At 36.9% G+C, this 144179-nt stretch overlaps 3 protein-coding genes and 6 non-coding genes across 10 annotated transcripts; 2 read left to right on the plus strand and 7 right to left on the minus strand.

Annotated features, from left to right (window-relative positions):
- Positions 1-4455: 4455 nt before the first annotated feature.
- On the plus strand, positions 4456-5689 carry LOC149847209 (putative F-box protein At2g36090). The gene has a single exon (XM_089998340.1). The coding sequence runs from the start codon at positions 4504-4506 to the stop codon at positions 5530-5532; it is 1029 nt and encodes a 342-aa protein (XP_089854466.1). The 5' UTR covers positions 4456-4503; the 3' UTR covers positions 5533-5689.
- A 6162-nt stretch (positions 5690-11851) lies between these two features.
- LOC149847210 (protein ORANGE, chloroplastic-like) lies at positions 11852-67402 on the minus strand. 2 transcript variants are annotated; one of them, XM_089996871.1, is made up of 9 exons: positions 67179-67398; positions 66959-67073; positions 54367-54483; positions 54155-54241; positions 17100-17176; positions 15980-16107; positions 15465-15601; positions 13391-13475; positions 11852-12109 (listed from the first exon to the last, which is right to left on the minus strand). In XM_089996871.1, the coding sequence occupies exons 1-9, from the start codon at positions 67391-67393 to the stop codon at positions 12063-12065; spliced, it is 1008 nt and encodes a 335-aa protein (XP_089852997.1). In that variant the 5' UTR covers positions 67394-67398; the 3' UTR covers positions 11852-12062. The 2 variants fall into 2 exon arrangements, with proteins under 2 accessions (XP_089852997.1, XP_089852998.1); XM_089996872.1 differs by lacking the exon at positions 13391-13475 and having other exon boundaries at positions 67179-67402.
- A 40513-nt stretch (positions 67403-107915) lies between these two features.
- LOC149847211 (protein S40-7-like) lies at positions 107916-109442 on the plus strand. The gene is made up of 2 exons (XM_089998341.1): positions 107916-108666; positions 109316-109442. Exon 1 carries the CDS (start codon positions 108013-108015, stop codon positions 108583-108585), a length of 573 nt encoding a protein of 190 aa, XP_089854467.1. The 5' UTR covers positions 107916-108012; the 3' UTR covers positions 108586-108666; positions 109316-109442.
- Positions 109443-132250: 22808 nt separating this feature from the next.
- On the minus strand, positions 132251-132339 carry LOC149847212 (small nucleolar RNA Z266). Its single transcript, XR_016430646.1, has one exon. It is a non-coding gene; the product is annotated as a small nucleolar RNA Z266 (small nucleolar RNA).
- A 3752-nt stretch (positions 132340-136091) lies between these two features.
- On the minus strand, positions 136092-136187 carry LOC149847213 (small nucleolar RNA Z266). The gene has a single exon (XR_016430651.1). It is a non-coding gene; the product is annotated as a small nucleolar RNA Z266 (small nucleolar RNA).
- Positions 136188-136441: 254 nt separating this feature from the next.
- On the minus strand, positions 136442-136535 carry LOC149847214 (small nucleolar RNA Z266). Its single transcript, XR_016430648.1, has one exon. It is a non-coding gene; the product is annotated as a small nucleolar RNA Z266 (small nucleolar RNA).
- Positions 136536-136823: 288 nt separating this feature from the next.
- LOC149847215 (small nucleolar RNA Z266) lies at positions 136824-136919 on the minus strand. Its single transcript, XR_016430649.1, has one exon. It is a non-coding gene; the product is annotated as a small nucleolar RNA Z266 (small nucleolar RNA).
- Positions 136920-137210: 291 nt separating this feature from the next.
- LOC149847216 (small nucleolar RNA Z266) lies at positions 137211-137306 on the minus strand. The gene has a single exon (XR_016430647.1). It is a non-coding gene; the product is annotated as a small nucleolar RNA Z266 (small nucleolar RNA).
- A 190-nt stretch (positions 137307-137496) lies between these two features.
- On the minus strand, positions 137497-137591 carry LOC149847217 (small nucleolar RNA Z266). The gene has a single exon (XR_016430650.1). It is a non-coding gene; the product is annotated as a small nucleolar RNA Z266 (small nucleolar RNA).
- Between the last annotated feature and the right edge of the window lie 6588 nt (positions 137592-144179).

Below are 144179 nucleotides of genomic sequence, written 5' to 3' on the forward strand. Positions count from 1 at the left end.
GATAAAATTTTTCTGTTGCTAATCCGTCGCTAATTAGAGACGGATTAGTGACAAAAACATTCACTCGCTAATTTTCGATTTAAACCGTCCCACCTGAGGTGCGAAGTTTTCTCTCCCCCCATTCAAAATTTTCCCTCCCTCCGTTTTTCCCTCTCTCCGTTTGATTTAAACCGTCCCCACCTGAGGCGCTTCGCAGGATGCCAGAAGCCCCGCCCTTCCTCTGACGACGCGCAAGGGGCTCTTGCACCCTCCGTGCGTGACAATGGCATTGGCCTCCGGAGGCCAAAGGCTCGCAAGATCAACTCCCGCTACCTCTCCCTTGCATCCTCCTCCTCCTACCGACGGTGCCCCTCGCCAGTCTCCACCGCCCATCCCGCCTCTCCCTCGCCAGATCCCGTCTCCACTACGACCCCAAAAAGGTCACTGTCGGCCGATCGATGCCACTCCTCTACCCCCTTCCGCACATCCACTCCTTCGCCGACAATTTATTCCGTGAAGTGGGCATCGGAGGTCCTCTGGCCATCGACATGGAGCTTGTCGGTCTCTTTCCAGGGGGAGTCGTTCTCCCTCCCGATCAGCCACCGTGAGAGGCCGCCTGCGGCTGCCCGCGTCCCTTCTCTCGCCGTGACTGGCTCACTGTGGAAGAGCGTCCCGACGCCAGTTCTGTGTAAAAAAAATTGCTCCTTGTCGGAGAATGCGCTGACAGAGAGCATTTTTTTTTTTTAAATTTAACGACGGATTAGCGATGGATATTATCCATCGCTAATTTAAAATAGCGAAGGACTCACGATGGATCATGTCCATCGCTAATCTGTTGCAAATTAGCGACGAAAGTAGCGGTGGATAAGTTCTGTCACTACTTAGCGTCAAAAAATTCGCGATGAAAGTTATCCATCTCTAATCCGAAGCTAATCCGTCGCTAAACTGTTTAGCGATGGATTAGTGACGGATTTAGGTCATCACTAATCCATAGGTTTTTTGTAGTGTCCTTTTACTAAAATTACATAAGCGACACATGCAGGAGAATGTTTGCAAATATGTAAGGACATTCACATGCGAAGGTCAGGACATTCACAAATATAATAATATTTAGTTAAAAAGGTGTGCACATTTTGGGAACCTTCCCAACCCATGATTGCGAATGTCCTCAAAATGCGTAATCCTTCTTTTAATAAAATTGTATAAGGGGCATAGATAGGAGGACATTTGAAAATGTGTAGGAGAAAATTCACATAATTAGGAGAAAAATCATACATTGTGGATATTTAAGTTAAGGTTCATATATCTGAAGAAAATTTGTTTGTGTGAGGCGTAAAAAGGTCCTTTTATAGTAAAAAATTTGTGGATTTGAAAATTGGGTAGATTTTGAAAATTGTAGGGCATTTTGGAAAATACATCAATTTTGGCATATATTACAATCATATTTTAGGAACATTCACAACCATGAGTTGCGAAAGTCCTCTAGACTGTGCCCCTTATGCGATTTTTGTAAAAGGAGTTCACACATTTTGGGGACCTTTGCAAGTCATGGTTTGCGATGTTAGGACATGGCAGGCAAAGGACCTCCTGCTTGGTATTTGCAAAAGTGTCGCTAAAGGTAAAAAAATCTTTAACGGCATTTCAAAAGACCCGCTAAATCCTTTAAAGATGTTTCAAAAGCATCATTAAAGCTTTTAGCAGTACTTCAAAAGTGCAAAGGGACTTTGCAAAAGTACCGCTAAAAGCCTTTAGCTATGTTTCAAAAGCGCCGCTAAAGGCCCTTTGCGTTTTAGCATGTGCGAGTCCATTGACATCTTGCCATGTGAGTGGTAGGCAGCTACCACTCACTCTATATAGATAGGAAAAATTAATGCACCTTTTTTGTTGCGAATGTTCCCAAAATGTATGAACCTCTTTTTACTAAATATTCTCATATTTGCAAATGACCTCACACATGTGTGAACCTCCATAAAAAAACTTCAAAGGCATGAGCACATTCACAAATATAGTATGACATGCACATATTTAAAAGAAAAACTACATATTTATAAAAAAATCATATATTTAAGAGAAAATTTATATATTATCATATTTGTGAGAAAATTTGTATATTTGAGAGGAAATTAACATATTTAGAAGAAAATTTGCATATGTGGGAGAAAATTCACATATTTGGACATTTAAAAGAAAGTTCACATATTTAGAGGAAATTCAGTTGTGTGAAGGGTAACAAGGTTTTTTTACAATCGAAAATTTGCAAATTTGGACATTGGGTAGATTTTGAAAATTATAGAGCATTTTGAGAAATGCATCATTTTTCCATATAGTACAGTCATTTTCTGTTTTAAGTAGCAGCTCATCTTGGTTTATTTAATTTTGAAGTTTTTTCTCTCTTATTCTAAACGTAACTATCAATCATTTTCATCTTTGGTTAGAGACAATTTTTTTTTACAGAGAAAGCTGGGGTTAGGTAACCCCTACCAGTTATACACATTTTTTTTACAGAGAAAGCTGGGGTTAGGTAATCCATAACATTTGGGGTTCGAACTTGCATCGTCCCAGCACACCCGTTGGTTTGGTTAGACACATTTATGCACGAGTTCTAGTAGTATTTATTTACATATTTTCATTTTAAACGGATCAGGCATGTGTCCTATATATTGAATCAAAATCTATAATATAGATCTGAATCCAAATCCAGATATGATATGGTAGGGTTGAATTCAATTCAAAACATCTGAAAATACTGGCTCCAGTAAACAAAAAATAATAATAAATACTAATCTCTTTACATATGAAAAAAAAACAAATAATGGATAAGATTTTGATCCAGATCCAAATTAGATCCGAACAAAATACTAATCCAGATCTGATCCGAATTTGAAAAACCAATATAGCAAATTAGAATATGTATTGGATCTTACTATAAGGATCCAAATCCAAAAATAATGTGTCGGATTAAGATTGGATGCTATTTTCTAATTCTTAGCCAATCTCGACATTATGCTCAAAAGCTAATGTCGTCTATTGGTAGATTATATACTTAGAGATGGGACAGGGATTAGCGTTATTATATTGGGTCACTTTTTTATGGGTTTTGGTTCCTAATTTGAGGGGTCGGGTTTTATAACCTTTTTATTTCTTAGGGCCCGTTTGCATGTGACGGAAAAGTGGGTGGGGTTTTGCGGAATGGCGCGAAACCCCACACCTTTTTCATGAGGCCCACGTGCGCATGCAAACAATTTTTGCCGGTAAAGCCCCCCCCCCCCCCCCCCCCCCTATGAAGGTTTTCTCGATGAGGAAAAATCTCAGAATAATTTAGTTCTTTTGTGTTTTAAAAAATTGAGAAAATATTGGTATGTATAAGAGTTCAAAAATTAGGAAATTATATAAAAAATGTAAAGAAGAACTAAAATATAATTAGTCTGAAAGCTTGTTCATACCATTACAAATATCATGATTTTAATGATTTCTGGTATATCAAACTAAAATTAAGATATTTTGGGAAAACGTGGATGCTAATTTGGACCCTACCTTAATTGGTCCAAAAGTCGGGTCCAATTAGCCTATCCATGTCTGCATAAACTGGAGGACTGATGGGACGGGCTAGTCTGACACATCGGATCTGTGGTCAAATCCATGCATCTTCTTGGAAAAGGCATTCCGAGCCGCCAAGAAAACTTCTTATCGATACGTGGGAGTATGTGATAATACCATGTGGCTTCTCTCTCGTTGCTTTCCAAACCTTTTATCTTCAACGTGAAAAGTAAAAAACCATTCAGTTTGAAGTTTGAACATTATCATCCTTTTTCGACTTGATAAAACCAATCAGTTTGATGTCAAATAATCCCAACCAAGTTGTTGAATCCAAATTTCAAATACTTTCATTTAAGCAAATCAATGATCTACATTGAATCACAATTAAGATGCAAGTATCATCTCTTTCAAATTATTGCTTTCAAATTCAACTCTTTGCCAACCAATTTGAGAAAAAGAGACTGATCTACATTGTGATTTAATTTGGGGGCCATATGATCAGGACGAATTTAATGTAGCAAATTAACCTTACAAAGTACGTCATGGTTTGAAAGCACCAAGGCTCATTGTATTTTGGTTATCATAAAAAAATGAAGAAACAAATAGTGAATCTAGACCACTCTCTATGTTTTTCATTTAAGTTGGTGTAATTGATCTTCTGTACCATTTGAAACTGATCTATACCAATTGAAGTAGTTAAATCAATAGATTAATGTAGGAGAATCTTTTTTTCTTTTTGACAACCATCCATTCTAAAACCCACCCATTTGACCCACACTTTTTTGTTTTATCCACCCAACCTGCCCGCGTAGGGAGAGGCGGCCAACTAAGGTGGCCGAAGTTATAATTCCCAAACATTTTTAAGAGTATTTTTGTAATTTAGTATAAGGGCAGGGAATCTCCTATTTATAAACTCGTTTCCGACTTTTCGCTCGAACACAAACTCCACAACAGAGAGAGAGAGAGAGAGAGAGAGAGAGAGAGAGAATGGTGATGTCGTCGCCGTCCGATTGGGAGGAAGGGACAATATCCACCCTCCATCCTGATCTCCTCAAGCACATCCTCCACCGCCTTGACGGCACCACCCTAGCCACCGTCAGTTGCGCGGCCGCCGAGTTCCGCGCCATTTCCGGCGACCAAACGCTGTGGCGACGCCTCGCGAACGCCGCGTGGCCGGCGACGTCGTCCAATCCCGACCTCCAGCGCCTCATCGCATCCTTTCCCGGCGGTTTCCGCACCTTCTACGCCGATTCTTATCCCCTCGTCTCGGCCGCTGCCTCGCTCCCGCCGTTGGCCTGTCACCGGACGTCCCCGGCCAACCTGGTCTCGATCATCGACGTTCGCTACCGCGGACGGATGATCTTCTCCAAGGTCATTTACGGCATCCCGATGCTGGAATCCTGCGACGATCGGCAACACGTCGACGCCTGGTTCGACGACTCGCCTTTCCGGCTCGATGCATTGGAACCGAAAGACGATCCTCCGGTGATCGGCATCGCCGTCGGGGACCACACCGGCGAGGAGATCCGTCGCCTGCTCCAGGACGGCGTTCATCTGAGCTGGATCGTTCTGGACGTGACACGTGGCAGGGCGGTGAATTTGACGAGCTGGACGCCCCTGGAGGTGGAGCGCCACTGGTACTCGGAGATGGAATACCTGATAAAGTTCGGGGCGGTTTTGCACCGGGACGGGGAATCTATTTACTGCGGCGTGTTCGTCAAGTGCGGAGGGTGCGAGGACGGTGAGCTGAAGGTGAGGGAGGTAGGGATGACGATGGAGGACACAGAGGGAAAGAATTTGCTAGGAAGGGAGAGCCTGGACATTTTGCAGAGAGCGGTTGGATGCCAAAGGGGGAAGGGAGGGGATGGGCCCATACGAAAATACGAAGAGTTCTTAAAGGTAAAATTGGAAAAGAATGAAAGGAGGGCGAGGAGGGAAAAGAAGGTCGATATGATCTGCGTGCTCTCGGGCATTTCCCTTTTAGTCGCCTTCTGTGCCTTTGTGATGACGCGCTGATAAGTTTTTGATAAAATTTTTAAGTTTATATTCTTTTTTAACTACAAAATATTTGGGACGATTGTATTATTTGGGACGATTGTTCTACAAGGAGGAAAATAATATGCAGAAATTGTATTATTTTGATATATACGGAATATGAAACTAGAATTTTTTATGCTGGCAGGTGTTTTTTTTTTTGTTTTTTTTTGTTGGGTAAAAAAAAAGACCCCGTCACGGACAGCGCATTGGCAGGCTTTTGGTTGGTAAAACACGTTATTTATTTTCTTTGACTAAGAAAGCTGGGGTTAGGCCGACCCTTCCAGTTATACAACTCATACCATTGTGTTTTGAACTTGCAACGTCCAAACACAAGGTGACGTGCACTAACTGCTCCTACCAAACAAGCGGAGACTCCCTTGAGGTCATCTTGCCTAACAGGAGGTGATATCCTCTCAACTTGCTAATGTTCACAAGATGCTTTTACTTGATGAGTAGGGTCCTTGTAGGTTTGGGGTGTCAACGGGTCGGGTTTACCCAGATCTGGCCCATACCAAACTCTATACGGTCAGGGTATGGTGATAAATATGAAGACCCAATTAAGACCTAGGTCTGGATCCAAAGGGTCAGATTAGTACATGGAGCCGGGTATAGTTTGTAAAAAAAATTATCAGACCCGGGCCGACCCAAGTTTCAATTAAGACCCACAAATTTTCAATGTAAAAATGATAAAAAATAACAATTTACTGGGTATAGTCCGGGTTTGGCTCATGTAGTTCTTTTCAGGTCCAGATATGGTTTCTCTTATGGTGGATCCGATTAAACCCCTGTCCGGACCCGATACCATGCTGCTGTGTTCACAACATATATAGTGACCAAGATCACGTTCAAAAAAATATCGCGCGCGATATGTTGCAATTATTATCGTAATATGTTGGGAATATCATGATATTATAACAACGAGTGAACATACGCGGAAGTGTCCTTTTTATGTAAGTTTTTTTTTTGGCAAAATTTTCTCAATTTGAACTTCGAGAATAGTAAAAGTCTACAAATATCTCTCAAGAAAATTTTCTCAATTTTTATGTCGTTTTGTAAATTTATGGTTGAATAAGATGGCTGAACCGATACTTATGCTTATAAACAGGTCAAAAGCCTAGTTGGTGGATCATCACGGTAGGCTTAGGATGGCCAGTATGCTTTTGGATTATATTAGAAGGTTCTCGAATATATATATATATATATATATATATATATATATATATATATATATATGTTTTTTTTATATATTTACATGGAGAAACCGCCTCAACATCAGAGACCTGGCAGCGTAAAATTCTGCATGCATACCCTTTGCCCCTACGGAGTCGCCCTAAAAAAAATATTATGTTAGGAGGTCGTTTTCAATATTTTGTAGGTATATAAAAAATGATAACAAGGGGGTCAATATCCATTGCCACCACGTATGCTCCTTATGACCAATCCTTAAGCATCATTCACATCCTGAATTAAATATATAGGTATATAGGTTTAATATCTCCTATCACGGTGAGGAAACCTTATTAAAAAATTGGGATATATTTTAATTCTATAATATATTTTTTTCACATCTGACCCTCCAGTTGTGATCTACACATTTGGGTTAGTAGAAATCACTACTTAGGATCATGCTATTCCGATGTGTAAGATTTTGCAGGGGATTGAAAAATGTGATCTCTGTAGATTTATTTTAACGAAAAAAATATTAAATCAAGTATTTTAATGTTTAAAAATGTTTTTAAAGAAAATATAACGGTCCAAGGCCCACATTGCACCAAAACTTTACAATAAAAAAATTATTTTTTGAAATAATTAATTAAATTTAAAAGTATGTTTTCAGAAAATAATCTATGGTAAACAAGTACTGGCCTATCATTCTTGTGGTACATTTGAGAATGTTGGCTGCCTTCTTCAGCCATCCATCTAAGATGGTCAAAGGCTTTGCACTGCTATGGAAGCAACTTAATTAACAAGTATTGAGCATTCTTCACGGAAGAAAAGAAGGAAGTTGACACTTGGTAAAATTATTGGTCTGCCATGCTGCATTGATTTGACAAGCTTTTAATGTATTAGTCCATTCTACTTTAGCATGTCAAAATCATGCAACGTTATGGTTAACATAACGATTGGGATTCTTATCATCTATAATTCCTTTCATGTCGGTGAGACTCCTCAAAATCAATTTAATAAGTCTGCAATTAGGTAGGAAATGGTCCACAAATTTTGCACCCTAATATTTCAATGTGGAGTTAGGGATGTAAATGGGTCGGACTCAGGCCGGATCTAAGCAATATTGAGTCTCACCCAGTAGGATTTAGACTCGGATTTAGAATTGGAGGGGATCAGCTGAAACTGAATCTGGATTCGACTAGCTTAAAATCTGACATTTACATGCTTTCAGATTCAGATCTTAGTCGTATTCAAAATCGGATTAGGTTGCAAAACTCAATGTTGAATCTGGATCTGACTATTAATTGCATCTAACTTTGGTTACCCAATCAGACAAATCAGATTGGGATTTGGGTGGGATGTTAGATAATATCCAACCGTTTGACATCTCTCTCACTCTCTCTCTCTCTCTCTCTCTCTCTCTCTCTCTCTCTCTCTCTCTCTCTCTCTCATAGCACATGCACAAACAGATGCGCAGAGGTTTAATATTTTGTTAGGTTGTTAGACTGGGGTATCTATCATATTTAATGTTTTATTAGGTTGTAAGATTGGAGCATCTATCATACCACTAATTTTTTTTTAGCTTTTTTTACACGCTTTGTGGATCAAGATTCAAAGCCCTATTGATATATGACAAAAAAATCTTTTTGAATTATTTTTCTAAAATATATATAATTATTCTGATAACAATGCTCATGTGTATAATAGTTGGTGAGTGTTGAAATTGGCTTGCACTATGAATTGCACGGGGCAATATCTGGTCTGATGATGGATAAGTATATGAGAGTTCCAATTATTTGACAATACAGTATAGGATTCTCTAAATGCATTCTATTGGTTAATAAATACCCACGAGGTGAGTATGCTACCTCAATACCAAAAAATATGTAAAAAATCCATGATCAGTCATTTAAAAATTAGTTTGAAGAACTTTTTTAATATGACTAACTCTCTATTTATCTCCACTGGCGATGATCATGACATCTATATACAACATTAGGATAATTATACCTATATTAGATGTCTTAACAAATAAAGCAGTATCAGTATAACATTATCTATATCCAAAATTTAACATGACAGCACCAAATCTATCATACCAAGTTTTGGGAGCCTGTTTTAAAATATACATTTTTTTTTAATACAGAATGTATTCAGGTGAAACCTCAAGACCTGAAGGGTGAATTCATATATGCTTCTTCCTTTAACTCTCTATTCAAAAAGACATTTTTACATCCATTTAATATATAGGTCAACTTCTAACGAAAACTAGGGCTATGAAGGTCCTAATAGTCACCATTCTTTTTACAAGGACAAAAGTTTATTCATAGTCTATCATATATTATTGATCATATCCTTTAGCAACCAATCAAAATTTTATAATATTCTCACGGATTGGTCACTTTGCTTGCACGAATGAATCTTATATCTTAGTTTGCACAAGTAGGCGACATCCTTTTGAGTATACATTTCTTTTAGAAATATCTATTTTTCATTGACTATTTCAATGCTCAAGATGTTGTCGCATGGATCTTGGTCGATATTATTCATGAATCATGAAAGGACCATAGCATGATCCACTTTTTAATCTCTTAAGGTTTTTCGACATAGTTTTCTCTCTCTCACTATCTTTTAAAGCTTCTTCCACTCTATTTACATTTGTTGTGAGCACAAGTTGGATTTCTGGAGTACAACCATTCAGTAAGTTCCATGGTTCATTTCTAACAAGGAACCTCTTTATCGTTGTAGCCTATCTATTGTAGTTGTTTTCATCAAACTTGAAGGTGACAATGGTAACAACCTCATTGTTGGTCATAGAGATGAGAAATAAAGAAAGAAAGGAGGGAAAAATGAAGGGTAAAGAATGCATGAGTAAGGATGGCACTTGAGCATAAATACTACGTTCACTTTGGAAGAGTAAACACCACTGATTCTTCGGTCATGATCCCAAAAGAAAAGTCCCAAAAGCCAATGGCTCTGATACCATGTAATGAATCCTCAAGGATTCAATAATATGATGCCTACTAAGGGCAAGAGCACAAATACAACCCATGAAGGAGCACTAAGAGCACATATATTATTTATCAAATATGCATAACCAAATGCATAGAAAATGAGGGCCGCAAGATCCCATATATATACATTGTAAAGGGGGCAAAAAGGAGACCAATTAACCATTGGGCGCTCCCAAGAGCTAGTTTGGTCAAAAGACCAAAAGAACCTATAAGAAAAAAAATGAAAAAAGTGACAAAAAAGCCCTAAATGCATTATAATATATATATATATATATATATATATATATATATATATATATATATATATATATATATATTTCAAAAAATGGATATGTGCTAAACCAATTTGGTGCTAAACCACATGCTAAATGGGTTTTTTGGGCCTTTTTAGTGCTTTTTATGTGATTCCAGCCCCATAAATGTGTTGGGCATGGTCAATTTACTAATAATCCACACCTGGATCATGTATTTACGATGAAAAAAATGATGTTTGGAGTATCAAAAATTTACAAAGACTTTGGACCGTTGATTTTTTGAACTTTATAAAAACCCACCAATCTGTTGGAATTAAACACTTCAAGAGTTGTTCCCTTTAGAATCAAGTACATAAATCACATATGTACGGTCAGAATTTAAAAGTAAAATGAAAGAAGCCCAAAAAACCCAATTAGCATGTGGTTTATCACCAAATGGGTTTAGCATGGACCCATTACTCTCTCTCTCTCTCTCTCTCTCTCTCTCTCTATATATATATATATATATATATATATATATATATATGACTTAACAACACCATTAGCAAATTTGAACATAATAACCATGTGAAAAATATCGGCCAAGATTGTAAGGTTGTGTGGCTATAAGGTGACTGTTAGTGGCTTTCCAACAGTCACAATATTGAAATTTAAGAGACATGTCTCTTGAGAGATAAAGGGATTTCTCTCAGAAGTTATGTCCCAAAACTTGAATTCTTCATAGTCTATAAAATGCAATGAAAAGGATATGATTAACAGTGTATGGGAATATAGGAAGTCATACAAGCATTCACGATTACAATGACAAAGCATTTTGGTTTGTGAATGAGTTGAGAGTTTGGACTCCCTGGCGATTTTGAGCGTAACTATGAAGCCTTCATCTTGCTGCAAAATCGGTCTTGTGTAGATCAAACCCTTACAGTGGTATCAGAGTGATATATCTATAACGCAAAAATTGAACACTGGTAAACGATAGTGTCTCATCTCCAGAAAAGTGCTTAAATAAAGAAAAATCAAAAACAAAACAAGAGGTCAATTTTATTTTTCTGATTTAGACAAATCGGTGAACCAAGCGAGTTCCTAATTTGCGTAAAGAAAAAAAAAATAAGAAGAGGGTTCAGCCCTCTTCGAGTTTTGTTTTTCGTAAAGAAAGAGGGAAACCACCACTGGTGGTGATCGGACATCGGTGTTGGCTTGGTCTTTTCTAAACCGCTCTCTATGCGCTGGACCACCCAAGTTGTCGGTGGTCGCAGTGCCAAAAAAAAAAGAAGAAGAGGGTTTGGTTCCCTCTTTCCCCTCTTTTTCTCTCTTTTGATGGGATCGAACCAAACGAGGGTTCGTTTCCCTCATTTTTTGAGAAGGGATAGAACCAAACGAGGGTTCAGTTCCCTCAATTTCTGAGAAAGGATCGAACCAAACGAGGGGTTGGTTCCCTCTTTTTTTGAGAAGGGTTGTCAGTTGAATCCATTAAAAAAAATGTTCACCCTTTCGATCGAAGGCCAGATTACCAGCCGTCAAACCCCCACCGACAGAGGTCTTCAAACGTTGTGTGGCGACTTACTAGAGAAAAAAAAACAGAGGCAAACTCATTTGACTTTAACGGTAAGAATTTAACAATACGACCAACCAACTTTATACATAAACAATACCATGTTTTAGAAAGGAAAAGATGTGAATCTACACAGGTGTTACAACAAATTTTATTATCACATCCATTTGAAGTGTTGGCCTCGCTAGAGAAAAATAAAATCAGAGGCAAACTCATTCGACCTTAACGGTAAGGATTCAGCAATAAGACCAACCAACTTTATACATAAACAATGCCATGTTTTAGAAAGAAAAAGATGTGAATTTACACAGGTGTTGCAACGAATTTTATTATCACATATATTTGAAGAGAATTTCGTATTGTCAAGTACAACAGTTAATGAGCATGCTGATAACTTTGAATATTTATCTCAATGACCCATCTGAACATCTGTGCACTAAAAGGATTTGCCATCAGGTGAAGAAAACAGCTTCTTACCAAAGAATCAACAGCCATCAGTCAAACGGGTCTATTCGTGGATCATGCTCACTTGCCATAGCCATCCCAGTGCATAGGCATGTGGTGCACATAACCTGAGAAAAGAGATGGAAATGATGAAAAATCCAGAGGTTGAGAACTATCTAAAGAGGCTCACCATGTGCTGTGAACTAAACAATATTAGCTTTATAACTAGTAGTTCAAAAAATTTCTAGTATTTCCAGAAGACAGAATAAAACCTAATACAAATTACGAGGCTTAGCCTAGTATGTCGTATTCTGAACTTATTTGAAAGCGGATAGAGATTTCAACACGAGCAAGTGTACATGAACAGTCTGGAAGCCTACCACAGGGGTTATGCACAGACAACTTGATGGTAATGATAAATTCGAAGAATTAGAGTACCATTTTGTTAAATGTGCACGTGGGATTGTGATTGTCTCGTGTCTCCCTTTTAAATGAAAGGCTTAGGAGTTTAGTATGTAGGTTGGCCTAAATTTTCTAACATGCTAATGAATTGATAGGTGCAGAAAGCAAGGAATATGCACTGGCAAAATATGAACCTCCAATTCGGCTTATCACTATTTGCTTGAGATCCAGTGAAAATAATGCACAGATTCCTGCTAATGATCATCCATCAGCAGCTTGAACAAGAGTATACACTTTAATATCTCAAAAGATGTTACACCATGTGATTAACCAAACATAAACAGGTAGAACCTTAATTTGCATATTAACTTTTGCTAAAGATCACTTTAATGTGTTAACATGCATGAAAGACCCTTGATATCATCAAATGATGTGAATATCACTTTTGAACTATAAAGAAACAGCACAAAGATTATTAACACACACATCTTATGCATATTCATTTCCAACATAGATAGGAGTCATATCTAGATTATACAATATTCAAAGTTTGCCTCAATTTGGTACTGCTCTTATAACACACTTGACCCCAAGATGTCCAGTCAACTGCTGTGCCTCAATGCATTTTAGGCTCTGTTTGGGAGCCCGAGTTGGAAGCAGCGATGGGGACATGACTCATCCACTAATTCTTCATCCACAAATTCTTCAACATCAGTTGATTCAGACATCCTTTATTTTTTAAGCTTTTTATCAAGGGGAACCCCGGTCCAGGTGTTGTGGCCTGGGAGAGATTGATGCCCTGCCATATGACCCACCCTCAAACGGTTAAAACCACTTGGCTGCCTCTCTTGCCCAAAAAAAATTCCATGCAAGTCTATGAAAAAGCTGTGGTGTCAAAGAAGTAAAATATTGTACCACATGTACGTAAATTCACTGGACACAAATTATATATAGGTCATAGCAATTATTATGATATTATTTACTTATGAATTTAAAACAATATTTACCTAAAAGAATGTCCGATCGTAAATTACAGGTATGGTGTCCTAGCTGGACCACGTGAATAAAGTAATAAGTCAACATCTTGATATTCTACAATGAATAACAGAAAAAATAAGAGTCAAGATTCTGAAACTCATTACTGCCCTATGTATCTTGTCTATTAATGCATGTTCAATGCAAAGGTTAGATTAATAAAAAACAACAAAAAGGAAAAGGATAAAACTCATCCAGATCAATGTTGTAAGAATCGTCTAGAACCCAAAATCGGCCAATTCCAATTCGGAGCTGAATCGAACTGAATCAGCAAACTTTTAACCATAAAATGACACATGTCACAAAATATTAAAATAATATTAAAATTTAAAAATATTTAACATTTAATTTAAACCATTTTTACAAAATATTAAAAATAATCCGAATCATGTTGGTTTCATATCGATTTTTGGCCGATTCGCAACAATACTGACAATGTTGATCCGGATGTCATGGCGACCTGTCAAGTGCACACGCGCGCACACACACACATACATATATACATATACAAACCCAAGTATTGCCATCATAGTTTGTACAATTATAAGACAGATAGTCAACACCACCATTATAAGTGAACACGTGTATGTTAACACCAATTGCTTTCATTTACAAACATGTCATCTTACAGTTTTTCTCCATTACCTCTCATCATTCTGACAGACTGCTGACTTCTTTTAGGTATATAGTTGGCAGTTTTTGTTATCAAGTTCTTGAAACTACCTATTGATGTATGCAATTTGGTAAAATCATAATAGTAGTTATTGTTTGTCCATTGTCATCAAAATTCTATTATAGAGGCATTATACAACTCCTTATCACTAAAACATTTTGCACATTAAAAGTATTCCCACCCTATCCTTCAGCGTAAAAGCATCTTACTAATACATGGCAGTACAACCTCAAAGTAATGGACTGAAACATGACAAAGTCAGACTCCTAATCAATGACCTTAACAAATAGATGCAAAATGTCTCTACCAAGGTTGCCAAATTAGGAAGCGGAAACGGGAAACGATACGGGAAGCGGAAGCGAGGCATTTTAAAATTTATACGAAGCGGGAAGCGAAGTTTTAATTTAAAAGCAAAATATGAATAAAAAATGAAGCAATATGGAATCAAACAAGAAACAAATAAAAACTAAAATAAAATTGATCATTCTTATATTTCATGATTTTTCTGTAAAAGAGTTAAATTTTTTTGTTAAAATCTAACAATGATAGTTACCAATTTAAAGAAAGTACATGGAAAGTGAGTGAAAGCGTGAGAGAAAATACATGAAAAAGATGAAAAGAACATAGACCATGTGTATGAGAAGCATAGAAGAAGCGTGGGGGAATCGAGCTTCCCATGAAGTTTCGGAAGCGAGGAGTATCGTGTTTCTGAAGCGAGCTTCCCACCTACCTAAGAAGCTTCTGGTAACTCTGGTCTCTACACCACACTAAGGACAGAGGTCAGAAACAACAAGAACTATGTCCTGCGGCACCGTTGCTATTTCCTATGTCACATGGATACAGATGCCGAAATAGAACATGGTGCAGATACGCTTGGTATGATATAATAACTTTAAAAAATTAAGAGTTTAAGACATGGGAATACGGTCGTACACACATAGGGTATGTATGTGCCCGAGTGTGTGTATAAAACAACACTTTGAAATCACTATAATTGGGGACATCACATAATTAAACTAAGTTGAAAATGATATGTAATATAATTGATGACAAATTTTAAAATAAAAAGAACTCAAGTGAATACAAATAAGTAAATAAGATCATAAAGCTGATTGTGTGTGTCCCATCCGCGAAGTGTCTAAGTGTCGTGTTGTGTTGGCATGGGATACACAGGATAAGTGTCCATGTGACAGGCTATTTCGTTCCACTCTATTGAATAATTGACCAAAATTTGAATTAATTGTAGGTAAAGTAAGATACATGAAAGATGAAAAATCCAGGAACAGAATAAATATAGAAAATCTTCTTTGCTTACCATGAATAAACAAAGAGAATATCAGATAACCAAATTGTTAAAGACTAAAATCATGTACCTTTCCAGCGCCAGAGCAATTTATACACCTTTGAGTTTTTTGGGCTGTTCGAGGGTAACTAGAACTGCTTGAAATAGAGATTGGTTCAATCATCAAAGGCACACCACTTCCAGAGCACCTTGCACATGCTAAGTATCCTGAAATTTGAAAACATATGAACTGATGATGACAAATCGAGCTACTCATATTATACATGAAGACATTAAAAAGGACATGAAAAGTTGCACGAGCCATATATTTGTCCAAAAAGTCATAGAAGTCTATATAAGTGAAAAGTTTTCAAAGCAATTATTTCCTTGAAGGTAACAAAGTCTTCACTAGCCTAAGATGCACAATGTTCTAAGAAGGGATCAGAGAGAAGAACATGGAACGGATTTAGAGAGCAACATAAAAGACCCAAAAAGCTGCATAACTTCAAACTGTCCCATACATATGAAAAATATAGGACAATACATAACAAATAGCATCAAGGATGACTAGATATCTTCTTTTGAGAACATAGCTCTTATACTAACCAGTTCCACGACAATATTTGCATTTTTTTTTCTCCTGTTGCTCAACATTGTTGATTTCAATCACCATAAGAGCAGAAATAACACCAACTGCCCCTCCTGAGAATGATGCTACAATAGGATCCACTTGACTGAACAACAATTGAAAGGCTTCAAGATTAGAAAATTGACTGTAAAACAATCATGCAGCACCATGAAACAGTGATGTGCCCTTGACTAGAGATGGGTTGCGCACCAATTAACACGGCTCACAAGGTCCGTACAAGCAAGGCCTTGGTAGGACCCGGTTTGAGAATTCTGTTGTTGCGCACAACAGGGAGGGTTTCTCTTAGCAAAAAGCTTTCACAGAGGTGCTCAGGATTCTTGGGAACCCCAAGTTGGCCGGTGCTTGGCTGGGAACTCGCCGGAATGGCCGGCTGAGTCTCTTCAAGACAGGTGGGTATGACTGGCTGAATAGTGCAACCAATAGCACCACACGATAGTGAGGAGGCTCTCGCGCACCAATGGCGAAGCTGCTGGGCTGGGCCTGCTACTCATGTCTTCCAGGGATCCTCACACACCCATTATGACGTGCACAGGGTCTGGTGTTGCCAGAGATGGCCGGAGAAGAAATCTGGGTCTGCTGGGTCCAGTGTGCTCAACAGACTTGGCAATTAGGCTCGACTGGGCAAGAACCTTATCACCACCATGATTGTGATGCTCTGTAACTCAGAGTTGCAGAGAGGTTGAAGAGAGAGAGAGAGAGAGAGAGAGAGAGAGAGAGAGAGAGACTCAAGTCGTTAATTCCAAAACAACCTCACATTGACTCTTTATACCCCCTAACTACCCATTTTCCATTACACCCTTATGAATGTAAAAAATTACAAATATACTAAACCAGCCTAACAACCCAAAACTACTTTGATGTGACACCTTGCCACCTCAGCCAACCAACTTGTCCAAGTTGGCTTCTCCCAACCGTTTAGCCCCTTGAGCTTAGCCAAGCTTCACATGGGCGAGCTCTAGGCATGTGTGCATCAACAGTGGCCGACTTTCACAAGGAACAGAGGGTACATGAATATGTGATATTTTTTATTCAACCACAGTATATAAATGAAATTCAAAGGTTTTCCTAGTCACAAACCTTAGTTGTAGAGGTAAATGCATGCTGCGTATGAAATCTTCATAGGATGTGCCACCCAATCCTAGTTTTAGCTCGAGCTGGACATTACCAAGTTTCATCAGGTATTAGTGATAAAGAAAATGATGAGTAGAGAAAGAGTATGACAGTCTTTCTTAATTCAGTGAGCTGTCTATAAAAACTACAAGCAGATAAAGTAAAACCTTCATCTTATATCATATGTCCAACTATTGGCACAAATTCGCATCACAAAATTTAGCTCGGTAGCAAGTACTATTGCCTTCTTGAGTATAAAAGTGCATGAATCATGTATGCATGTTCTGCTAATCACTATATAAAACCTAACAGATTATCTTATTATTCTATCCAAGATTGATAGTTCTACATGGCGTACAAGGATGTAATTCGAAAAAGAAAAACATTGGTTAATGGCATTTGCTTTATAGTCCTATTTTGTGCTGCATGAAAACACCAATAACTACTCAATTTTGCGTACTTTTTTGTTATGAGTGCTTTGTGTGTATGTAGATGATTTCCTTTGACACAATTTTTTCCCTAGAGCAAGAATTTGCCAATTGGTTGGATATAAGGATGAATATAAAGTAATATACTTTATATGATTTGGAAGTAAAATGAGTTTTTATATCTACAGACAGTTCATAGCAAGATGACAAGGGTGAAAAAGGTGTTACTACTACTAATACTCACCATAAGATGCAGCCAAGCAACTGTGATAGTGCTGGTCAGAAGCAGAATAAAGATAGATGCATTGACAAATTGAGGCAAGACCACTGAATTCGGCCTTCCAGAGTAATACAAAACATATTGATGCAACCATAAGGTTTACCAAGGCAGTAGATCAGTCATTTGATGGTACTGAACAACAACAGACAGAGCCATCTATGCAGGAAGATGGTACTTATGTTGCTTCCATACCCATGGAAACAACACATGCAGTTGCTGAAGTCTAATAGAATCAGACATCTACCGGAAAAACAAAAAAAGCTAGGATGCATTCCCACTAAATTTTATTGTTTTTGCTAAAGTTTTAGCTGAAGAAAAGGAGCTCAACCACTTTGGTGAAGACTGAAGAGTGTAAGCACTCGAGATGGTTTGATGGTATGAATGAAGAAATCGATGCACTTCATGAATGTGACACATGGAAAGTTGTTAATAGGCCATTGGATATGAATTTTGTCAGCTAAAGATGGGGTCTATAAAATCAAATATAGTATGACTGACAGAATGAAATGCTTTAAGGTAAGACAGGTATCAAAAAAGATCGAGTATAACCTAGACTTTGAGGAAACATACAATCTTGTAGGACACATGTGTACTATTTGGGTAGCGTTATCATTGTCAGCAAGCTTTGAGTGGGAGTTGCATCAATTAGATGTCAAAAATGCATTTTTTTCATAGTCAGCAAACTTTAACTGTAAAGGGGACATTTACAATTTAGTTTCAAGCTAAAGAAGATCATTTATGGGCTTAAGCAGGCCATCCAAGCATGGTTTGATAAATCTTAGTTATTCATTTTTTTTATGACAAAGAACCCACCAGGATCGAACCCTAATTGGGCCCGTCCATAGTGGTAAACCTCCGGTGAGTGGTGCCGATCAATGCTTGTGGTGGGTTTGATCCCAGCGGGAATCAAAGAGTTCTGCATGTTAAAATGTAAAACTGTACATATATGTATATATAATAATATTCTATTATTATATATATATATAAATACATTTTTAATTTCTTTCTTTTCTGTATTTTTTTTCCTTTATTTTTATTTTTTGTCTTTATGTCATCTAGTTCAGTTTGAACTAGAATGACTGTTGCTAGTCAAGTCCTGTCCAGACTTGACTAGCAATAGAGCTGTTGGACTGACACAGTCCAACAGCTCTTAATAGAGCTGTTGGACTGACACATTCCAACAGCTCTAAATAGAGATGTTGGACTGTGCCCAACAGCTCTATTGAGTCCTCTTTCAGCTGTGTATATAAAGGGGTGCAGCCCCTCTTGTATTTCACTCCAATGCTTCTTAAGCAATTGGTTTTTCATATCAATAAAGAATACATTTTTATTTTTATTTTGTTTCCAGTTATACCCTTTTTAAGGGTTATGCTTTAGTGTCATTCTTGACACTTGCTCTTGTTAATCAAAGCTCGTGTTTCGAAGATCCCCATTTCATTTCATGGTATCAGAGCCGCGGAAGTACTAAATCTTGAGGAAAAGCTGCCTCGGTTTCCGTGTCCGTTTGCAAAAGTGTTCGCCACTTGAAGAGAAGTGTTTTATCACTTCATTGGAGAAGATTTCACATCTTGTTGTATTGTTTTTTTTTTCTTTCTTTCTCATTTTCCTTCTTGTTTCTCTTCTATCCCTATTCTTTCTTTCCTTGTAATCGATGGATGACAATGATAAAGTCACCATCATGCCTATGAAACTAAGCGATACGAACTATGTAACATGGGCTTCAATCATGAAGCACCATATATGGGGAAAAGGCTTATGGGGGATTGTGGATGGTTCCGATTCGGAACCTAAGCTATCTCTTACTAAAAAGGAGGGAGATAAAGACGTCCTTCTATCGGAAGAAGAGAAAATCAAGGCTATTGCCTCATACGAGAAGAAATGGAAAGAATGGAGAATATCTCATGCGAAGATAATGTCATGGCTTATCAATAGCGTTGACATTAAAAAATGCTCAAGTCTTGCCAAATTTGATCATGCCGATAAGGCATGGGAATACCTTAAGAATATGTATTCCCTTAAAGATATTGCACACGTGTGCAACCTCCAAGAAAAAGTTCGAATGATGACACAAGGAGACAAAACTATTCGTGAATATTACAATGGGTTGTCCGAACTTTGGGAAGAACTTTCTCTTTTAGAACCAAAGTGGCATTGTGCCGAAGACATCGAGCTTCGTCAGAAACAACTCGATGTTGAACATTTTTACCAGTTTATCACTGGATTAAGGCCGGAATTTGAAACCACTAAATCGGCCCTACTTCACCGGGGAAAAATTCCTTCTATTGTTGAAACTATTGAAGAGTTAACAATGGAAGAAAATCGTCTCCGGAAAGGTTCTTTAAAAATTGAAGATGATTCCGTTTTAGCCGTGTCTAGACCAGGGAATCATGTTCGATCATATAGGTCTCCTCACTTTAACCGACAAAATGGTGACTATGATAAGAAGAAAGTTATTTGTCATCACTGTCATGAACCGGGACACTACAGGCCACAATGTCCCAAACTTAAGGAGCTGAGAGAAAAAAGAGCTGCAATTGCTGGATCGGAGCCTAAAGATCAGGATGCACCAGTTTCCCTGGCCCAACTAATGGAGATCCTTTAGCCTCTCATCAAAGGTGTCTCTTCCTCATCTGAAGCTTCAACCGGCGCAGCAGCCTCATCTTTTTCTGATTTAGGTAAAATTTCTTGGCTTCTTGACTCTGGTGCATCTTTTCATATGACCCCAAATAATCAAAGTCTATCCAAATGTGTTAAAAATAAAACAAGTGTGTCAAAGGTCTTTACTGCTGATGGGACTTCTCTTGAAATAGAAGGAATAGGAGATTTTGAAAAAATTTATAAAACAAAAAATTTTTTTATTCCAGAAATTAGACATGTTCCCAAATTAAATTTAAATCTTTTATCTGTATCTCAAATTTCTGATTATGGGTGTAATATTTCTTTTTCTTCTCATGGTTGTTGGGTACAGGATCGCCAGTCAGGCAAGCTGATTGGGGAAGGCCATAGAGAAGGAGGACTCTATTACATGGATTTTTTGGAAATACCGAAGAAAGCTTTTTGTTATAATATTCAAAAAATAGAGTTGGAACTGTGGCATAAGAGACTTGGTGACCCACATATAGCCAAAATCCAACATTTTCCAAATCTAGGAAAATTTTGTAACTCTGAATCATTTGATTGTAAAGATTGTATTCTCGGCAAAATGAAAAGATTACCATTTCAGAACAGAACCTTTTTCTCTTCAAGACCACTTGAATTAATACACTCGGATGTTTGGGGTCCTGCACCAGTAATTTCTAAAGAAGGATTTGTTTACTATGTTATTTTTGTCGATGATTTCTCCCGACATACGTGGATGTACTTTCTCAAACATAAGTCTGAAGTATTTTCATACTTTCAAACTTTTCATAATATGGTTAAAAACAAATTTCAAAATGATATTACTATTTTTCGCACAGATTCAGGGGGAGAGTTTTTATCCACAGATTTTCAAAATTATCTTAAATTGCATGGCATCACACATCAAAGATCTTGTCCTTATACACCTCAACAAAATGGACTGGCAGAACGAAAACATCGCCATATTATAGAAACCACTAGAACTTTATTAATAGCAAATCAAGTCCCTAAAGACTTTTGGGCAGAAGCTGCCTTAACTGCCACCTATCTCATTAATAGGATGCCATCTTCTTCGTTACAAAATATCACTCCCATTGAAAAACTTATGAACATTTCTCCAGACTACTCTAGATTAAGAATATTTGGGTGCAAATGTTTCATATTTACTGACAAAAATGATAAACTTTCCCCTCGTGCGATTCCCTGTGCCTTTTTAGGATATGCTGAAAACCAGAAAGGTTATAGATGTTTTGACTTCAAAAATAATAAACTATATGTGTCTAGAAATGTTTCCTTTCTTGAAAAGGAGAGCTTCTTTGATTTTAGAAAATTAAAAGACGTCACTGAGTACTCCTTTTTGCTAGATCTAACATCAACATCTGATGAATATGACCTTGATTGTAACTTTGATGATGATCCAAGAATTATTGATCTTAATGTTGAAAATGAAGAAGTTCATAGAGATACTAGTATTCAATATTCCAGGCGACAAGAGTCTAATACTCCATGTGCACTTGAGAAATATTCTAACATTCCAACCAGACAATCATCCCGGATCTCGAGGCCTCCAGAAAAGTTTGTATCATACGAGTCTTTCTCACCCACATATAGGGCAGTTATTGCATTAATTCACTCATATGAAGAACCATCCACATATTTTCAAGCAAAAAATGATATCAAATGGATAGAAGCCATGAAAGTTGAATTAGATGCACTTGAAAAGGCTTCTACATGGAATATTCAAGATCTTCCTCCAGGGAAGAAAACTATAGGATGTCGATGGGTTTATAAAATTAAAACCAAGAGTGATGGTACTCTTGAAAGATATAAAGCCCGTTTAGTAGCCAAAGGTTATGCCCAAGAATATGGGATTGATTATGAAGAAACCTTTGCTCCGGTGGCTCGTATGACTACTGTCCGAACCTTAATTGCCTTAGCTTCTATCAAAAAATGGTCTATTTTTCAAATGGATGTCAAAAATGCTTTTTTAAATGGAAAGCTAGTTGAAGAAGTATATATGGAACCCCCTCCTGGTCTAAGTATTCCTAAGGGTAAAGTCCTTCGCTTAGAAAAAGCTCTTTATGGACTTAAACAAGCACCAAAAGCTTGGTATGATAGGTTTAGTCGTGTTATGATTGATATTAGTTTTCAATTCTGTTTAACTGACACTGCTTTGTTTATTAAGAATTCTGATGCAGGGATCATTGTGCTTCTTCTCTATGTGGATGATATGATCATCACCGGAAGCGATAAACAGGGAGTTAAAACAATCAAAACACTTCTTAAATCTCATTTTGAAATGACTGATTTGGGCTTGTTGAGATATTTTTTAGGCATTGAAGTTGCTTATTCTCCTAGAGGATATTTATTATCTCAGACTAAATTTGTTTTTGATATTGTTTTCAGGTCTGGTATTACTGATGATAAGAAAGTTGACACTCCAGAAGTTGTTAATGTTAAAATGAAGATTGATGATGGAGAACTTCTTGCAGACCCTACTCCTTACAGACAGCTTGTCGGGGCACTTTCCTATCTATCCATTACCAGACCAGATATAGCACATGCTGTTCATACAGCAAGTCAATTTCAACATGCTCCTACTTCTGTTCATATGGGAGCAGTCATGCGTATTATCAGATACATCAAGTCCTCTCTTTCACGAGGACTTTTCTTATCTTCCTCCTCTTCTCTTGATTTAATTGCATATACTGATGCTGATTGGGGAGGTGATCCCAATAACAGACACTCAACCACTGGCTTTTGTGTCTTTTTAGGGGAATCATTAATCTCGTGGAGGTGTAAAAAGCAGCAGAAGGTATCTCTCTCATCCACCGAAGCTGAATACAGAGCCATGGCAACCACGACCATGGAAGTAGTTTGGCTCCGACGACTGCTTGCTGACATGGGAGTTGAAGCAACAAAGGCTTCACAAATGTGTTGTGACAACAAAAGTGCGATCTACATTGCCAGTAACAGAACATTCCACGAACGCACCAAACACATCGAAATGGATTGTCACTACGTCAGAGAGGAATATCTACACGGGATAATTGATATGCCATATGTCACTTCAGAATATCAGTTAGCAGACCTCTTTACAAAGCCTCTCGCTGCTCCCCGATTTCACTTTCTCTTAGATAAACTTTCGCTCATTGTACCGTAAGTTTGAGGGGGAGTGTTAAAATGTAAAACTGTACATATATGTATATATAATAATATTATATTATTATATATATATATAAATACATTTTTAATTTCTTTCTTTTCTGTATTTTTTTCCTTTATTTTTATTTTTTGTCTTTGTCATCTAGTTCAGTTTGAACTAGAATGACTGTTGCTAGTCAAGTCCTGTCCAGACTTGACTAGCAATAGAGTTGTTGGACTGACACAGTCCAACAGCTCTATTAAGAGCTGTTGGACTGACACATTCCAACAGCTCTAAATAGAGATGTTGGACTGTGCCCAACAGCTCTATTGAGTCCTCTTTCAGCTGTGTATATAAAGGGGTGCAGCCCCTCTTGTATTTCACTCCAATGCTTCTTAAGCAATTGGTTTTTCATATCAATAAAGAATACATTTTTATTTTTATTTTGTTTCCAGTTATACCCTTTTTAAGGGTTATGCTTTAGTGTCATTCTTGACACTTGCTCTTGTTAATCAAAGCTCGTGTTTCGAAGATCCCCATTTCATTTCACTGCATTCACTTGATGCCCATGTTAGAAAATATGTAATTTTCCTAAGTATACTCTTGTATAGTTATGGGTATCATGTATTATATTTATTGTTTTCTCTTTGTTTTGTATTCTAAGTATACTAAATGTATACCTATTGCTTGCATTTTGCTCTTAGTCAAGGACTCAAAGGTATACATTAAGTATACCTATTTAGTTAGGATAAGTATATTTATTGTGTACTTGTAGGAAAGGTTAGGGTTATTTTCTACCTTTTTATTTTCTGTATTTTTTATTTTATTTGTAATATGGACCAACTAGCTGTTGGGTCAAACCGTCAAACTAGTCATTAGGCTAGTCTAACGGCTACTCAAACTAGTCATTAGACTATCCTAATGGCTAATATGTAGCTGTTTGTGTATACATACGAGGCTTATGCCTCATTGTGCTGCTTGAGAGAGGATGAGCGTACACAGGATGTGTGCTCGAGTGTTGTAGTGAGGTTACTTCGTAATTTTTATAATCTTTTATCATTAATAAAATTATTATTTATTTTATGTATTGGTGTTCTTGTGCATGTATGAATGTCACCATTTACTCTTGGCCAAATGTATTATGTTTATGCTTTAGTCCCTTTTTATTTTTCATTTGGTCGTGTTCTGTGTCGTTTCATGACATGGTATCAGAGCGAGGAAAGATCACCTTCGTGTTTGTGGCAATGAACCCAGAGACCTCTTGGATGAGTATGTGCTTCTTAAAGCGTCTTTGATCGAGGTATGTATCTCATAGCTATTTGAAGATATTTTTCCATTTTTTTTAATTGTGCTTTACGCATTATGTGTAAGAGAGAGTTTAGAATTTTTTTTTTATAAAAATCCTGTCTTTTTGCCCTTGGTTTGATCAGCTCAAGTGTATAAGCTTGATGTCATTTGTATCCTTTTATAAATGTCCACTTGTTGCTTACTTTGATTTCATAATTTTGAATCATTCTTTTTTTGTGGATTTTTGTAATGAAATATGCAGAAAAACAAAACAAGAGCCTGAAAAGGCTTAAACTAACATAAACACAAAGTACACATGCACAAATCCACCAAGGGACAATACAAGGTACCAACATAGGCAATAAAAACAGCCACTAAGGGCAATAACAAGCATTAAGGCACAAAAGCAAGATTAAAATTAAATAATATTTTATTCATAATATACCCATAAAATGAATTAGAATGCTTTAGAAGAGCATTAGAGAACAAGAGGGGATTCACCCCTATTTATACACAAGAGGTAGTCTCAAATAGGGATGCACAACAAGTCGAGCTAGCTTGGGCGTGGCTCGATAAAACTCGACTCGAGCACTTTATATAATATAAAATATATAATATATAATAATTATATAAAATTACAAATATTTCCCACCGCCCCGCCAGCTTCGGGCACGCCTCCTTGCCTTCAGCCCCCCATCCCACCTCGATCGGCTGTCTTCTTTACAAGGGCCTCTCTCTCCTATCTCCAGCCTTTCCCTCTCTCTCTCTCCCAAAGAGGAACATGGCCGCTTCTCCACCACCAACTGCCCATTCCTCCACTTCAAAATCATAAAACCCACCTTGGTTCCCCACCATTGAGTTCCTCTCCAAGTACCCAACTCTCCATGTCCTCACCTCATGCACCACCATGAAACACCTCAACGAAATTCACTCTCACACCATCACCACGGGCCTCATCCATGACAATTTTGCCGCTTCTCGCCTCCTTTCCTTCTACGCCTTTTCGTCGTCAAAGGACCTCTCCTACGCTCATCGCCTCTTCTGTCAAATTCGCAGGCCCGACATCTTGATCTGAAACATGCTCATCCACTTTGAAACCCCCGAAGAAGCCCTCATCTTCTTCATCCGGATGCTCGAAGAATTCATTCTTCTGGATGTCCACACCATTCCTTTGGTTCTCAAGGCTTGCGCTGAAATCGGTGCACTATTTGAAGGTCAGTTGGTTTATGCTATGGTTGTCAAGAACCAAATGTTTTCTCGAGCTCCTTCGGTTTTGAATTTTTTGGTCCATATGTATGCAGAATGCGGGCACTACGCAGCCGAGAAACTCATCGAGGCTCAGTGCCTTGCCGGATTCCTCTCTCTCTCTCTCTCTCTCTCTCTCTCTCTCTCTCTCTCTCTCTCTCTCTCTCTCTCTCTGTTGATCCCGAACCGAGCTTGGGCCTAACCCGGCTCAACACGAGCCGAGCCTGAACACCAGTTTACCTGGGCGAGCCGAGCTTAAACATGCCAAGCTCGGCTCATGTACATCTCTAGTCTCAAATAAAGTTGTAGGACTATTCCAACAACTCTATTGACTAATCAACTCTATGTTAACTAGTAAAAAAAGAACCCAATAACTCTACTTGGTCTTTGACCAAATAGTCCCTATAAAAATAGAAAAAGACAAAAAGAACAAAATAAAGTAAAAGTACTAATGTGCCCCTAATGGACATAGCCTATTACAAGGATTGAAATGACCAAAATACCCCGAATGGTATTTACCTATTACATCATTATACATATATATATATACAAGGTACAATCATGGTTGTTACCAAGCGGCCTTCGTACTTTTTTACTGTTGTGCTACACATTCTTTTATTTCTGTAAAATTTGTTGAGCAATTGAATATACCTATAAAATAATTGAATAATGCCCTAGACGTGTACAACCCGATTGAGAAAAACACGGTTTGTGCTACCTACGTACCGGATTTGGACGTAGTTGTGGTGGACCAACACTTGTCAGCATGCGCCATCCTGCTGGACATGACGGAATTTGACGTCATCCTAGGCATGGATTGGCTGCACAAATATCACGCCAAGGTCCTTGGCCGAGATGGCAAAATTGTTTTCTCTCCATCAAGTCTTCCAAAGGTGGAGTTCAGGGTTCCCAAAACTATATGTGCGAGTCAAATGATTTCATCGCTGAAGGCGCAGAACTACTTGCGCAAAGGATGCACCGCCTTCATGGTCAGTGTCATCCAATCTAATCCGTCACCTACTCCCATCAGCGAGAGTTGGACATGGTCCGCGATTTTCCAGGTGTGTTTACACAGGAGCTGTTAGGACTTCCCCACCTCGCGAGGTAGAATTCAACATCGAATTGCTACCGGGCACTACGCCAATTTCCAAAGCATCGTACTGGATGGTGCATGCCGAGCTCGAGAAGCTCAAAAAGCAATTACATGAGTTGTTGGATCAAGGATTCATTCGCCCTAGTGTTTCACCTTGGGGAGCTCCTGTATTGTTTGTGAAGAAGAAAGACGGATCCTTTGAGGTTGTACATCGACTATCGAATGCTCAACCAGACTACAATAAAGAACAAGTACTCGTTGTCGCGCATCGAGGATCTATTCAACCCATTGCAGAAGACCAAAATTTTCTCGAAGATCGACCTGAGATCTAGGTAACATCAACTCAGAATTAAAGGAGGTGATATCTCCAAGACAACCTTTCGGACCAGATATGGACATTACGAGTTTATCGTCATGTCCTTCGGACTTACCAACGCCTCGCAACTTTCATGGACCGGATGAATAGGGTGTTCAAGCCCTTTTTGGATTCCTTCATGATCGTGTTCATCGATGACATCCTGGTATATTCAGAAAGTCAGGAGTAGCATTATGAGCACTTGAGCATTATTTTGGAGACATTACGAAATGAATGCTTGTTCGCCAAGTTTTCCAAGTGCAAGTTTTGGCTCGAGAAAATCATGTTTCTGGGACACATTATTTCCATGGATAGAGTGTTTGTGGACTCTACGAAGATCAAGGTCGTGCTGAATTGACAGTAACCAAGGAATGTGCGTGACATCAGGAGTTTCCTAGAATTAGTTGAATATTACCGAATGTTTATCTAAGACTTTTCTAAGATCGCTCTACCTATGATAAAGTTGTGAAGAAAGAGGCCAAATTTGCGTGGGATGATAAATGTGAAGCCAGCTTCCAGAGGAAGAATGAATGACTTACCACTGCTTCTATTTTGGCCTTGCCTTCGGGCCAAGGCGGGTTTGTGATCTACACTGATGCCTCTGGGTCAAGCTTAGGTGGTGTGTTGATGCAAAACGAAAATGTGATCGCTTACGCCTTGCGCCAACTCAAGATTCATGAGAAGAACTATCTGACTCATGACTTGGAATTGGTTGCAGTGGTCTTCGTCTTGAAAATCTGGTGACTCTACTTGTATGGAGAGCGGTTTGAGGCCTTCACAAACCATAAGAGCCTCAACTACCTATTCTCTCAGAAGAAACTGAACATGCGACAACGGCATTGGCGAGAATACCTTAAGGATTATGACTTCACCCTCTCCTACCACCCAGAGAAGGCAAACGTAGTGGTTGACGCCCTCAGCCGCAAGACGTCTGGAGTTTTGGTTAGCTTATTATCCGCGGGATGGAAGTTGATTGAAGATCTGGTTTCCTGAAAATCGTTTGCCTCTTTGTCAGGTTCGATCAGTTTGTCGAACCTAGCAGTTCGACCAGAGCTGCTCGCTCGGATTGTTGTCAGGCAAATGGTGGATTCGCGCTACGAAAAGCTAAAGGCTCAAGCGCAGCAGGTCGGTACTCCCTTCCGTCTTAAGGAGGACAAAAGCATATGGTTGAAAGAGCATCTCTGGGTCCCTAATGAGCCTATTTTGAGAGATGAGATTTTGACAGAAGCTCATAAGTCTAGATACACCATCCATCCGGGTGGCACGAAGATGTTCAAAGACCTACAACACAGATATTGGTAGAACAGAATAAAGCGAGACGTGTCTGAATACGTCTCGAAGTGCTTGACCAGTCAATAGATGAACATCGAGGATCAGAGGCCCGGCGGAGTGATGCAGCAGATGGAAATCCCATAATGGAAGTATGAGGACATCACTATAGACTTCATTGTTGGTTTGTCGAGGACATGAAGAAAGCACGATACGATTTGGGTGATCGTAGATAGACTCACCAAATCAACTCATTTCCTGCATATTCGTCTCAGTCACTGGACAGATTGGCAGGCCTTTATGTCCGAGAGATCGTGAGACTGCACGATGTTCCAATCTCTATCATTTTCGATCACGATCTGCGGTTCACTTCGAGGTTTTGGGGGCAGCTTCAGCTAGCCATGGGCAAAAAGTTGAAATTCAGCATTGCATTTCAACTTCAAACTGACGGGCAGTCTGAACATACGATCCAGACTTTAGAAGACAAGCTTCGAGCTTGCATGATGGACTGGAAGGGAGAATGGGATTCTCATCTGAGTCTGGCAGAATTCGCATATAACAACAGTTATCACGCTAGCATCGAGATGGCCCCTTATGAGGCATTATACGGGAAGCCTTGCCGATCACCTGTCTACTGAGATGAGATCGGCAAACGAAAGCTAGATTCACTGATAGTGCTTCAGCACTACACTCAGCAAGTACAAATGATTCAAGAGTGACTCTGTACTGCTCAAAGTCGGCAAAAGAGTTACGCGGATCACCGTCGTCGAGAACTCACATTCTCGACAAGAGATATGGTTTTTGTCAAGGTATCTTCGATGAAGAGCGTATTTCGATTCGAGAAAAAGGGAAAGTTGAGTCTCAGATTTGTTATATTATTCAAGATCTTAGACCGAATCGGTGAGGCAGCTTACCATGTGGCACTGCCTCCTCAGTACACTCAGATCCACAACGTTTTCCACGTGTCCATGCTGAGGAAGTGTAAGTTTTTCCTGTTGAACCTGTTTTGTGAGAAGAGAAAGAAAGAGAAGACCAGAGGCTACGGCTGTCACGATTTCAATGATCTGAAATAGTGACCTAAAGGTTGTATTAATATGTTGAGGCTACAGTATGGGTTCGGGTCTGGTACAATATCCAGATCCGGAATGAAATAAAATCATACAAGGTTGTACATAAAGGCTATACATAAAAGAATCCGGGTCTGGTATAATATCCAAACCCTAAACACACTTTTTCACCCCCCCTCAAGTTGATCATGGTTCTGAACCATGAACAACTTGCCTTTAAGAATCCAAAAGTGATCTTTAGTCAAGCCCTTGGTAAAAATGTCTGAATTTAGGCTCGATTTCTTTTTCTTCAACCTTTTGTCTCACAAAATGTTGATCGATCTCAATATGCTTAGCGCGACTGTGATGTACAGGATTGAATGACATATTGAGGGCACTTTGATTGTCACACAACAAGGTAGACGAAGAGATCGTTTCTCCCAATTCTGTTAGTAAATGCCTGACCCATGTGACTTCGGCAGTAGCGGCAGCCATGTATCTATACTCAGCTTCAATGTTTGATCTAGCAACAACCTTTTGTTTCCAACTACTCCAAGAAACTAGGTTTCTCCCAATAAAAACACAATATCCTGACGTAGACCTTCGCTCATCAAGATCTCCTGCCCAGTCTGCATCACAATCTACAGTAAGTTCACGCACATTTTTGTCAGACGACTGTGGAGAATATATCAACCCATCTCCAATGGTCCCTTTCAGATATCTAAGTATCCTCTTAACCGCCTCCATATGTCCAGTACATGGTACATGCATAAACTGAGACACTTGATTGACGGAATAAACAATATCAAGTCGAGTAAATGTGAGATTCTGCAACATTCCTATTAGACTGCGGTACCTGGTGGGGTCCTCATATAGATCTCCATCATAAGTACTTAATTTTTGGTGGAGTACACTTGGAGTTGCTAAAGGTTTGCAGTCTTTCATACCTACCTTGCAAGCCATGAGCCTAGCTATCGACTTCTACGCCAAGAAAATAGCGCAAGGCTCCAAGATCTTTCATTTTGAACCTCTGACCTAATAAGTTTTTCACTTCTTTGATGTGATCTTCAGAGTTTCCTGTGATAACTATATCATCAACATAAATTAACAATAGAGTGATCACATTCTGACTTCTAAAAATGAATAATGAGTGATCCAGTAGAGAGCGTGAGAATCTATGCTTCTGAATCTCCAGGGAGAAGCTGTCAAACCAAGAGCGAGAGGCTTGTTTTAGGCCATAGATAGCTCTTTTTAGCCTGCACACATGCGTTTTACAGTTTTGCTCTTGATATCCAGGGGGTTGTTCCATGTAGACTTCCTCCTTCAAATCCCCATGCAAAAATGCATTCTTTGCATCAAGTTGACTCAGCTTCTATCCATGCTCAACAGTCAAGGAAAGAATAATATGAATCGTTCTCATTCTCACCACTGGACTGAATGTCTCATCATAGTCTTGCCCCGCTTCTTGAGTGAATCCTTTTGCAACCAGTCTTGCCTTATATCGTTCAACGGTTCCATCTGGTTTATACTTTATTTTGTAGACCCATTTACATCCAACAACATTTTTGTCAAGTGGTCTGAAAACGATTTCCCAGGTTCCACATTCATGTAAGGCTTGCATTTCCTCGTTCATGGCTTCTATCCATTTAGTAGAAGTGACTGCCTGATAGTACATGATAGGTTCATCTTCCTTATTCAGAGTAGTTAAGAAGAGCTGAAAGTCCAAGGAGAAATTGTTATAGCTGACCCACCTATCAATAGGATGTCGTATGCGATTGGATCTTCTGACCTCAAGAGTATGAGAGGAAGTAAGTGTAGTTGTTGAGGTGTGACTTGAAAGATCTGGCGTTGGCATTCTCTGTCTAGTATAGCAAATGCCCTTGTATCTGCCTGGTACAGATGGTACTTCTTCCCCATTCTGTGATCCCGATGTGCCATTAGTCTCAGACATTTCTTTTTCTTCCTGTTGTTCACAATCTGGAGAGCAGGCTGCATTAGAACTAGCAAAAAGTTTTGAATTCAGCCAAGGATAATAAACTTCGGTGATGGTAGAGGACATATCCGTTGTGCCAGCTTTGTGATCAAAATTGTGTTCATCAAAGATGATATTTCTTGATATTTTGATATGTTTGTTGACGGGATCGTAACACCTATATCCTTTGTAGTCGTCGGCATATCCCACAAATCTACACTTCTGAGCCTTGTCCTGAAACATGTTTCTTAGGGACCGATCAATATGCATGTAACAAACACATCCGAAGGCACGCAAATCACGATAACTAGGATGAGCTCCAAAAAGACAATAATAAGGAGACTTATTTTCCAGAACAACCATAGTCAGTCTATTTATCACATGTACGGCATAATGAAAAGCTTTTGTCCACAGATTGATGGAGAGGTTACTGCCATGGAGCATGCTCATGGCACTTTCAACGATGTGCCTATGTTAATGTGCCTATGTTTTCGCTCAGCAATCCCATTCTGTTAAGGGGTGTGTGGACAGGACAACCTTCTTCCTATCTCATTATTTTGAAGAAGAGAAATAAAGTCACTAGATGAGAACTCCCCACCTCCATCACATTGGAAAAATTGGATGGACTTAGAGAATTGATTTTTTACTAAGGAAAGAAAATTTTGAAACAAAAATAAAACTTCCGACTTATTTTTCATGAAATAAATCCAGGTGTATCGGGAATAACTATCAACAAAGATTAGGTAGTATCTGCTTTCAAATCCAGAGGCAGCTGAGGCGGGTCCCCATACATCAGAACATAATATCTCAAAAGGTTTTGAAGCTCTCTTATTAATGGAATGGAAAGGCAATACATGGTTTTTGCATAAAAGACAACTGGAACACTTCTGACTTTTCTCATCCCCATTGAGACTTTTTTTTGGAATGAGATTATTAGAAACAAGTTTCTCAATAAAATGACTCCCACAATGTCCTAATCGACTATACCATAAGAAAGGCTTATTACATTCAGAAATACTAAAAACATTTGCAGAAGAAGAGGAGGACTCTAATGAAGATTTTGAATCCAGGTGAGCAGGGCGGACGAAATGACATGAAGCTTCTTCAAAGACATACATATTGTCTCATCTCTTTCCTTCAGCGAATGTTTCCCTCGTGCGAAGGTCCTTGACCTGCACAGAGGAGGGAGTGAATTCGACTGGAGCATGATTATCAACAACAAGCTTAGAAACAGAGACAATATTTTTCTTGATGTTGGGAGCATGAAGGACATCAAAAAGCTCAAGAGTGGAATATGACATGGGAATGACAGTTTTTCCAACATGAGAAACAGGATGGTGGGATCCATCACCAGTGACAATTTTACTTTTGCCAAAATAAGGAATAGGGTTAGACAATTTACCTGCATCACCAGTCACATGAGTTGCTGCCCCTAAATCAACAAACCAAGTGCCTTGATCATTCTGCTTTAATTTCAATTCTGACAAGGCGGATATCAACAAATCTTTAATCTCTCCATTGTCTCTGATATTAGTGAACTTTCTTTTGGGTTCTATCTGTATGGTCTTTCCTTTATTCTCTGCATTGTGCCAACAATTCGCCTTGATATGCCCCCTTTTGTTACAAAGGAAGCAAGTGGGGATGGATTTTTGTCCCTGAGCATGAGTCAACATATTTGGAGTGGGAAGCAATCCACGTCCTCTGTGTCTAGTTCGACCTTGTCCCCCTCGTCCTTGTCCTCGACCGTAGGTCACCCCTGTGGCAAAAACTTGGGAATTTGTATGAACATAAGTTTCTTCAGAAAAACTCTTCAGAGTCATTTCGTACTGAATTAATTTAGCTCGTAGCTCATCAAAGGTAGGAAGGGCAGGCAGACACAATAGTGAAGTGACGATCATATTGTAGTCGGATCCCAATCCATTCAGAGTTTGTTGCACCATATCACTGTCACTCACCGCACATCCTATAACTGCAAGTTGGTCTGTGATAGTCTTCATCTTGTTTAGATATTTCATGATGGTCATGGAATCTTTTCTCAGCAGCTGAAATTCCCTTTTGAGAAAAACCATCCTCGCCTGTGAAACTTAAGAATACGTCTAAACCAATCTCTCCCAAAGTTGCAGGGTTGTACAATTGTCAGGAATTGCAACAAGAACCTCTTGGGACAAGGTAGATGTAATGTATGCAACTACTGATTGGTGTTTCCTTTCCCAATTGAGATATTCCGCATTTTTGACATACACAATTGAACTTGCTCCTTTATCATCTTTCTCTTCTCTCGCAACAAATTCTAGTGGGACTGAGGTGGTTCCATCCAGGTGACCTAAGAGACCTTGGCTCCTTATAAAGGGAATGATTTGTCTCTTCCAAATCAAGAAGTTTGAGGTGGTTAACTTTTCGGAAACAAGTTGATTGAGAAAACTTGAAGAAAAACTCGATTGAGAAGAATGAGGATCCATGGAAAGAAAAATAATTGAGCAAGGATATTCGAGTGTTCACGAAGTGCCCAGTCTACTGCCAAAGAAGTTTGTTGGTCGCCTCTTTTTTTTTTTTAGCTGAGCAACCTTCGAGAAACTGGCGAATGGAGACTATCAGATTTAAAGGGAGATCAGATCTGAATTTTCACTTCCCCTCTTTTTAAAAAAAAAAATGGTGATTGACGCAGTGGGAATTTCTCGCACGTTAAACAGAAGTTGAATTAAATGAGTTTTCAAGTCTGGACAAAAGCAGATAAGGATGGCATTGACAGACAACTATTACGTGAGTTCCAGTTGTGACATTGAGAAGGAAATAGGCTAAGAGGTGAAGGCACTTGGTAGAAATGAAAGCAAATTGAAATAAGATCTGGTGCAAAAAGGCACGATCAGATCTGAATATGCTAGACGAATAAAAATGGGTTGAGTTTAGGGTTTCACGTGAAACAATGGATTCACGTGAAACATGATTTTTTTTTTTGAACACAAGGGTAAGAGGCAGAATATCTTAAGGGATTCACGATTCACGTGATGACTTAGGGATTCCGATTCACTTGATGATTTAGGGATGCAAGTCAGTTGTGAATCCTCCAGGGAAGGGAAGAAGAAGAAATGAAGAGAGATAGAGAAAATCAAAAGGGAAGAAACAGAAAATCGAAAGAGAGGAAAACGAGGGAGATGAAGAGATCTCTAACCTTTGGAAGCCTCCTTCACACCCTAAGTGGATCACTGCTCTGATACCATGTAAGTTTTTCCTGCTAAACCGGTTTTGTGAGAAGAGAAAGAGAGAGAAGACCAGAGGTTGCGGCTGTCACGATTTCAATGATCGGAAATCGTGACCTAAAGGTTGTATTAATATGTTGAGGCTACAGTATGGGTCCGGGTTTGGTACAATATCCAGATCCGGAATGAAATAAAATCATACAAGACTGTACATAAAGGCTATACATAAAAGAACTTGGGTCTGGTATAATATCCCGACACTAAACACACTTTTTCAGGAAGTACGTTCACGACCCATTGCACATCATTCACTACGAGGATGTGGACATTCGAGGGGATTTGACGTTCGAAGAAAGACTAGTGGCAATCGTTGATCGACGAGATCAAGTGCTTAAGTCAAAGACGATATCTCTTGTCAAGGTGCGCTGGCAGCACCATGGGTTTGAGAAATATACTTGAGAGCCTGAGACTGATATTAGGGAGAAATATCCTGACTTGTACTTTGAACAATGATTGCAATAAAATTTTGCGAACGAAATTATTTTAAGGAGAGTAGGATGTAAGACCTGAGATTTTTTTTTTTAAATCAAACTCCGGTCGAATCCGGACCCGAACCTGGGTACCCTAACACCTCCCGTGCTTATTTAAAGCACACGATGGGTAGGGTTTCTCATTTGAAAAACTCTCCCCCTCTCTCTGTAACGCCCCAAAATCGTGGACTTGAAACCTTTTATGAAAAAGGTTGAAAGCTTTGAAATCAATCATTTATCAGAGTTTAAAACAGAAGTTCAGCGGAAAATCAGGTTCAAAACAACAAGTCCCTAGACCTTGGGCACATTACAACCAAAAAGCAGTTTCCCCCTTACAAACCGATTTGCAGATCAAATAGATATTTTATTGAAATTAAAGAAGAACCACATTTTTTGTAATACAGTTTTAGAAATGCAGAGTTATAATCGAAAGAGATACTTTCAAAGAAACCTTGTACCATCTATCAAAAGAGTCCCCAAGAACGCAACGTCAGGAAAGGGCATTCTCTTGAATGTATCGCGTCATCATGCCATCGCAAACTGTCTCAACCTGTTCACCACCTGCCCATAAAAATGGGTCAGTCACACAACAGACTAGTAAGGGTGCAAAGGACAAGAAAGAGCAGAAGCTGCAATAAGTAAGATAAATGCTAGCTCAAGCAGAAACAAGCAAGACTAGCAGATCTAACCAAAAGTGCTGTGGAGTAAGCAAAGCTCTAGTAAAGCAAACAGCTACGTAAAAGAGCAGGAAGGATCAGAGTGCTGAACAGACAACTATAGCAATCTCACAAATATAATGGGTGAAGAGTAACTAACTCTATCCATCAGCCAAGCAAAGCAATTTTATAAGACAGGTATTCATAACACCCGTAATACATATACAAGTACCATTATATGGTTCAGCCTATCGGCCAGCAGCTACATTAATCGTGAGGCACAAGCTATTGCATCACAAACAATTTGTAAGCTACACAGGATAAGCAATCAACTAGTATGAGAAGCTAGTTATCACCAAGCACAGAACTGCGTAAGCAGTTTAACCAACAAGGGTAACGCCTCGACAGGCGTACCTAGCTCAACGAGTAGCATACCAAACTACCGAGCTAACAAGCAAGCAAGCAATGCACGTCACAATATGCATATCTCAAGATCATGTGCATAAGTTATATCTTGTCTCATTACTGAGCAGGCCGTTGTGGGTACGCACAAGGCAAAACGTAGAAACAGCCGAGATCGATTCGGGGGTCCATTATGCTATGTATTTTATTATACCCCGAATGACTGACTGAGTCCGCTTCCTAAGGGGACGGTCTGTGACCAAGAGAGTAAATCCCCAAAGGCAAACAAAAGGCCCAATGGATGCGCATCCGTACTTCTGCAGAAGTGGCCCGAAGGATTTCCCCTAACCTCCGATGACTGGGGAAGGTCGGATCTTTGCCCGAGATTGCCATATATGACTGTCCATCGGAGTTTTGTACCATCCATCCTCTCTCTTGATGAACCGTCCCGAATGAGCACGATGGAGGGTTTCTTAACCGCCGTTCCATTCTCATGCTCTGGTCTTTCAACCCAATCGAGCATCTTGCCTGTGAAGGCGCATGATTATTATTTAGGTGTGTTATACGCGCCATTGCGCGTTCAAGGCAACCAAACAATTCACATCCAACTCACCGCAGTACGCATCGTAACTATTCACTTATACAATCACGATGAAAGGGGGCAATCCCCACTGAGGGTAGAAACATTACTCTTGTGATCTTAAACACATGCCAATGCATGTTCGAGGCAGACATAGACCTCTCATCCTACTCATCGTAGTACGCAACGTACCTGTTCAAAAGTACAACCACGATGAGAGGGGTATGGATCTCTCGCAGGAAATCCCAATGCTTCTACTTTATAGAAGCCAACAGTGAACTCATTCCAGTTCCAGCTGATCGTGCTCGGGTCCTTTAGACAATTGCGAGCAACCCGCCTATTAGGCGAAAGCAACATAACAGGATTAGCTTAATGTGTCAATACACGCTAAGAGGTTACTGTAGACCTCTCGTTCTGCTCTCGTAGTCCAAACTCATCGTATGCGACTAAGGGTACAACTACAAGAGGAGGAACATGGATCCTTCGTAAGAGATCCAACAATACCTTCACAAAGGAAGGCACTACAATCTTGGTTGAACCAGAAAGCCTAGAAACTATGTCTCGTATCAGAGATGAGGTAACGTCGATCTAGTGATGGCGCAAGTACCTCGCTAGGATCCCCGCCCCTATTCGTGCACGGGATCCTAAACAAGGTTATCTAAGTCGCATCGAATGGGCAAACTAAGGTTGTAACACATCTATCCTAAATACATCAATTTGGGAGGTCTGACCGCTACCTCTGTTTCACAAGCTATACATCTTGAAAATAGGTTTGTACCTAAGACGATGTCTTTTGAGAACTGAAGTGCATAAGGGTGTGTCGTGGCTTGTAAGCCAAGTGAGACGATATACACTATGCACTCGAAGTTGCACTCCGAGAGTGCAAGCTGACAAGAGGCAAACTCATGCACATACTAATACAAAGGCAAAACGAGGGACAAGACTCGGTGGGCGAAGCCGCACCGCGAGGGTAGAACGCCAAAGCTCCACACGAGGTATGAGATCATACCTCGATCATCGTAACGCACAAGCAGGCAAACACGTAAGCAACTCGTGAGGTAAGAGATCCTATACTGACCACGCGAGTGTAAAGGACGACTCGCGAGGCATGGGGTTGCACCTCGATAGATCAATAAGCGCAAGTAGGAAAAGGAGCATGCGACAAAGATAGGATACATGCACGAACAAGGCATATGCACGAAGCGCAGTAACAAGGTAAAGACGAATACATACAAAAGGTAAGTGCAAGAGCAAGCACGACAGCACAAAAAAGTAAAATACGAAGAGTAAAGCAGAAGCAAAGCCATGGCGCATAAAGCGCGGAGCAACAAGTAAATACAAGAAGTAAAGTGCAAGAACGTAAAGAAGGACCAGGCATCCTGGAAAAAAGGCAAACATAAACAAGTAAATGCCAAGGCGCAAAGCGCGGGGCAACAGGAAAGTAAAGTGCGAGAAAGTAGGGAGGACAAGGATCGCGAAACCGCGTCCTTGAGTTAAAAGACATGGAATGTAAAGGCAGAAATAGAAAGCCTAGGCACATATAGCGCGGCGGCGACAGATGGAAAGTGCAGGAAAGTAAAGAGGACAAGGATCGCGAAACCGCGTCCTTGAAAGTAAAGACATACGTATGTATATATATATATATATATATATATATATATATATAATACGTATACATATATCGTCCTCTTTTAGTTATCTTTCTTATTTTAGCATTTATCAGTTCATTGTCCTTTCACGCAAGAATCCCCTACCTTAAGGGGTTGCGGGTCCTAGTACGCATGCAGCGCAGGCAAACAAGAGCTCGAGCCACAGAGGGCGAGCTGGATCCACCGTTCAACCTGGAGATCTCAAAACATTAGCATATGCCGAAGGTAAACAAGAAGCAACAAGACAACCAGGCCTCTTGCCTGCAGGAGGCAGAGGCAGGAGCTCTGCATCCTGCAGACAAGGGTGCCAGAGGCAGGGGCCTCAGCCCTGCTTGGCAACAACAGCAGAGGCAGGGAGCAGGAGCTCCCTGTCTACTAGCACAAGGAAAAGCAGGGGAGGGAGCAGAAGCTCCCTGCCACACCTGCCACAACAAGGCAGGGGGAAGCACCCCCTGTCAGAACACGACAGGGGCGCAGCCCCCTGCCGGCAGCAACAACAAGGCAAGGGGGCAGAGCCCCTTGCCAGAGAACACGGAGATGCAGGGGGCAAGCCCCTGCTCGAAAACCAGAAAGCAGGGGGGGCTTCGCCCCCTGCTGGCACAACGCAGGAGGCAGGGGAGGCCCCGCCCCCTGCCGGCACAATGCAAGAGGCAGGGGGGAACAGAACCCCCTGCCGAGGAGCAGCAGAAGAGCAGGGGGGCTCCGCCCCCTGCAGGGGAAACAAACAGAAGGCAGCCCCCCCCCCTGCCGGCAACAAAAGACAGGGGGCAAAGCCCCCTGCCGAGAGGCACCAAAAGAGCAGGGGGACTCAGTCTCCCTACCGACCCACTGCAAAAAGGCAGGGGGGTAACCCCCTGCCGACAAGAGGCGACAGGGGGCTCAGCCCCCCCGTCGACCAAGAGCAAAAGGCAGGGGGGGTAACCCCCTGCCAAAACAAGAAGCGACAGGGGGCTCAGCCCCCCCTGTCGTCCAACAGCAAAAAGAAAAGGGTGGCAGGAGGCGGAACCCCCTGCCAAGAAGAGCCAACGACAGGGGGCTCAGCCCCCTGTCGACCAAGAACAAAGGGAGGCAGTGGGGGGTTTAGCCCCCCTGCCAACAAGTGGTGATGACAGGGGGCTCAGCCCCCCTGTCGATCCACCCTGCACACAGACAAAAACAAGCAACGAAGAGGGGAGGGTTTTATACCTCAGAAGACCGCAGCAACGGGACCGCCTGAGGGGAGTCGTGACTGTCGTGGCTGGAAGGTCGACAGCACAGGCTCCAAGGAGAACGAGGAAGGCGGTGGCGATGAACGGTGGCGGCTGCAGCACCCCGAACGGAAGCAGAGGCTGACGGCACGCTCGGGGTCCCTGGCGCAGCCTCTGACGAAGGGGGAGTAGAGAGGGGCGACCGATGGCAAGGAACCCTCGCTCGAAGGGTGAGAGGCGAAGAGGAGACAGCAAGGGGAAGAGGGGTGGTCGGCAAGGCTCGAAGGTCGTCGGTGCTCGAGGTCGCTGGGGATGCAAGCGGCGAAAAGCTCCGACGACGGGGGCTCCCGCGCAGTCGACTGGGTCACGGGTGGCCACCGAGGAAACCAAGGTCGCAGGCGGCGGCGTCGAGGACCGGGAGTCGTCGACGCCCAGGGATCGTCGATCGTCAGGGAGGCCGGCCGGACGGAATCACTCGTCGGCGTCTCCGATCGCCGGCGGGAGCGTGATGGGGGCGGTGCAGATGAGAGAGAAGGGGCGAGGGGGTTTGCCCCTCGCCCGAGACGCCTGCGTCTTTTTAAAAGACGCAGGTTCTCGAGAGTTCGAGAACCCGGGTCCGGGTTGAGCTCGGGTCCGGCCCGGATCCGGGCCCGACACATGGGTCAGACCCTGACTCGTGTCCGACACGTGCCGGGCACGTGTCTGACACGAGTCGGACGCGATTTTTTTTTCATGGTCTTTACACTCTCTGTGCTCGCCCTCTTCCCCCGCGCAACTCCTTCTCTCTCTCCCGCTCCCTTTTTTCAACCACCGCCGTCGGCGACCCTCGTCGGAGGAGCCCTCCCCGACGTTCTCTCTTTGTTACCTCTCTCGCTTGTGTTCTGACCACCTGACGTCGGGACTGTCATCGTCGATGACCACCCAACGTCGGCAACCCCCAGGTAATCCCTCTCCCTCTCCTCCTGTGTTGTCTTCTTCTTCGTCTTCCTCTCTTTTTTCGGCAAGCCGATAAGGGTGACGCCCCTACCGCCTGTTTGCGACCAATCGGCAGGGGCTTTGCCCCTACCCCTTCTATTTTTCCGGCAGGCAAGGGCGGAGCCCCTGCTCCCCCCTGTTTCACCATTTTCGCGGGGGAGGGACCAAGCCCCTCCATGCTGCCCTGATCTCGTAGGGGAGGGGTTGAGCCCCTCCTTGTCTTCCTGTTTCCGCAGGGGAGGGGTCGAGCCCCTCCCTGTTCCCTTTGTACGCAGGGGAGGGGTCGAGCCCCTCCCTGTGTCCCCTGTTTGTAGGGGAGGGGCCCGTTCCCTTTGTACGCAGGGGAGGGGCCGAGCCCCCTCCTTGTGTCCTCTATTTGCAGGGGAGGGGTCAAGCCGCTCCCTGCTCCCTCTATACACAGAGGAGGGGTCGGGCCCCTCCCTGTTCCCTCTACGTTCTCAGGCAAGGCCCCTGCCTGTGCATCTCCTGGCAGGCAAGGGAGATGCACAGGCAGGGGCAGAACCCCTGCCTCCCTCCTCGTCCTCCCTTGTCGGGCAGAAGTCGGGCTCGGCCTGACAGTCGAGCCCACCCTTGTCACCCCCTTCTTATGGTTCGAAGTGGAGGCCTAGTGAGCTCACTCATCCGAGTGAGCTCAGCCCCCTCTTTCTCCCTATTCGGGGTTTGCAACCCCCTTCATTTAATTTTGAACATGTGTATTATGAGAATGCACCCTTTTGTTCTTCGCAGCTTGCGCAACGGAGCCCGCTCATGCCCCGAGGCCCAAGACGTACATTACATACACTCGAAGACGTGCGCAACGCCGCGACTCTCCAAGGTAGGGAAAAGTTGCGCAAAGGATAATAGATGAACTAAAATAAAGCAACTTAGCATATCTTCTGCAGAAAGAGTGTGGAACACCTATAGCTATATTCACAATGTTAAAATAAATAGGCTCAATGAAGATCGTGCAGATACCTTGGTGTATATTTATTTCAATCTTCGATTGATTGACAGGTATAATTAAAGTGTTGCACTTTTGTTTTGCTATATTATAAAATATTTATCTATCATTGATTATTTGTTAGAAACTTAGCATTCATATTTTATGTTCTTGTTATAAAAAGGTGCAACAATCGCTACAAAGGACTTAGTCAAAAATAGGATATCAATCCAGAACTTCCTATTATAGAAGAAAATACGTTGAGATTAGAGGACATGCGTTGGAGAGATTTGGATGATAGTGCACAACAATCAAGCACTATTTTCAAATCCAAACCCAAAGATGCACAACCAAGAGCTTCATTGCCTTCGATAATCATACGTACAAATAAGGTTGAAGAGGATACAAATCAATCCAACAGAGCTAGTAGAAATAGTGCAGATATACAAGAGTGATCATCAGTTCCCTAAGGCCGGATTGATCATTTCTTTAGCAGGAGACCTAAGCAAGGTATGCGTTATATGCATCTTGTGTTTTTTATTTTACTTTATTTTATATATGTATTTTTTATATTTTAGATTAAGGTTTTTGAACATTTTAATTTTTTAACATATTCATTATAGGAAATGAAGGAAGAAACAGAAGGCATGGTCGTGGAGAGCAAAGAGGATGTAATGATGAATAAAGTTCTTGATCTATTGTTGACCTGAAGAGGAAGATGATAAACTATTGATTGTTGTCAATAAAATGAACTCTTGAATTCTTAATTATTCTTTTGATGATGTAGTTGGAGTAGTCCAACTTAGAAACTTTTATGCTACTTTTTTTTTGTCATGGTCTTGTAATATTTTGTTGCTTTGATATGTACTTTTGTTTTGAAGCTTGCGTGATAAAGTGAAGTAGTGGATTATGTTAATTTTAAGTTTACAGTTTAGAACTTTATATCTTATAGTTTACAGTTTAGATCTTTATAACTTAAAATTTTAACCATTATCTTTGTGTATTATGCAATCTTTGAGTTTATTGATTTCTCATTTTCTATGTTGTAGAGATCACAAGAATCACATCAAATAACAAGTCATTTGATTCTTTCGTTGCAAAAGGTAGACTTTTTAATCAAATTTATTAGTTTTCTTAATGTATATTTAGTGCTTGCATGCATTTGTTAAATGGTTGCAACAAGAACGTGAACAATGATTTTTTCTTGATGTATTATTTTTTAAATGCTTGAAAGTTGCAATATGATGCATTTGTTAGATAATTACAACATGTATTATTTATTGTCTTAGATACTCATGTTTTATTTTGTCAATAATAACATAAATCTTATTTTTTGATAAATTAAAAATATATCATTACATTTTCGCTTCCCTTTTGCTTTCCACTCAAATCCTTGGTCGCTTCTGGTTCGCTTCCTAAGTCGCTTTCGAGACGCTTCCTGATTTACTTCTAAGTCATCCCACGCTTTCTACTAACTAAAATTTTAGAAGTGTCTCGCTTCCCGCTTTTGCTTCCTGTATCGCTTCCCGCTTCAGCTTCCTCAAGTGGCAACTCTGATCTAGGACGATCTCTATCAAAAGCCTTATAGCATTAGCTGCCATTAAGAATTGGTGTATCTATCAAATAGATGTCAAAAATGCCTTTTTAAATGGTGAATTAAAGGAACAAGTATACATGGATCCAACTAAGAAATGAAATTTCAGCAGAATAGGTTCTTCATTTATGTAAAGTTTTGTATGGTTTGAAACAGGCTCCTAAAGCCTGGTATGATAGATTTAACTCTATTATGGTTAAACTTAGTTTTAAGTCTTGTTATACTGACATTGTTAAGTTTATGAAGCACTCTAATACAGGTGTTGTTATTCTTCTTCTCTACGTTGATGATATGATCATTACTAGAGGAGATAAACATAGAGTTAGTTAATATCAAAAATGTTTTAAAACAAAGTTTTGAAATGATAGATCTCGGCTTAGATATTTTTTAGGGATTGAGGTAGCTTATTCTGCTCGTGGTTATTTTCTAACTCAATCCAAATTTACCATTAAGATTATTGACAGGTCTGGCATCACAGATGAAAAGAGAGTGGATACACCTGAAGTTATCAATGCAAAGACGAAAATCGATAATGGGTACTCCCTTGGTTGGAAGACCCTACTCCTTATCAGAAGATGATTGAGGCTCTTACCTATTTAACGATCACGGGACCTAACATTTCTCATGCAGTGCATACAACAAGTCAATTTCAACATTCCTCTACAACTGTGCACATGAGTGACGTTATGCGCATTATTAGATATTTACAAAATTTTGTTTTTAAATGAATTATTTTGTCTTCCTCCTACTCACTTGAATTAATTGCATATACTGGATTTTACCGAAGAGGACATCCTAATGATAGACACTCGACTATGGGTTTTTGTGTGTTTATAGGTGATTTGTTGGTATCCTAAAAATGCAAAAAAAAGTAGATGTTGTTATCATCAACCGAAGTTGAGTATCGCATCATGACCACCATGACATCTGAAAATGTGTGGTTTAGAAGATTATTAAAAGACATGGGGATGTATATGCAATCACCCTTAAGGTTATGCTGTGACAATAAAAGTGTGATCTACATAGCCAGCAATCACACGTTTCATGAGCGAACCAAATATATCAAGATAGACTGTCATTATGTTCAAGAAGAGTATATAAAGAAGACCATCATCATGTCTTATGTAGCATCAGAATTTCAGTTAGCCGACTTATATACAAAAACTCTTCTCCACAGGTTCATTTTTTGCTTGACAAACTTTCGATGATTATTTCGTAAGTTTGAGGGGGAGTGTTAAGTTGTATATATATATATATATATATATATATATATATATATATATATATATATATTATAGTATCTATAATATTGTAATAGGAAATAACCATTAGGGGCATTTTAGTCTTTTCATGGTATTATAATAGGTTGTGCCCATTAGGGGCACAATAGTCTTTTATATTTTTTTCTTTTTAATTTTGTAACTTAGTAATTAAGTTTAGGCTTGAGGGCATTTATGTAATAGGCCAATAGAGTCATTGGGACCTCCACAATGGCTCTATTTCTAGCCGTTGGAAAGGTCCCAATGGCCCTATGTGGCTTGTGTTGTGTATAAATAGGGGTGTTCCCTTCTTGTAAAAATAATGCTTTCGCAAGCATTTTATCTCAAATATATTTATATTTTTTACTTGTGTTCTTGGCCCCTAAGAAACCCTTGTGCATATATGCTTGTATTGACCCATAAGTGGTCTTTGATTGGTTGTGTTCTTGTAAGCCCATAAGAGGCACCTACTTGTATCTTTTGATTTCATTACATGCCTAAGCTATTGAAATATTGTTTGAGCATGACTCCCTCTTGATAGTTTATATTGATATATAATCTCTAGTAATTTGATATTCTGTTTCTACCTTTGGAGTTATGTTGATGGTTTCAAAGCTATCTTCGCATTTCGTGGTTCTTGCTTGATGGATTATCGTATCTTTTAATTATTTTTGAAATATGCTGAATTAAGTTTTCTAGAGTCATTTTCTTTATTACTCGTGATTTAAATTAGGACTATTAACTCTTGCTTTAATGATTATTGTAAATATTTTTGAAATGTTTTTTTCGCGTGATTGTGATTTAAAATTATTATTGTATTTTCTATATATTGTAGTTTCTTAAGTTTTTTAGTGTGCTTGACCATCCTCTCTCTCTCTCTCTCTCTCTCTATATATATATATATATATATATTCTAACTATTTATTTTGTTTTATATATTGTTTTTTTTTTAACTTTGATTATATTTGTGTTATAATTGTTGCCTTGTGTTGTAGTTGTTGCCTTTTGTTGCTATCTCAATGCAGGATCTAAACAAAGTCATGGATTGGGATAAAGCTCCTTGGAGATTTGAAAATTGGAGTCATAATAATCATGGACTCTCTTTTGGAAGATCGATTGTTGTTGGTCTCCCGTAAAGATTATTGCTTGATGCCTTTGAAGACCTTATCCCTTGTATTATTTTCGCAAACTTTCGGTGACTCACTGTAAGTTTGAGAAGGGGTGTTAGAAAATATGTACTTGTCTTGTTTATACCTAAGTATACTCTTGTATACTTAGGGGTATCGCGTATTATATTTATTGTTTTCTCTTTGTTTTGTAGCCTAGATATACTAAATGTATACCTATTGCTTGTATTTTGCTATTAGTCAAGCTATATATTAGGTACACCTCTTTAGTTAGGATAAGTATACTTATTGTATAGGATGGGTTAGGGTTTTTTTCATACCATTTCATTTTTTCTGTATTTTTTATTTTATTTGTAAGATGGTTCAACTAGATGTTGGGTCAAACTAGCCATTATGCTAGTCTAATGACTAGTCTAACTAGCCGTTAGACTATCCTAAGTACGGCTGGTATGTGGCTATTTGTGGATATATATGAGGCTTATTCCTCATTGTGTTTCTTGAGAGAGGATGAGTGTACATAAGATGTGTGCTTGAGTGTTGTAGTGAGGTTACCTTGTAATTTTTATATTTTTTATCATTAATAAAATTATTATTTATTTTATTTATTGGTGTTCTTGTGCATGTATGAATATGTCAACATTTACTCTTGGCCAAATGTATTATGTTTATGCTTTAGCCCCTTTTTATTTTTTATTTGGTTGTGTCTTGGGTTCCATGTCATTTCATGACAGTCTGTGTCATGGAAGTCAATGTGACTAAGCCTTTTGTGCCCAAAATGATCATCTTGGTATTATAGTTCTTACTTTTGTAAGTGACATTGCTATTATGAGAAGTAACATTGCAAGAATTAAAGAGCTGAAACAGATTTTATAACTTAAGTTTCCAAGGAAGGACTACAGTTTAGGGAGGTAGCTTCTTGGCGCACAAGTAGACTAGCAGTAGGAGCTTTGGTGGACACAATCTCAATATGCATAAGATCTTTTCCATTATAGTGATATAATAATTGTAAGACTTCAAAGACTCTTCTCACCTTGAATTGTGTGATAAAGAGGATTTTACTTCTTGAGGAGACAGAAAAGCTTAGAAGCATAATCATGGAAATATTTGGCATTTACAAGAACTATAAATCAAGTCTTACTATATGCATTTTTCAAGGAAATTTTCTTTTTGCAAGGACTTTCAAGCAAATTCATATGTAAGGCATTAAAAGAATATTTTGAATATGCCAAGGGTTATAAATGACCTTATATGTACAAGATCCATGGTGCATAGTTCAAAAATTCCTCTAGTGGTTGTGACATTTCAAATGTCAAAAGGGAAAGAGATCCTACTAATAGACAGCCACTTGCGACTAACATAAGTGAATGCATCAAATATGTATTCACCACACCATTACATAGAGTTAAATATTTGACAGGAAAATTAAATTTCTACATAAGTTTTGAACATTTGAAAGGTAGAAAAGACTTAAGCTTTAGCTTTAGGAAAGAAAACTCAGGTGGCCTACTATAGTCATCAACAAGAATTACACAAAAACACGGTATTTAGACACAAACATAATCAAAGTTGGTATCGGTGGGGGATCGAGCAGAGCCACCTGTGGGCCACCCGTAGCTCAGCCCGTTTGGCCAGGGCCTGGGCTGGCATTTTCAAGAACCAGATCGGAGCAGATCAGGCCTAGACAAAAATGCCTGAGACATCATATTCTTAATGTTGTCCTCTTCAATAATACAAGTTCCCCTATTGATTCAAGAAAAGGAACTGCAGTTTTGAATTTGGCAGTCCCCAATTACATCATAGGCATACTGCAAGATCCACAGCTTGTACACCTTTCGATAGTGCAATTTTGTTGTTAAATGGTATGATCTTATCCACGATATTTCCAATGCATTTTTAATCAAGCATTTTGCTTGGTTTTGCATCATAGAATTGCATATAGAATCTTCAAGAACTTAAAAACTCTCATTAGAAAAGGATATGAGTGGCAGGCAGCCAGCTTATTAATCTAACTTGGTAGAGAGATGAGGCTGATTACAGCAATCAGTGGTCACCATTTTCTTGGTAAGGTCCACATTTTGAAATACAAACCCATGACATTTTATAGGCTGTTAGTAACATATTGAACAATTATTATAGATCCTAGCAAGGCATCATGATGCCATGTAAAACCTGTCCTCACATGCCTAAAAATTTCAATTCTTGTCAAAAGAGGTGTTGACACTTGAGCTGGGACTTATTCCACTCTACTTCAACCATCAATAAGCAACCCTGAATAACATATTCTGCTCTTTCTAATGAGGTTATAAGATCAAGAGCCTAGATTGTGTCATAGACTAGGATAGGTAAATTGCGAATGCTTCCTAATAAATGGTATGTGTTGAAGACAGGTGGTTTTAAGTGACGTTCTTTTATATTTGATGCTATTTGTAATTTTGCCTTTATTATGGACTTGGCTGTAATTATTTCTTTAAGCCTCTCTCTATTTAACATAGAGAGAGACCCTAATAGAATTAATCGAGTCCTCTCTTCCTGTGCAGCCGTCTCTCTCTCTCTCTCTCTCTCTCTCTCTCTCTCTCTCTCTCTCTCTCTCTCTCTCTCTCTAGGGTTCGGTGCATCTTCTACATGGTATCAAAGCCATGCCGATCGTGGGAGTGTGATCGATAGCCGATCGTGGAAGCATGATCGAGTGTGATCAAAGCACAGTCGATCGTGGAAGTTTTCTCGATCGTGATCAAATTTCTATCTAATGAAAATATTTCTCCAATCAGGTCAGCGATTAAAATTTTTTTTAAGATCTGATGAAAGATCTGGGCGTGTTGTTGGTCGTGGATGCTTGTTGTGGATTTGGTAGCTTCTCGGGGTTTTTTTTTTCGTGACTACCTGTTGCCGAGTTTCTTCTTCGCTATGAGTTCCTGCCGTGGTTCTTTGTTGCCGAGTCTTATTTCATTCCAGGTTGACTCTGCTATTGGTAAGTGTTGACGAATGTTGGTTAGTGGTGATTCTGTTGTTGGTTATTTCATTCCCTGGTGAGTCTACGACTGCTGTTGGTGATTCTGCATATGTTTGGGCCCTGTTTTTTCGTGATTTTATGGCATGAGACCTTGATATCGTGGACATGGGTACAGTTTGCACTGAACCACGTTAGCTCCTGTGTGTTAATCTATTTGCTTTCTGATCTGCCGTGAATGTATGAAAGATATCAGTGCTTTTATCCTGATATTTCAGCCGTGAATGTGTTAATCTATCAGTGCTTTTATTTCAGCCATGATACCCTGATATTTGGGCCCTGTTTTTTTATCGTGAGTTCATGCTGCGACTTCCTGGTTTTTGAAGAAACAGCAATCCAACAAGTAGTGGTGTTGCTTGTGATTGAAAAATGACTGATTGTCGAGCTGTATATGTCCGAGGAGCAGCCCCTGTTATGAAACAGGTTCTGCGTATGCAGAGTTGTGTTGGTCGTGATTCACTGACGTGCTGGAAAAAAAATTTGTGGTTATGGGCTGCTATCTCTTACTGTAGTGAGTTTTTTTTTTGTGTGAACAGTTGTTGATTGTCATATCGGTTGGTGTGTGGGTGGTACACACGTGTTTCCCTGAGTTGATTGGAGTCTGTCTAGCTTTTTTTTTTGTTGTTGTTGAACCAGAAGTATGGCTGAAACTTCAAAATGTGATTCAAAATTGGAAAATATTGGAGAATATAAGGCTTTTGCCAATCCATTTTCGTACGGCTCGTCTGTAAGGTTGAAAGAAACTAACTATGTTAGGTGGTCCAGAACATTTATGATGTCGGTATTTGGACATCGTAGAAAACATGTCTTGTTAGAAGACGAACCCAATGAAAAGGTGGGAAAATATGTTACCTGGAATGAAGATAATGACATAGTTATGTCATGGATTATGAATAGTGTCGAACCTCATATTGCAGATGGTTTAATTTACTATAATACAGCCAGACAGATGTGGGACAATCTTCGAGATACGTACTCACAAGAGACTAATGTGAGTCGTATCCTGCAAGTTGAACAGGAAATATATAATTTACAGCAGGGAGATCAAACCTTGGCCCAGTACTATGCCTCCGTAAAAGCTGCCTTTGAAAGACTTAATGCTCACAGACCTCTCTGTTGTTCGAAACAAAAGGATCATCAAGAACAAACTATGGTTGCTCGGTTTCTTACAAGTTTATCTTCAGAATTCTCTGTTGCAAAAGTTCAAATGTTGACTGGTTCAGATGTACCTACTCTTGTTGAGGCATATAATCGTATGAGTAGACTTGCGATCTTTCTTCCACATTCTCAGCCTGTGACTCAGTCATCTACTTTAGTTGTCTCATCTGGTTATGGGCGTGGAAATTTTCAGAACATCAGAGGACGAGGTCGCGGACGAGGTGTGGGAGGCAGAGGAAAACTTTAATGTATATTTTGTGGAAAATCTGGACATTTAGAAGATCGTTGCTGGGATAAGCATGGCCGGCCAACCCCCTCTTCATCAAAGTCATATGCTCCTAAAGCAAATGTTACTACTCTCGAGGCATCAAAGGCACAGGAAAATATCTCTGCAAATGAAAGTAGTATCACCCTTAGTCGTGCGGAATATGATGAGCTGATAGCTCTTCGACCTTTGAGTTCCACCCCTCCTGTAGCTGGTGTTGCCTATTCAACCGGAAATCATCTTCATCTGACTGATAGTAAGTGGGTTATTGACTCTGGTGCATCCAGACATTTGTGTGGAAATTCACGTGTTTTTTCAGATCTAAAGGATATTAAGGCTCAACTTGGAGTCTTATTAGCCGATGGGAGCTCCTCCCCGGTAGTTGGTCAGGGAAATATTTCTATATCCTCCTCATTACAGTTGAAAAATGCTCTTCATGCTCCAAACTTTCCTCAAAGTTTACTCTTTGTTAGTTGCCTTATAAAAGAACAAAACTGTCGAGTAATATTTGATCCAATGGGTTGTCATTTTCAGGATTTGCTGACGAAGAAGAAGATTGGTGGAGGCTATGAAGAGAATGGAATTTACTACCTACATCATCCAATGGGTATTGTTCATGCTGCAGTGGAACATTCATTCAGTCATGTTCAGTGGCATCGTCGTCTTGGTCATCCTTCATTGTCAAAGCTTCGGTCGGTCTTTCCTCAGATTCCTTCCACCACATCATTTCAGTGTGAAGCATGTCAGCTGGGCAAGCGTCATCGAAGTTCATTCCCTTCGAGTCAGAGTCAGTCTAGTAATAAAGTCTTTGAACTTCTTCATGCAGATGTATGGGGTCCTAGTAAGATTCCTACTAGGACTCAGTGTCGATATTATCTAGTTATTGTTGATGATTTCTCTAAGTTGTCATGGGTGTTTTTAATAAAGGAACGATCTGAAGTTCCAAGTATTCTCCAATCTTTAATTCTTGAAATAAAAACTCAATTTGAATCTATTGTCAAGATTGTTCGCACTGATAATGCTCTTGAGTTTAAATCAAAAGGTCTGTTACAATTTTACTAAGATAATGGCACCTAACCCCAAACTTTTTGTGCCTATTCATCTCAACAAAATGGGGTGGCTGAGCGAAAACATCGTCACCTGCTTGATGTTGCCAGGACCATTATGATTCAATTCAATGTTCCTGCGTTATACTTACCTATACCTCCTTTTCCTTTGGAATTCGTACCCTCATTCCCGAACCAACCTTCATCCTCTTCCAGATTTCATAATCCTCCATTGGTATATGTGCGTAGAGATCCACCTCCGCAAGTGCCTTCATCTTCTTCTTCCCCTGAGGTAAGTTCCACTGACAATAGTGATCTTCATGATGATGATAACAGACTTATTGCTCTACGAAAGGGGACACGACAATGTACCTTATATCCCATATCTCATTTTGTCTCTAATGCCAAAATTGGAAATCAGATGAAATCTTTTATTTCAGCCTTATCTGCTGAAACTATTCCTCTGAACTATCAGCAGACAGAGCTTGATACTCGCTGGAAGTTGGCTATGCAAGAAGAAATGAATGCTTTAATATCTCAGCATACATGGGATCTAATTGATTCCCCAGCAGATGCCTACATTGTTGGATGTAAATAGGTATATATCATAAAGTACAAATCTGATGGTTCTATTGAAAGGTACAAGGCCAGATTAGTTGCAAAAGGGTATACTCAGACATATGGTATTGATTTCTTTGAAACTTTTTCTCCTGTTGCACGGATGGGTACCATTCGTCTTGTTCTCTCAGTAGTTGTTCAACATGGTTGGAACTTGTACCAATTAGATGTGAAAAATGCATTTCTATATGGGGATTTATCTGAGACCGTTTACATGCAACAACCTCCAGGATTCGCGGTTGAGGGGGAGTGTCAGAAGGTGTGTAGATTGAAAAAGGCGATTTATGGCTTGAAACAAAGTCCTCGTGCATGGTTTCAAAAGTTTTTTGAAGTGATGTCACGCTTTGACTTTAATAGGTCAGCAACAGATCATACACTATTTATAAAGAAAACTAGCTCTGGCATAGTTGTTATGGTGGTATATGTGGATGACATCATTCTTACAGGAGATGATGTAAAAGCTATTGAAGCCACAAAGGCTCATCTTCAAAAACACTTTGTTACAAAAGACCTTGGTTCACTCAGGTATTTTCTGGGTATAGAAGTTGCCAGGAGCCGTGAAGGGATGGTTTTGTCCCAACGAAAGTATGTTCTTGACTTATTAAAGGAAACGGGAATGTTGGGAGCTAAACCAGCAAATATTCCCATGGACCATAAAGTTCAGTTGTTTGAATAAGGGTCAAAACTGGTTGATAGCAAAAGTTATCGCTCCCTAGTAGGGAAGCTACTGTATGTAACTGTGACCAGGCCGGATATTGCTTTAGCAGTAAGCAAAGTTAGCCAGTTTATGGACAAGCCAACTGAGGTACACTGGAATGCAGCTATTATGATTCTCATATATCTAAAATCTTCACATGGAAAGGGGTTATTGTTCAGGAAAGGTGGAACTCTGAAGATAGTGGCCTATTCTGAAGCTGACTATGTAGGATCTGTAGTGGATAGAAAATCTACCACAGGATTCTGTGTGTTTCTGGGAGACAACTTGATCTCTTGGAGAAGTAAGATACAAAATGTGGTTTCTAGGTCGAGTGCAGAATCAAAATATCGGGCTATGGCCCAAACAGCTGCTGAATTGATGTGGGTTCGTACTGTTCTTCATGATCTTCATGTGAAGGTTTCCTCTCCCATGACCATGATGTGCGATAACAAAGCTGCAACATATATAGCGAACAATCCTGTATTTCATGAGAGAACAAAGCACATTGAGGTTGATTGCCACTATGTAAGGGATATGGTTCAAGCTGGTCATATCACTACCAGATATCTAAAGTCGGAAGACCAAGTTGCAGATATGTTTACAAAACCTCTTGCTAGACCAAATTTCTTAAAATGTTGTGACAAGCTGAGCATGATTGATATCTATGCTCCAGCTTGAGGGGGAGTGTTGAAGACAGGTGGTTTTAAGTGACGTTCTTTTATATTTGATGCTATTTGTAATTTTGCCTTTATTATGAACTTGGCTGTAATTATTTCTTTAAGCCTCTCTCTATTTAACATAGAGAGAGACCCTAATAGAATTAATCGAGTCCTCTCTTCCTGTGCAGCCGTCTCTCTCTCTCTCTCTCTCTCTCTCTTCTCTCTCTCTATCTAGGGTTCGGTGCATCTTCTACAGTATGCATCAGAAATTTTGCAGTTTGCAAAAATATATGGCATCTATTGTGAATGAATTAATTTTTAATATCAATTAGGGAACTTTTGGCCTTAAATCTATCCAAAGTATCTGCAAATGATATTCAGGAACAAAGAACTCAACATAATAAGACAAGTCATTTTTTCTGTTCTTTCCCACATTATTATATGTGGAAACATTATTCACCCACTATTTCTTGGTGATGTCATCTGGAATCTTAATCAGTTCTGTCATTTGCAAATTATATTGCAGGTTTCAGAGTTTAAAAGCAGTATACAACAGAATCATGCTTTATCAATGACATGCAAAATAATCAATTTCATTGTCTATTTCTTCTCCATACAGATGCCAAGGACAAGGTCTCAATTTCACAATGCAAAACTCAATCAAGTTCCTTCAGCACAGATGGTAATATGTCTAAATTTGATCTTATAGAAACTTTAAATGAAAGTTGTCAACTTACAGTTGGTGCAAGGAGGCCTCCAAACAAGATTATACCCGAGATAAAGGAAAAGCATGTCAGATAGAGTTTTCTTCGAGTTGTTAATGTCTAGCTCAACAAGGATATGCACAATATTAGAATAGAAAATATGTCAACAAATATACATAGGATGTTGGTAAGCTGATAAAAACTGCAGAATCTCATATATCAGATACAAAATTTTCAAGAATTACCATATTTGGGAGAAAAGGAATGGAAGATGGCATATCAAGCATTTCATTTTCTTTCTCATTGTCTTCGTTCATTTGCCCAGTAATTTTTATTCGCTGTTGTATTCTTAATCTCCTAACCTGGAAATTTATGAAGATATTTTAATAAAATAAAAGAGAAAATAACCAATGAAATGATAATAACTAGTACAATATAAATAACCAGGTATCGAGAAAATTTCAGACAACATGCACTAATTATTCAATTCTAGCATGTTCATGCGGCCAAAAAACTGTCTTTAAATAGATAAATAAATAAATAAAAGCTGGGATAATAAGACTGAAACTCTTAACAAGTCGCACACAAGGCTTTTTTTTCTTAAATATTATAAAAGCAGAAGCAGGGGCACTAGGTGCCAAAAATTAGATGCTTTATTACTTTTCTTAAAATGACATTCTCACCATGTGGTGTAATAGTATAATTAAAGATTTGTTTGCCCGTTTCCACAGAATTCTCCAAAAAAAATTTGTTACTTACATGGCATATTGTAATTTTTTCAATAACCCCAAAAACATGTAACTACCTCTCCCTCTCTCTTAATTATCATAATGAATAAAAAAATAGACGAATGGTGAAACGTCCTGCCTCCCCCCTCTCTATCTCTCAACATTAAAATATCTTAACATGCATCTCTTAAATCTCTCTCTCTTTCTAAAAATATGAAGATCTTATCCAAAAACATCTCTCTCTCGTTAATAGGCATTCGCATAATAAATGGTGGATTCGTCTCCCTCTCTTTCTGTCTCTCCTTATTAATAGGAATAATAAAAAGAAGGAAATATCTCTCTCTCTCTCTTAATACCCATAACAAGTTGAAAACTCAGTTATACATGGGGTTGGCCAGCCTCATGCAAAACAGTTGTTTAGAATGCAGGCATAGAAAATGAGAGTTCGATTAATACAAAAAAAGAAAAGAAAAACAAATATACATATAAAGAGAGAGGGAGGGAGAAAGAAATGGATCGTCACCTTGACCTTATAAAATTGCATAGGGTTTTAGGTTTGTCGTGTGGTGGTGGTGTTGGTGGGAGAAAATCAAGCTGGACCAACAAGAGAAAGAGAGGGGGGAAAATCATGAGCTCCATTTCTTCTGTGCTTCCTCCACCATTTCAATCGAGTAAAAAAATTCTCTTTTGATCTGAACAAGCATAAAGATAAAGTCTTCCTGCCCTTCAACTTAGGATTTTGAATCCCTAGTTTTTGGTTGCTTGTTCCACCATTCTCCTTGAGGTAAGAGGTTTTGTTTGAAAGTTTTTCTCACTTCTGCAAACATTTGTTCTTTTTTTTTGTTTTTCTTTCAATTAGTTTTCTTTGTTTCTTAGTAATATAATTTTTTTAGTTGTTCCCTTTTTCATGTGAGAAAGGTGCAAGAACATTTTATGCTCCTCCACTACTCTTTTTGTTTTTTTTGAAAATTGATTTTTATTACCATGGAAATGATACTGGGTGGGGGTTGGTTTTAGTTGCTTCAGGTGGCTAGTATTGGGATAGAATTGAGTTTGGGACGATGTTGATTGTTCAGACAAGGTGGCCAGTATGGTATGCTTGGTCGGTTTTGAATTTGTGGTTTCCTTTCACTTGTTTGATTCTGTTTGGTTTGTTTTTATTGGTTTTATGATGATGACATGTTTGTGTTTGATAATCTTATAAGAGAATGTTCATATAGAATTTTATTGGAACTTTATGTGATTTTGTTTGACTAAATGATTAAATTCGGCATCTTTAATGAAATTAGTAGACAAACCATTTTACAGTAATAAAAAAAAAGAATGAAACATTGTCCACATGGGGGAAGTCTTTGTGTTAGTTGATTTTTTTTAAATGAAAGTTTGTGAATAAGTTGCTATTTATTTATTTAGCCTTTGATTAAATATCACTAATTAAATGAATTGCCTTTTTTTATCTCAACACCTAAATGTTGTGTTTTTTATTAGGTTTGTTGTTTTTATGAAGCAATACCCTTAATATTAAGAGAGGACCCATCGACGATAAAAACATGTGATTTTGTTGAATTAATGTCATAATCGAAAGGTAATGATTCATTTGAGGTCATATGAAAAGAAACTCCAGAATCTAAAAGCTAAAAAACCTTATCAAAAGTAGATTATGTAAAGATTGTGGCTCCCAAAATGGAGGAAGAAGAGGATTTGAGTATTGGTTCTAGGGCTTCCACGAGTTGAGACAAGGTCATGGTTTTAAAGAATTTGGAATCTCCATCGGTTTCACACTTGTCAGCTTGAGAAGATCTCATGGATGCTACCTTCTTTTCTTCTATTCATTTGAATTTTGGGTAATAGGGTTTAATGTGCCCCGGTTCTCCACAATTATGACATAATCTTTCTTGCATCATCATTGCAAGGTTTCTCATGATAAGACTTGGAAAATTGAGGTGGCCTGTAAGTATTGGTGTTGGCCCCTTGTCTAGATACGACCAAAACATTATCCTTAGATTTTGTGGATTCGGACATGGATCTCAACCTTGTCTCCTCCATACAAACTTGGGCCAATACTTCATATAAGGAAAAATATTTTTCTTTATCAATAATATTCACCCGAACTTGTTCAAATTCAAGTCTAAGGTCTCTCATAAAGCCCTCTCAAACTCAAGTACCTTAGAGTGTGGTTCTTCATGCATGCTACCCATGAAAATAGAAAGGACCTTGGTGTGGCCCACTTTTCATTCTTTATAAGTTTTTTTGTATTTCAACAATACATTTTCTCTCTCAACTCCCTTGAATGTTTTTCTTTAGATTCTTCATTTTCTCCTATGGTAGTTTTTGTGAGAATGAGTTGGGGTTTCGAGAGAGAACCATCACGGTATTGTTGCAATTCCTTTTCACCACCATGACCCACAAATTATAGTTGCTCTCATCAAACTTGATGTGAACAACGGTGACAACCTCTTTGTCGATCATTGGAGAGAGAGTAGCGGAAGAAAGAATTTGATGAAGGTTCCACCAAGATGCTTCCACACGAGCACAAGTCTTGAATCCACAAGTTCCAAGAGCCCAAGCCTTTCATATCTGATCATTATGAAACATGTCTAAATTGAATAAGTATATGCATAAGCTATTATGCTATCTTTTACTTTTGAAACGTTAATGTGATCAACTGATATCATATGCAGGAGCAAATACTTTTTTTCTGTTTTTCAGCTGTATGTTCATTAAGTCCTTTATCATGTTAAGATGTAACCAGAAAGGAATTTTGAAGTTCTATTAGACTTTCTGTATCTTGCTTTTATGCTTTTTGATGGAGGAATATCCTTTTTCTTTTCCAGGAAAATTTTCCTGAATATCAAGGAACAGAGAAGATTGTCATTCTCCGGTATAGTGATTTTGTATGGTGATGTGAAAAGCACAAAGGGATTTTTATTCCTCCACTTCCTGAGAAAAGTGTTGTAGGTATGTGTATGCATGCATGTGTGTGTGTGTGTGCGTGTCTGTGTTCAGGAGCGCATGTGTATATTAGACAACACTATCATATGATCTCGGTAAGTCAACAACAACCAGACCTGCCATCTCTTGGTATCACATCCTATGGGTCTTTTCAATCCGTTACAGAAGTAGGCAAACCTCCATGACCATAATGGAGTCTATTTTTTACTGGCTTTTATTCTTCTCAGTATTTGTGTCCTGTGAAAAGATCAAAATGTCTCTTGCCCCTATATTCTTTGTAAAATATCATGTCCAAAATCTAGTCACATGTTAATTCTAATGTTGTTTGAAATATTGCATAAAAAACATAAAAGGTGCACACAAGAAGACATATCCAGCCTTTTCTAGTGCTTCCTTGTTATGTCACCAAGACACCAAAAGGGTTGCAAAGGCAACACCCTGCCTACTACCACGAAATGTAGGGACATGCCCACAGGTAATAGCCTTTTCATATACAAGAAAAATGATGTGGAAGAATTTGGATGAATTAAAAGCAATAGTTCTCAAAAATCAGATCAATTTGCTTGCATCTTGAAATGATGTTAGGATTTCTGTTAAAAAAAAATCCATTATTCATTGCCTTGTAATTTGTTTTGAAGCCAGAATTAACTAAAAAGCTTTTGCAATCATAATTTGTCCAAATGCAAAAATGCATGTAGTTCGTGGTGTAAAAGAGGAAAGTATCAATATCAAACTATTAGTCGTGTTTGAAAATTCATTGTTATAGAGTAAGCTTAGTTCTTTAAGCAGTTTAGAATGCATCAATTTCGATCATTTGAAATGGGTCTTAAGTTAAAATGGATCCTTCATGATGATTGAATTTCAATTTTTTTATGCAGTTTTGTCTTTAGGTATCAGCCTTTAGCTTAATTGGACATGTGATATGTAACCTTGCATGAAATAAAAATGGTTTTTTCAATACTAGGTTTCTACAGTCTCAACACAACTAAAATTGTATATCTTCAGGAACATTGAAATAGTTGAATGGTTTTCTTATTCAGAGAAGTTCCGCTTCAGTGTTGAGTTTATTGAGTTGCGGCGGAGAGCATTAGATATATTTGCAAATCAAATAGCTTCACATCCACAACTTCAACAAAGTGAGGAACCTTAGAAGTTTCCTGCAGGAAGATGAAGGGGTACGAGTACTATTCAATTTTTGCGTCTAAAAGTGCAAATGTAACTAGCTTAGTGATTGAAGTGCTCATGAATCAAGTTGCAAATTACTAATCATATTTGATTCATCTGTTTGTGACCATAGTCCAACATTTCTATGTTGTGATCTTGTATGCTGCTCATTGGCTATAAGAATTTTTTGTTAATCCTTGTTTGAAATATTGTTTTTCATACTTCTCTTAGTTGTCTACTTTTGGACTACCAAAAATGGTTATAAATAATGTACCATTGTTTGCAATATTATTTCCTTGATAACCTTTCAAGGTCACCATCTTTGAAAGTTCTAACAAAAGGGCAAATCTTTTGCAGATAACCTCCCCTTTTTGCGTACATGTGATAAGTGCAATATGATATATATTTCTTAAGAGAATGCACTAAATTATTGTGAAAGCCTGCAGTCTGTCACAGGGATTCGGCCAACCGGGTGTCGCACCCGCATCGCTTATGTCACAGGGATTCGGCCAACCAGGTGCCGCACCCACATCGACGCGATGCGATGCGGGTGCATGTGCGGGTGAGGCACCAGATGCAGTCAACCCGACCCTAGGTGTGGTCAATGCACCCAGGGTCATTTATGTCCAACTTTTGGACTTTAAAAAAAACGCCCGATGAAATGAGCTGAGGAGAGGAGGATTAGGGCAAATTTTTTTTGCTCTAATCCTCCCGACCTCTCCTCCTGAAGCCGACGCTACGATCTCCCGACGCTGGCGACGACCTCTCCTAAAGCCGACGCTGCGACCCGTCTCCCGACCCGACGCTGGCGACGACCTCGAGCTTCCGGTATGTATTGTCTCTCTCATTCTCTCCTTCAATCTCTCTCTCTCTCTCTCAATCTCTCTCTCCCCTCATCTCTCAATCTCTCTCTCCAAAACTATTTCAATCCCCTCGAGCTTCCGATACGTATTTTGGATCACCGGAATCTGTCTTGTATACAGATTTTTCTGGTGATTCAAGAATCAAAATCAATGGCTAAAGGTATCAATTTTTTTTTGCTCATAAAAACATATTTTTTTTGCTCATAAAAACATATTTTTCATCAAAAAATCATGATCAAAGAGTCGATTCTCACTAAATCAAGCATGAAAAACACATCTAATGGTTCAAATCTATCATTAGACACTTCAAAACTATGGGGCAGAATGGGGCAAAATGAGAAATGATGCCTAATATGTGCAGTTCTCATACATATTATATATATATATATATATATATATATATATATATATATATATATTTCGGATTCCTTTAAAACTCTTATTTACATGTGATGTGTTTAATGCTTAATCCAAACTTATAGATATGTTTATAATTGCTTACTCACTAAGCAACATGCTTTGAACTGAATTAATTTAACAAGAAATATATAATATTTTAAAAATAATAAATAGTATTTTTTGTTTTAATATTGTCATTTGAAAATATCACTAATTTATAGCAATATTTTCAAAATGTAGGTGATATTTGTGACACGCACACACACCAATTAAAAAAGAAAGCATAGTTGTTGGTGTTTTTCCTAAATCCGAACATGCATGTATTGTAGATGCATTTATCATGGCTTGTTGCTAGAAAATATGCTTTGATATTGAATTAATTCAACCAAAACATTTGATTTTTTATCACAAAGTTTTGCTGCAATATAGACTCTTAATTTTAATTGGATCTCTTTAGAAACCCATTTAAACATAAAACTAAAGATACCTAATTTAATGCATGTTAAGTGAAAAAATATGTATGTAGAGTGCAGACTCTACACTTATATATATTTTTTATAATCCCATGCTTAGGAGTGTTCACTTTGTATTAATGTTATTGTTATATATTTTTCTCATACCTTTCGGTATTTATTTATACGTACTGCTACTATATTTTTTAGAACTTATTATATATGTTATTGATCTTGCAGTCAATATTATCAATCTTGATTGTGTGCATAATTGATTTTAATATAACTTTTTTTGTGTTTTCAAGACAAAAATGACGGATAAAAAGAAAGGACTTGCATCATCCTCATCCCCACATGTGAGTTCTGTTGCTAGTGTTGTTGATAGTTTTAGTAGGAGTGATAATGGGGGGCCACTATTGGTACATGTAGATAAGCTTACAAAAACTGGAAGAAGTAGTGGAAATAAGAGATTTCGATGCAAACTTTGTAAAAGAGATTTTGTTGAGTCTTACACAAGAGTTAAGGCTCATTTGTTGAAAATACTAGGAAATAGCATTTCAGGATGCAGAAGAGTTGATGAGGCAAAGCGAATACAATACAAGAAAATATAAGAAGAATATGAGAAGAGGAAGACAATGAGTGATTCATGTGCAATTAGTGTGCTATTTTTAAGCCACCAAGAAGATGCTCAAAAAAAAAAATGGATGTAGGAGGTAGAGGAAGAGGAACGATACAAGCATCATTCAATATATATGGAAGAGAGTATTAAGTGTCGTGTAGTGCTGGACCAGTTTGGGTCTGATCTAGACCCAAACTGGGATTGCGTATTGACGTGCTTACTGGGGCATGGTTGTAATATTGTATTTTGTTGTAGGACAATCATGTTCATAACTTAATTACCTTGTAACCTAATACATAAATATATTAGATCAGGTCACGAAAACATTAAGTAAAAAAATCGTGAACCTGTGCAGCCCCAACGACTCTGCGTATTCTTCTTCTTCTACCTTTTTTCTTCTCTCTCTTTCCTCTGTTAAAGATCAAGTTTGGTGCAAACTCAAGTTCTAACATGAAGGAAATTGATAGAAAAGTAGAGAGGCATTTTTATTCTAGTTCACTCCCATTTAATGCAGCTAGAAATCCTTATTGGAATGATTTAGTTACTTCTTTGGCAAATTGTAATTTGAGTGGCTATATACCTCAAAGCTCAAAAAAACTACGAATCATACTTCTTGCAGAAGAGAGGGCAAATATCGAGAGATTGCTAGAGATTAAAAAATATTCATGGGAGTAAAATGGAGTTTTCATTGTTTCTGATGGGTGGACAGATATTCAAAGGCGTCCACTAATCAATTTCATTGCTTATTCGCTTAGTGGCTTAGTATTCTTGAAAGCAGTTGATGGATCTGAAGAATATAAAAATGTTGAGTATTTGAAGAGGTTGTTTATAGAAGTAATAAAAGAAGTGAGTGATCAGAAAGTAGTATAAATCATTACAGACAACGCTCCAGTTTATAAAAGTGCAGCATTGAGTTTGGAGAGTGGGTATCCTCATATTTTTTGGACTCTCTGTATAGCAGACAACTTGAATCTGGCCCTCAAGAGCATCTGCAACCCCAAAGAAGAAGAAAAATCACTAGCATATGCTCTATATTCGTGGATTGAGGAATTAGAAAAAAATGTCAAAAGCATTAGGAATTTTGTTGTCAACTACCATCATGCTAATACAACAACAACAACTACGCCTTCATCCCAAAACAATTGAGGTCAGCGATATGAATTAAAAAAAGAAATTCATTTTGGGTCTACCATCATGCTAATGCTATATTTAATAGGCATTCTGACCTGAAATTGTTAAAGGTCGTTGAAACACATTTTGTGTCCATCATTGTGATGCTGAAGAGGATTAAGGAAGTGAAGAATGTTTTGGTTAACATGGTGACTGATGAGAATTAGACATTCTATCGTGTTGATGATGATGTCAAGGCTTAAGAAATTAAGAGATTCATTATTAATGGTGAGTTTTGAGACAGAGTCGTATATTTTCTTCAATTTACGCAACCTATTTGAGAAATGTTGAGAGAAGTTGATAAGGATGAGTGTATGCTTCACAAAGTTTATGAAATGTGGGATAATATGATTGAAAAAATACAAGTTGTAGTTTTCAAGCATGAAGAAAAAAATCCTGCATTTGATGATTCAAAATTTTTTAACCATACTCATTCAATTTTAATCAAAAGATGGGATAAGAGCAACACTCATTTGCATTACATTGTACATTCTCTTAATCCAAAATATTATGCAAAAAAGTGACAGAAAGGTGGTATTGGCCGTGTCTCTCCAAATTTAGACCTAGAGCTATCAAGGCATAGAAATATGTGTATGCAAGACTTTATCCAGAATCACATATTCTAAATCAAGTCACACAAGAGTTTAGAAAATTTGCATCTTCGAGATTATATAGACAGGCATTACTCGCAATAAAGGAGGAGAATATAGATTTTATCACATGGTGGTCAACATTTAGATCAAAAACACCTATTCTCCAACATCTTGCATTGAGATTGCTATCACAACCTACTAGTTCATCCTGTTGTTAAAGAAATTGAAGCACATATTCTCAAATCCACAACATGAAGATAAACAAACTCACCAGCAAGCATGCAAAGGATTTAGTATATGTTCATTCAAATCTTCGACTACTTTCGCGAACCAATGATGAATACAGGTACTAATTTGTTCTCTTAGTTATTTGACTATTTCTTAGTTTTTTCATTTAAATATATTTATATTTAACATTTTCAAATTGTTTTAAATTTTTAATAATGAAGACAAGAATCATCCAAATTTTAGGATGTAAACCCAGAAGAGGTAACTTAGAGGGAGAGCATGATTTCAATATTACAAACATGAATTTATCTGAGCTCAGTCTTCCTTCTTATGATGCATTTGATGATAAAGCAGAAAATTATTATGATTCATTACCTCATCGTCATATACATTGTGTAGGATATACTTTTGGTATATAATTATGCATTTTTTTATTCTTTTGTTAGTATATTGTATAATTTACTTCTTTTCTGTTTTACTTATTTGATTGTTTCTATAATATATTTAAGTTGATTTAATCATGGTGTTAGTTTTTATGATATAAAATAAAATTATAGATTGTTAATTTGATTTATTGCATGCATGATGATGAATTGATTTGATGATATTATGATAATTGTTTTTTATTTCATTAGTGTTACTGTTGTTAACTGTTAAAACTTAAAAATTATATATATATATATATATATAATTTTTTATATTTTTGCCCTCTCGCACTGCGGCACCCAAGTTTTTTTAAAGTGTTGCATCCTCGGACCCATGTGACATAGCCTGCAGTTGGTTTTAATCAATAATGCCTTAGATTCTTTTTCTCCCTATTATTTCTTTTTCAGAAAACTGCTAACATTTTCCCTATAAAATGATTGTTATATGTCATAATAAATATTCTTAAAATGTTTTATATTAAAATATGTTTATGATTCGGATTATTTTACTTTAAATCTTGATAAAAAGCATTTAATGACAAATTTTTTATCATTTCAGTTATCTTGTATCGCCGGGACATATGGACAGGCCTATGCTCTAGTCTTATATGATGAGGAAACCCTCACCTAGGACCAGGTTGCTTAATGGGCTGCCCCTTCAAAGTAAAACCCTAGATGAGGACACAACTACCCCACTTTACGTGCCCTATCCACGATTTAGGCTGCGGCCACACCTGCATGCCAGTAGAGTTCAATCCAGCCTCTTCATGTTAACACCTTCACACATACCCTGATGGCCACACAGGTGACCCCCTGCAGTGGTAAGTCACACACAAGTTATTCCTCCCCTCTAGATTCTGCCATTTCGTAGTCGTCCCCTCCACCGCCATCAAGATAAAGGTTTTCCGCCCGTGAGAATTTGTTAGACAGGGTGTCTAGCGGAGAATGAGAAAGGTTTGATAGAGAAGTATAGGAGCACTTCCCTTGTCCGGATCCGGATCTTATTTTGGTTTGTGTTTCAAAAAAAATAATAATAACTGGTGATGACGTTTTAAGCCATCCAAACCATAGAAATGTCTCAAGTTTTTATGTATTTCAAAGTGCTTGTCCACTATCAAAAAATAATTTATATAAGATTCATTGTGAACAAAGGTTTTTACTCAAAAGTGCTAGTCCACTATCAATCAGCAACTTATATAAGATTCATTATGAACTAAGGCTTTTACTTATTGTTATATTGGACTCAAACTAGTAACAGGATCGGCAATTTCTTGGCAAGGTTTTTCTTGGGAGTTTTTTTCAAAATATTGTTTTTCTTAAAAAAAATCTTGAGAAAATATCAACAACAACAACTACGCCTTCATCCCAAAACAATTGGGGTCGGCGATATGAACCAAAAAAGAAAATCATTCTGGGTCTTCCACATGAATCCTTCTCCTCCAATCATTTATATCCAATGCCATGTCCTCGGTGAGGTTCAAAGCATTCATATCCTTTCCTATCATCTCCATCCAAGTCTTCTTAGGCCTACCCCGACCTCTTTTAACTAATATATTTTCCCATTTCTCCATCCTTCTAACTGGAGCATCATTAGGCCTTCACCGAATATGTCCAAACCACCATAAATGATTAGAAAAGTTTTTAAAATATAAAAGAAAGAAATAATAGAAAAAAATACTCAAAATATATAAAAAAAAATGCTTTCTGGAAATATCAAGAAAATATTGTGATATTTTATGTTCTAGCAATATTCTGATAATACCGAGAAATACTGGCTGATCTTGAAATGCCAAAAATATCACACGATATTTTCAAAATATCAGTGATATCTTGGTGACCGTGGTAACAAGGATCCTACTTATGGCAGTTTTCCAAGTCAACCAAAAAAAAAAAGAAGTGAAGTATGTAATTATACATAGAATACCATACACAGTCAGTCTTCATGCTTAGAGCCCTTGGCAGCTATATCAGAGAGACTCTTCACTTAACCAGCATGCTACAGCCTCCATAGTGATAGAAAAACATGGCATTTGAAAAGGAGGCCAGACACATAATGGCATTTCATGGACACAGTCAAGCTTGTCGGACACAGTAAAAACTAAAAACATGTCTATGACTTTCATCTGCATTTCTTCTATGAATTTATCTTATTCTTTTTTTCAATTTCTTCTATAATTTGTCTTTCAGATAACTATGTTTTCTTTATGATCTTGAGTATGGATTTGGCAACTTGCAAACATGCAATAGGAATTGATGGTAAGCGAGACATGCGCGTGTTTGTGTGTTTGTGTTAATCTGCAACATAGTCATCTATATCGTTGATTCGTCATCTACATCGTTGATTCGTTCAAGGTAATTTCTCATAAAGGATACTCTCGGAGAGATTTTCAAAAACTGGTTTTTCTTGGAAAATCTCAGGGGTTTTAAAATAGAAAATATAAAAATAAAAGAAATATAAGAAAATAATAGGTTTTGTATCAATTTTTTCTTGCAAAAATACAAGGAAATAGGTTCGAAAAGTTTTTCAAATGCAAAAGAAACAAAAAAAATAAAAAGAGCGTAAAATATATAAAATAAGATTATTTTTAATAACACAAAAATATCATGATAAAATCATGATATTTTGCCGATATTATTGCCCTACATGATTTGTGCCGATATTGTAGCTAGATTTTTTAAATATTTCTGGTATGAGTGACACTGATCTGAAATCATGGTTGAGCTTGTACATCCATGTTTGTGTGTGCAGGAGGGGATGAGCATGCATGGGCACGGCCATGGGCATGGGCATGTGCTCTCCATGCATTCTTTAGGTTCTACCTAACTAGAATTACAAAATTCAATGTGCAGAATGTCAAAACTGTAGATGCCCAAGGCTACTACAATTCAAAGCCAAGGTCCCAAATACAGCACAATTTGATTGAATCCAAGTCCTGCATTATTTTAAAACAAACAACTCACTTCCCGAGCAAAGACCAACTGAAGCTTTCTCAGTCCATTAGTTGTGATGGATTCCATCACAAACAGGCCTTCTTTGTTCTTGGTTTATGCTATGTGATTATAAGAACCTCTTCGTTAGAAAAGTATCCAGTTAAGCAAAATATGAGAGACCATTAACACCAGCAACGAGGGCCCATTAACACCAGCAACGAGGGCATTCAGCAACTAAAAAATGCACAAATGCTAGAGAAGAAGTACAGCATGAAAGAAGACAATGTCTTATAGTTTCAACTTCTGTTGTTACCTCCTCCATCAATAGGAAAATCTTGTTGCGCCTACTTCTGATGTTGTCCTTTATCTCTTGCAGCTGCAACTGAACGAAATCCTGAACCGTTTCTGGTCCTTCTATGATGCAAAAGCTAAAGACAATGCAAATCATACAGTTAACAGAAGCATTTGTTGCATTGGAAACGGATGAAAGTCATCAAGAAACAGAGCCCATTAAAAGAGAGAGAGAGAGAGACCTCTGAGCGTCATCACCGGCAGAGCAATTGGGTCTGCTGTGAAGTCCCAATCTCGAACTAGGGAGGTGAATTCCGTGTCTTCTGAGAGGTGGGTGGTGGAAGTAGACGAGTTTCCCGCCGCGATGGGTGGAAGAAGGATGAGGAGGAAGAGAATTGGAGTCGGAGGAAGACGACGCGAGTCGAAGGTGAGAGGAGACGAAGGCCACGGACGCCATCTCTCTCTCTCTCTCTCTCTCTCTCTCTCTCTCTCTCTCTCTCTCTCTCCTTGTATGGGATGATATTGTAGGACCGCAAGAGTCGTGCTGTGGCTTTCTTTCACAAAGACACTGCCAATATGACACAGGATACGCCATTTTTTGTTAATCATTAATTAAAGGAGTCGGACATGGGACATGAGGGAGGTTGGAGTATCATGTGACATTGTCTCCTCAGCAGAGGAGGATAGACAATAGTGATTTGATGGGTCACGGGTGCAATTCCTGGAGTATGCCATATACATCTTTGACGTTAGACTATTGAATCGACGGCTTAGAATAGGGCTGGTGGTAAGAAGTCTGTGTCAGGGCCTTCAATAACTTTCTGCTTTTGCTGGATCCGGTTGGATTGGGCCTTGATCAACACGCTTTATTACTAGAATTTCTGATTAATTTACATGAAGCCTTTAATATATATGCTATTTACCAAAAGCTGCCTAATATTCAGGTTTTATATTTAACTGCCTACTATCTTTGGAGAGAAATGAAAACCTACCCACCATATAACAAGCAAAACCTGCCCAATTAACATTATACAAACATGCCCTAAACTCCTTTTCCCGTATGTAGCCTCTCCCTCTCCCTTTGACTACTGTTGTGCTTTTCTCTCTCCCTCAGGCCATTCTAGAGACCTCGTTACATCCACCATAGAAATTCCATACAAAAGAAAAACAAACACAAGCAAAGTAATAAACTATATAAGATAACTATTGATGAAATCTAAATTATGGTGAACTACATAAAGTAAACAAATATCTATGTGTTTGTGTGAAGAAGCAACCACAAATCTATAAATTAGATAAACTAATCACATTTGCAATTATAAAGAGTTCTAACTTTTAAGCAATTTTCTTAATTAAAAAAAGTCCTGGTTGGATCATCGGCCTTAACATATATTCTATGAATTGATTCCCAATTTACATTGTATTCATGAATGTTAGTGACATAAACAAATAAACTCTTATTCAGAAAGTTAAATGGTTTTTCATTTTTTTAAGCTTCAAATGACTCTCATGTTTGATTGTTTAGAGGCTGTTATGTGATCATGCATAATTATTGCATTTTATTCATAATATTTTATGCAGGATTCATAAAAAATTGCATTAAAAGCCTAGTTTTATCGTTAGTTTCAAAGAATCGTATTGAAATTGAAATTATCGAAAAATCAGCAATTTTAATGCTTGTCTTGCATTTTTCAGTGTTTTATTAGTGTACAATTCTTCTAATTTGTATTTTAATTAGATTATGAGTGTTTTACTAATTTTTAATTAGTTTAGGAAAAAACCCATTTTGAAAAACACATTTTCTAGAGAAGACCTCTTTTGAAATTTTTGAAAATATTTCAGAATTTCATAGAAAATATGTTTTAACCTAATTTTTGTTTATAAATACTTCTTTTTTCCAGCAAAGAAGTTGTTTTTCTTTCTTGAGAAAATGCCTCCTTGCTCTCTCTCTCTCTCTCTCTCTCTCTCTCTCTCTCTCTCTCTCTCTCTCTCTCTCTCGTTCTCGATCATTGCCGATTTCTTTCCCTTTTTATTCTTCTTCTTTCTTTTCTTCTTCTCATCTAATTAATCTGTCGTCGGCAACCTTTCTTTTCATCGGTGAGGCGTATCTTCAACTGGGATAAGCCATCTTCTTTTTTCATCCAATCTGTCAGAAGTGGATTGTCCGGTTTGCTTCTTTCTTTTCCATCTCCATAGTTTAGGATCATTCATTACATGCATCATAGTTTATTTTGATTTTCAGTAACACATATATGATAGTCTGTTGGGTCCGGATGGGGGTTTTCCGGCGAGGCCTCAATCGGCTCCCTGTATGGCGGTGGCCCTGCAAAAAAAAAACAGAGCGCGTGTACCTGTTGCTGTCATTGCCGGAGTTGTTGTGCTTGCCGGAGAGGGTCGATCTTCAACTCAGTCGGTCTGCAGCCACCACAAGGGCAGGCCTATGTATGCAGACGGTAAGTCGACCTCTTCCCTCCGAATTTTTGTATTTGCGCTTACCTAAAGGGTCGCTCATGAAACCCTTTTATAAGGCACAAAATGGGAACGGTTGAGTAACCGTTCCCTCTGATTTCAATGCAGGTTTAACGGAAGGAACAAAATTTATGTGGGGAAGCGTTACCCACATCGTGGGTAACCACCACCAACGTGGTGGTTTAACCCAACATTCTCCCACTTGTTCTGACGATAAACCCTTTAACCAGAAAACCTTATGGGACTAAAGGCCCTTAGTTGAATCTCTAATCCTTATGAGATTAACAACAACCATAATGAGAATCAAAAACTGAAAGTGATCACTTTATTTATATGCATATGTCAAAAAGAATTTAACAATCCCATCCTCATTACATGTTCGGAATATAATACCGGTGCTAGCCCTTTAGTAAGAGGATCAGCGATCATCTCTTTGGTACCAATATTGACAATATGCACTAAATGATTCTATGTCCTTTCTTTAACAACAAAATACTTTAATTCCATATGCTTGCATGACGTAGTACTTTTGTTGTTGTTCGAAAAGGACACTGCAGCTTCATTATCATAGTAGACCTTCAGTGGCTTCCCAATGGAATCGACCACCATTAACTGTGATATGAAGTTCTTTAACCATATAGCCTGTGAAGTAGTCTCGTACAATGCAATGAATTCTGCCTCCATGGTGTGGGCAGCAGTGGTTGTCTGCTTTCCACTCCTCCAAGAGATCGCTCCTCCAGCAAGTAAGAAGACGTACCTAGTAGTAGACTTTCTACTATCAAGGCATCCTCCTAAATCCGCATCTGAGTAGCCAATGACCTCGAGGTGGTCAAATTTATGATACGTTAACATATAGTCTTTTGTCCCTTGCAAGTACCGCAAGACTTTCTTGGCAGCCTTCCAATGGGGTAAACCTGGGTTAGACTGAAATCTGCCAAGTACCCCTACTGCAAAAGAAATATCTGGTCGGGAACATGTCTGTGCATACTGCAAGCTGCCAACAACTGATGCATATGGATAAGCACTCATTTGTGCTCTGTCAATATCGTTCTGTGGACAATCCTTTAGACTCAGCTTGTCACCTTTTGATATGGGTGTAGAACTAGGAGAACAATTCTCCATTCCATATCGCTTTAACACCTTTTCTATATAGGATCTTTGGGAGAGACCTAGAAAACTTTTTGCTCGGTCTCGACGAATCTCAATGCCAAGAATGTAAGTAGCCTTAACCATATCTTTCATATCAAAATGTAATGCAAGAAACTGTTTTGTCTCTGAAAGTAACTTTATATCGTTGGTTGCAAGTAAGATGTCATCCACATACAACATCAATATAATGAACTTACTCCCACTTTCCTTAAGGTATATACATTGATCAATAATGTTTTCTGTAAACCCGAAAGTCATAATGACTTGGAAAATTTTAATATATCACTGTCGGGAAGCCTGTTTAAGTCCATATATTGATTTGTTAAGCTTACAAACCAAACAATCATTTTCAGAGAAACCAAGAGGGTGTTCCTTGTATACCTCTTCATTTAGATCCCCGTTGAGGAACGTTGTTTTCACATCCATCTGATGTAGCTCTAAGTCATAATGAGCTACGAGGGCCAGAATAATCCTCATTGACTCCTTAGTTGAGACAGGAGAAAATGTCTCATTATAGTCAATGTCCTTCATCTGGGTGAATTCTTTAGCAACCAATCTTGTTTTATGTCTCTCTATGTTACCTTTGGAGTCCTTTTTGGTCTTAAAGACCCATTTACACCCTACGGGCTTTACTCCTTTAGGTAACGTGATAAGATCTCACACTTGATTTTTAGCTATAGAGACTAACTCTTCTTTCATGGCTTTAATCCAGTGCGAAGATTGTTTGCTTTCAACAACTTTCATAAAAGTCAACGGGTCATCATCCATATCTATGAAATCACCAGGCTCCTGAAGGTACACCACATAATCAGGATGTATGGCAGATCTCCTAATCCTTGTAGATCTCCAAACAGGTCGTTCATCAGGCTCAGATTGAACCTGATCATCCTGTTCATGCTCTTCCGTATTGTCCACAATAGGTTCACTTTGGATTTGTGCATTAACAATCGAATGATCAACCACACCATCATTAGGAATAACAATGTGGTATCTTTCGATGTTTTCCTTAACAGGTGATGAAACTGAATCCTGTATTTCCTCAAAACCAATGCTTTGAAGTGCAGTTAATTCTACTGAATCATCTTCTAGGAATTTAGCCTTATCTGTTTTAACAATCTGTGGTGAATGAGATGGACAATAAAACCTGTACCCTTTTGATCTTTATGGATAACCAATGAAATATCCACTGGTTGTTCTTGGATCAAAGGCTTTAATGTGGGGGTTATACAGTTTAGCCTCTGCAGGACATCCCCATATGTGCATATAAGACAATGATGGTTTTCTACCTGTTCACAGCTTGTAAGGAGTTTTAGGCACAGATTTCGTAGGAACCTTATTCAAAATATACACAGCGGTCCTTAAGGCTTCACCTCACAACTTTATGGAAAGTGTTGAATAATTCAACATGGAACTGACCATTTCCTTAAGCGTACGATTTCTCCTTTCAGCTACACCATTCTGATAGGCACTACCAGGCATGGTATATTGAGGTACAATGCATTCCTCTTTAAGAAATTACGCTAATGGTTCTTCCCTTTGCCCCATCTCAGTAAACCTACCATAATATTTGCCACCTCTATCAGACTTGGCTATTTTAATAACCTTATTGGTTTGTTTCTTTACTTCTTTCTTAAATTCCTTAAACATATGAAAAACATCAGATTTTTCGAAAATCAAGTAGAGATACATATACCGAGAATAGTCATCAATAAAGGTGATGAAATATTTTTTTGCCTGTGTAACAGGGAGAAAACGGTTCACATACATCCATTTGGACTATTTCTAATATCTCACTATTGCGTTTGGCACCCTCTTTATATGTGTTTGTATGCTTAGCCTTTATGCAATCAACACATGGGTCATTGTCAGTAAAATCTAGAGTTTGCAAGATCTCTTTATTCTCTTTTCAGAGATATGACTCAACCTTCGATGCGAAAGCATGTAAGATTTATCATTCGTCATGCTACGTTTATTTCCAACTAATGTGTATTCAGAAGTCAAAGACTCCTGAGTTTGGATCTTCACATTCAATCTATATAAACTATCATAAACTAATGCAGAACCAATTTCAATTGAATTTCTGAATATGAATAATTTGGAATTTTCAAACTTAAAACAATATCCAAATTTATCCAACTTTGAAATTGAAATTAAGTTTCTACTATACGATGGAATATAAAAGACATCATGAAGATCTAAAACTACGCCTGTATCCAGAGTAATTCTGCAGGTTCCAATACCCTTCACATGTGAACGCATCTTGTTTCCCGAATATATGCTTTTCTCATGCATTGTTGGTTCCCTTCTGCTCAGGAACAACTGTAGACAGTTGAAAATATGAACAGTAGCACCAGAATCAATCCACCAGTTATTTTCAGGAATTTGTAATAAATTACATTCATGAGAAACAAATGACAAATTACCTCTCTTTTCCAACCACTTCTTGTACTTTATGCAATTTACCTTTATGTGTCCCTTCTTTTTGCAAAAAAAGCACTTTATGGGAGAAGAGTTGGATTGTTTGTCTTGGGATGACTTATCCCCAGTTGGCTTCTTCTTAGTATTTCTCTTAAATACATTCTTTCTTGGTCCTACCTTGGACGTATGAGAAGCCATATGTGCACTCTGCACCTTCTTACCTTTCATCCTCTCTTCTTCTTCAACACACTTGAACATGAGTTCATTAAATGTCCATTCATCATTATGTGTATTGTACGAGATTTTGAAAGGTCTGTATTCCAAGGGTAAGGATGTTAGGACTAAATGCACTAGGAAAGAATCAGAGATGGTGAGCTTCATGTCATTCAGCTGAGACGCTATGTTTCTCATCTCAAAAATGTGCTGGCGAATGTTTCCCCCTCTAGTATATTTCATAGATATGAGTTTTGACATTAGGGTACTGGCTCTGGCCTTGTTTGAACTCACAAACTGTGCCTCAATGGCATTCATGAATTTCCTCACTGTTTTGCATTGTGGGATAACACTTCGAATGTTCTTAGCTACTTTAGATTGCAAAAACAACAAGCTAAGCATGTTCGAGCGCTCCCACTTCTCAAAAGTAATCTTTTGATCAACAGTGCTCTGATCAGTGAGGGCAGCAGGTTCATCTATTCTTAGGGTCAGATCTAGATCCATATACCCTAATGCAAATAAAACAGTTTCTTTCCAATCACTAAAATTAGATCCATCTAGAAAAGATATAGAGCTAGAGCCATCTAAAATCACAGAACTAGAAACTGCATGACAAAAAACATGTATCAGGAAGCATTCATACGAGACTAAAACTTTAGTGGAAAAAGCAAAATAATAAAAGGCCCTTGATATGCTTCTTTCCAGGCGAGTGAAGGGGGTCATCAGAGTCCTACTTTGGTAAGAGCTCCGACACGCGAAACCACTTCGCCTACCGACCATATTCGGTAAAACTAAGGTTCTTGTGAAGTTAGACCATCAACACAAGATACCTTTGGATACTCATGGGTGATGTATCTCGACACATTTACCTTATTCTATCCTACTTAAATTCCAAACACGATAAAACTACCTTTGGGTCATTTATCGTTTCATGAATATAAGTACAACAGTAATATTGACTAAAACCATATGATAGTACAACATTTTGACAACATACGTGTATTCAGTCACTTTAGTGACATGAATACACTAAGTTATCTGACTATCTTTAATATCAATATTATATATAAAATAATATCTTAAAATATTTTGTAAACCAAATGGACTAGACATATGACTCTCGAAATGGTTCGAAAACTGAATGAACCTGTCATATGCTTCACGAACCGGTCTTAAAGCACTCTAAACCAGTCTGAAACAGCCTTGAACCGGTCATCCAAGGGTCCGAACCGATTCTGAACCTTATAAACCGGGTCAAGTATGAACAAAAGTTCATAAAAACCCTATAACCGTATGCCAAAATCCATGTATTTTCTTATATTTAAGAAAACAGAGTCTTAGCATTTTGGAACCGGCCAAAAACGACTCCAAACCGGTCCCAAAAAGGGACTGAGTCAGTCCCTGATCCGGTTCAGCCCAAATAGTGCCTGGACCCTCCTGGATCCGGGTCAGACCCGACTGCAAACTGGATCCGGGTCAGACCCGGGTTTATCCGGATCCGGGTCGGACCCAGTACAGGCTGGATCCGGGTCAGACCCGAGGTTATCTTGATCCGGGCCAGACCCGGTTAAGACCTGGATCCGAGTCAGACCTGGTACAAACTGGATCCGGGTCAGACCCGGGGTTATCCGGATCTGGGTCGGACCCGGTTTGGGCTGGATCCGAGTCAGACCCGATATGGATTGGATCCGGGTCGGACCCGATTGCAACTAGATCCGGGTCGAACCCGGTACATACCGGATCCGGGTCTGACCAAAGGTTTATCTTATCCGGGTCAGACCCAAGTAATATCCGGATCCGGGTCGGACCCGGAGGCTCCTTGATTCAGGTCGAACCCGGTTCATACCGGATCCGATAAAGAATCCCGATATTAAACCGTGAAACACGAAATAGGGTTTTCAAAAACCCTATTTCGCAGTTTCACTCACCGCCGACGCCTTCCGGCGACCAACGCCGTCGCCCGCCGGCGACCAACGCCGCCGCCTGATGGTGCTTCTTCTCCGACGAAAGCAGCCATCCGTCGGCCAAAAACGCAGAAGCCTTCAGAAATCCGGCGACTCAATAGTCTCCGGTGACGGCTCCTGCAGCCTGCTAATGGCGGATGGAGAAGGAAACGCCGGCGGGGTCCTCGCCGACAGGAAACCCCCAAAAACAGAGGTAAGATAGTTTTTTTTTTTTACTGTCTGTCGCCTAACGGCGACAGTCGCCGGTGCCGGCGACAGGCGCCGGTGACCAGCAGCAGCGTCACCCCACGGTGACCTGCTTTGTTGGTCGACCCAGAGCACACCCCGCAACGGAAGCGGGGTGTGGGCCCATAACCCAATGTTGGGTCTGGATGGGGGTTTTTCGGCGAGGCCTCAATCGGCTCCCTGTATGGCGGTGGCCCTGCAAAAAAAAAAAACAGAGCGCGTGTACCTGTTGCTGCCATTGTCGGAGTTGCTGTGCTTGCCGGAGAGGGTCGATCTTCAACTCAGCCGGTCTGCAGCCACCACAAGCGCAGGCCTCTGTATGCAGACGATAAGTCGACCTCTTCCCTCCGAATTTCTGTATTTGCGCTTACCTAAAGGGTCGCTCATGAAACCCTTTTATAAGGCACAAAATAAAAACGGTTGAGTAACCGTTCCCTCTGATTTCAATGCAGGTTTAATGGAATGAACAAAATTTACGTGGGGAAGCGTTACCCACACCACCAACGTGGTGGTTTAACCCAACATAGTCTTAATTTTATTTGTGTGGTTTTTGCATATTTGAATAGTTCACAAAGATCGTAGATAGTAGTTTTATAGGTTTCATGTTTTGTTTGATTTTTCTTGTGCTTAGATAGTTTATTTAAAATACAGTAATTTAGTTATAGTTAGACGTAGTTCCAATTGTGTTTGTGATTTTTTTTTTTTGGCTCTTCACGATCTGCGGGACATCGCATAACGATTAATACTTGTTAGCAGTTTGTGAAACAGCAGCTGTGATCACGTTTCAGTGAAACAGCGTGAAAACGCAATTATAACCCTGAAACCAGCGTCAAACACGCAATAGGCATGATTGACGCAGGTCCCATTAGTCTTCTTTGTTTTTATTCTGTCATAGTCTGCAGTCACTAGGATAATAGGTTTTACAATCTGTTTTAGTCAAATACCATTTAGCTGTTCAATATAGTTTAATGCTATCATAGTATTGGTTTTAATGTTATTATGTTCCACGTTGTTTTCTTTTTTTTAGTATAGTTATAGTTAACATCTTTTGTGACATAGTCTCTTTTAGTTAACATTAATGCATAATAGTTAGAATAGTTGTTGGCAATAGCAGGGTAATGTCTTTTAATAGGTTAGCATCAGCCCTTTTTATTATGTTATTCAGTAACGTAGTCATTAGTTAGAAATTAACTTAGTTATTTTTACTATACGTAGGTAATATCATATTGTTTGAGTTGGTGTAGTACATATTCAGTTTCAACATTTTGTAGTCATTGCATGTTTAGTCATAGCTCAGCGTCAATGATGCATTCATCTAGATCTTAGCTAATGGTGTTTAGGAGATTTTATTAGTTTAGATTAATAGAATAACCTCTTTTATGTTGCATCTTAGTTTAACTTTTTTTTTTATAGTCAGATTTTATTAGTTTAGATTACTATTGTTTTGAGATTTTAATCAATTCATGTCTCTAGGTTAGCATTTTCTTAGTTGCGCGGTTATTCGTGAATAGATTAGTTAGTCCAAGTCACGTATTCTTTCTCAAGTAATTAGTTAGTTAAATAATCAGTGATATTTTAGTTGTTCAAGTTAGATTGATAACTAATTATTAGTGTTACAGGTTGATTCGTTCTTGTTCATAATTTGTTAGTTAATTAGTTATGTTATTTCATCTTGTAGCCAGTTTGTTGGTAGTCAAAATGAGCCTGTTTTGCTAAATGTTTTGCCGATTTTTAAGTATTAGATCTTGTTTAGTTCTATTTGTTTTGTTGTGTCTTGTATTTTTTATTTTTGCAGGGAAGCATGTGAATGTGCGATGAGTCCCTTTTCGTATCCTCGAAGTGCTCTCTGAGGTTCCTTCAAGCCCTCAGAGAGCTCTTTAGCAAACCATGCAAAAGTGTTCAACCTAGTTAACCAAAGCTCAAGGGAGGGACAAGAAGACTCAAGCACTGGAGACTTTTTCTTTTCTTTTTAGAGTAGGATTTTATTTATTTAATTCATTTAGGTCTGTAATAAAACCATTTAATTAATTGTTTAATCCCTCTGCAGGGGCAACACTCTATTATTTATTTAGTTAATTAATATTTTATTTTTCAAGGCAATAAAGCATAATTTAGATTGTGTGCTTAAATACAAAGTATTTTCCGTTCCCTGATATTGACCCAGACTCCACCACTCGTGCGATCCAATTTTTATTATTTGATGCACGGTTTGCACAAATATTTTTATTAAAAATATTCTTTTAAAATGCTTTATTGAAAAAATTGCATCATTATGCCAAATGATTCAAATCCATTAACTATGTTTATGGTGCCTTGTTCTCACTTTTCTCTTTCCTAGGTCTGTTTTATGTATGCATTTTCTCCCTTACAATTGTTGGTGGTGTTTTAGTTTCTTTTATAATGAATGTGAATTGTTAATATTGATGGTTTTCTTATATGAACTTCTATCTTTTTTATTGTTTCTATCGTGGGAAAATTTTGGAAAGGGTGTTGAAGTGTTATGAATTGATTGAAGACTCAAGAAATGATGTTGGCTAAGTAGTGGTGGAATGTGAAGAGTAGTGGTGGCTCAGGGTCCTCTATTATAGGGAGCCCTTATGGTGTGCTAGAGGTACTTGTCTGCCTGAGCTATGAGAGCCAACAAAAGAGGTGTGCAGACGAGATGTTGTTCAGGTGCAAGCGAAGAAGGAGTTGGCTCGAAGGAGGAAGCAGTTGTCAAAGCACAAGGCCATGCTGGAGGAGAGTGAGGGCATGGTGAGGGAGCATGGCCACACGTGGAGCATAATCAAGAAGTGGTTGGTGGAAGTGAAGAGCGAGGTGAGTCGGGTGTCGCAGGTGCTAGACATTGCCAAGGCAACATGGAACCGACTGTGTTGCAAGGCACTCACGAAGAACACTCAAGTAAGCGAGAGTCAAAGAGAGAGAGAAACCAAGAGAGCGACTCAAATTTTCTTGAGAAGTTTATGTATTGATTGGTGATTTAGCATGTGTGTGCATCTGTAGACACGAACAAATGTGCCCACACAAAGACACACACTAAACAGGTAATTCCATACACAATAAATGGTCAGACCTCCGAAATGTGTTTTACATAGAACACAAAAATTTTGAAAATGATTGCTTGAAGGCAATGTCAAGTTGAAGAAAAAATTGTTGAATGTTACTTTTGCACCTATAAAGTTGTAGTGCACTTTTTTTTGTAAGTTACTCTCAACCTTGTTAATTCTTAGGCAGGCCTTGAAGCATGGAGCCTTCTCTTGACCTATACACTTTTTTGTTAGTCAGTGTATCACTAGTCCATAAAATCTACTGTGTTTTGCTAGTTTTTACCTATTTGGTGAGTCTTTGTTAGCCCACGTATAAGAGCAAAATCTGAAAGAGATAAACTAATTTTATCTAGTTCTTTATTTGTATGTGCTACTTGTACTCAATTCTCTTCAACCTTGTTTGGAATCACTCCCCACCACTTAATTTGTTGAGCCCCCTAACAGTACTTGATTGAATGGAGAGAGTAGGTTAGTGGTGATAAGGATTGAAGGAAAGACCAATAGAAATAAAAGTCATAAATAACCTCCTCTTTTCTACATATAAGTTATTAGAAATAAATAAAATAAAACACCCAAACACTCTTAACTATTTAAAATAAACATAAATAAAGAGAACCCAAATACTCTTAACTATTTAAAATAAAAATAAATAAAGAGAAGCTCCTCATAAATACGACCAAACATTAACTTTCTCTCTATGTATTGTTAATACTTTATGTTTTACTCACTTGCAAACTATGGAGAGGGCAAAATCTCTAGAGGCAAGTATTTTTAAAAAGAAACCTAGTGATATGATGCAAATAATTAAGGTATTTTGTCTTATTGAAAGTTGAAAATTTTTTGATGCATTTTTTTCCTTTGATAATTTGATTATGAAGCATCTTTGTATTGAGACGTGATTTGAATTTGGATTAGGTTTCTTAGTTGAATATCCAATTGTATTTGTAACTGGTATTATTACCCCTATTTGTATTTTATTGCATGTTAATACAATGGTAACTCTATAGTTGAAACATGATGTAACAATTTGAAAATATAGTCACATTGGAAATTGTGCGCTTTAAGCCCCTTCTTTGTGTCTTCTCATCTTATTCTACTGCATAGGAGTTTTGGAACAAACTGTTGAACATTCTTACATGGTATCAAAGTGAGAGAATCCACATCGGGTACATCAAGTGGCCTTGAAACGTGTTCTCCCTTCTCTTTTTTTCTCCTTCATTCATTCTTTTTCTTCCTGGATATCTCTTTCTTGTCTCTTTCTTATTGTGTTTCTCTCTTATTGAAATTTTGGCCTGGTATTGTCTTCCTTGATTCCCAATCAATCTTTTCACAAATTGTTTGCTTTGATCTCATTGGTTTTAATCCTCTCTGCACTTGTTTCTTTCGATAATTTGATTTGTTTGAATATCCATATAGATCAGGTTGGGTTACTCCCATTGACGTGAAATAGGATATCTTGGTTCATGTCGTATATTCCTTCCTTATTTTGGGTCAGCAACTTTGTTGTTTTGGGGCATTACTAGTTATTTGATTTCATTCTCAGATTCACATCAAAATTGTGATTGACTTTTAGTATATGAGAAAAAAATACCTAGATCAACCCAAACAAATTGGTTTTTGAGAATCTATATATTTTTGTCTATCACATATCAAAATTTGAAGCATGAATTTAAAACTTTTGTGTCGTTCTATGTTTCTCAGCTTGCCCATGGCTTGTCTAGTTTTATCTTATTTTGTTCATGCTTCCTCTTTTTTCTTTTGGTCATTGTTGATTATTGACATGGATTCAAAGTTCAAACTCCTCTTCATTTATTATATCTTTTAATTCCCTCACCCAACTTGTTTTTGATAAGCTGCATCACTCAAATTTCTTAACTTGAAATTGTCAAATTGTTCCTTTCATTCGTAGTCATGACTTTTCAGGGCATCTTGATGGGACCATTCTAATCCTACCAGAGTTTCTTATGCATGAAAATAAAGATGACAAAAAGGTTGTCATTTCTACTATTGCTGTCAAAAATCCAGATTGTATGGCTTGGATAAAGAGAGACCAAACATTAGTTGCTTATATCACATCTACTTTACCCCAAGTGGTTCGTTTGGGAATTCCTGATGTTCTGAGTCGAGAGTTATGTTCTTGAAGGAGTTACAAAGCCTCAAGAAGGGTTTGATGTCAATTTTGAAATATTTTAATAAGGTGAAATCCATTATTCAGACATGAGGTTTCAAAGATAAGATTAATCAAGTAAATGGTCTAGGACCCAAGTTTCATGTTTTTGCTACGACCACTCAATTTTCACATGCCTTCCTCTTTTGATGATCTTAAAGGGAAATTGCTTCATTATGAAATGTCTCTAAACAATGTGGTTGGAGAGTCTTCTCCTGATCCAGGCACATGAGGTTCTTGCTACTTGAGTATTTTGTGAAAGAAAAAGAGGAGGCCCATAAGGAGTTTGCGATCATGGATATGGATGAAACCTGGAGGTCGTGGTCTATTGCCATTGCCTAACACACCTCTCATTGGAAATAATCAAGGAAGAGACATTCCTACTTGTTATATATGTAAGAAGCCTTTATTGATATAAGGGTGATCTACAATACAATCCTCAAGTTATTATTCAAAATAAGAGTCAGAATAAAGTTGACTACTGCCCAAACAAGTGAAGAAGAATCTTCTACACGATAGTCAATTGGAGATAAACATCAGTTGTTGTTAGCGGCTCAGCAAAATAATTAAGGCGTATGGTACATAGATTATGGAGCTACAAGTCATATTATTGGGAACGGCGGTAAGTTTCTTATGTCGATTACTTATTCTGGTAAAGATAGGTTGATTTTTGGAGATGGGTCTCATCACCCATCATATACATTGGAGATGCTTCCCTTGGTTTATAAAGTGTTTTCTTTATTCCAAATATTCAAAAGAATCTTGTTTATGTTTCTAAGTTAGTTGATGATACCAACTCATGTGTTGTATTTACTCATACCTCTGTTTATATCAAGGATCTTTACACAAAGAGGACTGATCATGCATACTTTATGCATTTTAGATACATATTTTTATGCATGATCCATCAAAAAAATGAATTAAAAACTCATTCTTGTCGGTATTTTTCAATATACTGCTTTAAAATTAAAATAAAGGTAAAAACATCAATTTCAAACCTTCCCTGGATTTTTACAATGTTTTAATTCATTTAGGTTTTTTTTTTAATTCATAGTTGAATTAGTTTAGGAGTTTTAACAATTTTTTTTAATTTGTTTAGGAGAGTACAATTCTGAAAAGACGACTTTGAAAGGGTGGCTTTTTGAAAATTTCAAATTTTAGTTAGAGCTTTTTAGAAAAAATTGTTTCACCCTAAGTTTTTTAGTATAAAATCAAATTTTCAAGTCAGAGGGGGCGTCTTCCCTTTAGAAAAAAATGTAGGTACTCTTCTCTCCATCTCCTCTTTGCTTCATTTGATCATCAGTTCTCCCTCTTCTCTTCCCTTCTTCAAATTCAATTTCATCTTTCTTCAAACCTTTGTTATCGCTGGTGCTTCTTGCCTCGTCGTCGGAGTACACATTCAACTGCAGGAGCGGTTGTTCTTCTTCTCAACCCCTCCATCAGAAGTGGTTGTGAGGTACATTTCTTCTCCCTCATTTCTTTAAATTTTTTTATGCATTTAGTTAAGCTTTTTTTTTTTTTTTCATACATAATCTTGTGTTTGATCATTGCATATAGCACACTTCATTTTAGGCATTTTCATTGCATGTAGGGGGGCGCGAGATTTATTTTAGCATGCTATAGGTAGCTTTTAACTTTTGTAACTCATCTTGCTTTGTTTTTTTTTTGTGCACGTTGCAGCAGTGCAACCTTGCTGATCCTATACTAGATCTGTCATTATTAGCAGATCTGGTCAGGCTTGTATTGTCAAATTCATCACACATCAAGCACCAGATTTATTTAGTTATTTATTGCATATGGTATAACGCCGCATATAGATAGTTGTCGATAATTGTTTCTTATAGTTTTTGCATTTTTGGGAGAGGACATCATGATCACTTAACGGATCTGTGTGACATCCATATATACCTGACACTACAAGAAAAATGCGTAATGGCGACAGATGCTATCCATCGCTAGTATGTTGCTAATCCATCGTTGTATATGTTTACGACGGATTTTGCGACGGACATCATCCGTCGCATAACTCTAGTCGCTAAATTGCGATAGAATTTATCTGCCACCAATCCGTCACTATATTGCGATGGCTTAGCGACGGATCATGTATATCGCGAATTCATTGTTAAACGATGCCCGATTTGGTTAAGCGACAGAATTTAATCTGTCACTATTTTCGTCGCTACCATTCATCGACAGATGAATATCCGTTGCTAATATCCGTCGCTAATTAGCGACGGACATTAGCGACAGCTTAAATTCCACCGCAAACCAATGACTACCTCAAATTGGCGATGAAGTAGTGATGGATAATATCCGTCGCTACTCCGTCGCTAATTTGTAATAAAAATTTTACTTTTTTTTGAAATATTTTAAAAATCGAGAAAAAATTCTTGTATAATTCATATATCCTGCTTATAAAAAAACAATACAAATAAAAAATGCATACAAATTAAACAGAAATGCTAAGTTAAGCAAACTTTAACTACCAAGTATAATCCTTGCAAAGTTATAATTAGTTACAAGTTTGTCAAACAAATTAAACAAAAAAATCTAATCCTCGCCAAGATTTTGGGCATCATCCTCTTCATTTTCTCGACCTGCCCCTTCCTCCATGCCTCCATCAGTTCCTCTATGTCGATCATCTCCATCATCCTACAAAAGAGAGCCAAAATGTTAGTATTTATAAACAAAATATAATGATATAAATTATATGCAATTCATCTAATCTAATGCAACAAAGTAAATGGCTGAATGACAAATAGACTAGTAATAAACTGAAGGACATTAACAAAATTATAAGGAAAATTTTATAGCAATTCAATCATGCATACCTGATGGGTACCTGAGCTCATGTTGAATGCAGATGAAGTTCTTCTGTCTTGAAAAAAGTTGCACAACTCATTACAGACAAGGTTAACAATGACTTTATTTAAAAAGTGTTGCATTTTGTCCTCAAGACGCTGATAAACACCATCCCAAGAGGTAGCAGAGTCAATAGGACGTTGGGAGTTGATGATGGTGGGAGAACTCTGTGAGCCCGGGCTGCAGGAGGCAACGACTAGTGTGGTGTTCATGTTACTTCCAAACCCAAACACACGACCCTTTTTGGGTTCACTTGTAGCAGTCACTCATGCTGAGATCAAAAGACGGATGCTGAGTGGAGTCATTGCCATATCGTTATATCATTTGTTGCTCGTATGACTCCTACAAAGTAATAATTAGAATATGAATTAATAATTAAGAATTATAATATTTATGATAACATAATTCAAAGTAACTTGTATATTACAATGTTTATTAATACAATATATACATACCATTGTCGTTCTCGCCTTCTCTGATACAAAATCTTCTGTGCTTTTACGTTTATGTGTTTCAACAAACATATCCTTGTAAGGTACAATGCTTCCTTTTTCTGCTTCCTGCAATGTGACATGATATAAAAAATTGATTAATAAGTATGTAGAAATACTCACAAATTTGACAATATATATATATTGATGACTTACCATTTTCTTCTGGTGGCTCCTAAAAGTTTTAGATCCACCTGTGTGTAGATGCGCTTCAGGCACCACTGCTCGGTTTTGTGCAGCCTTTACTGGGAAGTCACTGATTGTCCATAGAACAACAACCTTCATATTGAAGTTTTATTTTTTGTGGGCATCATACGTGAGAACACCGTCATCCCACAGTATTTTCAGTTTATCAATCAATGACCTCAAATATACATCAAGATTTTGGTCGGGAGACGTTGGACTAGGGATCAATAGAGACAAAAAAAGATTTTGATGCTTCATACACAAGCTTGGAGAAAGGTTGTATGGGGTGACAAATACCAGACAACACAAGTATGGAGTTGATCTACCCCCAAATGGATTAAATTCATCTGTACATAAACCTAACCTAACATTTCTCACTTCCAAAGCGAAGTTCTGATGGGTACGATCAAAGTGCCTTCAAGCTTCTGCGTCAACAGGATGTGTGATCTTGTCTTCATCATGTCAAACTTTATTTGCATGCCATATCATTTGTTTAGTTGTCCTCGAAGATATATAAAGACGTTGCAATCTAGGAGTGAGAGGGAAGTAGTGGAGTAACTTATACGACACTTCTTTTACCTTGTGCTACTATTTTCCTTTATCTTTGGCTTGAACCAAGGATGTCCATATGATGGATATGATCTGCTTTTTTCTTGATATTTAAAATACAATATGCAGTGATTGGAACAAGCATCTATCTTTTGATACCCCATACCTAAAGCATTGACCATAACCTTCGCACGGTAGAGATTTTGTGGTAATTTCTCATCTTTGGGCAACATACTCTTCACAATAGAGCACAGACGGTTAAAACATGATTGACTCAAATTAAACTCGCACTTCAAACTCAGTAGTTGAAGAACTGCAGACAGGATGGTGTAACTCTCACAACCATTCCACAGTGGTTCAACAACATCTTTAAGTAAGTCATAGAATGTACTAGCTGCATCGTTTGTTGCTTCTTCCTCTACCCCAGTTGGTGCATCACTATGTCCCAAAGCAAAACCCATTTCTGATCCTGCGACATCAAATATTAGGTCCACATATAGATTATCGTGCACCACATCCACCGTTGCGTCATAATTATTCTAAAATTCTTCACCATGAAACATCCAATTTTGATAACCACTAACAAAACTCTTCCTTTATAGGTGATGTCTAACGCCATGAAGTTCTATAAATCGATTGTTTTTACACATCGTGCAGAGGCATCTGATCCGATCGGTAGGATCCACTGTACTGACACTTGTCATTGTGAATTCAATAAAACTGTCAACACCATCCATATATTCATGCGATACCTCATTATCAACTATCCTATAATACATCCATTCATGGTTTGCAGTCATTTTGTCCTAAAATATTATAGATATTTTCATCATCAGTTAAAAAAAAATCTTAATAATGCTATGATGACACAAATATATTCATTTGAACAAAAAATTCATGATACAATTTCACATAGAAGGCATAATCAAATAGAAAATAACTTCATGCAAGCATGAATACAGAAACATCAAATATTACAATACATTCAAATCATTCATATCAAAACAATATCAAACATGTACCTGCAACAAACACACTCCAATATCCTGCTAACTACTACCATGCCTAGCATGGAATCCGTACTCCAAAAATAAGAACACTTCTATTCTCATACATTAAAGTCATGCTCAGCATGATCTCCAAACTCCATCAAAGCAGTCCTAGATATCCACAACTAAGTGAGTGTGTGAACAAAAAAGTGTTGCATCTAATAAATTAAATAACATATAATGTGCTTACATCACTTACTCACCACAGGTATTTACCTGATTTGAATTGCTTTTTTCTTATTTCTTTTTGCATTGTATTTTTAGTCACATGTGATGCTTAGCACTAAGCATCGCGCAATTAGCTCAGCAATGCACCTGCAAAACACATATATACAAAACAAAACAGGAAGGGGGCTCGACCCCTCCCGAGCGAAAAAAAAAGAGAGGGGGCTCGGCCCCTCCCTCTCATCCCGTAAGACAAGGGGTAAAAAAAAACATGGAGGGGGCTCGACCCCTCCCTAGCTAAAAAAAAGGTAAAAAAAAAAAGGAGGGGAGGGGGCCAAGCCCCTCCTGGGCATTCCGTAAGACAGAGAAGGAGCTCAGTCCCTCCCTGGCGGAAGAAAAGAGGAGAGGGGCGAGCCCCTCCCGAGCATTTTGTAAGACAAGGAGGGGGCTCGACCCCTCCCTGGCAAAAAAAAGGCAAAAAAAAAGGGAGGGGGCCGAGCCCCTCCCGCGACTCCCGTAAGACAGGGAGGGGGCTCGGCCCCTCCCTGACAAAAAAAAAATAATTGGAGGGGGCCGAGCCCTTCCTGCGACTCTCATAACACAGGGAGGGAGCTCGGCCCCTCCTTGACGAAAAAAACATAGGGAGGAGGCCGGGCCCCTCCTGCGACTTCCGTAACACAGGGAGGGGGGTCGTCGGCCCCTCCCCGACAAAAAATTTAATGGCCAGCCTGAGCATCAGACGTCGGCGAAGGGGGTGGTCGGTGGAAAGAGACAAGGGAGTCGGGGGTTACCTGAGCGTCGGATGTCGATGAAGAGGGAGGTTAGCAGAAAGCCGGGGGGAGGTCAGCGAAGGGGAAGCGTCGGGCGACGACCAAGGGGCGGTGGACCGGGGGGCAACAGGCAGCGGATTGGGGGGCCACAGGAGGCAGGCCAGGGGCGATGGGAGGCGGGTCGGGGGGCGACAGGAGGCGAGCCGGGGGGCAACGGGAGGCAGGCCGGGGGGCAATGGGAGGCGAGCCGGGGGCAATAAGAGGCAGGCCGTAGGGCAATTGGAGGTTTGCCGGGGGTAGACGGGAGGTAGGCTGGGGGTAGACGGGAGGTCGGCTGGGGAAACGCGACGGAGACAAAACAAAAAAGAGAAAGAAAGGGGAAAATTAGGGATTTACAAGAAAATTAGCAACAGATTTGTGACAGCCAAATTTCGTCGCTAAGTCATCGCTATTTGGTGACGACTTAGCGTCGCAATAGTTCTGTCACTGATTCGTCGCTAAGTTACAATGGATATAGCGATTGAATAAAATACATCGTTAATCCGTCGCAACGTAGCGACGAATTATCGACAGAATATTTTCCGTCGATAAAATCGCAAATAAACGATATTTTAGCAACAAATATCTTTCTCTCGCTACTTTATTGCCAATTTGCGACGGATTTTGTTCGTCGCAAATATCCGTCGCTAATTAGCATTTTTCTTATAGTGTGATCTGTCATTATTGGCAGATCTGGTTGGATCCCTCTCGACAGACGTTGTGCTGGCTTGATTGAGTTTGATCAGACCAGACCACCAACACTCATAGATTTGTGAGGTGCACCTGTGCTGACCTGTTCACGCTGATGTACTTGAGCAAGAGTGGGTCTGCAAAGCCCGGTTCACATATTGGATCTTGAGAACCGATCTGCAAAAAAAAAAGGGTTTTGGATTCAGCATTCCAGAGTTGAATCTGCTTGGAGTTGCATTCACTTTGCATATTGTAGATCACGGTTCAACATGATTCTCAGATCTGGAGTTCCAGCTTGATCAAACGAGGTGCAGGTTCAGCAAACCACACCAATCACACATATTTGCAGATTAATTTTTTTGGTACTAGCATGATCAATAGCATCATTTTTTAATTATTATGTTTTCATTAGTTTAGCTATAGTCTTATATTTTTTTATTGCTTTATGTAACCAGTTCATTAAATTGAGTCAACATTTCCTTTAGTTTAGTTTGTTTTGAATTGTTTTACATTAGGCAGTTAGATTGGTTTTAATTTTTTAGTATTGTTGACTAGTTAATTTAATATTGCACCATAGTAGTTAAAGTTGTTTTAAGTTTAACTATCTTCAGTTAGTAGCTTAGATTAGATTTTCATATGGTTTCACGCCATGAATTAGGTAGATTGATTTATGCTTTCTGATAGCAGTTTGTTAAGCTAGTATTGCATAATTGATTAGTTAGAATTAGTTTTGAATGTGGTTTGCAATCAATTAGTAGAATCTTAGTTTGTTATAAATTAGTTAGTAAGTTAGATGGAGTCAAATAATTAGTTGAGTTTCACTTGATTTCGAATAACTAACATTTGTGCTTAGCAATCGTGACTTGTCAAATTTTTTTCTTTTCTTTCTCTATGTTTTGTTTTGTTTGTTTTTTTGTGCTGCAACAAATCTAGAATCTTATTTGGTTGGGTTAGTTTTCCCTTCCAGCATATATATATATATATATATATATATATATATATATATATATATATATATATAGAAAGAGAGAGAGAGAGAGAGAGAGAGAGAGAGAGAGATTACGTTAATTCCAGCCATTGATTTTCTTAACCCTAGCATAAGCATGATTTTTTGTTAAGGCTGTGTGTTTATGAGATTGGTGTCACGCAAGATTTATGGACTCTAATCTATGTTTCTTTTTCTTGAATCGGATACACGATCCTGAAAGTTGAATCAATAGTTTTTTTTTTGTATTTAATTTTCTGGTATCGTTGCTTTGCATGATCAGATTTAGACTCATATGAGATTCTATGTTTTCTTATCTGTTGATCATGTGAATTAACCAATACATTTTATTGTTTTTACTGGGCATGTGAATGAATCAATATGTTTCATTGATAACGGCCATGCCGTTGCTCATGTATATATATATATATATATATATATATATATATATATATATATATATATATATATATATATATATATATATATATATATATAACAGGACACAGATGTTGTCACTGTGTTCATACTTGTGCAACGACAATGAGCATGTTGTTGGCATATCACTGCTCATATATGTGCAGCGACAGCGAGCATGTTGTCAGCATGTCGCTGCTCATATATATATATGCAGCGACAACAAGCATATGGTATGCATATTGCTGCATATATGTATGCAGCAACAACAGGTATGGTATACATATTGTTGCTCACCTATGTGCAACAGCTTCAAGCATGTTATAGCATGTATATCAATGTCACATGTATATATACACATATGTACACAATCTGATTTCGGATTGCTGGATAGCTTTGTGTGTGTATATATATATATATATATATATATATATATATATATATATATATATATATATATATATATATATATATATATGGCGACAACAAACTTTCTATGTACATAATGTTGCGTGTATATATAAATATGTATATAGAGATCGGTATGCAATCTGATTTCCGATTACAGTACCGATATGTACTTACATATGTGTTTGGTCTAATGTGCATTCGCCTATGTGTTGTGAATGTGCATTGATGTTGCAATCGATACCTGCAGGAAATCAATTTGAAAATCAGATTTCTATTGAAATTCTGAAATCTGGCCAATTTTGGATATTTATTTAAATCTGAGATGAATAGATGTTGAAACTGGTCGATTTTAAAGGTTTGGGTTCTTGGAGGTGAAAAAGAGCCCTCAGAGGTCCCTAAAAAGTCCTTTGAAGGCCCCTCAGAAGAGCCCTCAAGATAAAATATTAGTAGCTTTTATAAGTTGCTAATTCAAGTGAAGCAGTGAAGATAAGAGACTAGATCACAAGCAACAAGAAGACCTTCTCTTCTTATTTTCTTTTAGTTTTAGGATTATTTAATTTAAGTGGGTTTCTTATAAGGTCTGTAATTATTTTTATTCTTTAAGCTCTCCGCAGAGGGCAGCACTCTCATTTCGTTTATTTTATTTAATTTTTAAGGCAATAAAGATTGCATTTCTGTGAAATACAAAGATTTTTGCTCTGTTCCCTAAGTTCGACTTGGATCTCACCCTAGTGTGAGCCGATTTTTATTATTTGGTGTTTGGCTTTCACAAAATATTTTATCAAAAATATTTCTTTAAAAATACATTCTATAAAACTTACACCAAAGACGTTCACTGAAAGAGATAGATAAGGCAATATGTACATCTTCAAAGAAGATCTGTTATGCAAATCAATCGGTAATGTTTCAAAGCCATTGAGTTCATTTGTGTTTTTTACTGTGTCTAAATCCAATAAAGGCAATGCTTGGCATAATCGTCTTGCCCATTGTAGACGTGGTTTTGTTGAAAGATTAGTTTTTTATAGTATTATTAATATGTCCAGTTTATATTATAAGTATGTTGATTTTATTTGTTAGTTATAAAAAAGTCATGTCCTTCATTTTAATTCATAGAATAAAAGGCCCTCAAAACCTTTTGAAAATGTGTATTCTGATGTTTGGAAGCAAACACCTATTTCTTCATCTTTTGGTAGTCATTAATTCATTTCTTTCATTGATGATTGTTTTTGGCATACTTAGATATACTTTATGAAATTCAAACATAAAGTTTTTGGTATATTCAAGAAGTTTTAGGGTTTGGTCAGAAATCAATTTTCCATGCCTAAAATTAATTTCTAGTGTGATACTGGGGGTGAATACTCTGAAGATTTTTATAAGCTATTTTGAAAGTAATGAAATCAATCAAAGAGTATTTTTGGCCTTGCACCCCACAAAATAGCATTGCCAAAAGGAAGAATTGTTGTATTGTTGAGAGTGCATTGGCGATGACACATGTGAGTAGTGTTCATTTTTATCTTTACACGAAAGTTTTTCATTCAGCTGTGCATATCATAAACATGCTGCCCATGAGGATTTTTGGTCACAAGTCTCATCATTATACTTTTTCGGTAAACATCACGATTATGATTCATTTAGAGCATACAAATGCATTTGTTATGTTCATGTGGACAAAATGTTAAGAAATAAATTTGAAGCTCATGTTCATGTTTTTAAATTTGTTGACTATATTGATGATTACAAGGGGTTTAGATGTTATAACGTAAAAAATAAGTGCATAATGTTATTTTTTATGAGACTTTTTTTTAGTATGACTCTAGTGCAAATTGCTATCAACTATAGTTGAGAGTGAGGAGTTGTTCTATGCTCCTCATGAGACCTTAAAAAATCATGGGCAGCAAGTCCAACATTTGGATGTTGGTGGAACTTAGACAATGGCAAACATGTCTTCAAGAGAGCAACACAACAGATACAAAGAAGGAATGGTGTATACTCAAAGAGATAGAAATGTTGAGGCTAACATAGAACAAGTACAACAATTACACAATAAAGAAAATGCAAATAACATAGCCAGATATCATGAATCAGCCCCAAATATGTCAGAGTTAAGGAGATAGACTAGAGTTAGGCATCCTATCGAGAGATGGGTCAGCTACGAGAGTTTTAGCATGGACCATCAAGCACTATGCAAATTGAAAAATAGGAGAAACTTAGATTCTTACGTTCAGGCAACCCAAAATAAGAAGTGGATTGAATCGATGAAAGCTTTATATGAGTGCCAGACATGAGAAGTAATGAGTATTGTAGGATCAAAATGGGTTTACAAAATCAAACATAAGCCAGATGAAAGTATAAAGAGATACAAAACATGGTTGGTGGCCAAGAGCTTTACACAAGAACATGACATGGACTACGAGGAGACTTTTAACCCAATATTAAAAACAAGAATCATATGCATTGTTTTATCTCTAGTTGTTAATCGTGATTGGGTGCTTAATCAGCTTGATGTCAAACATGCATTCCTCCATGGAGATCTAAAGGAGGATGTCTAAATGGAGCAACCACCCGACTATAGTGAAAGTGATCGAAATCAATATATGTGCAAAGTGAAGAGAGCTATATGCAGCTTGAAGCAGACTTCATGCTCTTGGTTTGAGAGCTTTTTATTGGAGATTTAGAAATATGGATTCTATAGATCTCTTCTTAATCACTCTCTATTCATCCATAAAGGTAAGAAATACATGATTGTTTTGCTTATCTAAGTGGATAATATCATTGTCATAGGTTGTTTAGAAGGTCACATTAAGAAGATAAAAGAAATGTTGAGCATACATTTCAAAATGAAAGATCTTAGTCCACTAAAGTACTTCTTGGGTGTTGAAGTAGATAGAAGGAAAGATGGGATGGAGTTGACTCAATATAAATATACATAATCAATATGTGTAGATTGAAGAGAGCTATATATGGCTTGAAGCAGACTTCATGCTCTTGGTTTGAGAGCTTTTCATTAAAAATTTAGAAACATGGATTTTATAAACCTCTTATTGATCACTCTCTATTCATCCATAAAGGTAAGGGATACATGACTGTTTTGCTTATCTAGGTGGATGATATCATTGTCATAGGTTGTTTAGAAGGTCACATCAATATGATAAAAGAAGTGATGAACAAACATTTCAAAATGAAATATCTTAGTCCACTAAAGTACTTCTTGGGTGTTGAAGTAGTTAGAAGGAAAGATGGGATGGTGTTGACTCAATATAAATATATGATTGATCTCTTGCACAAAATAGGTATGAGTGATTGTAAGCCCTTTCTAACTTCTGTTCTAATACATCAACATCTTAATGCGATTGATGGAGATTTATGTGAGGATCCCACAAAATATCAAAGTATAGTGGCATGTAAGTGATATACATATATATATATATATAACATTTTTGTTCTCGTAGAAAATGTTTAAGTACATAAGCAAATAAACCTGCATTTGAAACAACTTGTAAAATATTTGAAAGCTTAGGATACAAGTTCATGGATTTGTGAACTCACTTAGCCTTAGTGAATTACTATGGCCGAGATCGCATCAGGCTCAATGCCCTGTTAAATTATAGTATATATATATATTAAGAGTGTTTTTATATGTAAACTGAAATACCTATTCAAGGTATTTTAGTCTTTTCACTTATATAACCCCTCAGGATTGACTTAGAATATGATTTTTTTATTGTTTTTAGTAGGCTCATGAACACGCGTCTTTGTGACAATAGCAGCTTACCTATCCAAAAAAAAAGAAGATTTGAATCTAAAATGGATTAAAGGCCCTTCAAGCATATACCATACTTGAATGTGGCCATCTTTTGAAGTTGATGCAACTCAACGTACAAGAACCATTGTTACCAAAGTCAACAGTGGGTGTGAGAAGCCATCCTTGAGGGCATGTTGGATCGCATGTCTCACGTGTCGTGCGGGACATCACAACCAGTTGTAATGCATTTTTTAACAAACAATGGATGGGAGGACACGCGAAACGGTGCTTGTCGGGTCCATTTTCCAGCATAATTTTCTTTTAACCCCACTATTACAAAAAAACAGGGACGGGCAAATGCATATTAAAAATTAAAAAATGAGCGAGTACCTCTCATTTTTGCTCCCTCCCATTTCTGCTCCTCCCCGTCCCATCCCCGACTCTCCCTGTAATGCCTACGATTTTTTGACAATTATTAAATTGTTATTTATATCTTATATGGATGAAATTAGGAATTTATCTGATTTTCAACTTGAGATTGAAATTATAAATTGAATTGAGTCAATAGTTGAAATCAAATTTAATATTGAATTTAATTAGGCATGAAATGGGAATTTAATAATACATAGGAATTTAAATTAATTTGATAGATATTTAAGATGGATTTGGACCTTCATTAAGATGTGGGTTTTACTAATTACATATGGATATAGATCTGATATGGTTTACTCTTATTAGATCGAATCTTAATTGGATTTAAAATCCAATAAGAAAATCTAATAAATATCTAATTAGGGACAAATCATGGATTTTAGTTAAAAATAAAAATTGGTATAATTATGGATTTGGAGTCCCATGGGCTGGACGTCTAATGTGGACCCCATATAGGGTCACACCACTTGGAAGAAGGATAATTACTAAAATAAAAAAATAAAAATAAAGAGATAAAGAAAGAAAGAAAATAGGAAATTAGTTTTTTTGTTGATAGAGGATAAAGTAGGAAAGGAATACAAATGATTTGGAATTCTAGAGAGGTCTAACTCCCTAAGGTCTCTAGAAAGGATGTCACCCCTTTCTAGAACAAGCTAAATAAATTTAATAAAAAAAGACATAGAAAAGAGAGAAGAGAGTTTACCTTTTTCCCTTCCTTCTTCTTCGCATCTTCTTCTTCTACCAAGCCATTAAGGAAATTTAGACCTCCATTAGAGACCTACAACCACCTTGGTGAAGGTCTAATCTAGGCAGAATAAGGTGCGAGTGGAGAAAAAAGTGGCGGTATCGTTACGAAAAACACATTTTCGGTAGAAAATCTCTATTTTCATGATGTTCAATTTTGGGCTGCATTAGCATACCCTCTTTTTTATCAAGGGCTTGGATTTACATATAATCCATGCCTAGAATATCTATGGCTATTAGATCTACATGAAAAAAATTTGAAAACCCAAAACAGTGTTTTGAAAGATCAATTTTAAGAAAATGATTTGGAAAAGATTAGTTTTGAAACCCTAAAAAGCAAAAATTATGTGAATATTTAGATTTGTATTTTATTGGATTGTTTAGCATGTATAATGAATATAAAATGGTGTTTTGAGTATTTTTTCATAGATCTTGATGTTGTAAATTTGTCTCTTGCATAGATCTTGGCTAAAAATACGAGAAAATTATTTTGAAGAAGGTTTTGACCAAAACATTTTAGGGTTTTGATGTTTTATGATAAAGAAAGTTAATCTGATCATATCTGATAGATTAGTATAAGTGTAGCATGACTAAACATGTTATTGTATAAATAAACTATGATTTCATATTGTTTTAATGTTTCTTGTGATTCTTGCATAGATAAAATTGTATTTGAGATATTCCGTGAAGGTTTTATGATTCTTGGATTATGGATGTTAATGTTTTAGCAACATTAGCATAAATATGATCAAATATGTATCGTGTGATGTTGTAAATGTATTTAGAGCATAAAAAATTATGATTGTATAAGTTTCACCATGAATCTTATTCTTGCTTAATAAATCTTGCATGAGTTTGAATCTTGGTTATTCTATCTTCATTTTTTGTTCTGATCGATTTTAGAAAAAAATAGATATTTATATTAAAATAAGGTCAATAAATAAAAAAAATATTTGAGTATTTTACACATCTAGTACTTGAATTTAGATTCTTGTTTTGTCCCATTTGGTTCAGTTTTGAGGTCAAAATGTCCATTGTAACAAAGCCCAGGTTTTCTGTCCTGTCAACAGGACTGTTCCGACCAAAGATTTTGAAAGCTCTAAAACCCTAATAAAAACTAATCAAAATAAATTATGAAAAATCTAGGTGAAAGGTAATATGTATAATAAGATTCTGTAAAAAAGTTTTTTTCAAAAGATTTTTTTGTAAATCATGAGAAACTCCTCAAACCAGAATAATTTTTTATAGTTAACAGGATATGTATAATATTTTTCCTAAACAAGGTTCAGTCTCAAAAATTTCCTGATTTCATTACTACGAATTTGCAATTTTGTTTTTTGGACTGTGTTCCTAAGATGATGGGGCAATCTCAGTAAAATTTTGAGAGTTAAATTCAGTTCTTGTGTTTTTTGGTACGTTTTCTAAAATCAAGTTAACAAGGATCCGAACTGCATAGTATGACATGTGTTGATGCCTGGTTGTATTTTACTTTGTGCAATATGTTTATTGATGTTTAAATGGGATATTGGAGTGAGATGCATGTTAAATGAATGCATTTCATTATTGATTGAATTGGGCATGCATAAATACCAATAATTAGCATACCTTGACTGTGTAAATGCATAATGATTACATTATTATATTGATTTTATGGTAGAGACTAATCGAAAGTATGCATAGAGTGTCATGGATATTATTGCATATGAACCCTAAATATGATTACATATTTGTATTGGCACGATGAACAAGAGAGTTAATTAAGAAATCAAAATAAAATTAATTCTCTTGGGGCTTATTGAGAGAGTAAGCATAGTACTGGCGATTCTGTGAGATATTTGGCTTAACATGAAAGGTTGCTTTTTTTCCTCATTCATAGGACCAGTAACTGACTGTGATCATCGCGAAATTTTTCCTATTCTCTAGTTGGTTTCTCTCTCTTTCTTCTCTTTTCCTTTTCTAACCTCTATTTCCCTCCTTTTTGAAGGGAGAAAAATAAAAGAAAGAAAAGAAAGAGAGAAGAGAAAAGAAAAAGAGAGAGAGAGAAGATGAACTATTTTGCGCGGTCTCACTTGACCTTGATTTGAAAATATTTAGCAAATAACTCGCCTCCGTTTTGAAAATTTGCGGGAAAATGGAGAGATGGGATTCGCTCGTCGGTACGAGGTTCGACCGTTCCTGGCGTCTTTACCAGGGGTAATCGAACCAAGGATCGAATCTATGCCTTTTTCTTTGCCTAAATATAATCTAAGAATTTATTCTAACTCTACATGCACAAAGAATCATACTTGTGCAATGCAAGGATGTATGCTCTTTTTAAAGATGTTTTGAAAATTTCCAAGTATTCTGAGATGAACTTGGTAAGGGAAGAAATGTTTGAATCTCACTTAGAACTTGAGATAGATCAGAGAAGTTCCAAGTCTTTGAAGTAAATCAGAGTTTGGAAGAATAAATGAGAAGGAATGACTTGAAGTTTTAAAATGAAAGGAAATGAAGTTTCAAAGTCAGAAATGGACTTTGAATTTGAACTCTGAATTTAGGAAATAAAATGAAATGAATACTTGAGATGGAATTGAATTTAGATTTTGAAATTGGAAATCTTAAATTTAGAATGGATCTGAGAAATCTAAATGGTGTAGAAATGAATTTCAGATATGATCTGTAAGTGGATTTAGATTTGAAATCTGGAAATGAAATGGAATTGGATCTTAAAATGGATTTAAAATAGATGTGGACTTAGGAAATTCAGATGAGATTTGAAAAGGGAATTGGATTTGAAATCTAGAATTGAGAATGAAATTGGATCTCAGATGGATTTAAGATCTGAAATCTGAGATCCGATGTAGAATTGGGTTCTGGATCCTAGAATGGATTTGGATCTGAAGTCTGAGATCCGAAGTGGAATTGGATTTTGGATCCTAAGATGGATTTTGGATCTAAAGTCTAAGATCCAAAACTGGAATTGGATTCTGGATCCTAAAATGGATTTGGATCGGAAGTCTGAGATCCAAAGTAGAGTTGGATTCTAAAAAATGGATTTGGATCTGAAGTTTGAGATCCAAGATGAAATTGGGCTCTGAATCCTAAGACTGATTTGGATCTGAAGTCTGAGATCCGATATGAATGTTGAATCCTGGATCCTAAAATATATTTGGAGTTTTGTTAAATTCCGAAGATGAATCAAGAATTTCCAAATTTGAATTGACCTTGAAATATATAATTTGAATCTTGAATATGCAAAATGAATTTCAAAGTCAACTTATACTTTGAATTTGAAGTGTGAATTTAAATTTTAGAAGATGAAGAGAATCTCAAAGTTAAATTGAACTTTGGATTTGATTTGGAGTTTTGAATATAAGTTGAATTTGGAATTTCAAAGTCAAATTTGAACTTTGAAATCTGATTTGAATTGAAAATTTTGAATATAAAATACATTTGAAATCTCAAAGTTAAATTGAACTTTTGAGATTGAAAATGAAATAGAATCGAAAATGAAGAGATGAATTGGTTTTTACAAGAAATGAAGATTGATTGAAGAAGATATTTACATCACTTGGGTTTTTGAAAGGGAGTTTTTGAAAATATGATACAGTTCTATCCTAAATGATGAATGAATTTGAATTTTTGAAATTTGAATTTGAAAATCATGTTTCATTCTTTAAATGAATTTAAATAAGATTAATGATATAATACACTCCTGACTATGGTCATTGAATGTATTATATAATAGTCATATCTAAACTCAAATGAAGGATAAAATACATTTTTGGTGCTTTTATAGAATTTAAAATGAAATTAACTCTCAATATACCCTGACTATGGCCATTGATATATATTTTGAATTAATTTTAAGTTAAATTCTGATAAAAGAAGAAGATATTTAAGGAAAATATGATGAATTTTGAAAACGGATCCAGTGTGGATCCAGTGTTATTTCGTAAAAGATAAAAATACTAAGTTTTGTCCACACCCTGACTATGGCCATTGATATGGATCATCAACTTAGGATTAATTTACCTCTTACGAAATGGTGCACGTGCCATTCGTGTTTCACCATTGTGAGATTTTGAGAAATAAAGAAAAAATGCATGAAGAACAAGTAATTCATGATATTTACAATGCTCATTTATTCTATCTAAATAGGAAATAAAAATTCTCATTAAATGAGATTATTACAATTCTAAAAGAAATGAATAATAAAAATCTCCCAATCCAAGAGCGAAGACAATTTTTCGTACTTCCCTGCAAAACAAGAGGCAAAAAGTGACAAGGACAACATAACAACTATGAAGAAAGGAAGTAAAGGTAGGATTTAAATGTATATGAGATAAGAGAAGAAGTGCATTTAAATGAGAAAGAATGATATCATGAGATTGAAAATGTGATGATAGAAATGTATAGATGATAGAAATGTAAAATATGATATCTTATGGCAGTAATACTAATGTGATCTCTTTGATCATGTCATAACAAGATCAAATGTTTCAGATTTACTATGATGTTAGGCGATGAATCTAGAATAACATAAAGTAGCTAGACCATTCGTTTTGATCATTTCAACTCAACAGTTGAAAGATCAAACAGACAATAGCTTTGCATACAACAATTAATGAACCAGAAGTCAGACCGACAGACTCATTAGACAGCAATCAACAGTTTAGAATGCCACGGTGAAAAGTTCTAAATGTAATATCAATGATAAAAGTTAGAACTCAGAAAGTAAAAAAAAATCCTGAATATGACATCAAAGCATCAACAACTAGAACTTAAACAATCAACAAGAATTTGACATTCAGTGAATCCATTAATGCAGAGGATTAGTTGATTTACTTTCAAAACAGTACTCACAGGAGATCTCAAATAGATGATGTCTGATTAAGCCAGAAAACTCAACAGATCAATGGTTATTCACGCCAGAGATCAATAAACAATTGATCAAACACTCAGATTGTTATCAATTTATCTGTAATGATCTTTAAAATAACCGCTTATCAGTAATCAAATGTTCAAACAGTGAGGATCCGATCATCAGGATGAATCCAGAGATAAATCATTCTGATAAAAACAGAGTAAAATCAAGTTATTCTTTACAAGTAATCAAAACAGGATAATCCTAAATAATTCTGATAAAGAAACACAATTAAAATTTACCTGTGAAGAAATCCCCTTGTCAGAGGTTGAATAGTTGGTTCAGACATTTAGGTAGTCGCTTGATCAAAATCAAACGATCGACCACTTAATACCAGGGATGAATTAAAGTTATGATATTATCTCAATTGCAGACAATCAAATGGTCAATTCCAGATTTTAAACAAACGAATTTGGAAATGAAACACAAATCTGGCTTCAAATGTCAAATTGGAATTCAGATGATCGAATGCTGGAGTTCCGACGATCATCGATCAAACAACTTGTCGGCAATCAAATTACCACCCAACAATATGCAAATAATCAATGGTTCAAGCTTTAATCAGACTCGAACCTATCGGAATTGATCCAAGAATCTGAGCGATGCTGAAGGAAACCCAAAGTCAAAAGGATTCCGGCAGAGGTCCGGTAATACTCACCGGAGATTGATGAAGCTGGTAGAAATTTCAGGCGTCCGATTCCAAATTTCTGATGGTTTTTAATCAGGTAGAATATTAACAAAATTCCGGCAGAACTCCCTTCAGGTCGATCCAAACCTCCATTTGAATCGGAGATCAGTAGATCTGGTGATCATACTGTCACCGGATTCCAACATTTTATCGCCGGGAACGAGTAATTGACGATCAGATGATCGATTACTCTTTTGTAAATCAGATTTCAGTCACTGGAATTCTCATAGTCAATCACTGGAATTCCATAACTTGATTATTATCAATCAGGTCTTTGATGAACTGTAGACAATCAACCGAACATTGAAACAGTTGATCTGTTTTTCCCCCTTTGAAACAAATTTAGAAAACATTTGCCGGAAAGATCAATACATCACCACTCGATCAATCGTTATGATTTTGCAATCTTACCTTCTAAACTTGTTACAGAAGATCAGGATGTGCTAAAGTTAATACGCCTAATGTGATTGGAATTAGAAGTTTTATGTACAAATGGCAGGAAATCAGATTGAAGAAAGAACAGAGAAAAAGAACTTACCGGTTTAGCTCCAATCGATCCTGGGAAGAGAGGGCTCCTCCGTTTACCTACCGGATTTATTTCTCTTATCAGAAAAGAAAAGAAGGGAATCCCAGGAAAAAGAGAAGCAGCAGATACTTGATGCGAGAAGGGATCCTCCAGAGAAAAAGCTGATCCTTAGAAGAGGCTCGGGTGCCTCTTCTTAATGAAGATAGGGAGCTCGATGGTTGAAGATGGAGGGTAAAAAAATGAGAGGGTTGTTTTGAGATCAACGGTGGGAGAGAGAGAAAAGAAATGCGCGGGAGATGGCTGTTGGAGATTTTCTAAAATTCCCAGGGGGGGCTCCTTTTCAGAACTTTTCTAAAAAAATGGTTAAAAAGGAGGGTTTTTTTGGCAAATATTCCATTTTTTAAGTTTTAAAACCATATGCCTTCCTCAATTTTTTGATTTTTTATATTGGTTTTCCATTTTTTTTGTATTTTTATAGTAGAAAACTAAGGTTTTAAAAGAAAACAAAGTTTTAAACACTAAATTTTTGTATTTTTCTGAGGAATATTTACAAAAGTATTTTTCTGAGAATTTTAGACCATTTCGGGGAAATTTCTTCAGAAGAATGGGTTTGGACCCAGGTTTTGAGAAAATGTTCGAGTTTTGACACTCGAATCGAGAAATACAATGTGATGGATTCAAACAGATGTTGAATGGACTATCCGAGCTATTTAAAGGCTATTTTTGGTATTTTCTATAATTTTAATTATAAAATTTGAACAAGGAGACTCAGATTTGGATCTGTACAATGGATCCAGATCCGAAATCAATTTAAACATACGAAATGAATTTAATTTCAATAAAACTTGAGAAATGAACAGGAATTTAGATTTAAAATGACTCATTTTGCTCAAAAAAATGAATTTAGGGACAAGAAGGGAATATTTAAAAGATTTTAAAAAATTTGGGGTGTTCACAGAGAACTACCATGATTTGTTCGCAGTGTGGTAGCTAAGGCCCATGAAAAAATATGATATATTGGGATTGCAGTTGAGAACTCTCTCTATAAAATTATGTTTTCTCTCTGGAGTATGCACAGTTGAAGCGTCACACAGGTTAATAAGACACACTTGATTAAAAATATAAACATGGTTCGTACATTCTTTTGAAAGAATCTGTGTTGTACGTACAGACAGATATTAGCAAGTGAAACAAGATTGTGAATTGCATATAGATAAAACATGCCATGCATCATTTACGCAAGAAAACAATACGTGAAGATAAGAAGTTATTCATGCATGAAGGACTCACAACATTGGAATGGTAAGTTCATGCATATTGTATATGTTCATGTATTTTGTAATATTTATGCATATGTATAATTTATTGTGTTGATGCAAAACTTAGCATGAATGAATGTACATATAACTAACCTGTTATTTTAATTGTTAGCATGATTTAATATTATAGACTGCTATGATGTGTGTTACATGATTGATATATGAGGTTGTGTTTGAATGTGTTATGATATCGTATATTATGCAAATATGTTATTGCCTACTCAGACTCGGGTTGTCTCATCCCTTTACAACAACAACAATAACTACTACTACGCCTTCATCCCAAAGAAAAATCATTCTGGGTCTTCCACATGAATCCTTCTCCTCCAATCATTTTTATCCAATGCCATGTCCTCGGTGAGGTTCAAAGCATTCATATCCTTTCCTATCATCTCCATCCAAGTCTTCCTAGGCCTACCCCGACCTCTTTTAACTAATATATTTTCTCATTTCTCCATCCTTCTAACTGGAGCATCATTAGGCCTTCGATGAATATGTCCAAACCACCGTAAACGATTCTCTCTCATCTTGTTTTCAATGGGTGCAACGCCTACCTTCTTACGTATCTCCTCGTTCTGAATCTTATCTTTTATTGTATTTTCACACATCCATCTAAGCATACGCATCTCAGCTACACTCATTTTTTGAATATGATGTCTCTTGGCAGCCCAACATTCCGTACCATATAGTAAAGCAGGCCTAATAGTCTGATCTCTTTACTTAAATAATTTTTAGGTTCTGAGGAAGCCGAGTGATCCTACATTATTCAGTTGTTCACGAACTTTGCACACTGCCTGTCGAGGTGGTGGTTTTGGTTTCTTATGTTTTGAGGGTTTGGTTGGCTTGGACATTAGATTTTAGGAATGGTTTCGTAACTGGACTATTGAATATTATGAACTTTATTTTAGTTCCATTCAATTGATATTGATGTACTCTGATTTCTGCATTTTAGTTAGTGTATGGTTGATACAGTAACTATGACAACCCCGATTTGTATATTCCGTTTAAAAAAAATATAAGAAAAATTGGTTATAAATTGGGGTCATTACACTTCCTCTCTCTCTCTCTCTATCTATCTATCTCTATTTCCCTCTCTCTCTCTTCCCTCTTCTTCGTTCTTCCCCACTTTTGCAGAGCCTGCAGCCCTCACTCTCTCCGTTCTTGTTCGTTGCTATAAATGGAGAAGTGGGGAAAGAGGCTTTTTTCCAGAGTTTGCAACCTACTTTTGCAAAGCCTACAACTCTCTCGTTTTCAAAAAATTAGTTTTATTGATTAGTTTTTAGAAATTAGGATTTTAGATTTTTTTTTTTTGGGGGGGGGGGGTTCCTTTGATTTCTATTGATTATTTTTTAGAAATTAGGTTAATTTAATTTATTTTTCAAAAAATAGATTTTGAGAAATTAGTTTTATTGATTAATTTTCAGAAATTATTTTTAGATTATTTGTAGGTTTTTTTTCTTTGATTTCCATTCATTAGTTTTAAAAAATTAGGTTAATTTAATTTAGTTTTTCGAAATTATTTTTATTTTTTTGAGTTTTTGGTCTTTGGTTTGTCCAACATTAAAATCTATAATAAACATGTTAAAACACTCATATGGTTGAACGAATTAGGTTATACGATCCAAAATGAATTAATCAGACCCATTATCCATGATTGTTCAAGTTGTCGGCACATCGTCATCAAACAACAAACATTTGGAACACAACATCTGTAACAATCTAAATAAACATTGGACTTGAAATAGTCATTACGAAACGAACATAACCAATGTTCTGTTCGTTTTGTTTTTTTGTTCCATGATTTCATGGACAAGCTATCAAACATACCATGAAGCATGAAGTGTAAGATGCTTTGGTCACACTGACAAAAGTTTAAAACAGCAAAACATCGGCAGCCAAAATTTCATGAAAATTTGATTTTTTTAAATCTTGTGTTTTTGGCAAGATCTTGGCAATAAAAAATATAAAAAAATTATGAAAAATATAAATAAAAACCATAGTTTCTTCACGATAAATAGCCGATAAAAACATAAATATCATGTTTAAAATGTGATATTTATGTTTTTGTCAAACTCGCAAGAAATTACCAGTTTTAACTTTTGGGTAATTCTCACGATATTTTCGTGAGATTTTCATGAATCTCATGAGATTTGTCACTATGGCTTCGGCACACAAACGAAAGCGAGTAAGAAATGACAACAAAAACAAGTAGAAAGTGACATGAAAGATAAATAAAACTTGTATTTTTAGTTAAATAAATGTTTTAAATATTTTTACCAAAATAATCATTATATATATGGGTTTTATAAACATAAAATTTTGAAAATATTCTCTTTTCTTTTATAACTCTTCAATATCAAAGAAGTGGCGATATCATAATTGAAAAAAAAAATCATGCTTTCCATTATATAAACATGAGCTTCTCATGAAGTCTCAGAAGGCTTGAAAGAAACGTGTGGTTTTCTTCTTTTGCAGCGAAGTTCTTGAAAGGCGAGCTTCTGATTCATGGAAACTTCCTGATTAACCATGCAATGAGCCCAAACATGGGCCCAGGTATTGTCTACATTGAGTTGGCTTAGTGACCCATGATATGCTTTGAGGCATATGCTCCATTTTTGAAGGGTGGCATTTGCTTCTACCTATGAAAAATTGGATGGTGATATGGATTCTGCACTTTAAACTTTTGCTATCGCGCTTTTCTCTTTACTGTTTAGAAGATAAACTCACTCCCAAACTTGCTCACTTCATCAAACTCTTGTAGGATTCAAATCCCAATGGTATGGTTGTATAACTGGTAGCAGGAACAGACCCAGAAACTTTTATTGGGGGCAAACATAAAAACAAAAAAAAATCATAAGGGGCCAGAAATTTTTTTTTGTGGGGGGCCAAAATTATTATTTTTACCTATGTTGGAAGCAGCCAGATAAAGGCTCCCATATAAGTTTTAAATTCTTGGAGGGGGCCAGGCCCCTCAGCCCTCTGTAATTGGTAGGGGTCTGCCTAACCCCAGCTTACCTTTCAGAAAAAAAAAAGTGCACATGATTACTCACTTGTTGCCTACTTTTGCCTTTCACTGTTTACCTGACAAGTATCTTAAATTTTAAGTAAAATGTAGTCTGAGTCAATAATGTGAGCAGCCCAATGCTTTGCCAAAAAACTTTCGAGGTCTGGGTTTTCCTTTAATTATTAAATACTGTCCTACAACTTGCAACTCTCAACACTTCTCTTCTATTGTTATTGGAAGGAGACTTGTTGGTTATAGCCAAACCACTTCCCCTTTTTTCTTAGTATAGGCCAAACTAAGTAGATGGAAACATGGCCCCAAGGGACACCAACCAGGGGTTCGGCTTGTTTGATAGGATCAGCTAGTGCATGTCACCTTGTGTTCGGACGTTGCAGGTTCAAAACCCAATGACATAATTGTATAACTGGTAGGGGTATGCTTAACCCAAGCCTGATTATCAAAAAAAAAAAAAAGCTCTAAAGGGGTGTTGGCAAATAATGAGAGCTATCATATGGGTGATTAAGCTTCAATCACCATGAGCATCACCTTACTGCACAAGCTGTCACCCACTATTGGGCCTGAGGGAGAGGGTCTTGTTGGAGGAGTATGGAGTTCATTTTCTACTTAGATATAAATTCATAATTTTCATGCATGTTTTTTGGACCTATTTAAAGAGGCATCTTCCTTTGCATTGTGTATCCCAATCAATAAAAGAAAGAAAGCTCAATGCCGTTGTGGGCATATGCAGCTTTTGCCGAACAATGTAAAATCTTTGTTTTCATGTATAATTATTTTCACTTTTTTGCATTTTTCGTGCTTGTTTCTTCCATCCATGGGTAGGTTAAAGGGTCATTCTATAACAGGTCCTAGCCACAGTTTTCTCTCCTTAAAAGTCGATGAATAAAAAAAAGTAGAGGGATACGTGGGGTCTAATGAGATAGATGAATGGTAAAATCATATTATCATAATTAAGATGTCTTTAGTTTAAAAATCACACAAGGTACTATCCATAAAATATTAAAAAATCCACCAGGATCATGCTTTTCTTGGCCCCAACCTATAATGATAATGTTAGTAAACACTTAAAGGAAGAAAGAAGATGACACACAGATTTACTTAAAAAAAACCTCCCCTCAAATTAGAGAGAGAGTAAAAAAACTATGACCGTCCAAAGAGAAATCTTATTGCTCTTTTCAACAGTTACAAGAGAAAGAAAAAAAAGAGTTATATACAAGGCAAGGGCGACAACCATAAACCTAAACAAGTCGGGTCTGATTCATAAGAAACCAAGTTTCAAACATAAGCCCAAGAAAAAAATTGAGATCCGTGCAAAAAGAAACCCCTGGACTCCCCTTATGTAAGAAAAAAAACTCTTAATCAAGCTCCATAACTCATCAGATAAATCCTGCAAAAGTGGACCAGCCCCCTGCAAAAGTAGACCAGCCCCACAATGCAAATTCATGCTTGCCATGAGTTTTTTTGACAGAGAAAGTTGGGGTTAGTCCGATCCCTACCAGTTATACAACTATACCATTTGGGGTTTGAACTGGCAACGTCCCAACACAAGGTGACTGTGGTGCTGCCTCAAGACTTATGCTCGCCCCAACTAATTGGGCCACTCCCTGGGCACGATCCAACTCCATTTTCATGGTGAAGAATCCTCATTGTTTAGAAAAACAAGTAGCTCTAAAATTGATTGCTCAAATATGGTTAGGGTTTATGAGGTTAAAGCAAGGATTAAGACATTGTCTCGAGCATAGTTACCAGGATGTAAAATGCTTACGGGAAGTGAAAGTACGATTTATTTTGTAAACAATTGTGGAAGTGCGTGAAAAGCAAAAAAACAAAAGGAATCACAAAGGAAACAGGTGGGAAGCGAGGGAGAAGCAAAAATAAATAAAAAAGTAACATGAAAAACACAAAAAATAAGAAAAAAAAAGTGTAAAGAGAGAGAGAGAGAGAGAGAAAGAGAGACCCAACATTCAGGTTAGGCCGGGAACTACCCACCCTGATCCAAACACCTTTATTGGGGATTTCTAGGTCAGTGCCCACCTTGACCAGTTTGTAACTCCGACCCTGGCAAGGCGCTTCCGGTAACTATGGTCTTGACAACTACATGTCTAAATCAAGCTAGTGAATATCGAGCTCAATCCATTTTCACCGTAAGCCCTTACCTCAGCTGGTTCGGAACCGACCTCTATGCTAGTTCCCTCTCCAGTTAGCATATCTACATCCAATTCCAGGTTAGAAATCCTTTTCCCACAAAGCAAAACTGGTTCGTCATTGAACATGGTATTTAGATTGGAGTCCCGGTTTTGAGTCACATGAGTGTTCTTCCCCACTTTGACAATCAAGCTACATAGATAATGAAGAAGGGAAAAGGAGACAGCAGAAATTGGGTCCGATCCAGAATATCTATTCGATCACATAAACAGACGACACAGAAGTGGATCCCTTGTTAAAAATAGGTTGGAGTCAATGAGATAGTGGATCTCAACCCGAACTCCGGTGCCTTTGCAGACCTCGCATAAAGTCCAGGCCCAGGATCCACTTGGATCTAAAAGAAGCAATACAATGAAGACCCGAGGATGCACACAGCTTAGACTGGCTCGGCTTGGCTCAAATAAAAAATTGCTGTTCAAGTTTTTGTTCAAACTCGGCTTGAGTCAAACTCGAGCTTGTGTCAGCTCGGCTGGAGCTGAGCATTTTTTATTTAAAAACAAAATTGAACTGCAACGAAAACAGAGGGTTTAGAACTACCCACCTCCCATTTGACGTATTAAATTTGCAAACATAAATTATACATCTATTATAGTTTGTGCATTATATAACTACGCAAATTGAGCTTAATCGAGCTCAACCGAGCTTGATTGCCTGATCAAGCTCGGCTCGTTTATGTGTACTGAGCTTGAGCTTGTGCATAAGCAGCTCGTTTATCTACCCGGACGACGAGCTTAAACGAGTCGAGCTAGAGCCGAGCCCGAGCTAGCTCGGCTTGTTGTGCACCGACCGAACCCAATGTCGTCTTCCAAAAACGGATCCCCATTTAATACGATGGATGCATGGTGACAATAATAAATTCGAAGAGTCAAGCCAAAGCCGTCTTATGTGCGCAACGTTGGGAGGATAAAGGAAATACGGAAAAAGATTAAGGGTAGTTTTGAATAAAATTCACCTATCTCTCAACGTTTCAACAAATGATGGACGGCTGTCTGTATAGATTAGCAATATTTGATGCAATTATCAATGCAAGCTTTAAATGCACGGCGTGATGCGCATGGCGGGAAGAACCCGAGTGGGTCCCACAAGGTCGTTATTTATGGCCGGCCCGCCCCTTAGTTCCCCTGCTCCTCGCCGCACCACCGCCTCCTCCTCTCCCCGCCACCGGCCGATGGTCGGAACCGGCGGCGATCGCCGAAGCCGTACGATCTCGTCGGAACTCCACCGCCATGGATTCTGGTCGCCACCAGAAGGCGACGGCGTCGTCTTCGGAGCTCCTCCTCGGCACAGAACCCCGGCGTCCCCTCTCCGACTCCAACGGCGCCGAGCTCCACGTCCTCCGGCCGTTCTCCGTCCACCGCCTTTCGGAGGGATCTTCCCCGCCGGAGCCTCGATCCCCACGTTTCCGGCCGGAATTCCGTGGGATTCTCGCCGCGGTCTCGGAGGAGAAGAGCGCCACGAGTCGGCGGGTTCTGCATAGGAAGCCGGAGCCCAGGCCGCCGTTCTGCGCACGGGAGGTTTCGCCGCCGCCGGATTTTTCTGAGCGGGGGATGCTCGGGCGATCGGCGCCGCTGAGCGTTCCGGAGTTGCCGAAGAGGAAGGGGATGAGGGAGAAAGGGTTTGGATTTCTGGATGATGAAAGGGAAGAGGAGGAGGAGGAGAGCTTTACGCCTCACGAGATGGCGGCGAGGTCTCCGATGACGACCTTCTCGGTTTTGGAAGGGGCGGGGCGCACGCTCAAGGGACGAGATCTCCACCGGGTTCGCAACGCGGTTTGGCGTAAGACCGGCTTCCTCGACTGAAAAATTATGGTGCCTCTCTGCAATTTTGTTCCTTCTTCGTCTGCAGATGGGGATCTCCATCGGCTTCCGAACGTGATTGAAGTAAGAATGGCTTCCTTGATTGAAAATTCTGGTGCTTCTCTGCAATTTTGTTCCTCATTCGTCTTTCGATGGTTTTGAACTTTTTGTTAAAAAGTAAACAGATACAGAATACGATACACGCTGGTGTAGTTACACGGATATATTGTTTGAGGATTGAGAAAATTTGGTTTTTTTATTTTCTTTTTGTATGGCCATTTTTCTTTTTGTATTCCATTTCCACAAGTATTGGGAAGAATTATAAAGCCTCCTTGTTTGGTCTTACAAATTTTTTTCTTTGACTTATAACCCAAATAAATTGCACCTGGCACAAAGGCCTGGTGGCGCTGGCACGGTTGTCGTGCCGGCGGCTTAATCTTATAAACTATTTTGATCAACCGATTGTGGGTGTCACACATTTGATCAATTTTGAAATACTTTGGCAAACATACTGGCTGTTATTGCCTTTGATGATTTTTTTTCAACCTTCACGGAAGGGGGCAAACACTTTCATAAAAGAGATGTTTTTTTAACGCTAATTCGTAATCATCATATTGATGGGAAGAGAAAGGCATGAACCATGCGCACTGGCGATGGCACATATACTTACGTTTCGCATTGTTTTTGTGTATATTTGTGGCTTGTTTTTTTTGACAATGTATGCTAATTGCAGGTTAGAACATTTCTGTGAAGATGAACCTTTGAAATGGAATGCGAATCCGTGAATATATCGTATAAAAATATGAAAAGGATAACATTTTTTATACTTATAAAGAATGATGCATTTGGAACAATCAACCAGGATTTGCCTTCCGATCAGGGTAAGTTTAGGAAAACAAACACTAACACAAATCACTCACTCTCACCTATTACCCACTCACTCTCACTTATTAAACACTCACATGGAGTGTATATGGAGCCAAAGGAGGGTATGAGATAAGAACGCCCACTCCAATTTTGGAATAGGCACAATAACCAAAGACTCTTGGTAAAAACCAAGAAGATTGGTAAATTATCCAATCTTTTAGAGACCTCCCTTGTTTTAGAATGAAGATAAGGTATAAGAGGGAGTCTTCTACCGACCTGCCTAATTTGTGACCCCCCTTCTTCTCATCATCCTCTCGTACTTTTGATGGTAGAATCATGTCCCCAATCTTTTCATTATTGCTTTCGAGATTGATTGAAAACCGGGGCTTCTTTTTCTTATTCTCATATCCTCCAGCTCCCCTATCAACTAAAAAAACAAAGTGCCCAAAGTAACTTTTTAATTTCTGTCTAGTTGGATGCCTCTTCCGTCGTCGTCTTTAACCGCTACAGATGCCTAATTCTCTCTCTGGCAGATTCCGCTGTGTCCACTACGTTCTATATGCCCCGCTATTGCTTTATAAATTGCCTACCATCTCTCTCTCTCTCTCTCTCTCTCTCTCTCTCTCTCTCTCTCTTTGCGAGGAAGGGAGAAAAAGAAAGAGATAGGGGAGTTAAAAAAAAGAAACGTCAGCCAACTTTCTGTTCAGGTCATTATGTCTATTTTCACTATTTACCGACTGTGTTTTTGCAGTGACCCCTCGTCCCTTCGGGTTGGGATCAGGTGATATTGAAAATCACCATCAATGGTGATACTTCCAATATCTGCCTTCATTATGGATTCTTTTAAGCTCCTCTTAAGGGTATTTTCGTACCACCAGGTCTTTTCCCTCATGGGCATTTTCGTATCATCAAGCAGTGGTGATATTGAAAATCACCAAAATCACAACTAGTGGTGATTTTCAATATCACCTGATCCCAACCCCTTCTCGGCTTTCCCAGGTCACCTGCTGGTCTCTTGAATCAGTGTATTGCTTGTTCACATGATTCAAGAAAAAAAGAAAAAGAAAATTGTGACGAATATGTAGTGTTCATGTGTGCTTGAACCATTGATAAAGATTTTTTTTATATACACGAATATGTACATGATTGAAATCTGTATTTTTTCATGCTAATATATATATATATATATATATATATATATATATATATATATATATAAGGATTTTCATTGAATATGCATTTTTTTGGTATTGACAAAGTTGATGCATTGTTGATAGTTGCTCATTTGTGTATAGTTTTAAGAAAAAAAATTGTGTAGATTGAGACATTATTGTTCCCTTGCATATAGTTCAAAAAAAAAAGTTTTGTTACATGTGTAATGCTGTCATGATAAACATTTTTTTAAAATTAGGTTGCTGTCATTGTAATATGCATAACATTGTGCATATGAAATCTGATTTTTGTTTTGGTGAATTTGCTGTCATATTATAACACCAATGTCCATAAATTTCAATCACATGAGTTGTTGTCATAATATGGACAACACTTGTTCATATATGCATTTTATGAATTGCTGTCATTTTAAAATAGCAATTTTCATTGATTTTTATGTATAAGGTGTTGTCATAAATATGATCCAAATTTGCATCTGCATTTTTAATTTTTTAGTGGTTGTTAAATACAAACATCCTGTTAATATGCATACCAAATTCGCAAGAACAACTTGCTATATATATTTTTATTCAATGAATACTCATGCTCATATATATATATATATATATGAACAACTCATACTCCTGCATTTGAGATAAAATTTTTATTCATATTTAGTTTGTCGCATGCTATGTGCATGATAAGGAAATAAAAATTTTATTGGCTTATTCAATTTGAATTTTAGTTAGGTCAAAAGAAAAAAAATTTGTTTTTGCCTCACACAAGTAGGTTTTTAAAACATTCAAGAAAAGTATCTTATTTGACATTCAATAAATATGTTTTAAAATTTGGTTATCTATATATATGCACGAGAATCAAGCTCAGTGTTTACAATGCGAGTAACTATAGATGCTCATGAATTGGGTGGAACCTTGTATACATGAGCTCTAGTAAGTCACGTATATATTTATGAACCTCACGTAGTTAGTTGAGAAAAAAAAAAGAACATAGAGAACTAAAAACTATATTTTTAGTTGTTCTAAAATCATAAAAATAGATTAAACTTAGAAAAAATATATATATAAAACAATTTTTTTTTAACCATGCTAGTTAATCTAGGAAGCTAGTGGTTTAGCTTATACATGAGCCCTAGTGGTTATGTATGAGGTTTCAGATTCGTAAACTTGGGATTTACGAATGTACTCAAATTTTATTTTTCATAGTGTAGACCTTGAAAAATGATTTTCTCAAGTAAGAGCTTACTATTAGGCATAGTAAAGGCTCGTTGAGAGTGCAATGAGATGTTTGCAGTAGTTTTGAGAAATGAATTTTCTCTTTAATAGAAATTCAGTATGTTTTATTGAGAAGGCCATGAGTACTTGAAGGGTACATTAGAAAATTTAAAATTTTAATAATGAATTAAAATTAAAATAAACAAGATACACATATTTTGTTACACCCTAAAAGATGAGATAACTTGTTACCTTGAGTGACCCTCTACTCGCCTTGAGAGCGAGCTTTCACCAACCTTGTGGAGTTGTGCTAAGTTGTTGATGAATTCTTTCTCAGCTAGCAGTAGTGTATTATTGTTGTGGGCCTCATTTTGGTCATTAGGGTGGACTAGTCTCCAACCACAGTAGCTTAGGGGATACAAACTTATTTTTGTTGTTTGAGATTCAACTACGTACACTAGCGGTAGTAGACTGACTTTTTCAAGGAAAAAAACTCTTTGACGAAGGATTCAGTACCTTAGTGTTGGTGAACCAAGTTCTTATGAGGTTTAAAATAAAATATTTAAATCACTCATGGATGAATGTACACCCCCATATAAACTGGTAAGTCTATAGCGACTTGAGATAGTGGTGTCCTCGTGAAGATAATAATGAAAGATACCCACAAAACACAGAGCACTCCCAAGAAGATAAGGGTCTATAATCTAGCTTAAAAAATACTTCAATTATACGCATCTGTCGTCACCAAGCTCGCTTATTCGTAGGTGCTTGAAAAGAGAAAAATAAGCAGGGGTGAGACAAATCACAAGTCTCAACCCACTACGTAATAACGAACATGGGTAGGTCACCAAGCTAAACTCGAATCCAACTAACTTCATGGTTAACAACGAGTCTCAAACCCTGACTCTCTGCAATATTTAACTCGACTAGACCTCTAACTCAAGTGGTCACTCAAACAACTGTGCATAACATATATATATATATATCTTTCATTTAGGTTCATCTTTTGCTTTCTATCAATGCACATCACAATTTTCTTAAGTTCTCACTTTCATTATTATCTCCACGGGGGCACCACTGCCTCAGGTCGGTATAGGCTTATCGGTCTATATGAGAGTGTACATTCATCCATGAGTGATTTAAATATTTTATTTTAAATCCCATAAGAACACGGTTTGCTAGTATCAAGGTACTGAATCCTTCATCAAGAAGTTTTTTTCCTTGAAAAAGTCGTAGTGCACTACTGTTAGCGTACGTAGTTGGACTTCTAACAACAAAAAGAACTCCGTGTCCCCTAAGCCATCGTGGTTGGGGACTAATCCACCCTAGTGATCAAAGCAGGGCACATAACAGTAACATGACACCGCCAGTTAAGAAGGTGTCTGTTGACAACTCAAAATTCCATGAGATTGGTGTAAGCTCGCTTTCAAGGCAAGTAAAGAGTCATTCAAGGTGACAAGTTACCCTGTCTTTTAAGGGTAACCAAATATGTGTATCTTGTTTATATTAATTTTGATTCATTATCAAAATTTTTAATTTCTCAATGTACCTTCAGGTACTCATGACCTTGCCCAATAAGAAACACTGACTTTCTATTAAAGAAAAAATGCATTTCTTGAAATTAGTGCAAACATCTCATTGTACTCTCAACGAGCCTTTACTGTGCCTAACAGGAAGCTCTCACTTGGGAAAAATATTTCCCAAGGTCCACACTATGAAAAATAAATTTTGGAGACATTCACAAATCCCAAGTTTACAAATTCCAAACCTTATACACGACCATTAGAGCTCATACACGATCACTAGAGCTCATGTATAGGCTAAACCACTAGTTTCTTAGATTATCTAGCATAGTTAAAATTTCCTTCGTCTTTATTTCATATAATATTTTTTTCTTTCTAGAATTAATCATTTTTTTTTATGATTTTAGAACAACTAAAAGTATAATTTTTAGTTTTTCTTTTATTTTTTTTCCAACTAACCACATGAGGTTCATAAATGTATATGTGACCTATTAGGGCCCACGTATATGAGGTTCTACCTAATTTTTGAGTAATTATATTTACTCACATTCAATGAAGTCGCATTCAATGAAGTGGGTTTGATTCTCATGCACAATATATATATATATATATATATATATATATATATATATATATATATATATATATAGTATTAATTTTTTTTCAACAACCTTAGGGGGTTGCATACATTCTCAATTCAGGATTTAAATAATATACATATGAAATAAATTATTTTAGGTATACATATTCTTTTCTCAAACTAAATCTTTTTTAACTCATAAAACCTCATATTATTCAACATATATATATATATATATAGAGAGAGAGAGAGAGAGATTCATTGAATGTTAAGTAAGAATTTTTTCTTGACCATATTCAAACACACTGGTGAGAGGCCAAAATAGAATTTCTCTCTTTCTTTTAACCTAACTAAAATTCAAATTGAATATACACATAAGATTTTTATTTCCTTATCATGCACATGAGTGGGGCGACAAACTAAATATAACAGAAGTTTTATCTCAAATGCACGTGAGTATGGGTTGTTCATACATGACGAAAATTCATTATATATATAAGAATGCATATAACAGGTTTTTCATTCAAATTTGGTATGCATATGAACAAAGTTTGTATTTTATAGGCATTCAAAAATAAAAATGCATATGCCAATGCAGATCATATTTGTGACAATACCTTATACATAAAAATCTATGAGAATTGTTGACATAAAAGAACAATAATTCAAACCAATTTTTCTTTAAATCGAGATCCAAATCCAATCTTTTTTAAAAAATTTGGATCTAGATCCTTTTTAAAATTCAATTTTATCTTAATTTCAAAATTAATCTTTGGATTTCAAATTTAAATCCATTATTTTGCGAAAATTCTTTGAAAAATATCCTGGATCCAGTTCAAAATTCAGTTTGAATTTCGAAATGTTCCTTATCTAACTTCAAAACCCAATTTTTATTCAAAATTAATTTAGGGATTTCAAATTCAAAATCAAAATTTGTTTTTTATCCCCAAATTCAAAGATAATCTTTTGAAATTCAAAAATCTTTCGAAAAATACCTTGGATCAAGTTCAAAATTCAATTTGGGTTTTGAAATGTCAAAATGGATCCAAATCCAATTTTTATTCAAAATTGATTTGGGGATTTCAAATTTAAAAACAAAATCCAAATTTTATCCCCAATTTCAAAACAATCTTTGAAATTTCAGAAACCAAAATCAGTATTTTTGCAAAATTTCTCAAAATTCATTCGGGATCCATTTTTTACCCAATTTGAATTTCATAAATCAAGATTGGATTTTTGAAACCCAATTATTTCTAATTCTTCTTTTCATTTTTATATTTCATTTCTCTTTTATCTTAATTTTCAAAATAAAAAATAAAAAATATTATTTTCAAAGAGGGGTGCCACTCGGTATTTTCAAAATCAAAATCAGAATCATTTTTTCAATATATCTTTAAAAACCCCTTTACTTTTAAAAACCCACATGAGCATCACTCACAGGTGATGCCATGTGTCAACTTTTTGAATAAAATCTTATTTTACTCATTTACAAAACTTAAAAAAGACCCATATCGGCATACATGTGCAAGAGGGGTGTCATGTGTCAAAGATTTTATGAAATGACAATTTTGCTCATTTGAAAAAAAAAGAAATGCCCACATGGGTTTGACACCACCTTTTTGGGGAGTTTTATTTTAGTCCCACATCACTCATTTTTGCTTAAGCTACTCCAAATCTCAAGTATAAATAGACCCTTTTGAGGTCTCTTTTTTCGATAAGTTAAAGTTTGAGAAATTGAGAGAATCAAAGAATTCTCTCTTTCTCTTCTCCTCTCTCTCTCCTTTCTTTCTTCTTGAAGTTGACCCCATCTTTGGAGAAGGAAAAAACTCTCCAGCCCAAGGTAGGCTCTCTCTCTCTCTCTTTTTTTCTATTTTTTTTAATTCTTCTCAAAATCGTCTCCCCTTTCTTCTCTTCTTTCTTGAATCACGCAAATAGATATGTAGATTTAGTTTAATTTCATGTTAATTTCTATTTCTATTTTTATTTTTTGATCAATTCAATTTGCTATTTTCTTTCTGCGTTTTCATTTTTAGAATTGGGATTTGATTTTCAATAGATCAAATTCTATATTCTATAGGCAAAATTAATTTCAATTTATGCCCTAATGCTTGCAATTTTATTTTAAATGCCTTTATTTCTATTTTTACATCATTTTCATTATCAGCTATGATCTAGAATGATAGATCTCATATTTAATCATTTGATCAATTCATTTGTAAGATTCTATTCCATTCAATTATGTTGAGATGATATTTTCAATTCTGGTTTGTTTTTGCTTTCATCATTTCGCATATAATTAGATGTTATTTTGATCTGATTTTTTTACTGCATATTCATGCATATATTTTGAGGTTGTCTCCATAAAAAATTAGATCAATCTGAGTTGGTTTGATCTCTCAAAAAAATCTAGATTTGGACTATGCTATTTAGCCTCATTCGAATTTGGCCTGAAATTAGACCAACTTGTTGCAGTGATTTCTCTCTAACCAGAGATGGTTTTTCAAATATGTAAAAATGGATGTCTCTAGCATTGAGTATAGTTTATTCACACCAAATTTCATCAATTTCTATGGTGTTTTCATGCCCGTTTTTGGTTAAAAATTGCAACCCTTTAATATTGTATCACTTTTAGGGTTTAGTTTTTAACCTATTTTTTCAGATCATATCTCCTTAATGAGAGATTATTTTTGAGATCTGTAAAAAGGACCCTCTTCATCTGCATGTCTAGTTCATCTCAGTAAAAATTTATTAATTTCTATGAAGTATTTTTATTTCTTTTGCATTTTAAGTCGAGACACTGTCTGTTTGCAATTTTAGGCATTATTCAGACTTAAAATTGACTTGTTGCATTCATATCTCCTTAATGGGAGATTATTTTTCAAATATGTAAAAAAGATTTTTTTTTTAGAATGCTTAGTTTATGCATGCTAATTTTAATAAACTTTCATCAACTTTTCATCTGTCATTCGGACAAAAAACCAAAACCCTACTAATTTTTCTTTCACAGTTTTTTAGCCAACTTGATCAGATTTGATCTCCTCAATGGAAGATCATTTTCTAGATCTGTAAATTGAAGATTTTGCCTTTACATGTCTAGTTTGAAGGTGCATCAGCTATTACGTTAGCTTTTCTCAGATGATACTTTAACTCAAAATCATAATCCTTGAATAACTCAAGTCATCATCTCTGCCTCATATTCAATTCTTTTTGGGAAAACAAATATTTCAAAATCTAGTGGTTAATATAAACCTCAAATTGTTCTCTGTATGAGTAGTGTTGCCAAATTTTGAGTACAAACACTACCGTCGACAACTCCAGGTCATGGGTTGGGTAATTTATCTCGTGCATCTTTAATTGTCGAGATGCATACGTGATAACCCTGTCATGCTGCATTAGGACACATCTCAATCCTTTATATAATGCATCTCTATAAATGGTAAAATCGCCAGTGCCAGAAGGTAGAACTAACACTGGTGCAATGGTTAATCATTTTTTTTATTTCTTGAAAACTTTGTTCACACTTCTCATTCCACTCGAACTTCGCATCCTTCTTTGTAAGTTTGGTCATTAGGGCTGTCAATATTGAAAATCCTTCAACAAAACACCTGTAATATCCTAATACACCCAAGAAATTCTTAATCTCAGTGACATTTTTGGGTGTAGGACAGTCATTTACTGCTTCAACTTTTGCTAAGTCCACCATCACATCCTCTTTACTTTTTTACTGATGATATGTCACAAAAATGAGACTTGATCTAGCTAGAATGCACATTTAGAGAACTTAGCGTATAACTTATGTTTCCTAAGTATTTACAAAACTATTCTCAAGTATTTTGCATGTTGTTTCTTATCTGCCGAATAAATGAAAATATAATCTACGAACATCATCATAAACTTACCCAAAAATGGTCTAAACACATGATTCATTAAATCTATTAATGCAGCTGGGACATTCGTCAGACCAAAGGGCATGACCAGAAATTCATAATGTCCATACATTGAGCAAAAAGATGTCTTGGCCACATCCTCCTTTCGAATTTTTTACTGTATATTTAACTTATAAAAACACGCTGCTCCTTTGAGTTGATCGAATAAATCATCCATTCTTGGCAATGGGTATTTGTCCTTTACCGCCACTACATTTAATTTTCTGTAGTCAATAAATATTCACAATGACCCATCATTTTTCATAAACAAAATCAGTGTGTCTCAAGGTGACAATGATGGTCGGATAAATCCAACATCCAATAACTCTTGCAGCTGATCCTTGAGTTTTTTAAGTTTTGTAGGTCCCATCCTGTAAGGTGCAATAGAGATGGGTGTCGTGTCAAGAACTATGTCGATCTGAAACTTGTCTTCCATATTTGGTGAAAGTCATGTTAGTTCTTTAGGTAAAACATCCATGAATTTTCGTGCAATATCTACCTCTTCGATCGTAAAGTTATCACTAGCTTCTATCTTCGTATAAACCAAATGCCCAAGACAACCCTTTTGTAGGTAACAGTTGGTCTAAAGACATGAAATAATTATTGATTTTGCTAGTTCTCTAACATCCTGAAAAGTGAATATTGTGGCTTCGGGGTGTTGAAAACTGACGCTTTTTCTCTGTCAGTTGATAGTCGCATGATAGTTAGATAATCAATCCATGTCTAAGATAACATCCACTCTCTTAAATTCCAATATCAGGAGGTCTACTGTCTATAGACATTTTTCAATTTGCACCATGCATTTTTTGACAACCTTATCCACATAAATAGTTTTCCCCACTGGTGTGGTAGCAAGGTAAGGTATTGTGATAACGTAGGTAAGTGATGTGTAAATTTTTGTGGAAATGAGTATGGATGTGATGAGTATTAAATGTCTACACGTATGTATGTTAAGCATTCAATATAATATGTAATAGATACATTCATCACATATAAACTATTATTTTATCAAGCGACATCTTTACAAAATTATCGAGTATTTTTATGAGTTCCACAAAATACAACATGTGAATCCCTAATAACCACTAGTCCACAACATGCCTTTATTATACAACTTGTTACGACAATGAAGCCGTACACGATACTTCAAGTACAAGGTTTTGATGATGAACAAGTGAATCAACTGCATTTCTGCTAAGGCAATGAAGAAAGATGGCAAGAATTGAAGAATTCAATGAAGAATCTTTGAAGATATATATGCAAATGTAAATTTCATTAAAAGTCTTAGATTCTTGTAAGAGCCTTACATAAAGTGCATATTTCAATTGCATTTCGCCTAAAAAGTCTTTAGAAAAACTTTTCTAAAAGAACCTTTCATGAAAATCGTTTTAGAAAACTCTTTACTTAATTTTTCATGTTTATTAGTCGACCAACAGACTCACCAGTCGACTAACTTTTTCGCGCTAAATTTTTCTAAGCTAAAACATCAACTTTCTGAATTAGTCAACTAATCGACTCTTAGTCGACCGAACAAAATATCTGTTTTCTGAAAAATTTATCAGCAGTCGACTGAATGTTTTATCAGTCGACCGAACAGAATATTTGTTTTTAGAAAATTTAACAACAGTCGACTGAAAGTTTTATCAGTCGACCGGACAGACTGTTTGTTTTTCAGAAAAATTTAGTAGCAGTCAACTGAAAGGTTTTTCAGTCTACTGATGGTTTTATCAGTCGACTAACTTTTTCTTTAGTCGACTAAGTTTCAAACTTCAGATTTTCAAACGGCTCTATTAAACACATTAGTCGATCGGCGATAACTGTCAGTCTATTAATATTTGATTTCAGTCGACTAACTACTGTTTTAGTCGACTAATTTTGCTATTTTTCCTGAAACTTTTAAAAGGCATGTCTTTTTATTTTTTAAACGAATTGACCGTTCAAAAGTGACTGTTTTGACACTCTTTCATACCCTCAACGTATGAAATCTTTCAACTATAAATATGAGTGCATTCTACACTCAAAAACATCGAATCATATCGAATTACGTTGAATTACAAAGATTGAATTCTTTGCTTTTCACTCCTATTCATTCAAGTATTTGTTTTCTCACTCACTTGATATTTTCACTCAAATTTCTTTAAGAGATAGTGAATTCCTGAGTTGAGTATTTCAACAACCTCAAAAGCCAATTGCATTCCATTTGCATTCATAAGAAAGGCTCGTAGGTTGATTGTAAGTTTGCTTATTTATTTTTTTCTATAAAACAAAAGGACTCCTTGGTTTAAAGGAGTTGTTTGCTTTCAGTAGGGTTGTTACTAAAAGTCGGACCAGATTTGGTCTGTATGTTCTTGTGGTTACACACGGTTGATAGTGGAAATCTCAAGCGAGTTTTGCTTGGGGATTGGATGTAGGTCTAGAAGACCGAACTATGATAAATTCTTGTGTTATTTGTGTGATTGCTTTGCGAATCTCAAAATCCTTCAAAATTCCAAAGATGTTATTTAAAAGCACTATTCACCCCCCCTCTAGTGCTCGTTGTCTCGATCTTACAACACTTTCATTTGGTATCAGAGCAGGTTTGCTATATTTTGATCTTATCATCATCTAGCATGACAACAACATCATCTCAGCACAAAGAAGGATGCTCCTTTGTTCGTCCTCCTCTCTTTGACGGAACAAACTATGAATATTGGAAAGTAAGAATGACAATATTTCTACAATCCATGGATCTCGAAATTTGAAGAGTTGTTTAAGAAAAGTACCAAACACCATTAATTTATTTCAGCCTATGGACTGATGAAGAAAAGAAGATTGTTCTACTCAATGCCAAAGCTATGAATGCGTTGACAAGGTAGAATTCAATCGCATCTCTCAATGCTCTACAACAAATAAAATTTGACATGCTCTTCTCGTGACTCATGAAGGTACGTCAAAGGTAAAAGAATCTAAGATTGCTTCTTTAGTTCATAAATTTAAATTATTTAAAATGAAGCAAAATAAGTCTATATCGAACATGGTAACAAGAATGACCGATATCACTAACACTCTAAAATCCCTTGAAAAAGAATATTCATAAGTGAATTTAGTTAGAAAAATCCTAAGGTTTTTAACTCCTGAATGAGAGAGAAAAACCAAAACAATAGAGGAAGCAAATGATTTAAACACCATTTCTCTTAAGGATTTTGTTGGTAACTGAATGACATATGAAGTCCAACTTCATGATAAACAAGAAGAAGAAATAAAAAAGAAATCTCTTGCTTTCAAAGTCATTTCTAACTCTGAAGATTTAGAAGAAGATGAAGATATTGCCCTCATCACTAGGCAATTCAAAAGATTCATCAAAAAGGGAAGATTTCAAAGGAAGGTAAAAAAAAAAGATTTTTCTAATCCTAATGAAGTCAAGTGCTTTAACTGCAAAAAGGCAGGATACATCAAGAAAGATTGTTCGCTTCTCAAAATCAAGCCCAAGGACCAATTCAAGAAGAAAAAGGCATTTCAAGCAAGTTGGGATGATAGCGACTCCTCTTTCGATGAAGAATCAAATGAAGAAGTCGCCAACATGTGCTTTGTAGTACAAGAAGACTCGGTAAGTCAATTTGAGTATGATGATTTATTAGAAGCATTTAATGATTTATATGCTAAATTTAATAGTCTAAGTTCTAAAAACAAAGAGTTAAAAACTGAAAATTCAACTATTGACTCTTAAAACAAAGTGTTACTTCAAGAGATAGAAGATTTCAAGAAGGAAAACTCTTATCAAGCATCTGAGATAAAAGAAATTGGAATTAGAACCAATATCTTACAAGAATAAATATCAAGTTTGAAAGAAAAATCAAATGATCTTCTTTCTATAGTGACTAAGTTCACTAATGGCCAAGATAATCTAGAAAGACTTATTGGTTCTCAAAGATGCTCGGTTAACAAAACCGGATTGGGATATAACTTCTTTGATACTCAAAATAGACCAAACTATGTGGTGAAGAATCAAAGACAAAATTTTCAATCATTGATTCAAAGAACTCAATTTTCTAGTCATAATAAAAATGCATCTAATCATAGTACTTATAAAGCTTATAAGCCTAAACATGATTACTCTAGAAATGCTAAATCTTTTTATAGAAAGAATATTTATTCTCAAAGAAAACCAAAATCCAAATGGATATGGGTTTCTAATACTAACTCTCATGGACCCGAAAATAGAAAGCGGTCAAATGCTTTGTCTTCCAATTTTGTTTTAGGTATACAAAATAAGGAGCAAATGAATCTTGGACAACAGTTATTCCAAACATATGACTGGAAGGCCAGAGTTATTTTTCACCCTCCAAAGTAAGGACGGAGGAAGCGTCACTTTTGGTGACAATAACAAGGGAAAAGTAATCGGTATTGGTAACATTGGTAATCCAAAAATTTTCTTGATAGAAAATGTTCTTTTAGTAGATGGTTTAATGCATAATTTATTATCCATTAGTCAATTATGTGATAAAGGTTTTCATGTTTCTTTTGAACATGATTTATGCTTAATTTATGATTTTCAATCTAAAAAAATCATTTTTAAAGGTAAAAGAAGGAATAATGTATATGAACTTTATCTAGATGAGTTACCCACTTTTAATGAAAAATGTCTTATTACTTCAAATGAAATTCAATGGTTATGACACAAGAGACTTGGACATGTTAACTTTAAATTAATTTCTAAGTTATCCAAGAATGATCTTGTTAGAGGCCTACTTAGAATACCATATAAGAAAGACCATTTATGTGATGCTTGCCAAATGGGTAAACAAATCAAGAGTTCTTTCAAAGCGAAAGATATAATTTCAATAAAGCGTCCTCTTGAACTTTTATATTTAGATCTATTTGGACCATTTAGAATTCAAAGTTTCAATGCTAGCTAGTATGCTTTTGTTATAGTAGATGATTATTCTCGATTTACTTGAGTGATTTTTCTAAAAAGCAAAAATGATGCTTTTTCTAAATTTTCTAAACTTTGTAGAAGAATTACAAATGAAAAATCTACATCTATTATTACAATTCATAGTGGTCATGGTGGTAAATTTGAAAATGAATCTTTTCTAAAGTTGTGATTTACATGGTATATCTTACAAATTTGCTTTTCCTAGAACGGCTCCACAAAATGGAGTTGTTGAAAGAAAGAATAAAACTTTGCAAGAATGTGCTAGAACTATGCTTCAAGATAAAAATTTACCAAAATACTTTTGGGTTAAAGCAATAAATATAACATGCTATGTTTTAAACCGTGTTCTTATTCGACCAATCTTACATAAAACATGTTTTGAATTATATTATGATCATATACCAAAGATCTCATATTTCAAAATTTTTTGTAGTAAATGCTTCTTGTTAAATACCAAAGATAATCTTGATAAGTTTGATTCAAAATCAGACGAAACAATATTTCTTGGATATTTTTCTAGAAGCAAAGCTTATCGTGTTTTTAATAAAAGAACATCTTGCATTGAAGAATCTTTACATGTTGTATTTGATGAGAATTGTGAGCAGGTTATACCTCTAAGCGAAGAAGAAGAAGTCATACTTCAAGGAGAACCTTTGATAGAGAGCACTTCTCAAGAAAATATTCTTCTTCCACCGGTTTGGAAAGAAGTTCCCAATCATCCACATGAGCAGATTATTGGAGAAATAAAAAGTGATGTCCAAACTAGAAGGCAATTGCAATACATTGTAAATATTGCTTTCATATCTAAAATAGAACCCAAGAATATTAATGAGGTTTGTGATGATGAATTTTGGCTTTTAGCCATGTCTGAAGAACTAGGCATTTGCTCATTATTAGACTTATACATTTTTTTGATTTTTTTTTTTACTTGAATTTTTTTTAAGACTAACATTTTTCTTGAACCTTGTTTACTGTTATTGCTTTGATAAAACAACATTACTTTTCATGAACTTTGATAATTTCTGGGTTGTAATATTTTGGACTTGAATTTGCATTTTGCTTATGCTATGACTGCACTTACTTCTTTTGATTATAATAAAAGGGGGAGAAAAAGAAAATTGCAATGAAGTAATGATGAAAATGCAAAACAATCAATATGTGATATATATATGCGTTGATTGTGCTAACTTCTTATGTTTTGCAGCATATTGATAGGGGGAGTAAAATCTCCATCAATGCATCTAAATGCTCCATCTTTGACTAGTTTGTCATCATAAAAAAAGGAAAGATTGTCACGACAATAAAGTTGTGCACGATACTTCAAGTACAAGGTTTTGATGATAAACAAGTGAATCAACTGCATTTCTGCTAAGACAGTGAAGAAAGATGACAAGAATTGAAAAATTCAACGAAGAATCTTTAAAGATATATATGCAAATGTAAATTTCATTAAAAGTCTTAAATTTTTGTAAGAGCCTTACTTAGTGTGCATATTTCAATTGCATTTCACCTAAAAAATCTTTAGAAAAACTTTTCTAAAAGAACCTTTCATGAAAATCATTTTAAAAAACTCTTTACTTAATTTTTCATGTTTATTAGTCAACCAACAGACTCACCAGTCGACCAACTTTTTCGCGTCAAATTTTTCTAAGCTAAAACGTCAACTTTATTAATTAGTCGACTAATTGACTCTTAGTCGACCGGATAGAATGTTTGTTTTCTGAAAAATTTAGCAGCAGTCGACTAAAGGTTTTATCAGTCGACTGAACAAAATATTTGTTTTTTAGAAAATTTAGCAACAGTCGACTGAAGGTTTTATCAGTCGACCGGATAGACTATTTGTTTTTCAGAAAAATTTAGCAGCAGTCGACTGAAAGGTTTTTCAGTCTACTAATGATTTTATCAGTTGACTAACTTTTTCTTTAGTCGACTAAGTTTCAAACTTCAGATTTTCAAACGGCTCTGTTAAACACATTAGTCGACCGATGATAACTGTCAGTCTGCTAATATTTGATTTCAGTCGACTAACTACTGCTCCAGTCGACTAATTTTGCAATTTTTCCTGAAACTTTTAAAAGGCGTGTCTTTTCATTTTTCAAACGAATTGATTATTCAAAAGTGATTGTTTTGACACCCTTTCATATCATCAACATATGAAATCTTTCAACTATAAATATGGGTGCATTCCACACTCAAAAACATTGAATCATATCGAATTACGTTGAATTACAAAGATCGAATTCTTTGCTTTTCACTCCTATTCATTCAAGTATTTGTTTTCTCATTCACTTCATATTTTCACTCTAATTTTTCACTCAAGTTCCTTTGAGGGATAGTGAATTCGTGATTTAAGTATTTCAACAACCTCAAAAGCCAATTGCATTTCATTTGCATTCATAAGAAAGGCTCGTAGGTTGATTGTAAGTTTGCTTACTTATTTTTTTTATAAAACAAAAGGACTCCTTGGTTTAAAGGAGTTGTTTGCTTTCAGTAGGGTTGTTACTAAAAGTGTGACCGGATTTGGTCTGTATGTTCTTGTGGTTACACAAGGTTGATAGTGAAAATCTCAAACGGGTTTTGCTTGGGGACTGGATGTAGGTCTGAAAGATCAAACTAGGATAAATTCTTATGTTTTTTGTGTGATTGCTTTGCGAATCTCAAAATCCTTCAAAATTCCAAAGACGTTATTTAAAAGCACTATTCACCCCCCTCTAGTGCTCGTTGCCTCGATCCTACAACACTTTCACAACTTACATAACAAAACCCTCCTTTATGAACATCCTAAAACCCACTAAGGGGTACTTAGGGTGTATGTGGGTTCCTCCTCGTCCAAATATTCTGAAAGAATCCTTATTGGTGATGGTGATGCTGTGTTGCGAAAGATATGAAGATATAAGTGCATGTTCAGGTTCCCTCTACTTCTCCTAGGTAGCGACATGATCCGTGGAGACTATGTCGGTCTTTTCTCTTGTTCTTCTTCTATGACAACAATGCTTTTGACTTGTTACACTGTTGTTCACCTAGCATCCTCGTGACAAGATGTCCTTTGCTGCTCCTGACTCCTCCCACTGGTATTGGTAGGTGCAACAATGTTCGGCTCTGCCCCACAGTGGTCGTAGCAAGGTCTAATATAACCTGCATCACATGTTGCACCCCTGCATCCATGATTTCTCATTGATACTCTCCTAACATTACTATGAGGAGCATGACCTCGCGATGCAGGCGTTCTCCCAATGGGTGGTTGGGGTGGTGCTACTACCTCAACTTCATACCCTTGACTCCTGTAACCCCTGTCGTTGATTACCACAATGACTGGTGTTGGGGGAGGAGTGTGAGGTATCATGTTTCTGATTGATAGAATGACAATCATCTGATTCGTGTGAATGATCTTCAGATACTCTCATCTTTTTGCATCCCTATCATTCGTAAAGTTATTCGCGTTGTTGATGTTAGCATCCATACCTGCTAACACAAATTACTTAATAAGTTCGAGGTCTAATCAACTACGTGGACTTTCTTATAACTTGATGCTACTGATCCAAATTTTGATGGTACAAATTATCTTTCTTGTAGGACCTTGTAATCTTGATAATCCAAACTCCATCTTCAATCCATAATATTTCTTTTTGAGCATCTTGGCTTTGATATTAATTTTAAGGACCCAAACGAGGGCCTCTCAAGCCCAGGTTAGTGGATGTTAGTTTTTAAAGGAAAATTATCAAAATAACATTAAAAATTATGATTTTTTTTAATATAATAATAAGGTCTATACATCCATCAACAATAATGATAATGATGACCATCCAAACAGAAGTGTTCAATTCACACAAACCCACTAAAAGAAAATGCATAGATAAAGTAAGATACTCCAGGTACTTCGATATCTTATATATGTCGAGTCCGAGTCCACAATCAAGTGCTTCGATCGATTGCAGTCCTTGAACTTATAGTTGTAATAAGTGGGGGTGAGTCTACAAATTAATAAGTTAACATCTATAAATAAGATATGACCGTTACAACTGTAATGAGCTTTAAGCTCCTAATCTTAGTTTAGTTTGTTAACTAAGTACACATGTTATTTATGGGTTTTATCCCTCCTTTATTGATTTTCTACCCTCATTCTCAACGTAGACATTTTTAATGTCATATTATATATTAATCGGCTATTCCGAAAATAGTCTCCTTGGGTGTAGCAACCTATGTAGATAACTTATAGTCTACGGTGTTGGCCAGACATATCAACCACTCACAACAATATAGTCCAAACTGGCCTAGACTATGGACTCACAATCGTTGCAGCTTTGCTCGCCAGTTGCAAGCCAGGAAACTCAAAATGTTCATAGATAGCTAGCCAAAGAGCCCGACAGGCTATACCTGACCCCAAGGTGGCCGATAGGCTATATCTACCCCCAAGGTTTGTGGTTCATGCTATATCTTACGTGTCTATTGGATAATGTTTCTTTACCCCTAAGGGTTACCAAGGAATTCCTGAACAATTCCTACAGTACACGTGATATACCACATCTCAAACAATGCCCTAGATCATGCCTTTCCTAGTAGAGTTCCTTATCATACTCTGTAGCGTTACTTTAGATGTATTATTATCTCAACTTTCATTTCTTGGCGTTAGTGCATTATACAACAATCTATGTATGTTAACCAACTATATTTAACATGTAATAATAATACATGTTATATTTTTAGGGGTAACAATCCTTCATGGAGTCAACTAGTCAACTCACAACATCACAACACTTACAATGCTCCCTCCCAAGGCATAAGCATGATATTCTCAGAACTAATCACATTCTGATAATTTTGGAACTCTACACTCATTTCTCAGAGCCAAACATCCACTTTTTGCAGCATTTTACATGCATCTATATCATAATTATCTCCACACAGGGTATATTCATAATGTAAATCATGTCATAAGTCGAGGAACATGTAATGTCTCAACATTTTTAAGCATCATACTGAACATAAAAAACATAGATTTCTAAGCATGCTACTCAATGATTCTACTTAAAACAAGATAACACTAGCATACTTATAACACATAAAATCACATTGCAAGATGCCTAAATTAATCAGCATGTATTTTATTTAACTAAGAAAGAATTTGCAAATGTTCACTTACATGAAATGCTTAAATTTTAAATCTAAAGAATAACCTTAGTCTTATCACAAATTCTGATATGAAATAGACAGAAAAACCCATATTATCATTTAGAGTTTCCTATTGTAAAAATTACAAAAATAATCCTAGACTTTCACGTCAAACTCTGATTCTTTTTTCTTAGAGTTTGTCATCATGTTCCTTGCCAATGGATCCTCCTTCTGCTCCAAGTTTAGTTCAATTGGATCCTTTTTTTATTGAGTTTTAGATCGAGATCCAATCTTATTTTGATTGTATCTTTTAACTTTTCAAACAGAGATCCTATTTGAACCTGGATCTGGTACAATCGATCCAAATCTCGATCAAGGTTTGGTATAAATATGGTATCAATGATAATATGAGCTTGAGTTTGAACCCAACTGGATCTAATTTATTTTGGATCTACCTGGTTTGGTCTGGGCAGAGACAGAAGAACATCCTCTGTCTCTAGACATCGCCTCCCCTTTTTTTGTTTTTTTTTTTAGCCGGCAACCCTTGTCGTTGCCGGGTTTTTTTTTTTTCATGGCCACTAGCAGGGGCTGAGGCAGGGAAGCAGATCAGGTCATGCTAAAAATGAGCGTTTTTGCCCATGCGTACATCGTGTCCGTCTGTTTGCATTTTGGATGAATGCCATGTGGTTTTGTTGACTTTTGAACTTTTTAAAATGCAAATCGGATGGCCACGATGTCAGCATGAGCGAAAATGCTCATTTTCAGCATGACCTGATCTGCTTCCCTGAGGCAGGGTCATCCCCCTACCTCCCTCTCTTTTCATAAAAAGTAGGCTGCTGCCAACTGAGTTGTCGGCGGTTGGGACAGAGGGAACGACCGCCTCTGCTCCTCCTCAATGAGGGCAGCAGGCCCTGTCCCTTGCCCCTCTCTTCTTCTTGACGATCTCCCTTTCATCAGCGCCTTCTTCTCCTCTCCACCCTCTCCACTGGATTTTTTTCCTCTTTCTTACTCTCAATTCCTCTCTTTACCAACGAAAATGAGGCTGAGAGAGAGGGCCCATGGCTTTTATAAGCCATGGTTGAGGGGCTACTATCCATTATATAGAAAAAGGGGTCCCACCCCACTATGTCTAGCCGAACTAGGTGGGTTCGAGCCCACCTGGTTAGGTGTTATAGAAATTCTCTAACATCTGACCATGTTTTGATAAAGTCATCATTGGCCGCCATGTTGGGGGCCATTGATATCCAAAATAGATGGTTGATGGTGGGGATGTTAGAGCATTTTCCCATGGTGATTTGGCAGAGCATATGATATGCTCTCGTTTTGTAATGTTTTCTGTTTCCTTGAAAAATGCTGCTTTTATTTCTGCAACCTTCTTCCTAAGTAAATTATCTTTTATGATTAAATTGGGCCATTAATAGCCTTTCGGCATATTAAGAGTTAGGATGTATGAAATATATTAGCAAGTGTTGTACTGGACTTCAGAGAATAGTGTGCAGAAAGTGGAACTTTGCTACCAACGGGGATTCCGCTTGTCTGGTAGTAGCAGCAGCTAGTGCATCTCACCTTGTGTTGGGACGTTGCATGTTCAAAACCCAATGGTATAATTGTATAATTGGTAGGGTTCTGTCTAACCCCAGCTTGCCTAAAAAAAAAACTAGAAATTCGCTCAGGGATCACCCCAGAAACTTTTATTGGAGCCAGAATTTTTTTTTGAGGGGGCGCAGAATTTTTTTTTTACCTATGTAGAAAGCAGCCAAATAAAGGCTCTAATATAAGTTTTAAGCGGGGCAGGCCCCCCAGTCCTAATGTAGGTCTGTCTCTGACTTCGCTCCTCTGACAAAACGAGAACCTCCTGTGAAGCGGATTGTCTCTTTTGTGATTGAAATTCGATTAAACAAGTTTCCAGTGAAGCAGCCCAAAAGGGCTTTGCACACCTGGTGAGGTGGGTCAACTTAAGACTTTTAATTTGAAGGAGGTCAAGAGTTTGATGCCTGGGCTGTTGTGTCCTTTGCGGCAAGGCCAGAGCAGATGGGAAATTTTTCAGGTAGGTAGGGGGAGAGTATTCATGGAGTTTTACACTGCAGACACCGACTCAAGTCTATGGTCAATGTGATACCTCTCGGCCTAGAACGGGATAGCCAAACTAAAGCGGTAGTTTCCGTGTTAAATAAGAAAAAACTATGTTCTATGATTTCTACTTTGTCCACCTCACGTTGATGCATAGCTATGTCATTATCACATCTAGGTTATAAGGCTATTGCTGAAGATGAGGATTTGATTATGTTTATTAGGTATATCTTTTCATCGGCTTAATATTTTCCGGTCATGCATCAATTCTTTTCCCCCTAGTTTTCGATCTTGGATAAACTTCATTATCTAGATGATAAAAGAATTGCTGCTTAGTAAGGACTCATTTCATTGTTTTTCTTATTTTTGTCTGAGTGGTTGCTCACAATTGCAATGGTAAATGATAATTCATCACCAGCGGGAGGCTTGTCTGGTAGGAGCAGCTGGTGCATGTCACCTTGTGTTGGGACGTTGCAGGTTCATAACCCAATGATATGGTTGTACAACTAGTAAGGGTCTGCCTAACCCCAGCTTGCCTTTCAAAAAAAATGATAGTTCATCAGTGGTCTTTGTAACAGTGTTTAGTCCTGGCAGTGATATCGTGGCTCATGATGGCTCACTTTGTTCTTCAAAGTGTGCTTATACATTTGGCTTTACAACTGAGCAAGAATATATGCCTCCAATTTTTTTCCTTTTTTTGATAATCCAAGGGAAGCCTCCAGTTGATAAAGCCCTTGAGGCCCCCACTGCCCACCAGGGATTACAGTCAGCTTCGACCTTATAGTAAGGAACACCACCCCTGGGTTTCGAACTTGTGTTGTCCCATCAACTTGCTGATGTTCACAAGTGGCCTCCTAGATGAGTGGAGCCCTTGTGAGGTGAATGTCCATGTCCAGTGCCACTAGAGGATGAATCAGATGTTCACATAATATAATCTCCTCTTAATAAGCACACTAATATTGCTTTAGCATCCTAGACTGATATTTACTAACTTACAATTAGGATGAAAAACGAGACAAGCAGCTCATGACCGGGGGGCATGACTTGTGGCGGGTTGAAAAGTCGAGGTTTACAATGTACTAAAAATTCTCAACATAAAAAAAAATTAAGTACCAAGTTAAAATCCTTAAACAAAGAATCCCTAACAAAAACTATGCTAAAAACATGTATGTGTTACGGTTCATGCATCGTGCACCTATGATTTATAACGCCATAAGTACATACCTTCAATGATACCAAATTCTATACATAATGGCACCGTCTATGCTGATAAAATAACCACTACCTTATGGTAACTTTTGGTAGTGCACACTTGATTTTCATAGATCTAAGCTCCAAAGGCAAAACCCAGGCTTCAGATGATGTTAAGCATGTCCTAATATTAAATTTGACTAAAATAGAATGTTTTATACAATTTCTAAAACACCCTTATTTTCATGAATTGCATCTTAAAAATGAATTTTATAATGCATTATATATGATAAAACTATCTAAGATATTAAATAAACTAGGATAAAAACATATACACAATTAAATTTAACATTTGGTGGCTAAATTCATACAAACAAGGGTGTAGTGTACACCAAAAGTATCATGGTACAAAACCACCTAGAAAATGTTAAGTGCTAAATAAAACATGATATTGGATTTTCAGTGCCTTTTTCAAAATTTCAACCTTTGACTTACTAGAAATCAACACACTTAGATCATCATGCATTCTAGATGAAAAAAATACTATTTGAAATATCAAATTTATGAAAATTGTGAGCTACTGATTTATGGAACCTTATAAAAACCTATGGATTGGAATCAATGCCCATTTGGTAGGTTTTCATCTCTCTCTCTCTCTCTGAGAGAGAGGGGGAGAGAGAGAGATTGTTATAATGCCATGACGTTATATTGAAATAGAAAACACATTGACAATCACCGATTCAACAAAGTGAATTGTTACGAATCGGCTAAAAAATATTTCCTGTCAAATCAGAATGCAACGAATAAAATAATATTAAAAATTAATTTTTAAGTATTTTTTACATTAAATAAAAAATAACCAATTCAGTTTAGCACGCTTGGACAAAATCCACACAAAACAACTCAGACTGCCAAAGAATTAAGGAAGCATTTCAAGAACTCAAGAATCAAATTTAGCACAGATATCGAATCAATCTGTGCCAGCCCGCTGAATAAACATTAAATCCATCTAAATGCAACTCAGGTAGCATTAAATTGGGATACTATGCACCCCGTCACCAAACTGGTCTTATGCAAAATATGAATAGTGTGAGCATAAAAAAAGGAATCAAGTCAGAACCTTGAAATGCCTCTAGAGTTCAGTTCATGAAGCCATTTCACACATCTAATTGGTTCATCACTCCTGAAACACGGTTTCACACTCACTTGGACAAAACCATACAAGTTCATTGCTGAAGAATAAACAGAACATTTCAAAAACTTATCATTCTCATAATCTATTCAACAAGATGAACAGAATGTCACCCAGAGCACAGATGTCAAAGTGAACCTGTGCCAACACTCAACATAATCTAAATGCAACTCAGGCAACATGAACGCTATGTCACAAGGATTAGGGTGAAGCACCAAAATCGACGCAGCTCGGGTGCAGCACCCAATGAGGTCAACGCAACTAGGATCATAAATGTCCAAATCTGGACTTGAAAAAACAAACTCCAATGAAAGAGGGCTAGGCGGGCTAGGTTCTGCACCGACAAACCCAGCCCAGCAGGCTGGGTTCTGCTCATTGTGGAACACAACCATACAGAGCTGGATTCTGCGCTGTTGAACCCAATCCTGCTAGGCTGGGTTGGGTTTAGCTCATGGTTGCCAATCAAAGAAGCGGGAGCAGGAAGCAATAACGGAAGCGAGGTACTTTCAAAATTTTAGGAAGCGAAAAATGTGAGACTACTTAGGAGCAAACCAAGAATAGTCTCGAAAGAGACCTAGGAAGTGAACCGGAAGCGACCTAGGAAGGTAAGCAAAAGCAAAAAAAGAAAAATAAAAATATACAAAAAATGAGAAAAACGAGAGAAGCGAGTGAAAGCGAAGAGGAAGCACGCTTCGAAAAAAAATCACGCTTCGAAGAAGCGCCCTTCCCCACTCATCTAGGCATTTCCGTGGTTTGGCTCCTAGCACCCTAGCTTGTTGAACCCAACCCTTTTAGGCTGAGTTTAACTACCATCCTTGAGCTATCAAACTCGGCCCTTCTGATATAAATTTTATTTTAATATAAATTTTTTTTTGTTTTAAAGTAAAAACTAATGCATAAAACAAAACTTAAAAAAACTTCCGTCAATCATCTCCACGTGTAAGTACTTTTACTAGTGGTAGTGAGATTTTGATTGGAGTTTGCTAGATGCATCATGTGATGATGAAAGCCACTATGAGCACATGAAAAAGCTAAAAGAAGTAGTGAAAATAAAGCATTTTGATGTAAGTTTTGTGAATAAGATTATATTAAGTCTTCCACAAGAGTTAAGAGTCATTTGTTGAAGATATAAGGACATAATATTTCAGGATGCAAAAAAATTGATAATAAAAATACGAAGACAATAAAAAAATACAAAATAAATACAAGAAAAGAAAGACAATGAGTGATTATGGTGTAATTATAGTAACAATTTTATGGCACCAAAAAGATGTAAAAAAACAGGGTGAATATAAGAAGTACAAAAGATGGAATGATATAAAAATCATTCAATACATATGAAAGGAAGAAGATGACTAAAAATGTAAGAAAATATTTGTATTCTAATTCACTTCCATTAATGCCACTAAAAATTCCTATTAGAAGAATTTACTTACATCATTGACAAATTATAACTTGAGTAAATATATACCGCCAAACTCAAAAAAAACTATGAACGACAATTCATGCAGAAGAGAAAGCAAATTTTGAGAGATTGTTAGAGATTAATAATTTTATTTTGTGTTTCCATTGTTTATGAAAGATGGACAAATATTTAAAGGCATCTACTAATTAATTTTATTATTTCTTCACTTAGTGAACCAATATTTTTAAAAGCATTTGATGCATCTAATTAATATAAAAATGTATAGTATTTGAAAGAGTTGTTTATATAAGGAATAAAGAAAATGAGTGATCAGAAAGTAATATAAATAATCACATTCAACGCTTTTGTTCATAAAAGCCCAACATTGAGTTTGGAGAGTAGGTATCCTCTTATTTTTTGGATTCCTTGTGCCAAGAGCTTGAAATTGACCGTCAAGAGCATTTACAATCTTTAAAAAAAGTCATCATCATATGTGATATGTTCATGAATTGAAAAATGAGAAAAAATAACAAAAGCATTAAAAATTTTGTTGTTAACCACAACCAGAATAACATATTTAATAAGCATTCTGATATGAAATTCTTGAACGTTGCTAAAAAAAGTTGTGTCGATCATTATGACAACAAAAATAATTAAAGAAATCAAGAATGTTTCAGTTAACATAGTGACTGATAAGAATTAAACATTTTATAGTATTGATGTTGTCAAAGCTCTAGAAATTAAAATATTCATTGTTGATAATAAGTTTTAGAATAAAATCGTATACTTCGTTGATTGATGCTTCACAAAGTTTATGACATGTGAGATAATATAATTAAAAAATGCAAGTTATAGATCTGGCATTTGATGATTCAATTTTTTTTAATCATATTCATTCAATTATAAAAAAAAGATGATAAGTACAACACATATTTGCATTGTATGAATCATTCTCTAAATCCTAAATATTATGAAAAAAATGACAATAAAGTAGTGTTAGTCGTCTCTTTAAATTTAGACCTAGAGTTATAAAGACAGAGAAATATGTATATAGCAAAACTTTATCGAGAATCACATATTTTAAATCAAGTCACACAAAAGTTTGAAAATTTTAAATCTTAAAGGTTATATAAACAGACATTAATAGCGAAAGAAAAAAATAATATAAATTCTATCACATGGTGGTCAATATATGAATAAAAAATTAGCTCTTCTCCAACATATATTGAGATTGCTATAATAGTCTCATATTGATGTAAAAAAAATTGAAGCACATGCTTAAATCAACAACATGAAAAAAAACAAACTCATCAATAAATGTTCAATTACTTTAACAAATCATTGAAGAATCCAAGTACTACTAATTGTTCTCTTAATTATTTAACTATTTTTTAGTTTCTTCATTTAAATATATAAATATTTAAGATTTTAAAATTGTGTTGTAATGCAAATAAGGATCATCAAAAATTTGAGAGGTAAACCCAAAAGAATATGACATAAAAGGAGAGAATGATTTAAACATTACAAATATGAACTTATGTATATTGTGCATTATTTACAAACATGTAAGATATACTTTTAATACATAATTATACATTATTTAATTCTTCTATAAGTATTATGTATAATTTCTTTCTTTTTTTATTATCATGTTTAAATGCTTCTATAATATATTTAGGTTGATTTAATTATATTGTAAATTGTTATAATGAAAAATAAAATTATAGATTGTTAATTTGATATATTGCATGCATCATAAATTAATGATATGAAAATTGTTTTTTTATTTCATTAGTTTTAACTATTAAAAATTATATATATAGATAATTATATATATACCCTCCTCCCCCGCAACCAAGCTTTTTTGAAGTGCCACATCACCACACCCGCACCTATGTGACATAGCATGAAAGTGAATTCTCATACACCCCCGGAACCAAACTGCAGGCTTGATGTCTTTTGAAAAATATGAATAGTGTGAGCATAAAAAGTGAAGGAATAACCTTGAAATGACTATAGAGTTCAGTTCATGATGGAAGAAGCCATTTCACACAACTAATTGGTCCATCACTCTTGAAACACGATTTTGCATTCAGTTGGACAAAACCATACAAGTTGATTGATGAAGAATAAACAAAACATTTCAAAAACTTATAATTCTCATAATCTCATCAATAAGATAAACAGGAGACCCAAAGCACAGATGTTGCCAACATTCAGAGTCCTGCTGAATAAAGATTAAATCAATCTAAATGCAACTCAGGCAACATGAAAGTGAGTTCCTATGCACCACCTGAAGGCTTGATGGTCTAAAGCAAAATATGAATAGTGTGGGTACAAAAATAAAAGAAATTAAGTTCGAACCTTGAAATGCCTCTAGAGTTCAGTTCATGATGGAAGAAGCCATTTCGCACATCTGATTGGTTCATCACTCTTGAAACACGATTTTGCATTCAGTTGGCCAAAACCAAACAAGTTGATTGATGAAGAATAAACAAAACATTTTAAAAACTTATAATTCTCATAATCTCATGAATAAGATGAACAGGACACCCAGAGCACAGATGTCAGAGTCAACCTCTGCCATCTAAATGCAACTCAGGCAACATGAAAGTGAGTTCCTATCTGCCGCAGCATCAAACTTCAGGCTTGAAGGTCTTATGCAAAATTTGAATAGTATGGGCACAAAAAGAGAAGGAATCAAGTCAGAACCTTGAAATGCCTCTAGAGTTCAGTTCATGATGGAAGAAGCCATTTCACACATCTAATTGGTTCATCACTCTTGAAATACAATTTTGTATTCACTTGGACAAAACCATACAAGTTGATGGATGAAGAATAAACAGAACATTTCAAAAACTTATTATTCTAATCTCATCAATAAGATGAACAAAAGCCACCTAGAGCACAGATGTTGAAGTCAGCCTGGTCCAGAACTTGGCGTCCAGCTGAATAAATATTAAACCCATCTAAATGCAACTCAGGCAACATGAAAGTGAGTTCCTATGCACCCCCCAGCACCAAACTGCAGGCTTTATGGACTTATGTAAAATATGAATAGTGTGGAAATAAAAAGAGAAGGAATCAAGTCAGAACCTTGAAATGATTCTAGAGTTCAGTTCATGATGGAAGAAGCCATTTCACACATCTAATTGGTTCATCACTCTTGAAACACGATTTTGCATTCACCTGGACAAAACCATACAAGTTGATTGCTAAAGAATAAACAGAACATTTCAAAAACTTATAATTCTCGTAATCTCATCAATAAGATGAACAGAAGGCCACCCAGAGCACAGATGTCAGAGTCAACCTGTGCCACCACTCAGAGTCCTGCTGAATAAAGATTAAATCCATCTAAATGCAACTCAGGCAACATGAAGGTGAGTCACTATGCGCCCTTAGCACCAAACTTCAGACTTGATGGTCTTGTGCAAAATATGGATAGTGTGAGCATAAAAAGAGAAGGAATCAAGTCAGAACCTTGAAATGCCTCAAGAGTTCAGTTCATGATGGAAGAAGTCATTTCACACATCTAATTGGTTCATCACTCTTGAAATATTGAACATATCTTTTATGGACAAAGTAACACAGTTTGAGCGGTTTTAAATTGTTGGATGGAGTGCACCTGAGTCTTGCTGGAGGAGGAGTCACAATCAATCTCATTGCAACTTGGGCAACACCAAGAAGGTTGTAAGAATAGAGAATGTTCGCATTTGCAATTCCAAACAAATTAATATAAACCAAGTAGCAAATAGCAAGTCAGAGCCTTGAAATGCCTCTAGAGTCCGTTCATTATGGCAGGACTCCATTCACACATCTAATTTGTTCATCATTCTAGCACAAACTACTCAAGACCGCATTAATAACATAACTGAACCATTTTGGTAATTCAAGATATTCAGATCATAAATGGTAGGAAACAACTACTTTGCATTGCACACACAAGAAATGTCCCATATAGAGCCCTGAAATCAGGAAAAAACTGAAAAAAGAAAAGCTTCAGTTTCACGAAAGTCTACATAATTTAGACTAAAAAAAAGACCAACCAAATTGTTGAAGTAAAATCATACAGCCTACAGTTCTAGAAAACAATTCAAGTCGCAAATCGTAGAAAACCATTATAAAACACAGCATTTCTTATAAGGTGCAACCAAAAACCAGTAGAAAAGTTTATGATGAAAACAATTCCGTTCACACAGCCAATTGATTGATCACTTTTACATGCTAAAAACTCATTTTTGGACATAATAATGAGATATCCAATTTCAACAAAACAGTTAAAATTGATGAAAATGATAAAAGCATAACTCAAAGCAAACTCATACTTTATCAAAAGGCATCTAGTAAATTATTAAAATCATCATTTCAATCAAAACCAAAAAACACATATTTACTAGCAAATACTAGTAAAAACAACAAAAACATATTGAATTGAGAAGAAAAAAATACGAAATCACCTAAAAGAGATCTAGATGAAGTTGGATTCCACCATTTATGATATGAATACCATAGCATGAATCACCAAAAGGGTCTCAAAAGCCCAAAAGAAGCAACATCACCATTGGAAAATAATACAAAATGGATACACCCATTAAACTCAAGTTCATATTTTATTTTGCAAATAACAATGTGCCAAACCTTTTGGTCTGCAATAGCCAAGTGATGCATTGCAATATATTATACAGAAACCCATAAGATCAACAACACGATAAGATGGATCATTAATCTTAGGATGCCCGAAGAACAATATACACCAAACACGGAGCTATTACAAAAATCACACCATAAAAGGGGGAGAGCGCCATTGGGTGAACCCCAATAAACCCTCTTGGTAATATTGCACAACAATGACTCGAAACGCTTCCACTGACACAAGGAAGGCGATCTCAAGGGCTGTGCTTCTTTCTCAAGCAAAAAAAAAACCACATGAAGCAAAAACATTCAATTCATGAGGCACAAATTTCGTGTGTTGCCTAAGATGCAGACGTTAGATAGAGTGAAGGAGAAGACGAAGATGAGCGTTGCAAAATACACATGAAACTGAAGAAAACCAAATTTCAAGAAGAATAAGAAGGAAGATGAAGATGGGTGTTGCAGGAAACATGACATAAACAAAAACTGAGCAGCAAAAATGAACAAGGGAAAAAGCTGCCCTCTGGTGAGCTGAAACCCTAATGTTGGTTCTTTGGTCAAAACCTCGGTTTTATACAACGGAGAGGTAGGGCAAAAAGGTGATGATTAGCCACCGTCCGTGTGTTGAGATGAACGGTTAATATCCTAGATGCCTTGAATATATTCAGATTGGGCGCTGGCCGCTGGGCGGTCAGCTGATTGCACTTTGTCCGGGTTTGAATGGATCTGGACCCGGATCCCATTATGGGGTACTAGTAGTGAAACTAGGGGTGGAACTGGGTCAGTTTGGGTTGGGTCTTATCAGACCCAATTCTAAATCGGATCTAAAAGTTAGACCCAAACCTGATTCAGGTCTGGGTTCGGGTATAGCTGGATATTATAGACCTATATGGGTTTACGGGTTCCAATACGTATGGGGCCAGGTCTTTAACAATCGAGTATAAGAATTAGACCCAGACCCAACCCATTATGATTTGGTCTAGGTTCGGGTAGGTCTACCATTTAGGTTAACGGGTCCAAGTAAGATCGATTTGGGTTTTAAAGGGTTCTTGTTTCAACTCAGGTCTTGATATGATGGGTATTCTAGACCTAATTACCCTCCATCAAAAGATATATAAATTAAACAAAACCAGCTATTCATTAAGAAATGTATATATTAGTAATGATAGGTGATCTCGAAGCACCTACTCTCACCTAGCAGAGACTTTAGATTGTCCTTTTAGTCGATCTCACTCTATAGATATGATCTACAAGAGTTATTTAGTAGAAAACAAGTTTTGGATCATGTGATTATAATATATATTTATATATTTATGTTTTTTAAGACCTTAAAAATCAACGGCTCATAATGCATCAAAATTTCATGACTTAAAAAATCCTACTTTTATGTCAAAAAAAACATGATCCAAAGCATGATTCCTATCAAGTAAACTAAAAAAATCTATAAGGTTTAATTGAGCAGATACAAGCATGATTTCTAGTAACTAAGAGTAGGTACTCTTAGAGCACCGGAGCATCTCTTTATATATTAACAAATGAGAAGCTTATTAACTATTTCAAACAATAATGGGTCAGGTTTTAACTGGTTTAGTTTCGGTCAGTTCACATATAAAATGGGTTTGAGTAGATAATCGGTTTGGGTTCAGGTCGGTTCAAATATGAAGCGAGATTGGGTTGAGTTCAGTTTAATTATAAAATGGGTTCAAGTATATAATCTGTTTGGGATTGGGTCAGTTCGGTTTTACATTATGTGGAACCATTTGGGTCAGCTCCAAGCAGGTTTGGGTCTTTATTTATAATGTCCAAGACCAGACCCATTATTGTTATGGGTCCATATTTTGAACCTGACTCCAACCCATAGATGGGTATAATTGGTTCAGGGTGTAAGGTCGGGTCGGGTAAACCCAACCCAGTTACATATCTAAATGGGACGGTGTCTGTTCAGATCGTACCTTGCTTAGATAAGACCAGATTTGAGTCCGGAACTGGAAATCCATTTAACTGGGTAAAAAACAGGCAGTGCTGGTTTTTAAAATAATTTTGAAGCAAAATTTTTGCATGAATTAGGCCACGGGTCTGACTCAGGTTTGATTTATAAACTATCCACCAGACCCAAATCCATCTATTGCTCAGATTTGTGAATCTAATTTGATTAGCTACTTTGACTTACTTTAGTGTGTCTGGACCCAAATACTATCGGACTGGATCCCTCCTCGTCATACTTGGGTGGGCTGGGCTCAAGTTGGTTGGTTATTTGCTACTACACTAATTAGGGGTGAACCCATCAGGATGGCCTGACCCACCGCAAACATGGCTTAGCCCCAGTCGTTTATCGGCTTGGGACGGGTCTGGATATTATCAGGCCAAGACCAAGACTCAGTAGGGATGTAAACTGTGTGAGTTTGGGTTGGATACCCATTCCAATCTGAATCCTTTGTCAGATTCAGTTAGTATAAGCAGATCCAATTGGTTCATTGGATCAGACTTGTTTCTGAGATTTTGCATTAGAGTTCGAGTCCAAACACAGATACAACTAGTGATGTGAATGGGTTGGACTCAATTCGGATCTAGGCATTACCGAGTCTAACATAATTGGATTCAGATGGGATCAGATAAAATTGAATCCGGATCTGACTAGCTTAAAATCCAATAATTATACATAATCAGATTCTGATTTTAATCGGATTCAGTCTCAAATTCGGGTGCAAAACTCAAAACCAAGTCTGGATCTCATTATTAATTGGATTCAAATTTGGATACTAAATCAGACTAATCAGATTTGTATTCGGTTCAGATGTCAGTTTACATCTGACTCATTGACTTCCCTATATACAACACTGGATCTGGCATATCCGACTTCAAGTACATATTAATTTTGATCCAATGAGGATATATAGCTAATTGGATCAGAGTTTAGAAAGTGCTTTCTCCATCTGACTCTGGAGCCAACACTGAATCTGATTAGGCTGTGTCTGATGATATCTGACCCAAGTTCAATAAATTTACCTCCCCACTTAAGTAAACGTACTATTGAGTTGGGCTGGGTTAAACCGCACCCGAACCCAAACCCAAACCGGCCGGGCTAGGCTGGAGATTGATTGGGTTTATAAACTGGGCATGAACCCTAAACTCAATACATCATGGCTGGTGTCCAGCTGTCCACACCTAGTCTTCAAGACTCAGTTAGGACCTAGCCATATTACCAAATCCAACATAATTGGATATGGATTTGGATTTAGAGATGGATGAGAAAAAGTAATGCTGAATCCATATTTGATTATCTAATTGGATGTGTTTTATAAGTAACTGGGTCAGAGTATTTGTTTGATTCCAACCAAAGGAAGGATCAAAGTCTGCAACCCATGATGACACTGCTCTCTTTCTCTATCAGTTCTGGATTGAAGCTCACACATTTGATCTTTAAAATTTATTTAATAAGAAATATGTTTTAGATGATGATTTTTTAATAATATCAAAAATCATAACGTAGAGCATGTTTCTTAATGGATAAATGATAAAAATCTAATATGTAAAGTCAGAATCATGAAACAACTTAATTGTTCGACAAAAAGAGCTGGCCAGATTTTGAATTTCTTTTGATTGGACTATATATAGTGCTTCAATGGTGGTACCACCGTAGCTTATGGTGGTGCACGTGCACACTTGATTTACATAGTTCTAAGCTCAAAAAACAAAATCTAACCTTTATATTCTATTTATTATTTTCATGTGTGAAAGTTGATTAAAAAAATTGTTTTATACCATTTTAAAGCACCCTTATTTTCATGAATAGTGAGCCGTTATTTTTCATTGTCTTAAAAATGATGATGTATTAAATATGATAAAACCTTCTTTACAAACAAGAGCATGAAAAATATATGGTATCCCGGTACATTTTGTATAGATATTGCCACCAAATGATAAATCTAACTGTACAGGTGTATGTATACAAATGAAATCTCATATACAGAGTAATGGGCTTAATGAAATATGCTTAATGGGTTTTTCAGGATTTTTTGCTTTATTTTTAAATTCTGACCATCAGATGTGATCTATGAACTTGATTTTATAGGGATCAGCTCTTGAAGTGATCCACTCCAACACATGAGTGGGTTTTTATATCGTTCAAAAAATCAAGGGTCCAAAATCTTTGTAAATTTTTAGGCTCCAAATATCAAATTTTGATCGAAAACACATGATCCTGGTGTGGATTTCTCATAAATTGACATGCTCAACACATTTATAGGATCAGAACTGCGAAAAAAATACCGGACAAACCCATTAAGCACGTGTCATTAAGCACCTACCCCTTTTATATATATATATATATATATATATATATATATATATATATATAGAAGATGGACTGTCCAACCAAAAGAAGGTTTAAAATAAGGATCCCCCACCCCTTCTCAAAATTTTGCCCTCCATCCTCTGTCCATCCCTGTGGTAGGGGGAACTTTGGACTTTCACCCCTACCACGTCTCAAAATAATCGTCCTCATCCCTGCCCCCATCCCCGTTCGTGTTCACATAGGGCAATTACTTATAATTACTGTTGGATTTTATCATGAAATGCTTGAAAATAGACTAAATGAAGAATTCAAAGAAAACAAACATCTTTGTGGTAGATTTGAAGGTTGAACAGTAAAATTTATCAAGTTTTTAAGAGGAATAAGAAGAAAATAGAATGAAAAAAAAGGAGAGACCAGTGAAAGGGTTTAAGGTTAGGTGTATATATATATATATATATAATGGTATATTAGTAATTTTATTAACGATTATCGAGGACAGGGTGGGGCGGGGGCAAGAATAAGTTCATCCCTGCACCGGTTTTGATTTTCACCTTCATCCCCCGTTCATTCCTCGTTTTATGTCCTCCACCCCTGATCCCCGTTTTCTCCCCGTCCACTGCCATCCCTTCTCCAAAATCTACAATCGTTGATGATTGATGGCAATCCTCTTCTAACGATCAAGTTTTTCATCAATCAGACCTTACATATTGATTTTTTATCATTCATTTATTGAGATGGGTTTAAGATTATGAATTTTGGATGTTTAGATGAGTTTTTGAAAGTGACAAAAATCAACGTCCCACAATACTTTGTATTGTAAAGTTTTAAATGTATTGTGAGTCGTTGATTTTTCATGTTTTGAAAAATATGTCATAGTCTTTGTATAAAATACATTTCTTAGTAAATAAATTCTAAAGAACAAATGTGTGAGGTCTGATCGATGAGATGCTCAAACATTGAAAAATGGGAGCCTTCTGATCATCGTTGGTTGGATGACCCTCCTTCCCTATATATATATATACAGTGGTTTTATACAATCATACCATTGAGTGGTACACACGTTGTTTGCATAGACGTGGCCACTAAATGATAAATCTAATTGTATAAAATGTGTTTACCATGATATAGTTTCTACGTTAGAAGGTTTTATCATGAAAATCAACTGGTCATAATTTATGAAAAAATATAGTTTAAAAATTATATAAAATATCACATTTGAGTCAACTTTAACACATAAAAATAATAAATAAGATATGTCAACAAGATCCAACGGTTAGATTTTGATTCTAGAACTTAGATCTATGTAAATCAAGTGTGTGCCACCATAGAACCTCGAGTGGTCGAACCTTGGGTTAGTAAGTTAGAGTTGTGGATTGGTTAAGCAGCAGAACGAACTTAACACGAGTTGTTCAAGCTTGGTCATTGCTAGGGGCCAGCTTGTCTGATCTAATCTCAAGTTTGTATGAGTCCAAGCTAATAAACTGGCCCGTAAAATAAAGAATAATT

This window comes from Nuphar pumila, chromosome 2 (assembly GCF_984573655.1).
Source record: "Nuphar pumila chromosome 2, dmNupPumi1.hap1.1, whole genome shotgun sequence".
Taxonomy (NCBI): domain Eukaryota; kingdom Viridiplantae; phylum Streptophyta; class Magnoliopsida; order Nymphaeales; family Nymphaeaceae; genus Nuphar; species Nuphar pumila.

What these genes read in the sequence shown, in the direction of transcription:
- LOC149847210 (XM_089996871.1), bottom strand. Translation starts at nt 67,393, where the DNA reads ATGGCGTCCGTGGCCTTCGTCTCCTCTCACCTTCGACTCGCGTCGTCT. An exon ending in GAGGCCTCCTTGCACCAACT is followed by an intron (nt 17,177 to 54,154) that starts GTAAGTTGACAA and finishes GGTAATGTCCAG; the next exon opens with CTCGAGCTAAAACTAGGATT. An exon ending in CAAATATTGTCGTGGAACTG is followed by an intron (nt 15,602 to 15,979) that starts GTTAGTATAAGA and finishes TTCAAATTTCAG; the next exon opens with GATACTTAGCATGTGCAAGG.
- LOC149847209 (XM_089998340.1), top strand. Translation starts at nt 4,504, where the DNA reads ATGGTGATGTCGTCGCCGTCCGATTGGGAGGAAGGGACAATATCCACC.
- LOC149847211 (XM_089998341.1), top strand. Translation starts at nt 108,013, where the DNA reads ATGGATTCTGGTCGCCACCAGAAGGCGACGGCGTCGTCTTCGGAGCTC.